General features: G+C 43.3%; 1 protein-coding gene across 4 annotated transcripts; it reads right to left on the bottom strand.

Annotated features, from left to right (window-relative positions):
* Positions 1-7,777: 7,777 nt before the first annotated feature.
* MORC2 (MORC family CW-type zinc finger 2) lies at positions 7,778-83,565 on the bottom strand. Of its 4 annotated transcripts, none has more exons than XM_066603754.1 (27): positions 83,438-83,565; positions 81,102-81,382; positions 69,520-69,573; positions 69,393-69,427; positions 65,476-65,544; positions 63,429-63,519; positions 58,183-58,291; positions 57,119-57,278; positions 56,905-57,016; positions 46,733-46,858; positions 46,293-46,372; positions 44,539-44,621; positions 41,706-41,791; positions 41,449-41,589; positions 39,624-39,778; positions 38,758-38,886; positions 35,509-35,614; positions 34,765-34,897; positions 29,487-29,558; positions 29,047-29,415; positions 23,018-23,188; positions 21,271-21,382; positions 16,543-16,684; positions 15,560-15,733; positions 13,975-14,068; positions 10,760-10,948; positions 7,778-8,105 (listed from the first exon to the last, which is right to left on the bottom strand). In XM_066603754.1, the coding sequence occupies exons 2-27, from the start codon at positions 81,167-81,169 to the stop codon at positions 8,037-8,039; spliced, it is 3,129 nt and encodes a 1,042-aa protein (XP_066459851.1). In that variant the 5' UTR covers positions 81,170-81,382; positions 83,438-83,565; the 3' UTR covers positions 7,778-8,036. The 4 variants fall into 4 exon arrangements, with proteins under 4 accessions (XP_066459851.1, XP_066459850.1, XP_066459852.1 ...); XM_066603753.1 differs by lacking the exon at positions 83,438-83,565 and adding an exon at positions 82,957-83,160; XM_066603755.1 differs by lacking the exon at positions 83,438-83,565 and adding an exon at positions 82,860-82,956 and having other exon boundaries at positions 21,271-21,322.
* Between the last annotated feature and the right edge of the window lie 24,555 nt (positions 83,566-108,120).

Consider the following 108,120-nt stretch of genomic DNA (forward strand, 5'->3'; position numbering starts at 1 on the left):
CTGTGTCTGGCTGCTAGTAATTAAATGCAAGTTTCTCCAAAACTACTGCACTAATATGCAGACCACACATATCAGTGTAAAGGCCTTACCTTATGGTGTTTATGAGCACATAAAAAGTGCAGTAGAAGAGATAAAGGCTGCGCCTGTCTAGCATGATAATGGAACGCCTATTGAAATATAATGTAAACAACCAAAGCGAGGCTCATCGTGACCAACCAATCTCTTCATCTGCCTTCCAGTTAAAACCGTAATCTCTATTTTATCCCATTTACCATATTTCTATAGAGACTTTCTCTACACTGGTCTCCACAGAGTTTAGAGAAATTAAATACTGTCAGCAGAAACATTAAAAGAAAAAAAAAAAAGGGAACACCCAGCGCTGAAAGGTTTAATTGATAGTTAAAACATTGTCACCCGCAGAGCTGACAAGGGAGGCGGCCTACATAAAAGAGGCCATGCGAATCCTTTTGGACACATTATGTTCCCATTACAACAGATCTGACGGAAGATAAGAAAAGCACCCTTGTGTCTCTGGTCTGAAGTACCCTGGATAATCAGATTATCACCAAGTAGAAAGTCTTCCTAATTGTCGAGAACCCAAGGTAACCTATCTTTTATCATCTGTCAAAAATCCAAAAAAAACTCGAAAATGCACCCGGCAGACCAATTATATGAGGAATTGACTCTGAGTAGGAACCATTCACAATATATTGACATTCTCCTACCTAAAGGTACCCCATCGTTACTTAGGCTGGGTTCACACAAGGCTGATTTGCCACGGTTTTGCCGCAGAACTGCTTCTGCGGTAAAAACGCTTCAAAAGGTTAATTTGGGCTCGCGGATTTTCGTACAGAAAAATCTGCAAGCGTTTTTTTTTCCGCAGCGCTTTTTTACTTTTTGCCGCATATTTGGTGCGGTTTTGGCTGTGTCCATAGAGGTCTATAGACAAAAAAAGCGCTGCGGAAAAGACCGTAGAATGAACATGCAGCATCTTTTTAAAACCGCGCTGCAGTGGCATTTCCGCACTGCGGCTGTGCGGAAAAAAATCCATCCTGTGAGAACAGCTTTTTGGCAAATCTCATTTGTACTGCATTGCACTGGAAACGCAGAGGTTTTGCTGCAGTGCGGATATGCAACGGCAATCCACGGCAAATCCGCCCTGTGTGAACCCAGCCTTACAGTTCTGGCAGCCCACATACAGTTGGTTCACACTTGATATTACTTCCCCTTTTTATTCCCACATGATTAGAGATTAAAACGCTATTGCTCAGTTGTAGAACTGGATTTTACTATATGAACAGAACTGAAAAAAAATCATTTTAGATGCTTTTTGAATTGAAGTTAATACCAATTATTCTTTTAATTCCAGGAATTTTAAACCGAGGGAGGGAACACGATTTGCAAGACTTTCGCCAATTTACATGTTAGAAAGTTCGAGAAAAAATAAAAAGCATAAATAAAATAAAGTGGTGGAATAACCTTAAAATATATAAATATTTTATAAGATTACCTGTTTTTAATTTGGGAAGGCCCAATTAAAGATTTTAATGATTTTCTATCTGAAGAAGAATGATTTTAATCTATTTTTCTCTGGGAAGAACTTGAATGACAGTATTGAGTATTTAGACCATTTCAAAAAATTAGTACAAAAACCTTTTTTTAATCAACATACACCAATAGCCCATTAAGCTACAAAAGTGCACATTTTAAAAAATGGAATACAAAACATACCCTATGACAGTTTACAAGACTTTGAGGCAACTGCACCAGAATGGAAGACCTCGTATCCCAGAGTAACATTATCAGGCTGCATTCCCACGAACGTATATCGGCTCGGTTTTCGCGCCGAGCCGATATACGTCCTCATCTGCGGGAGGGTGGGAGGATGGAAGAGCCAGGAGCAGGAACTGAGCTCCCGCCCCCTCTCCGCCCCTCTGCACTATTTGCAATAAAAGGAGGCGGGACAGGGGTGGGGCTAAGTTCTGAGAATTAGCCCCACCCCTGTTCCACCTCTCCCCATCGCAAATAGTGCAGAGGGGCGGAGAGGGGGCGGGAGCTCAGTTCCTGCTCCTGGCCCCCCCCCGCAGATGAGGACGATGTATATCGGCTCAGCGTGAAAACTGAGCCGATATACGTTCATGTGAATGCAGCCTCAAAGAGAGACTCAGGCAAAAAGAATACCCATAGAGCCTCATCCAATCAGCATTTAATAGAACAAAGAGTGGATCCCATATATACACCCTCAAAGAGAAAAGAAGGGGTGAAGACTCCTCACAGAAATTTAGTCTGCTTAATTACTTCTTACAAAGCCTCACATTAAATTATCAGAAACACTGAAAAAAAATATTGGCTAGTTCTCCTACAAGATCTGTACCATACAAAAATAATCCCACCCGAACCACATATTATATTCAGAAGGGCAAGATCCCTGAAGACCAGCCTAGCACCGAGCAAACAGACGACCTAAGAAAAAGTGAGACTCTAGGTCTTGTTGAATGAAGAGTTTTTCTTACACTGCACTCTGTGTTAATGTATATCACAGTCTATGTACTAATAGTATGACATTATTTAGAGGAGTATTTGCCATGGGTTGGTGGTGGCACCCTGGCAGTGCGACTCCATTTTCAGTATATGTATTTTATATGATTGTAAATAAATTTGATACTTAAAAAATGTGACTACATGACTCATTAGTGTTTTATAGCTTGGGTATCTGAGCATACATGTGACCTTGTAAAATGAGAGTATAAAAATGACTGAGGGGAGTCATTCCAACCCTCCATGTTTTTCCTTAGCACCTTTAGGCCTCATGTACATGGGGAAAATCAGGCCCGCCACGGATTCTCCATGCAGAATCCGCAGCGGGTCCCTCCTTTCCCAGGGACATGAGGCCTGAAAATAAGAATAAACTCACCTGTCCTGCACGCTGCAGGTCTCCTTTCCGTCGCGGACGGATCTTCTTTCTTCGGCCCGGCGGACGTGCTCGGCACGCCGGCAGCGTGCCGCACGCATGCGCCGGGCACATCCGCCAGAAGAAAGAAGATCCGGCCGCGACGGAAAGGAGACCTGCAGCGTGCAGGACAGGTGAGTTTAATTCTGGTATGGGTGTTCTGCAGATCCGGACGGCTTGTCCATTTTTTTTCCCGCACACTGATCCGCGCCTGACGGAGAAAAATGACATCCTCAGGTATTTAACTACCTGCGGGTCTCCAATGCATCCCTATGGGGTGCGGATCTGCGTGCGAGAAAAACGCTGCGGATTTTAACCCCGTGAACATGAGGCCTTAGGGCTCCCACACACTTGCGTTTTTAACATTAGAAAGTCCCATTGACATTTCTGTAAAAAAAAAAAAACAAAAAAAAAAACGCAGCGTTAAAAGAACGCAAGTGTGTGGGAGCTCTTAAAAGTATTGGAAGGAAACAGTAGCATACTTATCCACAGGTTTTATCTAGTGCTGCAGCTCCACTTCATTGTAAGTAATGGGCCTGAGCTGCTATACCAGATATAATCCTGAACAATCCCTTTAAACTTCATGCTACATTTGCTAAAGTTATTTCTTGAGTATTTACTAACAAACAATATCAAAGTTCAAAATACAGTTTTATAGATACCTCTGATCCAATACACGAGAATGCATACTTTATGGATCACAGTTATAGCAACATTTACAAACCTATTAAAGATTTATGAGAAGTGGTGAAACCAGACGATCCACCCTGTGTTGAGTTGCTTAATAGAAATGAGCGAGCATACTCGCTAAGGGCAATTGCTCGATCAAACATTGCCCTTAGCGAGTAATTGCCCGCTCGGGAGCAAAGATTCGGCTGCCGGCGGGGAGCTGCGGGGGAAGAGATCTCTCTCTCCCCCCCGCTGACTGCCGCAACTCACCTGTCACCCGCGTCGGCAGCCGAACCTTTTCTCCCGATCGGGGAGATACTCGCTAAGGGCAATGCTCGATCGAGCAATTGTCCTTAGCGAGTATGCTCGCTCATCTCTATTGCTAAATGTATACTTGGCACCCTAATGACACGGCCTATTTTAGTCATAATGATGCAATGATTTTTGGGGGATTTTCATCTCCACTTTTCAAAAGCCATAACTTTATTTTTCCACCACCATGGCCATATGAGGGCTTGTTTTTTGCATGGGAAGCTAGTTTGTATTGGTGGTATTTTTAGGTACATATAAAACATATTTTTTTTAAGGGGACGAAGAGGAAACAAATTCTGGCATTTTTTTACAGAGTTAATCATGCAGCATAAGTGAAATGATACATTTTATTTCTGTGGGCTGGTACGATTAAGATCATACCAAAATGACTTTTAGGTTTACCCACTTTTGCACAATAAAAATGCCTTTTTGGAATGTTTTTGTTTTTTTTACATCATTGCATTCAAAGTCTGATCATTTTTTACAAGGAGGGTGCTTTGTGAGGGCTTCTTTTGTGTGTGAATAGCTGTAGTTATCAATGGAATCATTTTGGCGTACATACAGCTTTTTGATCACTTTTATTGCACTTTTTTGGGAGGCAAAATGAACAAAATCAGCATTTTGCATCCATTTTTTCTCAACTATTTTTGCCATACAGGATGAAAAGTGTGTTTAGTTTATTGTACAGGTCATTATGGATACGATGTTACTAAAGATGTGAGCTGTTAATTTTTTTTTTTTTTATACAGACAGGGAAAAGTGTACAAAGTTTTTTTTGTTTTTACATCTTTTTATGTCTTGAATCATAAAAGCTCTGATCGCTATAATAATGCATTGCAGTGCATTATTACTCACAACAGCAATTATAGGCCAGGGCAAGCCCGGACACCAGTGGTTGGCATCTGGTTACCATGGCAACCCATTAGCCCTCATATTACATCTTGGAGTAATGATGATGTCCTAGAGGGAGTACACTCCCTCTGTAAACCCTTCACATGCCACGATGTGAGGGGTTAAGAGCGGGGATCGATGTTCTCATTGATCCCCGCTGCTGCAGATGGGGGCCAGTTATCCGTCACTTTCAGTTCATGCTGCTGGATGGCACAGGCTCACTCCTGAGCCTGCACCATGTACAAGACGTACGTTTACGTCCTGGCTGGGGGGCACTTAAGGGGTTAAAAAAAGAACCTGTCATCTGCCTAAAGCACCATAAACTAACTTATGGTGCTGTTAGGGCTAAGAACAGGGAGCTGGGTGCTGTATTTTTCATACTGACTGGTACCCACGGTCACCACCTCTTAAGTTTGCGCGCCAGATGAAAATCCGACACTTTTCAGAGTCCCGTGCATGCGTTCTCCAATACAACGGGATTACAAATGTATTTCATGTGCAGACTAGCCCCTACAGACATACCAGTCTTGGGCTTGTGTGCAAAAAGATGTTTGTTGCCCCAAGAAAATTATATATATCACTATTTAGTCCCTATAGAAACGGACAGTCCTGGTATATGGACTGATCTCTAGTCAAACTGAAATGCTGGAATTTCCACAACTTTGCTTTACAGCTGCCCACAGACCAGCCCATATACCAACTCCATCGGTTTCTATAGAGGATAAGACGAAATCCGTAAACCTGTGTGTTATATAAAACATTTGCTTAATGTAGCAGCATTGGACTCCCTTGATCCTAGCACAGTTCAATGAGTTGGCATCAGGAGCAGCAGGTCGATACAGGCTACCTCTACAGGCTATGGCTGGCAGCTTCTTTACTTTAGTTAATCACAGTTGGTGGCCAGAGGAGGAAGGCTGCATTTCTGCCGCTCCTGGCACTAGTTGAAGCAGCCCATCCGGCCCTGGACAAATAAGGATGATCGCACCGCTTCTCTTACCTACTGCACACTGTTATAGTATGTATCAGTAGTCTGAGACAATACATGCTGCTCTGACCAGTCAGCACGGCTCACGTGAACAGCACATGATGTAATGTCTTAAGACTAATGATGCATACTAATACACACTGTGCATCAGGTAATCGGAGAAACTAGTGCAGCCATCTTTGTTTTTCCAGGCCTGGGGGGTCGCTTTAACAGAGGTATGTGTATGAAGGAAACACTGATGGAGCCACATAAACTGGGATACCCCATGAAACAAGTCATTTATACTTAAATTCAGCCCACAATTAGACATTTTTTGTATTTACACTTATTAAAAAACGGTTTCTATCCCCAGATATTCCAGGACTAATGTTAGAATAGCGCTACCTGCTGTTTCTTTGAAAGAGCCTTTCTGTGTCCAGTCAACCTTACTTAGTAAATGGTCCAAGATGGTCACATGCTCAGCATGTCTTCTGACATAAGAGAAGATGGGACAGCTACAGAGGCAGCCACTCACCACACCAGGGATCCCTCCACATACCCAGTGGAAGAGAGCATGACGCAAGACTGAGCATGTGTGACCACCTTGGAACAATTACTGAGGTGGACACAATAGAAACAGCAGGTGGCGCTATTCTAACATTAGTTCTGAAATATCGGGGGGGATAGAAACTTTTTCTTAGTAAGTGGAAAAACAAATGATTATAATTCTGAGCTGCATTTAGCTAAAAAAACTATATTTTTTCATGGGACAACCACAGTAAAAGTAGGGCACTATTTCATAGGCGATTGATTTGCTTTTAGGAATTACCGTTCATACAATTTCTCTGTGTAAGGCTGCCTGTCCACGGGCGAGTTATCGCGAGATCCGTGGCGATAAATCGCCCGCCGACCTCGCATGACACGCGTTCCATAGGCTAACTATTGAAAGCGCAGTCCGACGTCCACGAGTGGAGAATCATAGCGATTCTCCGATCGCGGGATTCAAGTCGAAGCATGCTGTGATTTTCCTCAGTGACCCTATCTATTAGATAGGCTCAGCGTGGAGACCTGTCAGTTCTCCCTCCTGGCAAAATATCGCTAGCGATATTCCGCCTTGGCCGTGGACAGGCAGCAACTCCCCTGTCACCCACGCCAGCAGCCGAACCTTTTCTTCCGAGCGGGGAGATACCCTTTTAAGTAAAAGTAGGGCACTATTTCGTAGGCGATTTATTTGCTTTTAGGAATTACTGTTCATACAATTCCTAGTGGAGAATCATAGCGATTTTCCGCTCGCGGTATTCAAATCGAAGCATGCTGTGATTTTCCTCAGTGAACCTATCTATTAGATAGGCTCAGCGTGGAGACCTGTCAGTTTGATCGGCAATTGTCCTTAGCGAGTATGCTTGCTCATCTCTAATCCTCTCACATTTAACGATGACAAATCAGAACAGCATTTTGACTGGCTTTCCCTTTTAAAATGTGCTTTCAGCTATATGGAAAACATAATCTGTATTTGTCTGTTATTTCCCTACATGTGTTATATCAGAGTCCCCATGAAGTGGCATGGAGGCCGCACATGGCTGTCTGGACCTTTTAGGAGTTTCCCCAATTGTTAGCAACGGCAGATACTATTGTACACTAGAAGTACCAGGGAACTTATGGCATCACTGGCAGTAAAAGATAGAATTAGGTCATATAGTTAATAGGGTTTTTTTTTTTTTACTTTAAATATTCTACATGGCTTTGGCTGTCATTTTTGGAAAAAGTGACTTGCAACGTACAAAACGTTAGGGCATTCCTGAACTATTTAAGACTCTGCCTCACCATGCAAAATATTCCGGTATTACGTTCCCCTAAGGTAAGAGACAATTACACAATCATGGAACACATCGCGAACAGAGGTAGGACTATCCAGTTCAATCTAGAAATGTACCAGCAGAACTAGCATATAGAAATGTGTAAACCGACAGTACTGATAGTAAAACAACAAGTGGGCTGGATCTTTTTTAATAAAGCACCCAGGCTCAGGTGTTGTGGTTTCCAGTAAAAAATAAATATTTATAAACAACGACATGAGTTCAAGAACTACAATGTTTAAAATGTTCAGAAAAGCCCATGCCCGTTAAGTAAAAACAATGAAAACATTTTACAAGAAAACAGTAACACGTAGCGTGTGTCGGCTCCCTCCTCGGCGAGCCTGTCAATGTGGGGTTTAGGGTATGGTCTCCTGCTGTTCATCAGTAGAATACATCAGTCTCCTCTGGCAATGAGATCCTCAATATAAGCGTCTAGCTCATCATCAGTATTTATATCAATATCCTAGAACGAAGAAGAATGTTACAAGTTGGCATTTTGTAAGTAAACAAATAGCAAATATTTAAATAGTAGAAAATAATTCTCTGCAGCTAGAAAACCAAAAGCTCTTTGTATGAATTTGGACCAATCCTAAATATATGTGCTATGTATGGGTTATTTTTCATGTCACTAAGGCCGTCTGCAGACGGGCGGGAATTCCGCCCTTGGAAGCTGCCATAGCATTGCGTTAGCAAACGCAATCCTAGGCAGACGGCTGCGGTTTGTCCGCGTGAAATCTTGTGCGGCAAAGAAACCGCAGCGTGTTCTATCTCTCTGCGGGGCTCCGGTCTGCGCATGCGCCGGCTGCCCGGCAAGCAGACACATCAAACAGCGGGAACCGCGGGCAAGTACGCGCTGCTCTCTGCAGACGCTCGGGTACCGAGGCGAGAATCCTCGCAGCCGGATCAGACCCGCCCGTCTGCAGACAGCCTTACCTTGTGACCCTCCTGAATTTAATCTGTGCATCTTAATCAAAATGGCCGCTCATGAATATTTATTAGGGTCCTTCCCTTAATTAGGAGGATTGGCCAAGATCAGAAAACCATGTCCAATTACTTCCAAAAACATCACTACACCTTGTCCATAGTTGTGTGTGTTACTACAGATCAGCCACATTCACTTCAATAGAGCCACGTTGCAATGCCAAACACAACCCTTGGACAGGTGTGGCGCTGTTTCAGTAAGAAAGCAACGATCTTTATGTAATCCTGGACTAATCTTTTAAAAGCAGCTTCCTTATCTTGCGGAAAGGAGGTCATTTGACAAAATAAACTAAAGTATACCGCAGAGCCTAATGCTGCGTTTAGACAAAGATTATCGTTCAAATCGCGAGCCAATGACTGAACGACAAATGTAAACCGTGCGTTTATCAGTTTCAAACAGCATACAAATCTGCTCCGGCTCATTCACTTCTCGTGCAGTTTAAACACTGATCATTCAGGGTTTCACATGAGAATCGTGCAGTTCGCATTCACAGTCCTAACAAGAATCCTGCAGTCTAAACAGGCTACCTTAGCACAAATGAGCTGGTGATGACGTCATCAGCTCATTCGCTTATGCAAACGAGAATCGGGCACTTCCCATTATGTGTAAAAAGATCATTAATGTGGTTGTCCATATTGAACAATCCTTTCTGTGGTTCACTGCTGAGGAACTAAAGAGTCAGCCATAGAATGTGGAGAAAATGGAGCTGTAAGGCTTCTTTGACACGGGCACAGCTATATCATTGTGAGAAAATCAGAGCAATATAGTGTATCTGTGCGATATTGCTGCGTTTTCTCACAGCAATATTGTGATTTTATGTCACTACAAAGTCCTGCGACTTAGTAGCGCTCTTTTGCCAGGATTTATGGGGCGGGGCTTGAAATATAAGCCCTACCTTGAAAATAAGCCCTAGCTGCATGAAAAAAATAAATAAATAAATAAAATAAATAAATAAATCACCTTAGAGTCATTGTCAGCTCCGCTGCATGTCTACTCTGCAGCTCCAGCACTTGTATCTAGTCTTCAGTGAGCGTTTTCTGGTCAGGGATTTCAAAATCCCTGCCTCCATGAAGCACTGCCTCTGATTGGTTCTTGAGCGTTGCAGCTCAGCCAATCACAGCCATTAAAATGAAGACTACAAACAAGTGCTGAAGCTGCAGAGAAGGCATGCGGGGGGAGTGAACACCTCTTAGGTGATTTATTGGGGTTTTTTGTTCTTCATGCAGCTACAGCTAATTTTAGGGCTCAAACAGTAGGATTTCCTACTGTAAAAATTGCATCACACTGCATGTAAGCCAAGTTTTTGTGCGATGCAACATAAAGGAAGGCTCTATAAGGAAACATGAACTACAATACATCCCAAATTGCGGCTGTATGGAGCATGCCGCGATTTTGTACTCTCGCAATGAAGCAGTCTACAAAACATCGCTCATGTGGAAGAACTCATTGGAAAACATGGGCTTCACATACATGCCATTTGTAGCGTTGTGAGAAAATCGTGCCATTTCGTTACCCAAGTGTTCAATATCCGAGCAGCACCACTGCTGGGCAAATAAAGCATTAAACAGTTCTTACTGTAATTAATAAGCTATCCAGGTTAAGCAAAGACACCCGGAGCCTTACAGATGAGACACTCCTCTATTAACCCAGAATTCCCCAATGGCATATTTGACAATTGGTCTCCTAAAACAGATAACTCCTTTAAGTCTTCCTTCAAACATAGTTTTGTGTGGCATTTTCGGGGCTTGTATAAACAAAATACAGTGAATTTCCTGTGTTTTTTACAAACTTTTTTTGAGTAACTTTTTTTTTTAAATATACACGTGCTTCTTTTCAGGTATTTTTGTCTACAGAGAAGTCTATAGGAAAGTGTCTAAAAAAAGCTGAGACAAACCTAAGGCACGCTGTTTTGGGTGGAAAAATGTAATGGACCCAAAAAAGCACAATACAAGTGAGTAAAAAGATGCAAACACACCCCACAATGTATATTTCATAAGTTCATACTGCCCTACGGTTAGCATCTGGTCATGTTACTACCGTATGTACGTGTGAAGCCAGCCTAGGCTATGCTTGAAGTAATTTTTTAAGCAAAAGTAAACCTCTTAAAAAGGGCCATTAATGTCATCGGGTCTCACCTCTTGAACCTTTTGTAAAAGAGACACAATGTTGGTCCTTAATTTCTGAAGCTTCTCCTCAGCTTCCTTGCTTTTCTTCTCTGCACTGCGCTGCATCTCTTCACAGGTTTTCGCACGGAGGTCGGCGCGGCTCTGGTAGGAGTTGCACAAGTTCTGCAGGCCTACTTCATACTGCTTAAAGTATTCTTTCTACAAACAGAACAGTGGACTACTTGAGGAACCAGATACAACATGGGAGCTGTGGGGCTTGTGTGAATGCAGGTTTGTTTTAGTCTATTTTGTAACCTTGTACATAATTAAAAGAACTATTACTTATATCATTAAATGGGAAACAAAGAAATATATTAAATACGTGTGATTTTTTCCTTATGTTAACATTTGCAAGACTGCATAGCAAAACCTTAGCTGGGAAGATAAATAGTGGAAGTGATAGCAACTGGTTTTACTCACAAACTGCAGATGTATACTTCTACAATAGTCATTTGTATCTCTGAGTGGAAATGTACCACATCCAAAGCAAATATAAAATTAGGCAAGCTTTGACAGTACTGTAGTGGGAAAAAGGGTAAATCTTCATTTTCCTTTAATGTCACATAAGAGATGGCATTAGGCCCCGTTTAAATGTCCATTCAGAGTCTCCATGAGGGGTTTCCCTCACTTTTAATGGTAAGAATAGTGCAGCATGCAGAATCGTGAAGTAAACCGGGTCTGTTAGTGACCAATTAAATCTGATGTATGACAGATCTGTCCTGTTATAGCTGTTCTATCCCAAAGTCATCACGTTAGTATGAACATAGCCATAGCTGCATTAATGCATAAAAATATTGTGAACACTACTTGAGATTTTATTTAAAAGGATTAGCTGGGATTTTAAGAAATTTACCTACAAACAGGAAATTGTATCAAATTAAAAAAATATTCTGTATGGCAATAAACGGTTAAAAAAAACAAAAAAACTACTTGCCTTAGCCCAGTCCCAGAAAGTCCTGCAGCGGTCACATTAGCAATGACCGGTATGAGATCATTGCAGGAGCTTACAGGACTGGACCAGAGCAACACTTAAGTGAGAAATTTGTTTTTTTTTAAACAAAGTTAGCCCCAATTCACACGGCAGTACTTGGTCAGGATTTGTAAGTCAAAACCAGGAGTGGTTCCAAAATCCTTGTATTATGGACACGTGTCCAGGCTCGACCATGGGTCTACTGACCTGAACTCACAACATTACAGATTTCCATAAAGCTGTAAATTGGGTTGGAGCAAGAGTCTGTAGTACAAGCGCTAAATTGCAGCCATGTGAATGCGTTCAGTGGGCAGTGTTATCCTTATTAGTGATTGATAGCTATTGCTGCATGAATAGTCATACAGAGCTCGCTGCTAATAGCTGGGCAGAGGCCCACTGGACTCCTGTGCTTAGAAAGAGCAGTGATTTAGATGTACAAAGTACAAGTTCTACTAAATCTATTCTCACAGAAACCATGCTCTATATGAGAAGTTCCCTTTAATGACTCATTCATTGGGTCAAGCAGAAATGCTGCCATTGGCTGGATTCACACAAACGTATATCGGCTCGTTTTTCACGCCGAGCCGATATACGTCGTCCTCATCTGTGGGGGGTGGGGGGATGGAAGAGCCAGGAGCAGGAACTGAGCTCCCGCCCCCTCTGCATCCTCTCCGCCCCTGTGCACTATTTGCAATGGGGAGAGGCGGGACGGGGGCAGGGCTAATTCGCCCCCGTCCCGCCTCTCCCGATTGCAAATAGTGCAGAGGGGCGGAAAGGAGGCAGAGAGGGGTCGGGAGCCTAGTTCCTGCTCCTGACTCTTTCCCTCCCCCCTCCCCCCTCCCCCCCCCCCCCCCCCCCGCAGATGACGACGACGTATATCGGCTCGGCGTGAAAACCGAGCCGATATACGTTCGTGTGAATTCAGCCTAATGGTGATACCATGCTACTATCCCATTAACAATGTCTTAAAAGGGTTGTCCAGGCCCTTGACATTTTTTTCAAAAACCAATCCTGTAATGCTATAAAATAACTCCAATCCTATGCCCCTCCTGTGTGGACTCTTCCCCGAGTCCTCCGGCAGTCTCTCTTCACCCAACTTAAGCAATAAAGGTGTCAAAACGACATGTGACCGCAGCAGCAAATCACTGAATCCCTCTGTGGTCACAGTGGTGTTGAAAGGTCACTGTTAAGCCAGTGGCTGGTTACAGTAGTCACAGGGATCTAAGTGTTGACATGGAAGTGGCAGGGGACTAGTAAGGGGAGCATTAGTTTTTTGTTATTTTATAGGTGGTCAGAAAATCAGTTAATTTTAGGTGACTGAGGGAAAAAAAATAATAAACCCTTTGTAACATGGTATACTGTGGGAAACCTCTACTGTATGATGTATTTCAGTACTGCACTTCAAGGGCCTCCCTATCCCTCACCACTCTGTTAATATGTTCCAAAGAGACACGTAAAGGGAGATTCAAAACGAACGGTGCAAGGGAAGCGGATTTCTTCATACATAAACATGCAACAGCTAGAATGAGGTAAGACGGAAGAACTCTTCCAGTTTTTAATTACACCTTACAGATGTTCGATGTGGGTGCAACAGATGACACTAGACAACCTGAAATAACACATTTTCGCCGCAGCGGAACTGATAACAGAAGATATACTGGGATCCGTCTGGGCAGAACTAGACTACTGGCTTGGTATCGGTCGTGTCACCAAAGGCGCTCACATCAGACATCTGTAAGGTGCATTTTAGAACGGAAAAAAAAGGATAAAAAGAGATTTTATGTGTGTGTATGTATAATATATATATATTGATAGGGCAGGTGCAGCAAGGAATTCTTTAATCCCAGCTGCACCTAATTTTATTTATATATATATACACACACATTATATACACACACACTAATTATATTTTATATATATATATATATATATATATATATATATATATATATATATATATATATATATATATATATACACACACATATATATATATATATACATACACACACACACACACACACACATATTATATACACACACACACTAATTTATTATATATATATATATATATATATATATATATATATATATATATATATATATATACATACATACATACATACATACATACATACATATACATATACATACATACACACAAATAAAATTAGTTTATGGTCATTATTTTATTTCATTTATTCTGATTACTCACCAGTGGAAAAGCTATAAGATCCTCGGCATTCATGGTACTTAGTTCATTCTTGGTTATAGGAAAGTTGGGCGGTAAAAAATATCTTAAACAGTTCCTGTAATACATGGAAATTACTTTACATCACATTGCATTAAAGCCTAATTTTATAGTTTCCTTTACCAATGTAATAACACCCTAAGCTCTAGGCACATAATTCTCTATTTTGTAATTTGTCCTCTAGTTGTTTCTGTTGTATACAGCAAATTGAGGGTTAAGTCACTGAACTAAAGCTTTGACTTAGGCCGGCTGCACACGAGCGTGATGGGCTCCGCCGCGGAATATTCCGCGGCGAAGCCCGTCACGGCGCCCCCCAGAGACCCCATACTTACCAGCGGATCCGGTCTCTTCGCTCCCGCATGACGCTTCCCCGCCCACCGCCGCCGCGTCACATGACACGCCCACTGCATCATATGACGCGGCGGCGGTGGGCGGGAAAGCGTTTTCACGCTATTTTCCGCTGTGTTACAGCGGGAGATAGCGTGAACGGACGGCTTCCATTGACTGCAATGGAAGCCGTCAGCACGTATACCCGCGGCAAATAGAGCATGCCGCGGGTGAGAACGGGAGATTTCACAGTGCGGAATTCCGCACCGTGTGCCCTGAGCTATTAGGTTCAATAGAACCTAATAGCTGTGGGCAACGCAGCGGATTTTCGCCGCGAATCACGCGGCAGAAATCCGTTCGTGGGAAGGAGGCCTTAAAACGATGATAATTTTAACCCCTGTAACGCTCCATGACATATAGTTACGTAGGTTTGGGGTTTTATGGAAGTGGATCGAGAATCAATCCTGTTACATACAATGCGAATGTCAACTGTCTTAAAACAGCTGACGTCCGTCCGCAACAGCAGCTGATCGCAGCTGTTAACCCTTTAAATGCTATCAATTCTGACAGCAGCATTTAAATGCCCCAGTTGGAGTTCGGAGGTCCCAAACAGCCCCTCCGTTAGGAGATCGCGGAGTACCAGTCAGTTGCCAATGGAGCCGGGAGCCTTCTAAAGGCTGCCATTCTAGATTGCCTATGAAGCTATGCCTGTGGTGGGGGCTTGACAGACTGCCTGTCAGATCAAGGTATAATGTAATACTATACTGCATGAGCGATCAAACCATCGCAAGTTCAAGTCCCCCCACAGGGACTAAAAAAAAAAAATGTACAAAAGGAGTTAAAAAAAAAAAAGAAAAGTTTACTCAATTACAAAAAAATAAAAAAGGCAATAAAGTTTACACCGCCCTCCCTCATTTCCCAAATTTATAATTAAAAAGAAACAAAAACATATTGTTATCGCAGAATCTGATACCAATAAAAGATGGTGGAATTAGTTTTTTTTTTCCCCCCATTTCATTCCACTTCAAATTTTTCTTAAGTTTTTCCGTACATTAGAATAGTGCCACTGAAAAATACAACTTGTCCTGCAAAAGAAAAAAAAAAAAAAAGAGCCCTCAGATGAGAGCAACGCCTGCAACTACACTAACCTCTGAATACTCTGGTGAGCGCTGCCAGGATAACGCCTTTAAGGGGTTAAAGTACAAATAAGCTATCGACTTACCGAAGAACTTGTGTAAGTTGTTCCACAGGAGCAAGGCAGGCACTGGGCTCTGTTGTGTCTGGCTCTATTCGGGAGTTGTCAGAGGTGGAAGGCTCTGCCTCCTGTGTATCGGGTGTCTGTCGTTCCGGTGATGGTGGCCTCATGAGTCGGACATCATCACTACCTTTCTCCACCCTGAAATCACACATTACTATGTGAGGTGCTAAATTCAGAATAGTAAATATATAATTAAAAACAGGGCATCTCTTTAACCCTTTCCAATCCACTATCTGACGTCTAAAGACATTCTGATTGAAGGCTGTACAGCTCTGATGGCAGAAGAAATCCTGCAGGGTATTCTTACTGTAGATTACTGGCCGCTTTGTTGTCAGGGGCCTGTCTGGCATGTCACATACTGCAGTATTGGCTCTAGCCAGCAGATGGCGCCATTGTATAATGGCAGAAAGAGAAAGACCCCCTAGGAAACCCTGAATCCAAAATTCGATTGCAAAGGGTTACATTTCCTATTCCATTTCTAGTGAGTTTGAAAATAGCTAAACTTTTAAAAAATATATACATATCAATATAGAGAATCAGAAAAAAAAAGGTTTAACATAAAAACTTGATTTACAGACTAGATTATTTTCTGATGACACTTTCCCTTTAAACTCTGCTGAACACAGAAGCTTCACCCAACCACAAGAATGAATGTCAGTCAGTGATTTTTTTATTTCACATGTTGACAAGACAGAATAGGACTGCCCACTGCAAGGAGACACGTAAAAGAATGCTGCTGCAAATATATGGCTTTTAATCTTCTGCGAAAATGGAGTCTATCCCCAACATAAATCCTATCAGAGTAGTTTTCATCTTATTCTGATTGTTTCAGAGGTTATTTGATAATAAACACACACATACACACTCATTGCTTCTAAAGAACGGCATAAAAACACACGTTGCTATATTCAGTCTCCTTCTACAGTATGCTTTATAGGGCACAGTACCATCGATCACGTGGTGTTGTATCAGTTGGCACATAATCAAATTTCACTTTCCAGCGAACACCATGTTTTCCGGCTTCTACAGAAGTGACACGTCCTGTAAACCACTCCTTGTTAACACGCACTTCCACGTGTAAGCCTTTATCTGCAGGAGAAATCGGAGGGGTTATATCCATAATATAAGCCTGATATTACCAATATGGATTACTAATAATCATCTTTATTTATATAGCGTATATGCCAAGGTTTGCAGGCAGACTGGAAAAATGCACTCCGACCCTTTAAAAAACTAGAGTATTTCAGTCCTAAGGACCAGACAGTTTTTAGGGACTTTACCCATGTGATGGTTTTTAACCCCTTATGAACCAAGCATGGTAAATATACAGGACTTGGTGCTGGGCTTTAATCCCCACCATTAGCACAAATACGTCACAAGTTTGAAGTCTCTGCTCCTGCAATCAAGCAGAAGCAGGTCAGGTCCTCACCAGTTTGTCACTTCTGAGAACCCGGGGAAGAAGCGGAAGCAGTTTTTAACCACTTCTGCCTTCTCCTTTCCCTAGTACACAGTGTTCAATGAGAGCTATGTACTAAGTAGTAAAAAGTGGAAGTGTTTCTTCCTCTATACGACTCGGTGAACACGTGACTGCTGGGTGCCCCCTGTTACAGTAGAACTGCAGGGACCTAGCAGTTTTTTGTTTTCTTTAGCTCTTTACCCGAAATAAAATTAAAAATGGGAAAGAAAAAAAAAAAGATTATAATATATATATGTATATATAAAATGTACGTATGTCACAGGAAAAAAAATGCAGGTTAGGCCGCCTGCACACGAGCATTCCAGATTCCGCTAGCGGATTTTCACGCGCGTATGGTACCTAAATGTGCTTGCGGATAGGTGCGGATGCGTGAAAAATCACGCGCGGATATACGCGGATGTGTTGCAGGAAAAAACGCGCAGAAAAACCAGCAGACACCCCTTATTGTAAACCCAACCCCTAGAGAACTGCCCATTCCTTGGAAAACAGCTTAAAAACCAACATCCAGACTCCGTTTTGTCCCTCTTTAAATCGTTAAATTATTGATGTCTTTGTGGGCATGGTTGATCCATGTAACTTTTTTCGGGCGCTTCTCCAGCGTGACTTTATTTCAGTCACTGCAAAAAAATTCACAAGAGGAATTCATTACTACAGATTTTGCATTCTTACATCCTGCGTTGGCAAGAAATACTACCTATCTCCCTCTACACATTTGCCTGTGAAACTCTGTGCTGTGTGTTGGGACGTCTCCTACCATGCCTACTTCCTGTAGTCATAGCAACCAGTGACTCCATCTGCAGCTGCACTGCGGATGTACTGCGTGAAAAAACGCACCCATTCACTTGTATTGGAGGCTTCACGCGCAGAATCCGACCCAAATTAGAACAGGTCGCAGATTTTTTCACGCGCGTGAAAAAACGCGATACAAATCCGTCCGTCTGGGGACAACTGCGGATCCTCATAGGAGTATATTGGCTGCGGTCTGGGGCAGATAATGTGCCTAAAATAACGCGCTGGAAATTCCGTTCGTGTGCAGGCACCCTTAACTTTAGGAATAAAAGCTACCACATGGGTAAAATCCCTAAATAGTGTCTGGTCCTTTCGGGTGGCTTCACACGAGCGTGTGCCGTACATAGGTGTGCATCCACATACGTGCACAAACACTCGTGAATGCAGGTGCGCGCAAAGCTTTCAATCGATGTGGCAGGTGCAGCAGGGAATTCTTTAATCCCAGCGGGGATGAAGAAAACATCTGCCGCATGCAGATAAATGCACACATACATATATATATAAAAAAAAATATATATATATATATTATATATATAATGTTTTGGTTTTTTTTTTTTATCTACGTCCCCATAATGACCTCTGTGAGACATTTACGCTGTATTTTCTATTTCACGTTTTTCCTCTGTAACAGTGGCTTTCATAAGAGCCCCAGTTACAGGGTAAGACATTATTTTCTACATAGTGCTTATTATGCGGTATATGTAGCTTGTAAAAGAAAAGGCAGAAGTGGTTAAGATCACAAGCTCATTCCCTTGGGCAAATGAGAATCATGAGGGTCTCATTGTGTCTAAAAGGTCCCTAATTTGCCATTAGCGCTCAGGCTATAAAAGGTCTATAGTTACCACCTTTAGCATTCATTCACACAGGTAGGGGTCGCTACAGGAAGGACTTATTCCACAGTGCTTTCAAGTAATTTGTTTATTACCCCCGCAGCAGGCTCATTTTACCGACCTCAGAAGGATGGAAGACTGAATCAACCTTGAGCCAGCTATGTGAACAATATGGGGATTGAACCGGCAACCTTCAGGCCGTTAGTCAGAGCTTAGGACTGCATTCTGTGTCACACGAGGAAGACTCAATAGTAAATCAGCAAGCTGTGTGTTGTTTTTTGATTTTTTTTTAAAAAGACAAAAGACCTTTTCTATGAAATTGTGGGTTTTTACACTTAGTTTTGTATGTTGTGTTTTCCCCAATGATTAACCCCATGAGGACCAGGTTGTTTTGTACCTTAAGGACGAGACACTTTTTACGGATTTTACCCATGTGGCGGTTTTACTGCTCTATTTTTTTTCCTTTACCCATCAAAATTATTTTTGCTGTTTTTTTTTTTCTGTGACATATAGGACTATTTTTTTTATATCTTTTTCACTGACTTTTTTTCTGCTTTTTAGTTTTATTGGGGGTAAAACGCTAAAAAAAAGATTTTTAACATTTATAGTTTAAAAAATTATTTTTAGATTTACACTAAAATAAAGTATTGGAATGGGTTCCTCTATTTGTTTCGGACGTTTTGAAATATAGTATGTATGGTTTTGGTTTACAGGGCGCTTATATCAACGTTTTTGGTTGATGTCGGTTTTGGGTTATTTTCTTTCTTTTGTATATATTATTGTTTTATTCTGGAATTTTATTTTACTTATGTATGTAATTGTGTTTTTTTTACTATCTATGTCCCCCATGACGTCATGTAAGACCTCTGGGGGTGACATTCACACTTTTATATTTGACACTTCCCCACTGTAGCTGGGGCATCCGTAGGAGCCCCAGTTACAGGAAAAAACAACCCCTGTAGTTGTTTAACCCTCCAGCTCTGCAGTAGCAAAGAACCCCAGCGGTCACATGATCCCCCCGGCCTCCCGTAGTGAACGTGCATTTTACTTTCACTTTCCCCACACAGTGCTCATTGAGCACTGTGTATCAGGGAAGCAAAAGGCAGAAAGGGTTAAAAACCCCTCCTGCCTTCTGCTTCAGGTTATCAGCTGTCACTAACAGCTGATAACCGTTCCTGCCTCTAAAGGATTGCAGAGCCAGGAGACTTAAAGCACCGCTGTAATTTTACTATCGGCGGTGCTCTAAGTCCTGGACCAGCCTCCGTAAATTTACGGTGGCTGGTCCTAAATGGATTAAAAGAAAAAACAACACATCTGAAAGAATACTATACTGGCCAAAACACACTACATAATTGTATCCATACTGAGATACCTGATATTTAATGACATGCATAACACAATACTTCTTTAAAATCACAGCAAAGGTTATAGCCACATGATTACAAGAGTCACAATAACACGGTCCAATAGTTGTAAAAGCTGAGCAGACCAACTAAACAGGTTTTCTAAAATTCACATGAAAAAAATACCCAGACAGCGCCTCAGGATCGTCATTCAGCTGAGCGAAACTGTACAATTCTGATCCTCCAAAGGGGGAGAGCTGCGGAAATAATTGGGGTCTCTCATGAGAGAGTGGTCCCAAAAGAATCAATAGAGAATAGCTATTAGCACAAAAAACTTTCTGCGCTCAAGGAATTGTAAGTTTCGACAACTGATAGTTGTCACATAACAAAGAGGAGTCACACTTACTCGGGAGGAGGGGGGTATGACGACAATAAGCCCCCTCCTTGAAGTGATGTCTCCTCACTGTCCAAGCAAACGTCACGTTCCAAGCGTGTAAGACAGTATCACTTTTATTCCAATGTGCGATAAGAACGGGCAACGCGTTTCTGTGCTCACAGGCACCTTTCTCAAGCCAGTGGCTTACACGCTTGGAACGTGACGTTTGCTTGGACAGTGAGGAGACATCACTTCAAGGAGGGGGCTTATTGTCATCATACCCCCCTCCTCCCGAGTAAGTGTGACTCCTGTTTGTTATGTGACAACTATCAGTTGTCGAAACTTACAATTCCTTGAGCGCAGAAAGTTTTTTTATGCTAATAGCTATTCTCTATAGGTTTTCTAAAATGGCAAAGGTGTACAAACGAGGTCAAAAGCCCGGGCCCAGCAAATATCTCTTATGCACAAAAATGGAAAAACTGCAGTGCCCCAAACTGAAAACAAAAGGGAGTCCTTTATTCATGCAAGCTTGATGAAGACCTCATGAGGGGTTGAAACGTTGCAGTAGGCTTCTGAGTGAAGAAAGAACTCACTTCTGCTTTCAATGTGGAGTGCTGATTTTCCATTTTTCTACTGTTCCATAGTGGGTAACGTCTTCAAAAGTCAACTATTTGCTCGTTTACATGACACAAGGGTCCTAGTCAAAGATGCATTCTCTACCCTGCACAGATTTTTGATCATTTTCTTGTAGGTCTGATTCTATTGTGATACCACTCTTCATTTTATCAACTCAATAAGTGATCCAAGGGTTCCCAAGTAAATAAATATTGTGTAGAAGAAAAATAGTGTGCAAGTGTTACCTTTCTGTGCTTCTTTAGAGGAAACAATATCATCCACCTCTGGGCTGTCCAGCTGCAATAATTTCAATGACACTTTAGAGTCACGAGGAGAGTCAGAGCGTGCATGCTGATCCTGCTCCAAAATGTAAAACATGATACATTGATCAGCATTTATAAATACAAAGCAGCTTTCCTATTTGAAATCAAATTAAATTCTAATTCAAACATTAGCATCACTAATTACAGTATTTGGAGAGTAGATCTGCTGTGATAACAGTCACACATCAAGGTGGCTCCTTCTTTATCCTGACACCTATTTAGGCTGCATGTCCATGGGCATGATTCTGCCGGCAATAAATCGCCTGCAAATCATGCTGTCTGAAGCTCTCCATAGCGTTGCTATGGAAAGTGCAGCCGCGGCGGCCACGAGCAGAGAATCATAGCGATTCTCTGCTTGCGGGATTCTCCATGGTGGAATTCTCCATCGCCGTGGGATTCTCCATGGCGGGATTCTCCATGGTGAGCTGTCTGCTGCTCCCTGGCGGAGATCTGCCACGGGATATCGCTACGCCCGTGGACAGGCAGCCTTATGATGGCACATATAGCAGGTGTCAGGAAGTTTATCAACTGCTCTCTTCTGTTAAGGTTACGGTAAAGTGACACGTAACAGATTTGTTGCAGGACTTTCTGGTACTGACAATCAGTTCCATTTATCTGAATTGGGTTGTTTCTGAAACATCTACATAGATTCTGTAAACCCTATTTGTATGAATGAGACAGTTGCAGATATCAGATATTTCTGCAACAAAATATCTGCCAGTGAATACACTCTACTAGGTAACTCTGCCATATGCAATCCCATAGTACAAAAGCAATCATTTATCAAAAGAGGATTTTGAAAGAGGACTCGGCTTTAAAAAAGGTACGTGCATTCACCACATATTTGTTGTGGATCTCTGTGGATGATATTTGTTAAAACTGCTCTCACCGGCAGCTTTAAAAAAAGTATACTGTGGATTTCGAAATCCATAGCGCACCCCATCTATTGATCTACTGCGTATTCCTTCCATACATTGGCAACAGAGAAATCCGCAACCAAATCCACAGTGAACATATGCAGATTTACAGGCTAGTTCCTTAGCATATTTTATACCCAAACAAGGAACATAAGGCCTCCTGCACACAGGTAGGTCGGACCCCGAATGCAGAATTCCCACGGCTCTAGCCGTCACCGAATGCAGGATTCCCGCAGCTCTAGCCATCACATGCGCAGTATAGAGGACACCACGCCGTCGCTATGGCGATGACACGGCCTTGTCTGCTGCAAATGTGCCAGCCTGCACACGTGCAGTTGAGAGGACACCGCGCCGTCACTATGGTGAGGACATGGCTCCTGCGACCATTCTGCAATGATGATTGCAGAATGGCTGCAGGTCGGACGGCTTCCATTAACTTCGATGGAAGCCGGCTGTGCGTAGCCTGCACAAAATTGCAGCATGCCGTGATTTCTCCCCCACGAGCAGAAAATCGTAGTCAATTTTCGCCCATGGGCAGGAAATAAGGTTTTCTCATAGCATGCTCTGGGCTGGATTTGCTGCAGAATTTGTAGGCGGAATCCTGCTCTAGATTTCGCAAAGCAAATCCGCCCGTGTGCAGGAGGCCTAATACAAGCAGAATTAAAATTTAGAAACCAGAGCAATCCATAGACTTATAAAATCAATACAGGCGAATGAGAAAATAGGATGTAATATAATAAAATCACTATTACCTTTACTTCTTCATTCAGATCTTTTTTTTCTCGTTTCACTACGACTAACTTTGGTCGTTTAGCCTTCTCGAGTTTCCGAGTAGAAACTGGCTCCTGCTCTTCTTCTGTCTCCTCCTCCTCTTCTTCGTCAATTACTATCTGTTGTGAACTCCTCTTTCTCGCACTGCTTACCTGAATTCGGAATGGAAACAATAAAAGAACATAGTAAGATAAAAAGGATATTTGCTGTTCAAGGAGGACTTTGCTTTTTATAAAGCTTTTCCCCTCCACTTCTGAACCTTGGAGTACTTGAGCAGCTCTTTACAGTTTAATTCAGGCGTTGTGTTAAGTTGTACCTGCTATTCACAAATCTTAGACTTAAATCAGGCCATCTATTATTGGAAATAGTTTCCTTTTTTCTCAGGAATATGATACAGACATCACTGTACAGTAGGGTATTGTTCACACACTAAGACGCAATGTTCACAGGTAGATTGGAATTGTGGAAGATTCGCAGTTCAAGCCATAGGGAACCATGGGCGTCCGAACTGGAGTTTACACATCTGGATTTGTTTTCTGCATTCCGCTCGCGGAAAATAAATCGCAGCATACTCCATTTGAGTGCAGTTCCCACACAGATAGCTTTCACTGAAGTCAACGGAAGCCAACCGATCTGCGGCCCGCCTGCAAGATGCTTCTGCACACATCCACAGTACAGGAAAAAGAAAACTCGGACAGGTATGCAGGGTTGCCGGCTGCGGGCTACTGCATGCGGAATCCGACCCGCCCATGGACATGAGGCCTAAAGCCATAGTGCAGCAGCATCACTCTGGACCACAATATGGTAATACATAACATTTTCTTGCAATAATAAAACACCAAGTTGTTTTTGAGCACCTTAGCAACCCACCAGTGTACTTGTGCAGCAGCCTTAGGCCCCGATATTCCGCCGCCGAGGAGCAGGGGGTAGAGCTGTCCATTCTCTGCGGTGAGCCTATCTGACAGATAGGCTCACGGCGGAGAATCACGGCATGCCGTGATTTGCATCCCGCGAACGGAGAATCGTTATGATGCACCGCTCATGGACAGCAGGGCTGTGCTTTCCATAGCAACGCCTGGTTATCGTCGAGGTTATCTCCACGGATAACGCAATGAACTATCGACCGTTGATAGGAGCCCTTAAAGGGAATATATACACTATATACCTTGAACATAGCTGGCCTGATCAAACGTCAAATTACAACTTTGAAAGCCACAAGGCCCTGTCTCGGGCCATCTGGAATCACGAAAAATGAGTCATGGCGCCTGAAGGCAAACTTTTGAGACAAATAGATTTGGACAAACTAAATCTCACTTGTGGAGAACACATGCCTTCTGGTGAGAGTCTGAGGGACAGAAGGAGGGAAGTACAAGAACAATGTCCTCATTGACGTAGAAGGATGATACCACCGTTGGCAGGAAGACGAGCACAAGACAGAAGACTACTTTGTCCTGATGTAGTATGATTAAGGTATGTTTGGCAGACAGGGCTGCGAGTTCGGAGACTCGGCAAATGGAGGTGACACTCATCAAAAATGCCACCCTGCACTTCAGAAGGTGAGCTGAGGTTAAAAGGGATGTGACTGCAAGACATCAGGGACCAGATTAAGGTCCCAAGGTGGGCCTGAAGAATGGCAAGAGGGGCAGCATGCACAACTCCCCGTATGAAAGTGCAGAAATATGCTTTTGACGCCAAAGGGTGCTGGGAAAGAGTAGACAGAGCTTATACCTGACCTTTCAAAGAACTGAGGCCCAAGCCCATGACAGGACCTTCTTGGAGAAAGGACAGAGAAAAGTGCATGCGACGAAAACTTGTTTTTTGCACCAGAGGGCGAAAGCTTTCCACACAGAGTGGTAAACCAGAGAGGATGAGGGATTCCTAGCTTTCAGCATAGTCTGGATGACGGATTCCGTAAAACTACGGGTTCCTTAGGATCGCAGCTTTAATGAGTCGCTAAACTTGAGTGGAATAGGAGTCCCTGTAAGTGTAGACCACGTGCCCCTGTGCAGTAACTAACGGTCATACTTACCTCTTCTTGCATCTCCCACAACGCCGCTCTGTCCTCCGCATCTATTGGCAGCAGTTACTCTGTTTACAGGATATCACAGGCTGCTACAGTCGTACGTTGAGCACAGTCATTGGCTGCAGCAGCCTGTGATGTCTGTATACAGGCTGCTGCCGCCTGTAAGGATGAGGTCATGGAGGGGGCCTGGAGCTGTGGGACACAGCGATGAGACGGGAGAGGTAAATATATATGTCGGTTTGTTAGTTTACTGCATAAGGCAGTCGTTTTTGCAGAATAAAACAACTCTGACAACCGCTGTAATATAATGAATATAAAGGGGTTAAAAGAGTGTTTCTAAGACATGGAAATCTTGACTTGAGTACTAAGTGTAAAATCTATGGGCTTTTTTACACCGAATACAAAACGGGAATACAAAGAAACCCTGCAGATGCAGATGTACACATCATGCCTTATAAGGCATCGCAGCATTCAACCACAGTGTGAGCAGAGTCTTTAAAAGGCTCATGTACATCAAATGTAACAAAGCTAGACTTTATATTTGCTGACTATATAGTGGCTTGCCATCAAAAGTGGGCACTTAACCAGTAAATATTCTCACTAGATCTGTCAGATGCTCCAAAAAAAGGTTAAAAGGTTTTTATTTTTTGCTAAATTTAACCCCCTCTTATTCTAAGCATTAATTCCGGAGAATAATAATTTACCTGTCCAAAACAATCCCCATTCAGAGCACAGGCGGCATGTCATGTGACCTGTGATGTTATCAGTTCTTTTGGCCCCTACAACGCCCTGTATATGTAGTCACGTGGGCTAGTTATTGATAGGCCCAGCATAGTATACGGGATGTCACTAGTTACACACCATTTCAAAGCAGAGATTAGCTGCGGTCATCATAGGTATACAGGAACATCAACACTGCAGCTATTCAGTGGGAATGACAGGTACAACTGCAGTGGAGCAGCGGCTGATTTATTAGGAAACTTGTTTTTTTTTTTAGTTTTCTCCCACTACCTAAAAGAAATCGCACAGCCTCTTTTACAGACACCTACTACTTATAACAGATTTGTTAATCATTATCTATATATAAAGACGAAAGCACTGACTGACTCGCCACTAATTCTCCAACTTCCCAATGTCTTAGAAACATGAAATTTGACACGAGCATTGATTATGTCCAAAATAGGAAAAGCTAATGGGTCCCAGCTAGATTATTCAATTCTAGCGCAAAAGAACTAGCGTCCAAATTTTATGTACGGAATCTAATTCTCTCACTTCCCGATGTCATAAAAATTTGAAATTTGGCACGAGCATTGATTATGTCATAAATAGGAAAAGCTAATGGGTCCCAACTCAATTATTCAATTCGAAGCGCAAAAGAATTAGCCTCCAAATTTTATGTACATAATCTAATTCTCTCACTTCCCGATGTCATTTTATATAAAGGATACATTGCATGGTTACCTCCACGTAGTGTTTCCTGGGTAACACAAAGAACCATGCAAAATGGTGAACATATTTTTTTCCTCGGTATCTCTAAAGTAACCACGACTTCATAAGATTTTCCATGTGAACAACAGATAAACACCAGTACCAAATTAACTCGGGCAAAGCTGGGTATATCAGCTAGTATACATATATTTATTAGTTTGACTGACAATCTTGTTCTGATTTGACAGTTCTTTCTGACTGATTGTGCCGTTAATACCTGGTACAGAGAGAATCTGTGATATGCCATGTAGGACTTGCTTCCTTCTATGCCCCTACTGTCTGGCAGTCTATGAGGCTGGATGAAATTCCAATCACTAATTCCTCTGCATTAACACATCACACTGATGCTCCAATTCAAAGAGGTCTGTCATAGTTACAAGTTCTCTCTAAAGGCCCATTTAGACATAATGATTATCGCTCAAAAGCCATCTTTTAAGCGATAATCATTGTGTCTAAACGGGCGGCCTCGTGCACTTATCAGTGCCACGCACTGAGTTCTCCGCGGGATACCAGCTGATAGCATTCCTTCAGCTAGTATCGCACATGGAGTTCTCAGCAATAGCTCCGAGAACAAAGCAGCTCCTGCTGTTCTCAGCGCTATCAGCTCAGCAGGATACCAGCTGACAGCTCTGAGAACAGAGCAGCTGCTGTTCTCGGAACAGTTAGCAGTATCCCCCTCTGCCTGCATTTAACTGTTAAGTAGCTAATGAGCTACTTAAAAGTTTATGCAAAGATGATTGCTCAAAACTATCACTCAAACTGTGGTTTGAATGATCATCTTTGAGTGTAAATGGGCCTTAATACCACATTCATAAACATTAATGGACACTTTAACATATATTCGGTGCTCATGAGTATATCTACTAGCTGGAAGCTCATCTGCTACCTTGATAGATATAAGCCAAATTGAAACCGGTCATGGTTAGACTAAAAGTAATGCTAAAAGAAAATGCTAGCAGGTTGTTGCCCAAGACTTCTAGCGTACTGTTTGGTGCACCGCTGAACGGAGTTTGCAATAACACCACTAGGCTCCTAAACGCTATGAAATCAGTCTCATTCATAAGAATGCACATGAGACTGACTATTCAGCATGGGAAGTAAAGCAAGTACATAGGAAGCGGTTCTCAGAGCCGCTTTAAAACGCACACACAGCAGTATACACACCCAAAGATTCTGCTGTGAGCTGCCACAGCATTAACAGAAAGTTTATACACATACAACAGTCGTACTAAATGTTGTTCATTCTATTTACTATTAAATCACATTACCATAAATTAAAGGGGTTGTCTCGCGAAAGCAAGTGGGGTTAAGCACTTCTGTATGGCCATATTAATGCACTTTGTAATATACATCGTGCATTAAATATGAGCCATACAGAAGTTATTCACTTACCTTCCCTGCGCTGGCGTCCCCGTCTCCATGGCTCTGTCTAACTTCAGCGTCTAATCGCCCGATTAGATGCGCTTGAGCAGAAGGGTCTTCTGCCTTCGGGTCTGCCCGGCAGCAGCGGCGTTCTGGCTCCGCCCCCTCTACGCATCATCGTGAAGCTCCGCCCCATCACGTGTGCCGATTCCAGCCTCCTGATTGGCTGGAATCAGCGCACGTGACGGGGCGGAGCCAGAACGCCGCTCGTGCCAGACCGAGCCGAAGGCAGAAGACCCGTCTGCGCAAGCGCGTCTAATCGGGCGATTAGACGCTGAAGTTAGATGGAGCCATGGAGACGGGGACGCCAGCGCAGGGAAGGTAAGTGAATAACTTCTGTATGGCTCATATTTAATGCACGATGTATATTACAAAGTGCATTAATATGGCCATACAGAAGTGTATAACCCCACTTGCTTTCGCGAGACAACCCCTTTAAATACTCTAGCCTTGGCTAAAAATACCATGAAAGCTGCTAAGAGGAATAGATACACCCTGCGGAAACATTTTTAGTGTATCCTTTGCTGCAGAATAAACACAACATGGGAAAAAAAGCTGGTAATGTAGGATTATCCACTTGTTTGTTCTTGTCCCTCCAATGAGACCAAGGATCATTGAAGCAAGGCTACAGTGACCCATAAAAGTTGGAGCTGTGAAGCCTGTCAACTGTTAGAGACGGATGTGGCACGAAGGTTTGTGTAGGTTACGATTCCAGGTCTTCTCGCCTTACTTTAAGCTCCAGAGTTAAATCTAAGTTATGACAATTTATATAAATAGTGCTCATTAACCTGAGCACTAAAACTTTTTATAGCTATCCCTTTAAATAGTGAAAGCGGACAATAAGGTCCTCAGGCACTGGACTGCCCGACCTCTTTCTATAGCAAATCTGGCATACACACTAATAAAGCATAGCACTCCTAGAAATAAAGGTGTTCCTTCATGTGTTCACTTACATCTGACCCTAGTATGTTAATAAACCTGCTAATGGGGAAAGTAAACAGATTTACTAATTGCTTAAAATAGAGTAGCTGACAGACACCCCCTCCCCCATAAAAGTGGCTAAATTAGATGCCTCACCGTAGGGCTTTTGCTTGGTGCTGGTTTCTTTGTTGCAAGTGTCCTAGAGTTCTTCGGTGCTGGTGGTGTTGGTATGGATTTGGAGGATTTGGCGGTTTGTAGGTTACTAGGTTTTGAATGGGACAGTGAAGATTTTACAACTGCTGTGATTTTGCTAAGAGTCTTCGCAGCGTGACTAGGTTTGGCAGGTGCCGGGGACGGAGCTTTTGAAGTAGTAGCCTGCTCGCAGTTCAACCGCGCACTTCTCTGTGTTTCGGTCTTTTTCACTGTGCTGCTAATTCGTGCAGGTGGAGGTTTAACAGCTTCTTTCAAGACTGCAGGAAGAGGTGGCGATCTTGGCCTCAATGGTCGACTTACTGAAACAGGACTCTATCAAGAGAATAACAGTCAAAAACTGTTCTGAGACCTTTGAAAACGGAAAGAAAGGAACAGTTACTCACCTCCGCTGGGCGAGTGCTAACGTCCAAGGGGAGCTTCTTTAGGTCTGCACTGGAGCGAACTGTGGATACTTTCTGCAATGAATATAGTAACAGGCAAGCGATCATAAAACATTGAAGAAAACAACTATCTTTTTTAAAGGAGATGTCCCGCGCCGAAACGGGTTTTTTTTTTTTTTAAACCCCCCCCCCCCCGTTCGGCGCGAGACAACCCCGATGCAGGGGTTAAAAAAACCACCCGCACAGCGCTTACCTGAATCCCGGCGGTCCGGCGTCTTCATACTCACCTGCTGAAGATGGCCGCCGGGATCCTCTGTCTTCATGGACCGCAGGGCTTCTGTGCGGTCCATTGCCGATTCCAGCCTCCTGATTGGCTGGAATCGGCACGTGACGGGGCGGAGCTACACGGAGCTACACGGAGCCCCATAGAGAAGAGGAGAAGACCCGGACTGCGCAAGCGCGGCTAATTTGGCCATCGGAGGGCGAAAATTAGTCGGCACCATGGAGACGAGGACGCCAGCAACGGAGCAGGTAAGTATAAAACTTTTTATAACTTCTGTATGGCTCATAATTAATGCACAATGTACATTACAAAGTGCATTATTATGGCCATACAGAAGTGTATAGACCCACTTGCTGCCTCGGGACATCTCCTTTAACTGAAGTAGTTCCCATTATTACACTAGATTAGGGAATTGTGATAATGTGATTTATTTAAAAGCAAGTACTTGTCACCACTATAATTCTATCATTGCTGATAATCACTTAAAGGGAACCTGTCAACATATTGGGTGCAAACTAACAGAATAAGGGCTTATTTAGACGACCGTATCAGTTCGGTTTTCACGCCGAGCCGATATACGTTGTCCTTGTCTGCAGGGGGGGGGGGGAGGATGGAAGAGCCAGGAGCAGGAACTGATCTCCCGCCCCCTCTCCACTATTTGCAATAGGAGGCGGTGAGACGGGGGGGCAGAACTAAGTCCCAGCGCTTAGCCCCGCCCCCTTCCCAACCCTCCCATTGCAAATAGTGGCGAGGGGTGGGAGCTCAGTTCCTGCTCCTGGCTCTTCCATCCTCTCCCCCCCCCCCCCCCCGCAGATAAGGACACCGTATATCGGCTCAGCGTGAAAACCGAGCCGATATACAGTCATCTAAATAAGCCCTAATGGTGTAAGGCTTGTAAACAGCAAAGGGACTATATCACTTTTTATTACTTAAAACCAGATAGAGAAACATTTTCCATTTCTCTAACCTGTTTTTATATTCTGATGGAAGATATATATATATATTATCTGCTCGCACCAAAATCCAAGTAATTTCTGCATCAAGAACAGAGCCATGACTATGAGGATTACCATCTTTCCTGAGCTACATTTAACAGCATTCAGAGATATGCTTTACAGCAGCTTCATGGGCCATTCACACAATGGGCAGAAGGGGACGCACTGACTTGTATGGGAGATTGTTCTAGACATGTTCGGTGTCCTCTGCAGGAACAGGGGAGCAGACAGTCACAGCATATCACCTCTTGTGAATGGTGAATCCTGTGTTATCTACATACAGGCGTTACCTTTCAGTGTAAAGGTGCTTTAACATGGAATGATTATCGGTTGAACGATGAACAAGAATGATTTCACTTCTCGTTCAGTGTCTGCATGCAGAAAACTGAACGGCGTATCGTTCCATGTAAACAGGCTGTTGCTCAACTATGAACGACTGACTGCCTGTTGACTGTGAATGGAGGATGACGAGCCGGAACAATCCCCGGCCCGCGCCACCACCATTCACTAGCAATGCTCATTCCTTTGTAAAATGCTGTGGGCTAAGAAGAAAAATAAAGAAAAGACAATTAACCCACGTTAGTATCGTCGCATCCCTAGTGACCCATACAATTAATTGAACACACTTTTTAGCCTGGAGGCAAAATGCTATGAATAAAAAAAATACTAACCAATTTGCTTTTTTGAACATTTCACCCTCAAAAAAATTGAAAGAAAGTGATCAAAAAGCCATAAGTACCCCAAAATGGTAGCAATAAAAATTACACCTGGTCACAGAAAAAAAAAAAGTCCTTGGGGATCTGCATGCACAAAAAAAAAAAATGAACAATTATGGGGCTTTGAATGCAGCAATGCGAAAAATAAAAAAATAAATAAAATTATTGTACACACATACATATATATCCTCCCACACACCCCAAAAAAGGGAATGTTATTGTGCAAAAGTGGGAAAACCTTAAAAAAAACAAAAAACACCAACACTGAGAATTCTTGTTACTAGCTATAAAATTCATTTGTCACATTCATTGGGAGACACAGCAAGACCTTGGGTACAGTGGAGGCCACTAGGTGGCGGCACCAAGCACAAAAAAGTGTTAGTCCCTACTACCAGCTATATCCCTCCTGCAGGCACTGAGCTAAATCAGTATGTATGTAAGCAACCCAAGGTTGGACTGCGTAATGTTTTTTGAGAAAACACCACCAGCACTGGTCACTGAGGATCAGTTCTGTCTCTTCCCTTAACTTCTACAAAGGGGCTGAAGAAGAAGAGAAGGGCAAAAAAGGAAAATTCTGTGTGTTCTCTAGTTTGCTACTAGTAAGTATAGGGCAAAACACGATCGTGGTTGAACCAAAGCTAAAAAATAAATATTCCATCTTGACCTGCTCCAGAATAGCAGGACCCACGTAGTGGACTACTGTGTTGTTGACAGTTGAAGCTGGCCCTCCAGCTATCTGCAATTGGATGCAGAAAGTCAGGAGAGTTGTAACGTGGTACTTAGTTCAGCGTAGTAAGCTGGTAGATTTGGTTGTAGCAACATGTTCCCTTTTTTTTTTGTTCGTTGTGTATGCCTGTTTGGCTAGGTATGCCATTGCTGCAATCGGCTCTGAGTGGTCTAGAGCAGAGAATTAAATAAAGCAACCATCTCATGGTAGCGAGCACTGCCCAATGAAAAAAAACTGATGGCAAAACAGTTACAGCTCGCATGACGGAGATTATGTGACTGATTGAGATTGCACTCACAACCTTACCAGGTAGCCGTACACAATTGTTCCCCTCCACAGAGAGGGTGTGAGGTGGCATAAAGTTGCCTTCATTGCCGAAGCCATCAACTACCAAGTTAAGCAGCAGTAACTTTTTTTGACCTATGGAGAAGGCAAGGATGCCGCCTGGAACTCCCATTTAGTGCATACTGAAGTGAGATACAGAGTCCAGCAGTAGTTAATTCCTTCTGTCAGAAGGGTATTAAAAGCGGCTGTATGCCTTTACTGACTGCCTCATCGTATCAATGCAAAGAGAAGGCGTTTTTGGGTTGAGAAGATGGCATGGTGGTCTTATAGCTACAATTATGGACAGTCATCCAGCGTGATTAGTTAAGGATGGTGGTGGATGGCTACAATAGCTGCATAGTCGTGACTGAAGCAAAGCGTTATTGCATGATGTTATTCTGCTATGGAAAGGAATAAAAGAGGCGGATGCAACTTGTCAAAATTGAGTAGTCAAAAAGGATACAGACTCGCAGTACTACAATTACTCCTCCTATAAAAGGGGGTAATGAGAACAGACACGGCTTGCCATTACTGCAGTCATGTCCCATACAGAAATCCACAGAGCGACAGTTACTCCCACCATGGGAGAGGGTAATTAGGCAGATAATGGCCACCATAACGGTGTAGTCATGTCAAATATTGAGAATCACCATACTATAATTACTCCTCCCAAGAGAGGGGGTAATGTGAACAGACACTGCTGTCACAACGGTGTAGTCCGTTCTGCTCCAGCGACTCATAGTACTACCATTACTCCTAGAGAAGAAGGTAGCGAGGCAGACGACGACCATCAGCACTGTGTAGTTATGTCCTAGACGGAGACTCACAATACCACAAATATCTCTCCTATGAAGGGGGCAGTGATGAGATGGAGACTGCTGATTTTGCAGTGAAGATACTCCCATGGAAGAGAATAATGAGGTGGTTGTCATTACTGTGTAGTCGTGTCCAAGGAGACTCTCAGTACCAAATAATATGCTCCCTAAGAAAGAGGGGTGGCAACACAGACTGCTGATCATACAGTGAAATCATGTTCAATACAGAGACTTAGGATACTCGGGTGAGGACTGTCATTATGGTGTAGTCTTGTCCGAGATCCACATAGTATCCCTTCTATGGAAGGGGGATGGCAAGACTGAGTCATGTCCGACACAGAGGATCTCAGACCTATAAAAGGGGGTAATAATGAGGCAGTAGATGCTCGCCAATACCTGTAATTATGTCAGGCGAGTCTGGTTGTATAACTAGTTACTCCTCCTACATAAGGGGGTAACGATGCGGAGAGGAGAAGGCGATGAGAGTATGGAGGGCTGAGGGGTGATGGTGTCATACTTACCTCACCTGGTTTGCTCACCACATCTTCACCCTCTTTGCTTCGGCTTTCCCATGGGTATAAGCAGGGCCACCGCTTAAGCGACTGTCACTTAAATGGTGAAAGATCACTGGATGGGGGAAGCAGGCAGGAATCTCAGGTGACCCCATGGCTGGCGGAAAGCAGAGTGGTTAGCACAGCTCTTTTTCACATTGTCTTCTTGGAGGAGGGAGTAACAATGTAACTGTTACAGCACTGTTTGCCTTTCCCACTTTGGGACAATCAGGGAAGTTAGCTTATCCCCAATTTCCACCCATAGATGGGAAAAAGGAAAAACAACAAAAAAGGACAGAAGACCTGCTGAGCAAGGTGGTCTACCTCCTACGGACACTAAGCTAAACCTGATTTAGTTCAATATATGCCGGAGAGGTATAGCTGATAGGAGGGACTAAATCTTGTTGTGCTTTGTGTCGCCCTGAGTGGCAGCAGCTGTACCCTCCAATGAATGTGACAAGAAACGGATTTTATGTCCCACGACACAGACAAGAAAATATAATTGTATTATCATAATCCTACTAACCTTCAGTAAAAAAACAATTATCATGTCATTTATGCTACATAATCAACACTATGAAAAAAAATGGCAGAATTGAGGGTTTTTTTTTCTCAGTACTCCCCCCCCCCCCCAAAAAAAATTAGAAAACTTATAATATATATTATACATTCCAGAAAATGGTACCAATAAAAATTACAGCTTGCCATACAAAAAACAAGCTCTTATATGGCCATGTCAATGGAAAAATAAAAAAGTTATGGCTTTTAAAAAAAAAAAAAAGTGCAGATGAGAATCCCCCAAAATCTTTGCGCCCTAAGGCCCATAATAGGCCTTGTCCCTAAGGGGAAAAATATGACCCTGTCTTTTACCTGCATAACGTCTAACTTTTCCTGTTGTTTTTGGATCTTTTCACTTAGGGTCTTTTTCTTCTCTTCCTGGGATACAATTTCTTTCTTGAGCACCCCAAGAGGTACTTTCTGTTTCTGCTCTGGAGCCTCACATCTGAAGTCAAGATCACAATGTAGTTACATTACCTAAAATTTCACATTTTTTTCACGCACTTAAATAACTTAAACACACTTACACATTTCTAGTTTTGCTAATTGGTAATTTTCCTTTTTAAATGTTTCCATTAGCCTTAGTGAGACACTGACAGAAAACCACAGGTTTTAAAGATGAGATCAGTTCTGCTTTCAAATATAGAACATTGGGCCTCAATAATCAAAAAGGTCTTAACATTAAAACAGCTTTATTGCCCAGAATTTCTGTCTTAAGTCGCTCTGGAAAAATTAAAGCTGCTCTAGGCACAAGGCTCCTATGTGAACTCAATGGCATCAAGGGGGATGCCGATGGAACACTGTGGGAGGGGGCGGCACTCTTCCTGGCAAGCTGCTCAGAATGCATAGACAGCATTGAATGTGGCATTAGAGCAGTTAAACAGCCTCAAATGGATCTATTGCCAGTGGGTGTCTGCTCTTGGAAACAGAGGACAACCCCCAGGTATAAAGCGAACTCGGCTCCCGAGACTTTCATATACCTCCTTACAACCCATGATGGATATATTCAAAAATAAAGCAGAACAGAACAGTTGCATTAATTTCCAAAGTACGCACCTCTCTTGTGCTGTGTCAGGATTCATTGAGCATACCCATGTATCTGGGTACGCCTTCTCTACAGAGCTGAGCTGGAAAGGAAGAGTCCGCCATTTCAAGCATGAATCTGAAAAGCAAAAACAAATGCATTAAATATTACCAGGAAATCTACCAGTATTCAGAGCGACCCTCCAGTCAGGAGTTCAAAACTGATATGCAAGTCATTACCTACAGGGGACAAATATTTCGTATTTATTATTTTGTTCCTTAGCTGCTTTTTAACTCAGCTCTATTATAACAGAGCTGCAGTATGGTTTAACTACAGTACATAATCTGAAAGTACCGGTAGTCTAAAACACACTGTCTCATTATTGGTTCAGCAACCCGAAGGATAGAGGGTATTTCCACTAAAAGTCCATTTTCCAGTACAAAAGATGAGCTTGGATGTTGCGCAGGGGCTCGAGGGTGTGAGACTGAAGAGTGTCCAGTACCAGATTGAGGTTACAAGGAAGGACAGGAGAATGGTATCAGGGGAAGGGGGTGAGCATCCCCCTGCGGAAAGTTACGGACATCCAACTTTGAAGCCAATGGGTCTTGTACAAGTATGGACAGCAATAACACCTCACCCTTTAAGGAGCTGAAGCCAAAGCCCATGTCCAGATACTGTTGGAGGAAGAACAGGAGGCAGGATAAAGAGAAACACATAGTATAAAAATTTATGTTGTTCGCACCAGAGGAAATTAAATTTTTCCTTTAACAATGGTAAGCCCAAGAGGATGATGGTTTTTAGCCATCATCGTCTAAATGATGGGTTCCGCAAATCCTCCAGCTCTCAGGACCGCAGCTTTAACCACGACACCATTAAACAAAGTGTGGACAAATTTGGGTAGAAAACAGGTCCCTGTAAGAGATCTTCTCGAAGCGGTGCACAATGTCCCGCTGCGATACGGCGCAGCTGCAGTACCGCCACCCTCAGAGCTGTGAAGTAGGTGGCCAGTGAAGGACTATTGCGGGAGATCAGCGTCTGCCAGTCGCCACAAAGCATTGGACCTCTGGGAAGGAGAAGCAGATTCCTTAGTGTCCTAGTGGTAGTAGCTATACCCATGGTCTTCAGCTGTGTCCCACAATGACACTGATGAGAAAAGTAATTCTACGCTATGTATAGACAGAATTCTTCCATTGTGCATTCTGTCAATTAAAGTAAATCTACAAAAATCACAAGTATAAAAAGGGCTAACGATGTTCCCCTAAGTATTTTAATGAAAATACAATTTAACATGGTATTACGAGAAAGCTGTGGTTTCCTACCAAAACGAAATTCTGACTTAAGCTGCAGACCTGATTAACCTGAGTTTTAAAAAAATTGCTAGAGATGTCCTGCCATTAAAAGACTGCGGTTAGACACTGTATCCCTAAGAAGCACATAGCCAGACATGGCAGACAAAACTGGACTGGCACGGTTCTGAACGAAGAGAAGCAGACTTGCACTTTAGCAGAATTTAATCCATATAATTCCTTCAGTATAAAATTAAATAAATACAATATTGGGCTTTAACCCCTTAGTGACCAGCCTATTTTGTACCATCCTCACATTGCAAGAGCCATAACTAGATGGCATAGCCATAGGATGGCTTGTTTTTTTGGGACGAGTTGTATATTTTAATGGCACCACTGTGGGGTACATATAATGTGTTGTAGAACTTATTACATTTCTGGGGTTTGTAAGTGAAAATTTGGATTTCGTTATTACAGCGCTTACCATTCAGGAAAAATAGCATGATAACTCTCTTAGCTGGATAACAACGATTAGTGCAATACTAAGTTTATAAAGATTTTTATTTTTTTACTACTTTTGCACAATAAAAACACATTTATAAAGAAGAAATATTGACTCTGCATTGTCACAATCTAATGCGCCCAATATAGTTTTATTTTTACGGTTACGGAGCTCTGTGAGGGCTATTTTTTTTAACAGGAAGAATTGTAGTTTTTATTGGTACCATTTTGGGGTACATATGGCTTTTGCATTGTTTCCTTTTTTTGGTAGGCAAACAAAAGAAAAATAGCAATTCCGGCATTACTATTTCAAACTATTTATACGGTGTTCACCAAGCGAAATAAATAACAAAATATTTTCATTATTTGGGTCATTACAAACGCAGTAATACCCATTACTGATATGTGTTGCTTTTTAAAAAAAATTGTGGGGCATTTTATCCATTTAAAAGGGGTTTTTGTGAGAAAAAAAAAGCATATTTTCTTTGTGATGGGGAAATAAAATTTGGATATTGAAATTGCACCACTGATGCTGCCGAAGCCTCTTCTTCGTAAAGCATATTTTTTTTAACTGGATTTTCTATTTTTAAATTAAGCTTTATTGAACTTTTTTTACACCATTTTTTAGGCCCAATGTCCACAGCACGCATGGATTCTGAGTGCGAAATCTCGCACAGAATCCGCACGTGCCCGCGGTCATGGAACATTTTCTTACCTCTCCAGATCCAGTGCGGGTCTCCTCCGTCGCAGATGAATCGTCTTTCTTCATCATAGCGGACGCGTCTGGGCGCGCCCAGCGCATGCGCAGTAACTTTCTCAAGTCTCCTGCTTTCCCGGAGATCCGCAGCACGTCCACAGTGTTAGCTGTGGGTGTGCCGCAGATTGGACAGCTTCTATTGACTTCAATGCTGGGGTCGTGTGGCTGGGGTCTTCCATGCCCACCCGTGTCATATTTCGTATCCAAGCTAGAGATGGTACAAAAGGGTACTAGAGCCTCCATGCCCGCCCGTATCACATCTTGTATCCAAGCTAGAGGCGGTACAACAGGATACTAGAGTCGCCATGCCCGCCTACATCACATCTAGTATCCAAGCTAGAGGCGGTACAACAGGGTACTAGAGCCTCCATGCCCACCATATCACATCTTGTATCCAAGCTAGAGGCGGTACAACAGGGTACTAGAGCCTCCATGCCCGTATCACATCTTGTATCCAAGCTAGAGGCGGTACAGCAGGGTACTAGAGCCTCCCTTCAAGTGTTCAGTTTTCCGCAATAGTTTTGCTCTGATATTGTAATCACATATTTATAATCAATGTTAGAATCACACAACGTTTCATTTGATTCCAACAACTTCTCCTAGGTGATTTATTTATTTTTTAATATATAGTAGTTGGTGTTTCCCACCCAGGCTCTACTTGATTAATTGCTAGCTCAGAGAAAATAATACACTATAAATAAAAGTGCTTGGTAACTTCAAGTTGAAAAGCTACTCACCGCACTGAATAGTGGTTGGGATCTCCATTGCACGCCTTCGTTTATACCTCAACTCAGTAGATGGCGGCTGATTCCAGTTTGCAGATATGTAACCAAACTCATCCCAAAATTTTATAATGCCCTTCTGAGCTATGGGGGAAATAAACAAATAAAGATACATTTTTGCATTTAATTACATTAATATTGCACGGCTTTTAAATTCACATTGTAAGGTCACTCAAAGCACAGTCTATATACTTTTTAACTAAGCCTGCCTGTCCATGGGTGAGATGTCATAGCGAGACCCGCAGCGATAAATCGCCTGCGGAGCTCGCATGACACGCTTTCCATAGCATAACTATGGAAAGCACAGCCCGACGTCCACGAGCGGAGAATCATAGCGATTCTTCGCGCGTGTGATTAAAATCGTGGCATGCCATGATTCTCCGCGGTGAGCCTATCAATTAGATAGGATCATCACGGAGACCTTACAGTGCTCCCCCGCAGCGGAATATCGCTAGCGATATTCAGTCGTGGCCGTGGACAGGCAGCCTAAATAGTTTCAGAAGTTTTTAAGAAAAAAAAATAAATGTGAAAGTTTTGTGTGAAGCAAACATCAAGCTAAGGTTTAAAAGTCACCAACACTAGCAGGCCGACAGAACACGTGTTTTTGTTTCCCAAAACTTTTTAAGCTAAGGCTCTGCTCACTCTGCCATCAGAGGGTCTGTTTGGAGCCTCAAATGGCAGATTTGACTGGAAGAATAGTGCTGCACAAGTGACAGATCTGGCAATATATCAGAGTTTCCATTCTAAAAAGCAAAAGTGAACATAGCCTTCAAACAACACTATTCTATGGGGTCAACACAAAGTCTCCAAACATAATTCACCTATGCCAATATCTTTCCAGTACTGTGCTAAATGCTCTCCCATAGCTTTCAGAAGGTGTCGGTACTCCTTAGCATCAGCAAAGTCTTGTTTGTTGTGTGTAGGCTCCAGTACAAGGTATGGAACATCAACCACTCCTACTACTCCTCCACAGGCCCTAGAGAGAGAGAGAGGCATGTAAAACCATTAAACTTATTTAAAAATAGACATTGCTGAAAAGGGGTTGTGTCAAGATTGTAACTCATCCCCGATCCACAGGATAGTGGATAAGTGTCTGATTGGTGGGAGTCCAACCACTGGGAGCCCACGTATCACGAGAACAGGAATCCTTTGTCCCACCACATGAATGGAGTGGTGAAGCATGTGTGCTGCTGATCCATTAACCTCTATAGGACTGCGGGAAATAACCAAGCATTTTTTTTCACACTTGATACATGCAAATCAAACTTGAATTATAAAATAAATAGAAAACGTCACATTACACCAACGTCAGTTCTGGATGTAGGCACCCGACACGTGAATATGCCACTGAGACCTTTACAGTCATAGGCACTTTTATGCATTTCATCACAGCGTAACCGTTTGTAAAAAATGCATGTTTGTGGCTAAAACTCAGGCCTCTTTCCCAGGGCAACAGCAATATCACCACAAGAGAATCGCAGCGAAATCGCAGCTGTGTTCTAGGCGATATTGCAGCATTTTGTCGTGGCGATATCGCGTTTTTGTAGTGCTCATTTGCTGGGAATTTCCAATGCAGTTGAGGGGGACCCTAAAAAGTATAAGCCCTAATGCGAAAATAAGCCCTAGCTACATTTAAAAAAACAAAAACACACAAAAATACATTAGCTAAGAGGCGCTGTATGCTCTGCCACACTTCTCCCGTAGCTCTGGCACACTTGTCTGTAGTCTGCAACAAGCGCTTTCTGGTCAGAGGGTTCAAAAATCCCTCCTCCAGGAAGTGCTGGCTCTCATTGGTTCTTGAGTACCGCGGCTCAGCCAATCAAAGCCAGCGATTTTTGAACCCCCTGAAGTGCTGGCTAAAGACTACAGACAAGTGTTCTGGAGCTTCGGGAGGAGAAATGCGTCAGAGCAGATAGCGCCTGTTAGATAATGTATTGTTTTTTGTTTTTTTTTTAATGCAGCCAGGGCTCATTTTAAGTACAAACGGTAGGACTTCCTATTGTAAAAGTTGCATTGCACCACACAAAATCTCGTTTTTGTGCGATGCAATGCAGCAGAAAGTAAGGCTCCATTGGGAAACATGGGCTACAAAACTTGTCTGGGTCAAAACAATTGAATGTTTTTGTCCATGATTAGAAATAAACATATTTTTCCCCAGAAACTGAGACATACTTATCCATGGGCCGATTCTGGTATTGCATCTCACACTCATTCAAAAAAGTGGGGTGGCACTGCTTTTGGAGGGAAAAGCAGACCTTTTGTTCAAATACCTGACAAACCCTTTGACAGTATTGACAAAGATCAAGAAAAATCAAGTGAAGCATGGGCCAACAACAATTTTACAGGTCACGGGCTCTCAGGATTTTGTCGTACCTCAGTTTCCATGCAGATTTCTATGAACAACTTTATTTTATGCTTTCTTTCATGATGCATCATTTCTTTGCATTTCTGGACTATTCACAGAAAAATGTGATGCAAGCAATGGAAACCATAGCATGTTTAGATAAAGTGTACCTCTATAAGCAGTATCAGATCTGCACTTCATTTCATTCTACAAATATATGCACTTGCCAATGTTTAAAGAAATAACACAGAGAACATTAAATATATTAAACTGGTCTGTAAAAACAAAAAGGTGATACTTACATTCCTCCTTCAAGCTGAGGTCCAACCTTTTCATACATTTTTATTAACCGACTGCAGTTATAGACAAACATGCCATCAAGCTCACGTTTCTCAATATTCACTCCAAAGATAAAATTTAACTCCTTTGGTTCTTTCAGGGCTCTAAAAGCAAAACATGCGTAACATTTTTTAGTTGAACATTATTTTCTGTTTTAACCTGCACATTCTTTACGCACTAAAATTAGATAATAGTTTCAATCCTTCCGCAGATGGCTTACCTTTGCTTTGCCTCTTTAATACGTTTTTTCACATCTGCCTCCCGACGGGCAGTAATTGCAGCATTTTGCACTTGCCTAAGAGTGACCTGGAACAGAGCAAGAGAAGTGAAAACTGAAAAATATAAAAGCCTAAGAGATATTATAATGGTATCAGTCGACAGCTAATGTTCTGGGTTTTATTATACAGTCTAAGCTCTAGCTCTTATATTTTTTTAAAAAAGTGTTAAAAGGGCATTCTAAATTGAAACTTTCATTGGAAAGCTAAGGGTAGTGTTACGATCATAAGGGCAGGCAGAGCACAGGACCCACACGATCGTGACCAAAGGGGACGCACACGGGTATCACCAGGGTCACACGGGACTCACACCGGTTTCAGGCAACTGACCCTGTGCTACAAGGAGGAATGAGAGTGGCCCTACCTGAGCGGGGACATCGCCCCAACAAGGGCAGCCCAGCGGTCTTCGGACCTGGGCCCTAGCTGATCCCAGGAGCCACGCACCAGAACAGGATGCCACATGACAGACCCAGAATACACCGCATACAACATGCAACCACTAGTAACAGATTGGAAGCTGACTATAAATACCAGGTATTAGTTGACATGTTGTACAATACGTGGAAGCTAGCAGGCCACTTCACGGCTCCTGGCTATACCGCCAGTCCCTACACTAACCAGGAGTCGAGCAGAACCGGACACAGTTCACCACACGCTACAACAGGACAGGACACAGATTGCAGGACACACAGCAAACTAACACAAAACTGACAGAATTTAAACGTACAAACGGACATGAACCAGATCGCACTGCAAACCTCACCAGACAAGCATTCATGACTACTCACCTGAGGGGCCAAGCAGTGACTGACCAGGGGCTGGGTTTATATGGGAGCACAGATCCAGGGGATTGGCTAGCAGACAGTACCACACCCAGCCAGCTCAATCATTAACCCTGAGTGCTGTGCTGCTGGAATCACAATAGTACAACATGTCTCAGCAGCACACGTAACAGGTAGGTCATGAAGGTCGCAGAGCCATTGGCCCTGCTGGTGATGATCAATATTTATGGAAATAGACAAGTGGACAGTGCTCTTCTGTTTTTGTAGTTTCAACAGAAGTCAATGAGTTACAGAAACAGTGTAACGCACTTTACTACTCGGTATCTTCCATTAAAACGGCTAGTCCCAAATTGTAGATTCTCGGTACAGCCCCTTCCTCATAAACTAACATAACAACTAATGATATACTCTCCTCTCCCCACTGAAGCTGCATCCTGCGCTGATGCTTGATCCTTCACTCCAGTATGTGTTATAAGCTGCAGCCCTTCCCAGTTTACAAGATGTCACGGGGGCTGCAGCCAATTGCAGAGCTCACAGAAGCTGGACAGACATCTGTCTGGAATGATTTAGTGAATCCTGTACTGAGCAGGTGGTTGGACCAGATGACCCTTCCAGCGCTACCATTCTACGATTCACCATTCGATTGCTGAGTTCTGTTATTGGCTACAGTTCCTGTGATATCCTGTAAATAGGGTGGGGCAGCCTGCAAACGTGACGTCAGAAGGGAGATCCAGAGCGGAGGTGCCGGACACTGAAGTGAGTATATCACTATTTGCTATGTTACTGCATTAGGAAGGGGTTGTACCGAGAACCTACAACTCGGACAACCCCTTTCACTTCTACTGGCGTTATGGAAACAGCATAGTGCTGCCTGCTCGGATATTTCTGTAATTCCTGACCACCGCATTCAGCCAGGGGGGCAGAACTAGAGGTAGGTACAGGTCCCAGGAGTTGGACCGCATCTATAAGACTTTCATGGCATAATATATGCCAAGAAGAGTCTCAGATAGAAATATCAGGCATACAGATTTGATTTGAATGGTCCCTCTCATTTCAACAAACTTATATACGATAGCCAATGTGGCAAAATGATAAAAACCCTGCCCTTCTCCAAACCTACTATGCTATGCCTCAGAGCTGTGGAATAACTGTGCTAATGCTGAAGCTCTCAAAAGTTCTTTCTGCAAATACAGTCAAACTCCTGCATCGAATAGGAAATATCTTGCTGGTAAGAGCTCTGTAGAGTACAGATCAACTGGTAGAACTTACTGACAACTAGTATTATAAGTTTACTGTGCAATTACACTTAGTGGTCAAATTGCGTTTTTTCATGAAAATTGTGGCAAAAACCATAATTTGGACAAAAAGTGTTATTGCACAGTTAAGTAACAATTTTTAGTGGCTGTCAGCAACTTCTAATTGATCTGTAAACTACAGAGCTCTGTTATCACCAATAATTAGCGGTTCAGCAGTCAGCACTGTTTCCTTACAGTACTGGAGTCCTGAGTTCAAATCCAACCAAGGGCAACATCTACATGGAGTTTGTATGCTCTCCTTGTGTTTGTGTGGTCTTCCTCTATGTGCTCTATTTTCTTCCCAAACTCCAAAAACATAGGTTATTTTCTGATGACATATTCCTTTTAAAATCTGAATTTTATTTTCTTCAGTTTTGGAGAGATAAGCATGTTGCTGGCATGCATGATAGATTCATATGTTGATCTTTTATTTTTAGTAGGTCCTGTGTGTCTACGGCTCTGCTTGGTGCTGGCTTTTAGCCGCAGTAGATTTTTATGCATTTTACAAACTAAATACACCTTCATGCAATATTACATGAACCTGCCCTGCTTCTGCCCTAAATTAGATGGCCTCTACAATATTAATGAAATCCTGATGCCATGCCCTTATAAGAGCAACTAAGGACTGAAACTGAGAAACACCAATGTACAGAGAGATTTTCATGAATTACTCTGTACGGCATTAAGAATATCAGCCTTACCCTGGATTCCCTGGACAAGTCATCTCCAAGACGTAACTCCAGGGCTCGCGATTTACTCTCTGCTTCCCTTGCTTTTTCTTCCGCTGCCAAAAGATGAAGACTACATTTAACAACCCAATGTAACCTCTTTCACTAAAAAAAGTTTTAGATATTGGTCCCATAGAGGACTCACACTGGGATGAAATCTTGCAGATGACCCCTAAGTAGTCCCTAAGCGAATCACATAGACTGCCACAAATATATTTGATACATAGAGTATATTGTACTCCAGCCTTTTTGCATGATAATGGGGAAGTTATAGCCCTTTAGGTGTTCGCTGTAAAACTCAAGTAGTGGGACTGATATATATGATGTGGCGTTGTCCAAAATTGAACAGATACTGCAGTGAGGCGCACTCTCTGATTAACACTGTATAGAAAATAAATCTGGAGTTCACTCTATTAGTTTGCATCCTAGTATATAAGTGATATACCAGTGGAGGAGCATGAACAACTAGCGGTAGCGAGACTCTTATATAATCGCAAGAAAATTGCTAGTGCAGCATTGGCCGGATGAGTCCCCCACCCCCTCTACACTGAGGGAATTTAAGGATAAAATCAACCGACTCTTACCATGGGAAAGGCATATATCTTAAACGTAAAGCAGGACACAAATACAGAAAGATATGGTCTAAATGAAATGGTTGGATGCATTTGGCTTGACACAACTGAACTTGCATATTAGGTAAACTGAGTGTACAAGGAAAATGATATTTGGGTATATCCTAGTCACAAAAGACAGTAATGTAGTGACTAGAGATGAGCGAGCAACTGCCCGTTCGTCTCAAAAGATTCGGGTGCCGGCGGGGGAGAGTGGGTAGGAACGTGGGGAAGATGGAATCTCTCTCAACCCCCCCCCCCCCCAGCTCACTCCCGTAACTCACCGCTCTTCCCCGCCGGCAACCGAATCTTTTGAGATGAGCGGGCAGATACTCGCATAAGGCACTACTCACTCGAGTAGTTTGCCTTAGTGAGTACGCTCGCTCATCTCTAGTAGTGACCCATGAAATAATCATAAGGCATGTATGTAAATGTATCTGGTTGACTGTTTATAACGTTTGCTATGGTATTTCTACATTGTGTTATAAAGTTGTTGTACATGTATGGGGGATGGGTAAAAGTACAGTATTTACTGAAGTCTCCCAACGCTGCTATTATTAGTCTCCTATCTCTGCTGCTCTGGCCCGTCGCTGTGCAACAAGAAGCCGTTCTGTGCTGCAGACGGCTTCTCTTCTTCAGTGCCCAATCCCTGTCGGACCAGATGCACTGTCAGTGTCTCAGTGTGTCGGTTGTGGATTGAGCTCATTGAAAGTAAAACTGACTGTTCTCAAAAGGGACAAAGTTAGAGATAATCTGAAAGGAAGGAAAATTACATAAACTATTTTTCCTGTTTACTCAGAATGCTGGACGTCTATATATTGAATACACGAGAAAGACTCAAGGGAGGGGGGGGTTGCAACGCTTTTTGTTTTGTATTTTATTCATGTTTTTGTTAAATATTTTTACTTTTTTGGATAAAACTATATGCTTCAAATTGTCTTTCAATTGGAAATTGCATGCAAAGCAAATTTCTGTGTGTACTGTATATATGGTAAATACATATATTATTTAGCATGTAAACAAGACATTAGTGCACAAATACTAAGTATCCTAAATTACAATAAATGCATCTTCACATTTTAATTGAAATAAGACCCCTTCTTGTCCCCACAATACCAATTTTTGCCATGTGCTCTGCCTTCTTCACCTCCTGTTCGGCTCGTGTTTTGAACCGATTTGATGTATATTTGTACATTCTGAAAAGACACAATATAAAGTATATGTAAAATACTATATAAAAATCTTTAGCAGGTGTTATTTTATCAGTCATTTAGGCTTTGTTCACCCTGGCATCATGACTTCCATTTATACCAAATGCCATGACAGGCCGCATTGACATAGTATGGGGAATATTAACGTTTCGCCATTTTGATGGTAAAAAAAAAATAGCACTGTAGACTGCGTTTTTCTTGCAGTCAAAACTGATGGAATCCCTGAAGGAAAGGCCAATTACAAATAGGAGCAGGATCAAACAAAATGCAAAAGCAAAACATGCATCTGCACGGATTGTGGTGAAAATATATTTTTGGTGTCTAATTTGCATGCTCTTTACTCACCTGGGCTTGAAAAGGCAGCAAGATAATCGCTTGGTTTGAACTTTATGATTATGAATAAAAATTCTCATTCTCGGGTCAATATAAAGAACAGCAGCATAGGCTCGAAACGAACGCCTCTCTGGTTTCCTAGGAAATAGATACATATTAATACATTTGGGAATGGTAATAAAACCTAGAATCTATAGTTCTACATCCATCTACACATACAGGTAAAAACATGTTAAACACCTGTAAAAACCACAATGAAACAAATCCACCATCTAAGCATCTTCCTGAGGAAGAAAGCTGCAGTTTTCCAAAAGCATTGCAAGCTGTTTGGCTGCTGCTAGCGCCTGGACTTCTCAGTGACGCCACTGTCTGGGCTCTAAGGACTGCTGCTACAAGAGTCTCCATGCCCCCTACTCATGAACGGCTTTACACAAAAAGAACTTTGTGCGTTTTTTTTTTCACCTGTATTAACTCGGTGGAGTGTAGCAAATGAAATCATATTCTGTTCGGGTAGAAATCCAAGTTCTGCCGGAACAGAACGGATTCCTTTGGATCATCCATCTTTCAGGTAGTTCACGTCACTCATGCTGTGCTAGGCTGTATGCCTTTCTCAAACCAATTTGACTTGGCATTTGCGTAATTAGAGTTTCCATACCAATATATTATTGTGGCAGCGGTTCAATTTAATTGTGCTCTGTACAAGGTTGGTTCATGTAGGACCGCTAGCAGTTTCTCTTTCTTTTTTGTTTCTTGCATTATACAGCTTTAGTGCGACTTACAGGGGTCACATGCTGACTGCGGCTCTTCATTTTTACCTCTGTGTGTAGTGCGACGTTAGTTTACACCTTCTTGCACACATGCAATGAGCGATGTTTTTAATTGGCACCCTCACTAACATTCCTTATCTTAGATAATATGGAAGAATGCAGTCAATGCTTAAAGAGTTAACTGCACTTTAACCCCTTAATGACATGGCCTATTTTGGCGTTGAGGACCAAGCGATTTTTGGTATTTTTTCATCTCCATTTTTCAAAAGCCATAACTTTTTTATTTTTCCGTCGACGCGGCCGTATAAGGGCTTGTTTTTTGCGTGGCGAGCTGTAGTTTTTAATCGGTGCCACTTTTGGGTACATAGACTATATTGTAAAACTTTTATTATTTTTTTTATGATAACAGGGAGAGAAAACGCATCAATTCTGCCATAGATTTTTTTTTTACATTTTTTACAGCGTTGATCATGCAGCATAAATGACACACTACATTTTTTCTGCGGGTCGGTACGGTTACAACGATACCAAAATTGTTATTTTTTTTTTAGGTTTTTACACTTTTTTGCAATAAAAACCCTTTTTTTGGGGAAATCCTTTTTTTTTCTCTATAGCTGCATTCAAAGTCCTGTAACTTTTTTATTTTTCTATGTACAGAGCTCTATGAGGGCTTATTTTTTGCGAGACGAGCCGTAGTTTTTATTGGTACCATTTTGGGGAATGTATTTTTGATCACTTTTATTGCATTTTTTGTTTTTTAGGGGTTTTTTTCAACGCTTTTTGTTGTACAAAATAAAAAGCGTGTTCAACTTTTTGTACACGTCGTTACGGACGCGTCAATACCAAATATGTGGGGTTTTAATTTTTTTTTTTATGCGAATATTAGAAAAAGCATAAAAAAGGGGGGTTTTTACATTGTTTTTTACATTTTTATTTATTTATTTTTTCACTATTTGAGTCCCTCTGAGGGACTTGCAGCACTGTGCCTATGATCGCTGTCATAAGGCATGGCAGAGCTACTGCTCTGCCATGCCTTATCGCTTATACAGCGAGCATAGGCATAGGCAATACAGGACGCCAGTGTCTGGCGTCCTGTTGCCATGGTGACAGGCCAGGCTCTCGCGATAACATCGCGAGAGCCGGCCGGAGACACAGAGGGAGCGCAATCCCTCTGTGAACTCTTTCCCTGCCGCGATCTTAGGATTAACAGCGGGGGGGGCATCTCCGATGCCCCCCCCGGTGTTGCAGCGGGACGCCGGCTGTGACTGACAACAGGCTCCCGCTGCGGGATAGCGCGAGATCAGTCATGATCTCGCGCTATCCCGATGACGTACCGGTACGTCATGGTGCGGGAAGGGGTTAATTTATTTTTTCTAAAATGTACAGAATGGGCAATGGGCACATTTTTGTACAAAAGCCCTATTCAGCTAGGTGAAGACAGTGGTGAGAAATTAATCTTCAGCTAGCCATTGTAACTGCATAGCTGAACAGGAAGCTTCGGCTGTGCCTGCTCTGTACTCTAGTGCAGATACAGCTGTTTCCATATAACAGTTATTTAATAAAGTCCGTTTTATATTTTATTGATTTTCAAACATACTTGGCCCTAAGCACCCATGATCTGCAGCCCAGCACTGCCTTTAATCTCCTGCCTCTTCCTCTCATCTGTCCCCCGATGCTATGTTAGGAAAAGCCGTTCTGTACTGCAGACAGCGTCTTCCCTTCACAGTGCGCCTCTTTACCATCAGACCTGCTGCACTGTCTATCACAACCCGATGCACTTGGACACTGACAGTGAATCTAGTCCAGCAGGGATTGCACACTGTGGAGGGGAGAAGCAGTCTGCAGAGCAGAACGGCTTCTCATTACACTACACCAGAGGACAGAGCAGCAGAGATAGACTAATAAATGCAGCGTTGGAAGACTCATGATGGATGCACAGGACCAAGTATGTTTGAAAATCAATAAAATATAAAGCAGGCTTTACAAATAAACTGTTATATGGAAACAGCTGTGCCTGCACTAGAGAGAACAGTGCAGGCACAGCTGGAGCTACCTATCCAATTATGCAGTAAGCTAGCTGAAGACTGATTTCTCACAACTGTCTTCAACTAGCTGCATAGCTGAATAGGGGTTTTTGCCAAAAAAAAAAAAAAGTACAGAATAGGCTAATAAAACATATTGCAAAAATGCCTACAATCGTTTATTCTGTACATTTTTGCCAAAAAATATTAAAATTACAGTTTCTCTAACTTAATTGCAATACTTGAAGGGATTGTATTAGAATAGCAACTTATCCCCTATCTACAGGATAGGGGATAACTTATTGATTGGTGGGAGTCTCACCCCCTCGGATATTTCCATATACTCACTCAGGTAATTCCTTCCCTTTCATTAAAATGAATGGAGCTCTGACCTGCATACTCAGTCAATGCCCCATTCAGAATTATGTCACTTTGGGGGAAGAAGTGACCCCTGCAGTGACAGGAGAACGGGACATGGGTGTCCCATTCTCCAGATTGACGGGGTTCTCAGTAGCGAGATTCCTACCGATAAGCACGTTATCTTCTATTCTGTGGATAGGGAATAACTTGCTATTCTGCTACAGCCCCTTTAATGAGCAATTTTGCCAAGGCTGCATGTAAAAAATTTCCAGTGCCTTGAGATCCTCGGGTTGTCACTCATGGACGGCCCTCTTAAGTTGGGTTAAAACTGAAAAAATTTTGAATTTGTGTTTTTTAATTAATTTCTCTGTGGAGTCACGTGTGTTTTTGGTTGCGATTCTTTTATTAAAAAGGTTTAGCCATCTACAAGTTTCAGCAAACTGGCAAAGGCAGACAAGATTTTGGGCTAAAATGTATTTGATTTCCTTATAGCACTGATTTTCCTTATAGAGGTTGTACCAAAATCAACTTTTATCAACTATCCACAAGATAGAAGAAATCACTGCTGAGACTCCCACCAATCCCTAAAATGGGGTCCCATGTCCCCCTCGTTTCCTCTCTACGCCTTCCTCAGAAGGGAGAAGATTGAATGGAGCGTCAGTCACAGCGTGCGGCTGACAGAAATAGAAAGTACACGCGCTCGGCTATTTCCAGCAGCCACTTCGAAGATGAATGGCGAAGCAACCGTCCACACACAACCGCATCTTCATTCAATCTCCTCCTCCCTGCCAAGGGTGCAGTGAGCCCACAGTGAGGAGGTGAGGATGGCATGGGACCCCTGTTCCCAGGATTGGTGGGAACTTAAACCAGATCTTCAGAACTTCTATCACCAATCCCGTGGAAAGGAAACTACTCCCTACTAATCCTCCTCAACCTCCCTGCTTGGTTTGACACTGTTGACCAGGACCTCCTCCTTGCTATGCTCCGCTCTATCGACATTGCTCTTTCCTGGTTCTCCTCCTATCTCTCTAACTGCTCCATCAGAGTCTCCCTTGCTGGCTCTACCTCCTCTCCATTTCCTCTCGCTGTTGAGGTCCCCAGTCCACTCCCCTTCTCTATCTACACAGCCCCAATCGGGCAAACCATCCGCAAATTCAGCCTCCCATACCAGCTCTAGGCTGATGACACAGTTATACACCTCTTCCCGCGACATCTCTGAACCATTCCTCCAAAATATCACCAACTGTCTTTCCGCTGTCTCTAATACTATGTCCTCCCTTTTTCTAAAACTTAACCTCTTTAAAACTGACCTTCTCGTCTTTCCGCCTTCCAACCGACCTCCCTGCCCCCCCCCCCCCATCTCCATTCCAGTGTCTAGCATCATCATAACCCCCAGAATGCCCGCTGCCTTGGGGGTCACACTGGACTCTGAGCTCTCCTTTACGCCCACATCCAATCTCTGGCCCAAACATGCCCCCTGCACCTCAGTAATATTGCTAAAATCCATTTCTCACCACGTACATGCAAAAAAAGAAAGAAAAAAAAAACTGTTGTCACCCTCATCCATTCCTGGCTCGATTACTGTAACTCGCTGCTCATTGGCCTTCCCTGCACAAGACTGTCACCTTGCCAAACCATACTAAATGCGGCAGGTAGACTACTTTTCCTATACAACCGTTTCTCAGATGCCTCTGCACTATGCCAGTCACTGCACTGGCTCCCCATCCACTACAAAACTCAATTCAAACTCATCACCCTCACCCACAAAGCTCTTCTTCATGGTGCTGTGCCACCGTACATCGCCTCCCTCCTGTCAAAACACCACCTAGCCCACACACTCTGATCAGCCAACATATTGAGATTAAACGCCACTCTAAGTCGATCCTCACATGCTTGCCTCCACGACTTCTCTAGAGCAGCACGATCCCCTGGAACATACTACCCCAAAACATCCGGACAATCCCTGACGCACTAAACTTCAGAAACACCTTAAAAAAACGCACCTCTTAGGCCTCATGTCCACGGGGAAAATCAGGCCCGGAGAATCCGTAGCGGGTCCCACCTGCCCCGCGGACATGAGGCATAAAAATAAGAATAAACTTACCTCTCGCCCGCTCCGGATCTTCCCTTCGCCGTTGCATCATCTTCTCTGCGTCGCGCCGGATCTTCTTTCTTCGGCCCGGCGGATGCGCAGGGTGACGTCGGTGACGTGCCCCGCGCATGCGCCGGCCCGAAGAAAGAAGATCCGGCCATGACGGAGAGAAGATGGAGCCGCGGCGAAGGGAAGAACCGGAGCGGGTGAGTAAATTCCGATTTTTGTCTCCTGCGGATCCGGACGGCTTCCATAGGCTTCAATAGAAGCCCACGGGAGCCGTCCCCGTGGGAGACCCGCACGAAAATGGAGCATGGTCCAGATTTTTTCATGCTCCATTTTTTTTTAAATCACTTTTATTGACCATCTGCGGGTATTTATCTACCCGCGGGTGGTCAATGCATCCCTATGGGATGCGGATCCGCGGGCAGGAGAAGAGTTAAAATCCGCTGCGGATTTTAATTCTTTTGCCCGTGGACATGAGGCCTTAAGGGAGGCATAGCAAATCTCCTGATCCAATCCCCCACCCCCCCACAACATGCCCCCTGCCCCTCCCTATGGCTCCCCACACATTCCACTTTGCCTATCGCATACATTTTCTGCCTCTGTACCTCCTTATCATCCCCCATTCTGTTTCTTATTAAATACCATATGTCATTTTCGTACTGTTTTGTGCTCCCCGTGCCTCCTCTCCTGCCCCTGTACCTACTGAACCACCCTCAAGTCTCTCTCTTCACATAAGTGTATACCACATGTAATTGTCTTTTTTGTGTTCCATGCTTTGAAAGCACTGCAGAATAAATTGGCGCTATATAAAGATTATTAAAAGCCGATTTCAGTATAGCCCCTTTATTCACTAACAAAACATCTCCATATCATCAATTATTAGCTTCATATATTTGAAATGCGTATCAGATGCTTTTCTTCTATATGTTTTTTTTATTGTTTCGGCAAAACATGAGCATGGTACGCATTACCAAAACGTTCAATTTTGTCTTTTGTCTGATCACATAACACAAAAACAAGTTTATATTTTGCAGTTTATGAGATGCATTTTATGGCTTTCTGCTTGACAAGTCATCTTTCAGGGAACTTATCCAAAAAGCTTCGGGTCACAGAGGGCACCCAGGAAATTTGAAAACCCAAGATTTCAACTTAAAAATACCTAACTTTTCAGAATAAGCTCCCATTTGTGTGTATATGAGGAATAATGCTATTTTTGGCCATTATATGATTTATATCTAGCCTTTTTCACCATTCTCCCCCTCAGCAGGCTGTATAACAAAGTTTTCTCTGACTTGGTGGGAGTCTAGCAGTTTTGCTTAATGCTATATACTTTGCACAGAGAAATCTGCAAATACTGCTCCCTAACTCTATATAAACACATGCTGTCAAGATCATAGTGCTAATGACCACTTGTTCGTCAATCCATGTGTGTGATGTGCGAGTTACACACAGAGCCTGACAGCACCTGTGATGTCATTTACTGGCTCTTAGCTCCGCCCTCTGATCACATGATGGTGACGCCATCACAGGTCCTTTATTCTCCTTCTGCAATGAATGAGTAATTATGGGCAGACTACATCCCCCACAAACACCTGCGGCCTCAGTTGCTATTGATACAATAGTACTCAGTCTTGAAGTTTGTAGCTGATTGTGAGACTGCTGCACACCTGTGTAGAGACTCCAATAAATAACACCTCAGAAATTTACACATAAATAGCTTGTGTGCTTACAGAACCTGTGATGATCTCAACATCATGTGATCAGTGACATGGTCTCTGAGCTGAATGAGGGATTATGGGCAGACTACATCCCCCCCCCCCCCTCCCAAAAAAACAACAAAAAAACCCGTGGCCTCAGTTGTTATGGATACACCAGTACTCAGTCTGGCAGTTTGTACCTGGTTGTGAGAAAACTGGAAACCTCTGTGGAGACTCCAATAAATGACACCTCACAAATATCCACTTACATAGCCGCCAGTGCATATTGACCAACATAGAAGCACAGTCCTTCACTACTATCTTCAGTTCTCCTCAACATGATATCATGTCATCTAAAGTGCTCATGTCGCCAACACCAGTCCAGCCTTCATCTAATCGGCAACTGTTGTCCAGTGTTGAAACAAACCATTGCTGTCGTGCAAACATGTCACCACAGAGGGTTCAACACCACCCTAAAGCTAAGGCTGCCTGTCCACGGGTGTAGCGATATCCCACGGCGAATCTCCGCCGCCAGGGAGCAGGAGCCAGCTGACTGTTCTCCGCACTGAGCCTATCACCTCCACTTGTGGACAGAGGGGCTGCGCTTTCACAGCAACACTATGGAAAGCATTCACTGCGTTCCCCACGGCCGGATTATCGCCGCAGGGAACGCAATGAAAATACGCCCGTGGACAGGCAGCCTAATGCAGCTTACATGGCACAGCGACAAGCCACGATTTCAACTCAGCCACCAGCTGAAGTTTGTAAATCTCATGCAGCAGAAATGCGAAAGCTACAAGCGAACAAGTCTCCTCAGCGAGCAGCTGCAGTTCGTAAATCACATGCAGCTCATGTGCAAAAACAATGTAGCAGAGCTGTGTGTGTGTGATGTGCATGTAGCAGAGCTGTGTGACACATTGCACCACCAGAAACACTGGTAGTATAATTTCCTAATAATTACTAGTATCATTATGTGGGACAGTACAGAAGTACTGATTGGGGAAATGTGATTTCAGCTATAGCAAGGTAAAAAAAACCAAAAACTGGCACATCTGTAAGAGTCTCTCTCCAGCAGATCACTTCCCCTTCCCTCTCTTCAGATTTCCATGACAGCCTGAAAAGTCCCCCCTCATTCACTTCCTGTTCTTCATCTTATCTCTGTTACTAGAGAGGGGCATTACTTGACAACAGGCAGTGGTGGACAGCAAATTAGATTAAAGGGAGACTCCTTGTGGCCAGCATTTTAGTGCAATTTTTCAGGCAAAAAAAACCAAACAACAAAACATTTTTTGTAAATGAAATGAACGGAACTTTTGCAAGCTATCACATTGACTATTGCATTAGAACATCTTATTTGAAAAGTTAGTTACCATTTAACTGTACAGTTATGAAACTATGATTTTTGGATAGGTCTTCGTATTTGTAGGCACTAGTTTTTTAAACTGCATAAGAAAGGAAACCAGGACAGAACAACAGGGTTCAATATGTGAGACAGAGACTTCTTTGGTCTTAGTTTCACTTAGTTTCTGTCCCTGTCAGTCATTTAAACTATATACACAGATAAGCGCTTTCCTACACTAGTAATAGAAACACCAAGATAGATAAACAAAAAAAGTGTAAGAGGGTACTGCCTCATGCCATTCATAGATGTCAAGGGGGAGGAAGCTTCTGTAGGAATTAGAGTGACTGACACTATTGTGCTGCTGCCAATAGTGATTTACAGCCACAGAAATCAGACATTTACACAGATCAGTACTTATTTAGTGTCCTACAAGATGGTCTTATTTGTGTGTCTGTGTGTTTGCCACAGAAAGTTAAGAGAGCACAATCTATTTTCTCCAGGTGCTCATATGTAGAAGACATCGTAGCAGCAGACTCCTTGCACCAGCTCAGAGAAAACTGAAAATTAGAGATGCAGTCTACAGAGGGGAAAACTGGTAACTAATGCCATATACAGTAGTGAAATAACAACCAATTAAGAGGTTATTTCTAGTGTATACACATGGCATGAAATCTCATCTGAAAGTGCATGTCATCTTTAAACTACTTGCACTAATATTTTTGAAGAATATTTGAATCATATGTATTGATCATTTTATATTATCTAATTTTGGAGTTGACTCTAAGGCCTTAGTCAGACGGGCGTTTTTTCGCGCGATTTGCGGATCGCATGACGGATGCGCATCCGCAAATCGCGTGACCGGTGCTCGAAAATCGCCCGAAAATCTGCTCCTAGCCGCGTTTCATTAGAAACGGGCCGGAGCTGTCCAGCGCATTGCATTCAATGGAGCGGCAATACAGCCCGCTCCATTGAAAGCAATGCGCTGCGAGCGAGTGTGGGATGAATTGTCGGGAAGGGCTTAAATATATAAGCCCTTCCCTGCAATTCATCTAGAAAAGTGTTAAAATAAAGAATATATATATACTTACCTGCTCCCGGCAGCCGGAGTTCCGCGCGGCCGGCCTGCAGTGGGTGTGAAGGGGGTGTGAGTCAGACCTGCCCCCTGATTGGCTCAGCGCTGAGCCAATCAGGGGACAGGTCTGACTCACACCCCCTTCACACCCACTGCAGTACGGCCGCGCGGAACTCCGGCTGCCGGGAGCAGGTGAGTATGTATATATTTTTTATTTTAACACTTTTCTGGATGAATTGCAGGGAAGGGCTTATATATTTAAGCCCTTCCCGACAATTCATCCTGCGCTCGCCGGCAGCCCATTGCTTTCAATGGAGGCGGCTGTATTGCCGGCTCCATTGAATTCAATGGGCAAACATCGTTCTTCTCTGCCACAGCTGTTACAGCTGTGGCAGAGAAGAATGATTTGTCTTCTATATGTTCTCAATGGGGTCGGCGCTGCTGCCGCCGGCCCCATTGAGCGCATATAGAGAAGAGAACAGGAATCGCAGATCGCAGATAGGTGCGATCTGCGATTTCTGTTCTATAATTTATCGGACGAGCGCATAAAAAGCGCTCATGTGTCCGATACCATTGCAAAGCAATGGTTTTATAAAATCGCCGGACGCATGCGCAAATCGCGGCAAAAAACGCCCGTCTGACTAAAGCCTTAAATCTATATTTGTCCTTGTAATGCATTTGAGAAGCTTGCCTACTTTACATAGTAAATAAAACGGTTTGTGGTAAAGCACAAAACATAATAAAGCATGTAATAAATGGCTCTTTTACCAAAGTTTAGTACTTTCTAAAACATGCAATTTCATACATATTTTTAGCTTCTCACTTACGTTCCTTCAGGTGGGGTACCGGCCATCTGAATATCTTTTGGATCAGACACGACATCAAGCTCTGGTTCTCCAGAGTCCATTAATTTCAAATTAAAAATTACAACTAGAGTACCTAAGAACAACACAAAATGCAATATTTTTTATTTTCATATGCTACACTGTAATAAGATATAACATTATCCTACACAATCTGATTATTAACTGTATATTTTACCTGAATCTCCAGTAATTTTTCTGAATTGTTCCATAACCTCTTTATGGGAATGAAATGGTGAGTACTTGTAGATTAGCTCAGTTTCAATGGCAAATTTTTCCATATTATCTGTCAACGCCTCACCAGTTTTTGAATCCCATGTGGGAAGTGGGACAATGACCTACAACAGGGTTAAAGAAGAAACAAAATAGGTAATTAACACTGCATAACACTTAGTATGCACGATCATCTGAATACATTCCTGAATTCATACCTCTCATCTTTGCTTTTAATTTCTACTTTTTGTGGTCCACTGAGAATGAAATCTCAGCGATCGATCACTGAGCCTTATCATTGGCTGCAGCAGCCTGTGAACAATACGTCAGAGAAGACTCGGAGCTGCTGATGGGGAACTTGCAGGAAGCCAGGAAAGGGAAGTTTTCGCTGGTTTATTTATTTTTTTACAATGGGGGACCTGTCTGCCTATAAAATGAAATAACTTGAGACAACTTCTTCAGGTCTAGCTATAATGTGATTCTCCACAAGCCATTGTTTTCACTACTTACATTTTCACTTAGTTCTGCTGCCATGGTTTTTCATGGTTGTAATGCTATAGATGCATGAAATGTTCTACTGTAAACCTGACATACACCCACTGTTTTTACAAATTAGGTAACGTTGCTCATGAGTAGATAAAATCCACAAGAGTGGTCTAAATCTGTACCAACATGTCTGAACTTTTTGTACAGACATACACATGAGCAATTTTGTTTGCAGATTGGCCTAAAATGCAAAAAAAGTGTCCTACAAGCAGGTCTAAACAGTTAAACTTTTTTTATAACATTATAATATTTACATTATTCAAAAAGGTTCGGTTCATTTCAAGATTTAAGCCCATATTTGAAACCCAATTTGTGTATACGTGCACATACATCTTACACACACACACACACACACACACACACACACACACACACACACACACACACACACTTCTCCAGCAATTTATGAATCTTTTGTAAAATCTTCCTAGACTCGAGACATTAAGGGTGGCTTTAGCAAAAATACTTTTCATCAGTACAAACCTCATCAATTCCTTCTTCTTCATGAAAGGTACGTGACATAAAGAGGCAGGTCATGGTGTCTTCCTTCTTCGTGAAAAGGATGAAATCTTTTCCAATTCTCATAGAGCCACTAAATAAAAGCAGAGAGAATTGAGAAAACAGCAAACATACAAAATACTAAATATGTAGGAATTACAAATAAAACCAAAAGCTTAGAGGCTTTTAATTAGACAATAATTCTGAATAAATGCGGCTTTAAAAAAAATCTCTATCTAGATTAGCGTTTTTGCATTTTTCTTCTCAATGCAATACCATAAATAGTATCTATACACAGATACTTGGGATTTCTTTTAAAATCAGATCATTTTTTATTGAAATTATATTTTTAAATCCAATAACCCTTCATTTCTACACATTTATACATACATAAGCATAATTTACATAAATATATTACGCCACCCAAACAAAGCAATTAATCATAACAATATTTATTTGCACCTCAGAAATATTGCTAAAATCCATCAGTTCCTCACTACTAACTCTCTAAAGACACTCGTGGTCACCCTCATCCACTCCCGACTCAACTACTGCAACGCACTATTCATTGGCCTTCCCCACACCAGACTCATTCCACTCCAATCTATACTAAATGCGGCAGCTAGGCTCACTTTACTATCCAGCCGACTCTGCACTATGCCACTCACTAAATTGGCTGCCCAACCACTGCAGAACTAAATTTAAACTCCTCACCCACAAAGCTCTCCACAGCGCCGCACCACCGTACATCGCCTCCCTCCTGACCATACACCACCCAACCCCACACCCTTCGATCCACTAACACACTCAAACTAAATACCCCTCTAATGCGAACCTCACATGCTCGTCTACAGGACTTCACTAGAGCAGCACCCATCCTCTGGAACGCTCTACCCCAAGGCATCCGGACAATTCTCGATGCACGAAATTTCAGATGCTCCGTAAAAACACACCTCTTCAGGTAGGAATACCAATTCCCCTGACCTAGTCCCCCTGCCCCTCCCTATACCTTCCCACACCTTCCACCCTGCCTGTCGCATACGACCTCTACCCCTGCACCTCCTTACTGCCCCCACCCAGTTTGCTTTCTAATAACTGATTTCCACATGTAATTACCGTACTGCCTGTGTTCCCCATGTCTCCCTCCCCCCTTGTACCTCCTGTACTACTCCAACCCAGTTTGTTTCAAACTGATTGTATATCACATGTAATTGTTGTATTGTCTGTGTTCACTCATGCTTGAAAGTGCTGCAAAATAAGTTGCTACTATACCAATAAAGATTATTTTACCATTATCGGGAATTGCTGTAAATAGTAGGGAAGCATCTATTTAAATCAGATATTACACCCTTCGTAGCTCCAGTACACCCAACATCATAAAGCTCTCTAAACTGTTCAAAACTATAAAAGAGACATGCAGAATGTATCTGTTCCAAAAGATTACCCCTCTCTTTTCCCATGGCGAAAATCCCTTCAACCTAAAAACAGCTCTGGCAATTTAGGGTTCCTCCAGAAGGAATGTATGTAGTAAATCCATCTAATTGCAAAATCTGTTTAAGATTTATTCCATAATTTAGTTATTAAAATATTTGTCGGATATAGTCCCCTCTCTCTCACATACCATTATAGGGGATTACAACCTGTTGTTTCAGAAACTAATTTGCCTTTTTAACTCCACCCCATTTTATTCTCTCCACTCTTTCAATTGATGTGCCAAAAAGATCTATCTAAACATTTGGAATTGCCAACCCTCCAGACCGTTTATCCCTTTGAATAGTCTTTAATTTAATTCTTGCAGATTTCTTGTTTCATAATATACTCCTAAATATCGTATGGATCCTAAAAAAATATTGTGATGGAATCCAAGTCAGAGCGTTTTGAAGTATATAAAGGAGTTGTGGCATTAAAAACCATTTAAAGGAGATGTCCCGCGCCGAAACGGGTTTTTTTTTTTTAACCCCCCCCCCCGTTCGGCGCGAGACAACCCCGATGCAGGGGTTAAAAAAACCACCCGCACAGCGCTTACCTGAATCCCGGCGGTCCGGTGACTTCAATACTTACCGCTGAAGATGGCCGCCGGGATCTTCTACCTTCGTGGACCGCAGCTCTTCTGTGCGGTCCACTGCCGATTCCAGCCTCCTGATTGGCTGGAATCGGCACGTGACGGGGCGGAGCTACACGGAGCCCCTCTCTGGCACGAGCGGCTCCATAGAAGAAAGCTGAAGACCCGGACTGCGCAAGCGCGGCTAATTTGGCCATCGGAGGCCAAAAATTAGTCGGCACCATGGAGACGAGGACGCCAGCAACGGAGCAGGTAAGTATAAAACTTCTTATAACTTCTGTATGGCTCATAATTAATGCACAATGTATATTACAAAGTGCATTATTATGGCCATACAGAAGTGTATAGACCCACTTGCTGCCTCGGGACATCTCCTTTAAATAAAATTTCCCGTCAATTAACAATGGGAGATGATTCCAGATTTTGACCTTATCCTCACACTTTCGTATTAATGAAAGCAAATTGGCAGAAATATGGTATTGAGGCTTAGAAGATACCTCAGTTCCCAAATACACTCATTGTCAAAAAAAAAATAAAAAAACAAGCACCTAGAAGGAGTTGGAATCGAATGAAACTTTTTATGTGTGATTGTAATGTTGATTTAGGTGATTACAATATCAGTGCAAAAGGATTGTGGAAAACTGAACACTTGAAGGGAGACTAGTATCCTCTTGGGTCACTTCTAGCTTGATGTAAGATGCATTACAGGCGATTTTGGAGGTATACAGGCTCTGCATTGTATCTTGCAGCATATCGGTCCACATTTGCTGTAACAGCCTCTAGATCCTGTAAACTTGTAGGCTGTCAAAGTTGGCGTCCCAGATGGTCCCATATATGTTCTATTGGTGATAAAGCTAGCAACCAGACAGGCCTTGCGCAGAAGAAGATTATCCTGCTGGAAAATACTTGGAAGCCCTGCCATGAGAGGAACACATGTGGCTGCAGGATGTTCTAAACATATCTGAGCTGTCATTGTGCCTCTTACCACTACTAGGGGTGACCGACTGTTGTACTCATTGGCTCCCCCAGATCATCACACCAACAGTGGGGGCAGTATGCATACCGTCACTGGTCCCAACACCTCCTAACAATTTGGTCAGTACAATGCTTCCCCCCTCAAACTCTGTTAACTCGACAAAAGCTCTTTGACTGCATCGTAGAGCTTTCTAGTGGTCAACAAGCTCTACACAAGCAAAAAAAGATCCACTATACACAAGGAGCCTCTGAGAGACTTTTTATAGGCCAAGAGTGGAATTACTTTTAGGTCCTCAGCTGGCAAGACTATTCATCTAATCACACCACAACTCTAATCATTTGCACATCTGCCTGAGATGTAACTGAGATTTGCAGCAAAACGACAACTCCTAAGTGTTTTATTTATTTTTTTCAAAGAGTGCATTAGAATTTTTTTACTACCGTATATACCGGCGTATAAGACAACTTTTGAACCCCGAAAAATCTGCTCTGAAGTCGGGGGTCGTCTTATACGCCGGTAATACAAAAAAAAAAGTGTAAAAAAAAAAAATCATTACTCACCTCCCCCGGCGTTCTGTCGCGCTCCGGCAGGATGTCGCTCGCTCCTCGTCCCCGGCGCAGCATTGCTTTCTGAATGCGGGGCTTGAAATCCCCGCCTCCAGAAAGCTAATACACACGCCGTCAGCCAGTTACAGCCATTCAATGACAGCATTGAATGGCTGTGATTGGCTGAAGGCGCACGTGTGTTAGCAATCACACCCATTCAATGATGTCATTGAATAGTGTGGTTGGCTGAAGCCACGTGTGTTTTAGCCAATCACAGCCATTCAATGATGTCATTGAATGGCTGTAACTGGCTGACGGCGTGTGTATTAGCTTTCTGGAGGCGGGGATTTCAAGCCCCGCATTCAGAAAGCAATGCTGCGCCGGGGACGAGGAGCGAGCGACATCCTGCCGGAGCGCGACAGAACGCCGGGGGAGGTGAGTAATGATTTTTTTTTTCTCCACTGTATTACCGGCGTATAAGGTGAAAGTTGGGGGGTCGTCTTATACGCCCCGTCGCCTTATACGCCGGTATATACGGTATTTGTAATTACGTATGTTCGAATGAGTAGCCCACAGGCAAGGGATCTAAAGGAAGAATTACAGATTTCCCTCAGTTAATAGTAAGACTGCCTGTCCACAGGTGAGTTTTCATTGCGAGATCCGCGGCGATAACTCACCCATGGACCTCGCATGACACGCTTTCCATAGGCTAACTATGGAAAGCGCAGCCCGACGTCCACGAGCAGAGAATCATAGCAATTCTCCACTTGCAGGATTCAAATCGCGGCACGCCCCGATTCTTTGCAGTGAGCCTATCTTTTAGATAGGCTCATCGCAGAGACCTGTCAGTGCTGCCCTCCACCCCCCCTTTCCCCGCTGTGGAATATCACTAGCAATATTCCGTCACGGCCGTGGACAGGCAGCCTAAGACCCAACATCTTATTAATTATATCAAAAATGAACATAATAGGACTCAATGATCTACCGACATCCCCCGTATTCAACAGATCATCTACATATATCGAGAAACGTCCCTGAATTTTTCCATACTGCAATCCAACTATATCAGGTGATTGCCTTATCAAAGCCTCTCTAACACTATCCGTTCCAAAACATGACCATTTACCCTCATTCTTGCCCATGGCAATGAATAGAGCAGCTTAACCCATGCAAAAATATTTCACCGAACACATTCTATGAAGAAAAGCCCACAAATAGTTCCGCTCGACGACGCTGCCAAAAGCTTTTGACAGTGTCATGTAAAAAAACAGCCCTGCTGCCACAAACTTGATGATCTGCCTGAACATTCAGATATAACCCCCTTAAATTAATGGCAGCTGATTTTTTGTCATACAGCCGAACTGATTCTCATGTATTAACGGAGTACATTCACCAGGATTTTAATATCAGTGGTCAACAGATATAGTGGACGATAGGAATCAGGAAGAGACAAATCCTATCCTGGTTTAGGAATTAAAACAATCATAGCATCTCTTGTTGATGGTGGAAGTATGCCTTCACAAAAGGATTCCATTAGACAGTGTTAATAAATGTAGCAGAAACATATCCTGATAGCTCTTAAAAAATTCATTTGGAAGACCATTCAACCCCGGTGACTTTATTAGGAAGTGTTACTACTTATACTTACGATTTCAATCCATTTCCATACTGTCCAATATGAATAGACTCTGGAGTTCTTTTAGCAGAACGTCCAAACTGGATAACACTGGCAGCCTCACCTATTACAAAGATAATCAAAATATAATAATTGAGCAAGATTGCATTTAAGCCACTGCTTGACACGACATAACAAAAATTATAAAATATTTAAATAGACAGTTTGCTAACCATATAGGTCTAGATTTAGAGTGCGGTGGCTATGACATGCATAGAGTGTGTGGCGCCACCATAACTCCCAAACAGCATGCCCGCTGCCTTGGCGTCATATTCGACTCCGATCTCTCATTTACCCCCTACATCCAATCTCTCGCCTGAACATGTCAGCTGCACCTCAAGAACATCGCAAGAATCTGCTCTTTGCTCACCATAGACATGCTGAAAACACTTATCGTTGCCCTCATCCACTCACAGCTCGATTATTGCAACTCGTTGCTGATCGGCCTCCCCTGCTCCAGACTCTACCCTCTCCAATCCATCCTGAATGCGGCAGCCAGGCTCATCTTCCTGTCCAACCGCTACTCGGACGCCTCTGTCCTGTGTCAGTCACTGCACTGCCTACCCGTTAAATACAGAATTCAATTTAAACTTACTACCTTCATCCACAAAGGCCTCCACAGCGCAGCGCCCCCCTATATTGTCTCTCTCATCTCAATCCATCACCCAGCCCGGGCTCTCCGCTCGGCAAACGAAACTAGACTGTACACCCCTCTAATTCGAACTTCTCACTCTCGCCTCCAAGACTTCTCCAGAGCAGCACCAGTCCTCTGGAACGCACTACCAAAAGATACCCGGGCAATCCAGGACTCGAAAAACTTCAGGCGTGCTCTAAAAACGCACCTCTTCAGGGAGGCATACCGCATTCTCTAAACAAACCCCTCTGTACTCCGCCTGATAACATGCTCCCTGACCTACTGACTGCAATCCCTGCTAGCCGTCATAAACCGCTCCTGCAGTCATACTGATCCTGCCGTCACATGGCTGAATGTCTGACCATTGTCTGTATATAGCATCCCTTACTCTCCACCTCGCCATACTGTGCACATCTCCAGCTATTTTACCTTCTGTATCACCCCATTACTTGTAGTATGTAAGCTCGTTGGAGCAGGACCCTCACCCCTATTGTTTCCATCAACTGATTACGATTTTAACCGTAGTTCTGTAATTTTTTGTACTTTTGTCTTTCTGTATTCCTCCTGTCTATGTAAGCGCTGCGGAATATGTTGGCGCTATACAAATAAAGATTATTATTATAGAGTGGTGTTTGGGGAGGCATGCAGGCCTCCCGAGACCGTCAGTACAGCCCACCGCTAACAGTCTGGCCTGACCACCAAACCAATCACCCATCATTTGCATGTGGAGCAGAAACATTTAAACCATTGATTTTATAGGTATGCCAAGCCCTGCATGGTTAGAAAATTACCTATTTACATACCCATTTTATCACTTACTAAACGGTATAGAGGGTTTAATAGGTGTACAAATGGTGACAGGTTCCGTTTATTCCCAACTTATAACAAAATGGCATATCGCTAGGACATACCACCACTCTTTGATTGGTGGGGGTCCAACCTCTGGGACCTCCACCAATTCTGAGAATGAAGGGGGCACAGCACTGGTGTAGCATTACTTCTTCAGTTTTTCCTTGCGCAGCAGTATCCCAGTCACCCACTATGCAGGAAACTACAGCACCGCTTCATTCAAGTGAATAGGACTATGATACGCCCCCTTTACTCTTAGGGCCGATGGGGTTCTTCCCAACAGGTCATGATTTGGGGACATCCTACAGAGAGAACACCTGTATCATTCTCTAAGGCTCTGACAATAATTACATCACCTGTGTTATACTATGGAAATTCTGAAAACCTGACCTGCTGGGGAAGGGGGTCTTAAGGGGTGGAGTTTGGAAAATACTGGGCTAGACCCTCACCAATCATAATATATAACATGGGCTTAACCCTTTAATGCATGTGTGACTAAAACCACAAAAAAAAAAAAAAAAATTTAATTTATCTTACTTGAGTCCATTCCTGTGCCATCATCAAGAAAGCAAAGCATAAAACCTCCTCTCAGTTCTTCTCTTGGCACTGCAGGTGACACATTTGAAATTACAAGTGAACAAATTAAGGGTACATTATTGCTAAAAATAAAAAGCAGTAAATGTTTTTATTCAAAATAAAAAAAATCAAAAGAAAAGGTTGCATAATATTTGTTCCCAGGTAAGGTACCAGTACATTACATTCAGCAATTCAGAACTCTGCTGAGGGGCAGTAACAGCTCAGAAACAGTGTTGTCCTTACATAATGCCTCTAGTTTATGTGATAACATTCTTCTTTCATACTTTAACTCCTTAAAGGGGTTGTCCCGCGGCAGCAAGTGGGGTTATACATTTCTGTATGGCCATATTAATGCACTTTGTAATATACATCGTGCATTAAATATGAGCCATACAGAAGTTATACACTTACCCCCTCCGATGCTGGCGTCCTCGTCTCCATGGCGCCGACTAACGCTGTCTTCTCCTTCCATTAAACGCGCTTGCGCTGTGCAGTCTTCTGCTCTGTTCAATGGGGCCGCTTCCGCGTGCTCGCGCCGCCGAGGTCTTCTGCGCATGCGCAGACCAGCTCTCCGGCGCGAGCACGCCGGAGAAGCCCCATTGAACAGAGCAGAAGACTGCACAGCGCAAGCGCGTCTAATGGAAGGAGAAGACAGCGTTAGTCGGCGCCATGGAGACGAGGACGCCAGCACCGGAGGGGGTAATTGTATAACTTCTGTATGGCTCATATTTAATGCACGATGTATATTACAAAGTGCATTAATATGGCCATACAGAAGTGTATAGATCCACTTGCTGCCGCGGGACAACCCCTTTAAGGACCAGGCTGTTTTGTACCATAAGGACCAAACAATTTTTAGGGATTTTACTGCCCTATTTTTTTTTCCTTCAACTACCAAAATTATTTTTGCTGCGTTTTTTCCCATAACCTATAGGGCTATATTTTTAATACATCTTTTTCACTGACTTTTCGTTTTTTGTTTTATTGGAGGTAAAAAGCTAACAAAAAAAAGATTAACATTTATAGTTTTGTTTTTTTTAATTAGTATATTTACGCTAAAATAAAGTACAGGAATGGGTTCCTCATTTTGTTTTGGATGTTTTGATATATAATGTGTATGGTTTTGGAATACAGGGCGCATACAGCGATGGTTTTGGTTGGTTTTGGGTTATTTCTTTATGTATTAATTTTTATTTTATAAAATTTTTTTACCACCTATGTCCCCACTGCAGCTGGAGCATCCATAGGAGCCCCAATTATGGGGAAAAACATCCCCTGTAGTGACAATCACTGGCAGGGTTGATCAGGGTTCACTACAACCCTGCAGCTCTGCTGTGCCAGGGGAATGCCAGGGGTCACGTGACCGCCAGCTAGCATAGTGGAAGTTATAATTCCACTTTTTAGTACACAGGGCTCATTGAGCATTGTGTACTAGGGAAAGACGAAGGCAGAAGGGGTTCAAAATCACTCCTGCTTTCTCCTTCGGGTTCTCAGCTGTGACTAACAGCTGACAACCTGACCTGCTTCTGATTGATTGCAGAAGAAGGGGCTTTAATCCCCCCCTGTATTTTTACTATCGGCTGGGATTAAAGCCCAGGACCAATCGCCTATAAATTTACTGGGATTGGTCCTTTATGTGTTTTAAAGCATCCAACATTGACTTTCACAGTAACCACCTATATGTGGCAGTAGAGACAGTTATCTAACTCCTAGAGGAAAGCAACTGTCACAAAAGGTTCTGTACGGACTGGATCTCAGCAAGGAGAATCACTTTTAGGAGTAAAACAAAGGTTTCAGCTGTAGCACAGAGGAGATCAGTAGGGTAGTCTTCAGAATGGTGTCATTCAGGTAATACTTTCTGGGAGATATACAACTCCATGTGAACTAGCCAACAGGTGATCTTCAGCTTTGCCTGAAATTTCACTTTACATGGTTAAAAAAAAAAAGTTTAATTTCAATAAATTGAAGCCATATAAAAAAGGTTGGCTGCCCCTCTACCAAGAACAGGGACAGAAGGACCCTCCTAAGTGTTCAGCTAACAGTTATATATCATATGCAGAACATTAAAAACTGAGTGCAGTTTAGTTTTTTAACCAACAGTATTTAGGTTTATATGCCATAAATATTTAGTGCATCGTTCTGGACCTTAGACCCCCTACCACTGTAAATGTTGAGAATGGGATTAAAGCCTCTGCTTTCCAGCAGGCACAGGCCTGGTGACTGGCTGTCAGAGACAGCCAAGGATCCTGAGAAGAAGTGAGAAACAAATTCGAACCGCATCTGATCTGCTTTTTTGCATCTTATGTAACGCATAACCAGTATTTATAGTGCATCGAGGCAGCTTCTCTTAGACCCAGCAATCGCAAACAGAAAAAAAAGAAAATTATAAAAGGATGAATATTCTCTCAAAAGGTTAAAATCATATATTATATACATACACATATACACATACACACACACCTAAAGTATATCTGACTGGGCCATTATAACTGTATTCAGGATTATACTCCCCACTGAGTGAGCAAGTGCATAAGATTTGCACATTATTTGTTCTTATTCTAGAGGCTGTTGTACACAGATCCAAATCTTGTCATGCCATCTTCATCTACCCGCTGGGTTTAGAGCATGTGCAGCTACAAATTATATGCGTTTCTGAACTGCTCTTTGTGTGCATATGCCTGTATATTAGAGGCATGTGTAGTGTGGACTTCCTGATGCCGCCATGCTGAGATATGGAACTATGAAAGGAGCCGTTCAATATTCGATACATATGGACGAGGTAACCTCTTTGCACACAGATGTTCTACACTCTTTCATGATTAGGTTTGATATCCAGTAAATGGTAAGGTCAAAGTTAATTTTGGATATTACTCCTGAGGAAGCTGCCTACGCCCATAGTGCTGCTCTTTACTTCTGCAGAGAACTCTTTTGGAATATGAATACACTTTCCTACCAAACGTAAATTGGACACCTGAGCAAGAATCACCTGCTGGCTAATTAAGTAAGCTAGTGGGTGGAGATATAAGGAGCAGCCAGATTAGTGAGCTGTTCTACCTAGGTAACACAGGAAGCTGGTCTGTGTGAGCCAATAATGTGATCTGTGATTACGGCTGTTTAAATCTGTTTTAAAAACTGGCAGACAGAAGCTCTCCAGTTGTTAGTGCCAGAGAGGAAAGGCATTTCTTTTTTGTTCCTGCGGTTTTATTTCTAACTGTAACCATGCTAATAAAGCTGAGTGTCAGTTTAAAACTTATTTCTCGCTGCTGACTTCTGTTTGGTGAAAGACACGAGACCTGTGACCCCAGCCTAATCCCGGGACTAGAACTGCTGTGACATTCCCTAGCGCAGGCCTTTTCATGGCGTCACCCACGTGGTTTCAAGACCAAACTGCGTCTGAAACAAAAGCGGGACTCATCGCTGAAGATGATAGACCTCCATTCCCATCTTGCTCTTCATCATGATAGCCTTTAAGAGCGGTGGCGTGAAATTAATGGAACACCCGTCACTGGGCGTCTCGCTCGTAGCTCAGAATTTGTGCAAAAACCTTCTGATGGTTTGTGTGGATACAGCTCGACATCCTAGGCTTGGGATGGGACATGCATTTTCACTCACAGTACACAATGAATCGCTACGTGCCATTCTTGAAATCTGATAAATTCCCCTGTGCAGAGGTTCACCTCTATATACATGTGTACCTGAGGTCATTCAAGTTTGTTGTTACAACCACCAAGACACGCAGCGTTGAACAGTACTGACACCACGGCCTTGCTTGCTACACTTCTGCTAAGTGTTTTTATCAATGCATTAAGTGTGTATGTGCAATTAGAGAGCTAACAATTATAAATACACAAAATTAATTATGTCTTATCTCAACTAACCTGTATAAATGTCAATTCTTGTAGCATCAGCATCTCTGTGAAATGATAAAGCATAAATCAAATTCTATATAAAATCACATCTTGCTCCAAGAAACTAATTTAAAGAAAAACTTGTAATTTAACATACCTTGCATTATCAACTAATTCAGCCAATGCGCCAAACAGGAACTCGTGTGTAGTCCTATTTAAAAAGAAAGCAGTGATATTAGGGTAAAGAGGGCCTCTTCTGCGTACAGTAGCCATTTGGTGTGCTCAGTCTGGGTGACATGCAAGGTACATGATTCTCAGAGCAAACTACTAAGATGCTGACATATGCAGTGCGTCCTAGGATAAGTGTGGGTGAACGTTCCTTCTCGCAGTAACATTTAGCCATAACACTGTCACCATCCTACTGGGTCTAGCCATAAACAAATATCAAATCACACGGGAGCCTTGAGTTTGAAATATTTGCTGCGAACAAACAGCACATGCATGGGTTAGTGTAAACATTCCGCTTGGATTGGTTTTATGCTAGTGGATAAATACAGGTTATGATTGGTTCTATCGCTATTCTTATGATTGGCCCATTGTAGGGCGTTATTTCTCTTCAAAATAATATAACTGCTGATCAAGAAACTTGGGGGGGGGGGGTGAGCGATGAAACACCACTTTGTCGGTGTGATTTTCCTGAGGTACACCTTGAAATCGATGGGAATACCAGCTGATAAGCGACAATACCCATTGAGTATCACCTAAATTAAGCAAACAGCTTAGACATACAGAAAGAAAAAAAAAACAACACATGATCAGGAGCAAAATTTTAATTTCAGGAGTAACGTCTTAAGCAGCCATGAGATGTAAACCAGCTAACAAATGGACAACCAACCAGGACAGTAACCCAACAGTATGTCTGGCTAACGGCTCTACAATCATACCACTACACAGAGGGATCATCAGATGAAAGCCTCTGTGGGTAATCTTGAGCCGTCAAACAAAGCACTAGTGATGTCGCCTGTCCGTAATAACAAATTTCGACCACTTATTCCCAAGGCTCATGTCTCTTAAGGCCCTATCCGCCCCAAGTACTGTTGTTTGCAGTACTTGGGGAATCTTTGTGCTAAATGGCAGTTATATATCAATAGAAAACCAACTCAGGTGATGGATCAAGACACACACCCAGGTCAAAGTTCAAGGCACAGATAAACCAGTGATTTGTCATTTTAACTTATGGTACTGTTGTCCAGAAAGTCAGCCTTCAGAGATTATATTTTTTTTATTAAGGTTTCACATTTTTGAAAAATAAAACAAAAAAGGTACAGATAGATAAAAAGCCAGCCCCCGGACTCAAAACACACCAGACTCTCTGAAATCTCTAGTGTGCAACCAACTTTATATGTTGGTTGGTTTGCCGAATTCCTGGGCTCATGCTCCCTGTAGAGTAAACTGTGTGATATTTAATATTAGGAGTCACATAAGTATTAAGGAACTTTCAAACTATTGTAGAATTTTGTAGTCTATAGACTGTGGTCTTGACTAGAAACAGGTTTCTCAATGTACAGGTAAATGCTTTAAAAAGGTCACACTTTGAAGTTCTGTTTGCATTAGCAATACAATGCAGTTGTGTGAAACATCATTAATCTATTGTTGTTGTTAGCTGTTTAGTCGTTCACGACCCTCGGCGACCCTAAAGGCGAGCTCCCTCCATGTTTTCGGTCTTGCCTGGCCTCTTTCAGTTGTGTGATATCCATGTCAGTATCAGCTCTGACAGTATCAGCCATCGTGTTCTTTGGCGGCCGGGTCTTTTGCCACTGATCTGTCCAAGCATTATAGATTTTTCTAGCGACTCTGCTCGCATTACATAACCAAAATCCGTGAGTCCGAGCTCGGCCATCTTCCCCTCCAGTGATATATCAGGTCTTATACGTAGCAGCTTTCGCCAGCACCACAGCTCAAACGCATCAATTCTCCTATCAGCTTTTTCACAGGCCAGCTTTCACATACATACTTGACTATAGGAAAAATTATGGTTTACATCTTGTATTTAGTTGCAATGCAGATATCCCTACTTTTCTATGTATTAGAAAGCATCAAAGATTGCACACTAAAACCTAGCTGACTTAAGGAGAGGCTGGTCTGGCAATCAGTGGATTGCAGTGGATTTGGCTTCTATAATTCCTGGAGATCAGCTGCTATTCCCAGAGAAAACTTCATCTAGCCATACACATTCCCTGCAGCGGCTGCAGCAGTGGTGATGTAGCATCACGTTATGGACATTGAAATAAACCATCGCTGAAATGCACCAGGACTGTGCAGTCGGTAAACCAAACCTCAGACTCCTCAGTTTTCCCAGTCTCCAACTCCACCTCCACAGCCCTGGAGTGAACATACACTGAACTACTGATTTATGCAAAGTTTATTGAAAGTTTGGGTCTGCTTTTACTTGTCTTACTACTTCCTGTTCTCTCTAGCAGTTCTCAGATGAGTGCAGGATACCCACTGCCTTCTTACTCTGGGCTGTAGAGGAGGAGCTTCACTACTGAGCATGTGCAGATAGTGGAGATAACTCTGTTCAGCAGTAAAAGCTTTGAAGAAGCAACATAAGGATACTTAGTCTAATGGAGAGGAAAGGCAATAACTGATTTTCTATTGCTGCTTTCACATCCTAGTTATCAAATGTTTTTGACAAATAGGGGCTTACGTTAATAGAACATTTCAAAACTTTCCTAAATTCCTATGAAAGGAAATAAGCAATGAATTAATACCACATATATAATGCATTTTTTTTATAAGCTGGGATCAGAACATTTTTACCGACTCCACTAAAATGGGACTTTGATTCCACAGCCCTGCTGCTCACGTAATGCATGAACTTGTAGTCTAGAAGAAGATTCTGGCAGCATGCAGGGGTGCTATACCAAATATATCCTTTATTCTCCCATCACACAGAGACAGCAACATTTCGTCCGTGAGGCGTTTTCAAGCTTAGAAAAAGACTACGTTGACTTCTGTGGGAGTGTAGGTTTGGACCCTCATCTGGCTGCTGCATTCTGTGGCCCTACCCAGATTGGGTTATTCCTGGAGCTGCTGACGCACACCTTCACTGTATACTTTGTAATGTATCTAACTTGGTCGTCCAGACCAGGAGATGCTCTTAAATAGTAGCTTTCCATTTTTAGTTTGTAGAGAGAGTGTCACAAGTGGACATTCCTGTATGGGCTCCTGTTTATGTTATTCTGCTACTGTATTTTACTGTTAAACTTTTTTTCCGATTCTGACTTCGTCCTAGTTTCCGACTACACTCCAGGCTTGTCCTTTAGTCTGTCTTATACCTGTAGTTCCACTCCTGGCACTAACCCCTGGCTTTCTCCCGATTGCTTTTCTGGTTTATCCTCTGTCGTATTCGAACTGATCGCCTCGTATTGAACCTTGGATCTGTTCCACACCACTGCTCCATTTGTGCTTTTGCCGTCAATCTGTGACTATTCTGGAAACAAAAACTTGGAAATCCTCCTGTAGTAAAGCCCACGCCTACTTGCAGTGGTTAAGGATAAAGATCACAGGATTCTGAAAACCCTCAACTCCAGACTAGCCAGTGTCAAATTGTTTGCATTTTAGAGAATCCACATTCTGGCACATGAGCATAAGTTGTTGGTCCCACAATCCAGCAGACTCCTTTTGTGACCACTCAGCCTGCGACCTTCGCTATGTTTCCTATGCGTCACCTTTCAGCACTTAAACGGGTATCCTAATGTTAGCCATGCAAATGAAATGCCTATTAGCGGAATTAAACAGTTTACAGGTTCCGCCAGTCATCCAATGTGTATGTGGGCTTCCCAACTCACAATAAATAATAAGGATAGAGCAGTAGGATTTCTACTGCCAAGTGTTTTTGTTCTTGAGAAGATAAGCTGTTTTCAGAAATATCTGACAATAGCTGTCTTTGCTCTACATTCAGAACATATGCCAAGCACGTATGTGTATGGGGGTGTTAAGCAACATAGCAGCAGTTGATTGAGTGTTCGGTAGACAGCTATCCAATGTGTATGATCAACCTGAGGTTCTCAAGAATTTTTATTAAGGTGGTCTACATAATTTTCTTGTTTTTGGAAGGGGCTGTGACTTGGGCTTCACCCATGTTGGAGCTGAACGACTCAGTTACTTTTTCTCCGACCCCTTTTCCGAGTGCATTTCAGAAGGTCTATGAAGAACCATGTTGCTTCTCCTCTGCAACCTTAACTTTGAAGTGCCTGAAACATGGGACTTACATGGTTGATCGATATGCCATCATCAAGTTCTACACCCTAGCTTCAACGTTGGTATTGAACAACAAATTAGTGGCAGCTACGAAGGCAACTAGAGAAATTGCCCTTCCTGAGAAAGGACTGAAGAAGAAAAATGTGCTCGCTGGTATCTTTGCCTGTCTTCAACTTTCAATAGTTCTCTCACTGCTGATCCTACGGAGTCCCTTCAAGTAGATAGCACGACCATGTAATAGGATGAAAATCACTACTTGACTGAGGGTCTCTCTCTCTGCTATTGGCCGAAAGGACATCTGCACTCCAATTGTCCAGTGCTTCCCATGAAGTAGAGAAGCTCCAAAGCTTTAGTTATAATGCAAAGATCACCTTAGTTCTGACACCGATAAGTTTTTGGTTCCAGTCACTGAGTTTCAAGTCAGTCTATGAGCCCAGCTCTAGTTTTATAAATTAAGGAGTGCAGAGAACCTTAAGTACACACTCTTTCAAAAACTGCAGATCCCTCTGTTGCTGCTTCAAAAACCGCTTTGTTTCACCTTAACTTAATGGATCATTTATTTCTCAGCATCAAGTCAGTCACCAAACTGTCCCAGCTTGACAAAAGCCGGTGCAGCGGGCGAAACGTTGCGATCTGCCACTTTTTAACCCTGGATGCCTAAATAAAGATGAGCATCTTTATAAGATGCTGTGAAGAATCTGCTTATGGTGCTGCTTCCTATTTTCTATATATAACCAAACTGTCCCAGTCAGTTTCCAAACGGGAGCTTTTTCTGTACTGCTCACCCAGCGTAACAGAGTTCCAGTACTTTTGGTGTTGCACTAGCTTAGACAACACTATCCATCTATTGAATAGTCATCTGGCCAAACCGCAAGCTGGAATCTCTTCTGTTCTTAGCACAGCCTCCATGATCCGGCCCACGCCGATCTGCTCCCGCTAGGGCGAATTACCACCATTGCTGGAGTTCCATCACAGTACCAACAGTTTCCAGATGTCTTTTTTTCTTTTTTTAAGCCAAACTCTTGATGCATTGTTCCTGTGATTACACCATTGTCGTTTCCAGGCTATTCTCTTCCTAGTGGTAGATTTATACCTCTTCCTCTACTAGATGTCATCTCTACAAGATATCTTGCAAAGAAAATCCAGAAAGGATCTTTATTAAATCATTTTTGCATGCTGTGTCAGATTATTTTTTGTCAAAACAAATTTCAGCATTGACTACTAGAGACTGCATAAGATCGCTCAGGAAAATGATAGGTATACACTTCAATTGATCACTGAATTATTTGAAGTGAAGAGCCCATTATTTTTCTGTATTGGATCTGCACGGAGCCTATAACCCAATTTGGGTTACAGAGTGAAAGACTGACTTCAATACTTGGGAAGGTCACTATAAGTACTTGGAGATGTTGTTCAGACACAGTGCAATTGCCCCACAGCCTTTCAACAGTTTGTGAAGGTTCTTATGTGGTTCTCAGTGCCGAAGAGCTGGCTGCTTACTTCAAAAAGAAAATTGATGACATCCGTCAGGAAATAACTTCCCAATCCCAGACTAGCCCTGACCCTAGTCTTGTCAGCACTGCAGCTAGCTCCTGCTCACTGTCTGTACTCAGACCAGCGACAGTGGAAGTCGTCTCCAAATTGCTCTTCTCTGCTAGCCCCACCACCTGCGCTAACGACCCCCTCCCCTCACACCTCCTCCGTTCCTTCTCCCCAGTGGTCATCTCCCATCTCACCACTATATTCAACCTCTCTCTGACCTCTGGCATCTTTCCCTCTTCTTTCAAACACGCCATCATATCCCCACTGCTAAAGAAGCCGACTCTGGACGCGACTGATGCTGCCAACTACTGACCCATCTCAAACCTCCCCTTCATCTCCAAACTACTAGAACGGCTGGTTTACTCCTGCCTTGTAAGCTACCTATCAGAGCACTCTCTCCTAGACCCCCTACAGTCTGGCTTTCAACCTCAACACTCGACAGAAACTGCCCTTACAAGGGTATCCAATGACCTACTGACAGCCAAATCGAGGGGCGATTACTCCCTACTGATCCTCCTCGACCTCTCCGCAGCATTTGACACTGTTGACCACAAACTCCTCCTCAGTATGCTACGCTCCATTGGCCTAAAGGACACTGCCCTCTCCTGGTTCTCTTCCTACCTATCTGACCGCTCTTTCAGTGTCTCCTTTGCTGGCTCTACCTCCCCTCCTCTTCCCCTTGCTGTTGGGGTCCCCCAGGGCTCTGTCCTCGGCCCCCTTCTTTTCTCTATCTACACAGCCCCTATTGGACAAACCATCAGGAGATTTGGCCTCCAATACCACCTGTATGCTGATGACACCCAGCTATACACCTCTTCCCATGACATCTCTGCACCTTTACTCCAAAACATCACTAACTGTCTGTCCGCTGTCTCTAACACCATGTCCTCTCTCTACCTAAAACTAAACCTCTCTAAAACTGACCTGCTGGTATTTCCACCCTCCACTAACCTCATCTGACATCTCCATCTCAGTGTGTGGCGCCACCATAACTCCTAGACAACATGCCCGCTGCCTTGGAGTCATATTTGATTCTGATCTCTCTTTTACCCCCTACATCCAATCTCTGGCCCGAACATGTCAGCTGCACCTCAAGAACATCGCAAGAATCCGCTCTTTTCTCACTGTGGACACGCTAAAAACGCTTACTGTTGCCCTCATCCACTCCCGGCTCGATTATTGCAACTCGTTGCTGATCGGCCTCCCCTGCACCAGACTCTACCCTCTCCAATCCATCCTGAATGCGGCAGCCAGGCTCATCTTCCTGTCCAGCCGCTACTCGGACGCCTCTGCCCTGTGACGGTCACTGCACTGGCTGCCCGTTAAATACAGAATTCAATTTAAACTCACCACCTTCATCCACAAAGCCCTCCACAGTGCAGCGCCCCCCTATATCGCCTCCCTCATCTCAATCCATCAACCAGCCCGGGCTCTCCGCTCTGCTAACGAAACCAGATTGAGCGCCCCTCTAATTCGAACTTCTCATTCCTGCCTCCAAGACTTCTCCAGAGCAGCACTCTGGAACGCACTACCAAAGGCTACCCGAGCAATCCAGGACTCGCAGAACTTCAGGCGTGCTCTAAAAACGCACCTCTTCAGGGAGGCATACCGAATTCCCTAAACAAACCCCTTTGTACTCCACCTGATAACATGCTCCCTGCCCTAGTGACTGCAATCCCTGCTAGCCATCATAAACCGCTCCTGCAGTCACTGTTTCTGCCGTCACACGGCTAAATGTCTGACCATTGTCTATGTGTATATCACGCCTCACTCTCCACCTCGCCATACCGTGCACATCTCCAGCCCCTTTACCTTCTGTATCACCCCATTACTTGTAGTATGTAAGCTCGTTGGAGCAGGACCCGCACCCCTATTGTTTCCATCAATTGATTACTATGTAACTGTGGTTCTGTAATGTTTGTACTTTTGTCTTTCTGTATCCCCTGTCTATGTAAGCGCTGCGGAATATGTTGGCGCTATACAAATAAAGTTTATTATTATTATTATGTATGATTCAGTCTATTTGGACCATATTTTTTAACAAGACCCGTAGACCCATCGCCAACATGTTCGTTCTGTCCTTCTGCAGATGCAAGAAGACTCTGTATTCCAAATTAAAGAAGGATCTCTTCAAGAAGCAGAAGCATCCTCTCCCAGGCTACAGCATCGCTTTTGAAGGACTTTGCCTGCCCCCCCCCCCAACAGCCATAACCCAGAAGGGAAAACTAGATTTGCCAACTTCCACAGTAAGGGGACGTTTTTCATCTCATGGCCAGCTTCTCTGGGTTGCCATCATCTTGACTAGAAAGGCCTTTCTTTTTGGAAGTAGATTACTCTCAACTGGAGTTGCCACTGTCCTTTCTCGGCATTCTGACAAAAACAAATTTCTTCCCTGTGGTTTCTTTAATACCAAGTTCTCTGCAGCTGAGAAGAATTACTTACTTGGTGATTGCGAGTCACTGGCATTGAAACTAACTTTATAAGACTAGCAACATATTTAGGAGGAAGCTGGATTCCCTGTGACCATTTACACAGACCACAAGAATCTAGAATATCTTCAGGCAGCCTGTAGACTGTACCCATGATAGGTCCATCAGGCCCTCTATTTTTCACCATTTAACTTCATACTTACCTACCATCTAGCAATCATAGGACAGATGCACCCTTCAGGTCTTTTGATCCCTTTGACTCTTTTCTTGAGGACCTGCACATCATCAACCCCGATTGTATTTATGCCTTAACTAGAGTTTCTCTAAAATGACTACCAAGAGGATGAGCCTTTGCTTCTCCTGACAGCAGCAGCATCCTAGGATCATTCCTCTCTGCTAAATCATCATTTAGGAGTCAAAGGCTCCAATGTACTCCTCTCTTACTTCTAGGGGTCGCCAGACTGGAATTAAGAAATCAAAGGTGTTTCCTTCTCCTAAGGCCAGAGTTTTTGTCATAAACCCTCCCAACTCCGCTGCTGACGTAGGAGAGGTCATCTACATAGTGTTATGAAATCTCGCACATGCACTAGAAGTTCTCAGACCGGTAAATGCGCAGATGGGTGCGGCAAATCTGCCCACAAAAATGGGACAAATGATCTGCACATACGCTGGTCTGCAAAATTCTAGCATACGTGTGAAATCTGACATCACATTTGGCAGAAAAGGGCACGAATAAGGCAAAATCTGAAGCCAAAAGGGATGGTCTGATCCATACACATCAGCATGCAGCGTTATAAATGTTAAAACAAGTTTACTGCAGTTATGATTTCTTCTGCAAACAAACTCATTATTCAGAAACAGCTGTAATTGAGTAGTCTGTAGGCGGATTAGAGGACTTGAAAGTGCTGAGTTCTCCTTAAATACTAGTAGGTTGATGGTTGCACAATTTTTGAACAAAAGATCGTAATCATGCATGTGTTAGCCTTCTATATGGGCCATTACAGTTGTTCGGACTGCCCATACATATTCAATAACACTGGGTGAAGGATCTTTCGCTGGACAAATGATATTCCACTTTAGAAGTTTTCTTTCATGGAACGATCACTCATGCAATGGTCAACTGCACCATGTTATATGATGGTGATAATATACCTGTTCAGTCGTCGCCGACTTTCGGTCACTTAGTGGATCAGCATACACCATGCTTCGCTGTCTTTGGTCGCTTCCTACAGATTTTCCATTTCTGTTCATGTCAAACTTGATTGCATCCAGTCAGCATGTACTTTGGTGGCGTCTTCTTCTGGACCCACTGGCTGTGCCGAGCATTAATGTCGTATGACATGACCAAAGTACGAAAGCCGTTACTTGGCGATTTTGCTTTCTAGTGATACTTTTGGTCTGACACGGTCTAGGATCGCCTTATTTGTGACCATCTCTGTATATGGTATGTGCAGCATATACTGCCAGCACCACAGTTCAGCAGCCTCCAACCTTCTTCTGTCTACTTTCTTGAGTGTCCAGCTTTCGCATGCATATGTAGTTATTGGGAAAATGATTGCATTGATTATTCAGATCTTTGATGTAATGCTGATGTCTTTGCTCTCCCATATCTTCGCCATTCCTTGCACTGCACTACAGCCAAGGCCGATTCTTCGTTTGCTCTCAGGCCCCGATTCACCACTGCGGTCGATCTTGAATCCAAAAAAAGTGAGATCTTGGACTGATTCAATTTCTTCATTGTTAATTGTCATGCATTGTACAACATTGCTTGCTGTTGTCAGCAGCTTTCTTTTCTTAATGTTAAGATACAGTCTCATGTGTTCGCTTCCTTGTTTGACTCTTTGAATTAGGTATTCAAGGTAATTTTCATTTTCAGCAAGTAAAGTTGTGTCGTCAGCATATCAAATATTATGTTTCTTCCACCAATTTTCACTCTAAAATCTGTTTGTGTCATATACAAATCCACATTTCTAGTCCAATTTGAGTGACATTTTGCATGAGCGATCTTCAGCACCAGGCGACAAATACTGGCGTAATTAAAAATCGAAAACTCACCGAATTACCCTGTAATTTTTGTTGCCAATAGCAACCAATCACAGCTTAGCTTTCATTTCTTATACTGCTAAGATAAAATTAAAGCTGCGCTGTGATTGGTTGCTGGAACTCAGCTTTCATTTCTTACACAGCTGAGATAAAATGAAAGCTGCGCTGTGATTGGCTGCTAGGGGCATCACAGATTTTCTTTTACACAACTTTCATCAGAGTGTGGTGCTGGGCTCATTGTTTTGGCCTACTTTGTATATTCCAGGACTATTATTTATAAAAATCGCCGTACAATGCACGAGTATATCACCTAGTATACCCTAAAGTATTAGCATCGATTGGACAAAAATTTTAAATTAAAGCCACAATCTGCTACAACATATAAACAATACTGTAACAATAAATACAAGCTACAAGAAACTTTTACATGAGATCCCTGGGGAAAAAAAATAAAAAATAAAAAAAATAAAAAAAATAAATCACAGGGAAATAGACTTAAAATGTGATTTCCATTCTACCCTAAGGCCCCTGCAAACTAGCATATTTTGGGCCCATGCCATGGACAGCACACAGACCCATTACTGGCCTATGAGGAGAATCACACTAACATTTTCTCACACAGACCCATGATCCGCATGAAAAACACATGGAATGCCGCGTTCTTTTCCATTTCAAGGATGAGAGATAGGACATGCCAATGTGTGGCCTTGGTGTAAATTGCACAGCACACAGAATTGTATTCATGTGAGTGGCACCAAACTCACACACATGGATAATATAGACCTAGCCTAAAGCAGAGCTGGTGCTAAAAATCTATCATTAAAGGGGGGTTGTCCCGCGCCGAAACGTTTTTTTTGTTTTTTTTTCAATAGCCCCCCCGTTCGGCGCGAGACAAACCCGATGCAGGGGTTAAAAAAGAAAACCGCATAGTGCTTACCTGAATCCCCGCGCTCCGGTGACTTCTTACTTACCTGGTGAAGATGGCCGCCGGGATCTTCTCCCTCGGTGGACCGCAGGTCTTCTGTGCGGTCCATTGCCGATTCCAGCCTCCTGATTGGCTGGAATCGGCACGTGACGGGGCGGAGCTACAAGGAGCCGCTCTCCGGCACGAGCGGCCCCATTCAGAAAAGAAGAAGACCGGACTGCGCAAGCGCGTCTAATCCGGCGATTAGACGCTGAAAATTAGACGGCACCATGGAGACGAGGACGCTAGCAACGGAACAGGAAAGTGAATAACTTCTGTATGGCTCATAATTAATGCACAATGTACATTACAAAGTGCATTAATATGGCCATACAGAAGTGCTTACCCCAACTTTGTTTCGCGGGACAACCCCTTTAAGGTCCGTTTTCAACAGCCCTACCACAGTAATGAATGAATATAAATAAGGGCTCAATGATTTTCTGATTTCAAATAATGCTATGAATAATAAAACTATTTCTGGTCATGAAGAATACTTACGAGTTAGTGTGAAGATATTCAAAGGTCAACTGAGCCCGGTTTAAACTACTATAGTTTGTAAAGGCCATAATTTCAGCTGTTCCCAGCAAAATAGCCTAGATATAAAAATCAGTCAACTGCTTGTTCTTCAAGTCACATATAAAAGGACCCAACTGTGACTTGTAAGGCTTGCTGAATATGTTGCAGTTTACTGATGGTGCGTCACACTGTGTGCCGAACCCATTACATATTGGCAGACCGTCGGCATCTTTTCACAGCGACTTCTGGTACATCCGTAGTATCTGCAAATAACAACATTTTACAAAATTACCCATACTATTCAGCCAGTTACATGTTGTTAATACTCTCGGCATAGGCAAACATGCTGCAGTGGTACAAAACCTTAAGGAGTAACAGACTATGAAATATTTCCCCCCCCCCCCCCCCCCGCATATCCCCAGGGAGGACGCAGACTTCATCCATCTGTATGGGACCAACTATATTGCAACCTAGTAGATCGATGGCAGAATAGGCCCACATGGACACTCTAGTCTGCCCGCTTACACCTTTTTATTTTTCTCTCAAAGGGGTATTGCAATCCTGGTTTTTCATAGCTGAGCTAGGAAACCACTGCTCTAGTTACAGGCAACCCAGGGAGCTGTAGGAACAGTGTAGCGCGTATTGTTACCCCGTTTCCGCGGCTCTCATTTACTTCAAAGCTAAAGCTGAAGGACTTGGCTATGTCCAACAAGTGGTTGGAAACGGAGGGACGGGTTTTCCCATCCTGGCCATGAAAAGCCAAATAGGAATACCCCTTTAAGACAAACTTTTTGGCTCTACTGTGGCGCTCTTCATCAGATACAATTTATCAGGTATAATGAAAATTTACTGAGGATCTCCAGCAGTCCTGTAGGGAGAAATGGGGCAGCAGCATGGACACTCCATGCAGGGGGATTCAGGGACCGCCACCCCAACACTTGGGGGGATTCAGGGACAGCCACTCCACTCGGAGGGAACCAGGGGCCGCCTCCCCAACACTCAGGGGAATTCAGGGACAGCCTCTCCACTCGGGGGGGAATCAGGGGCCGCCTCGCCAACACTCGGGGGGATTCGGGGACAGCCACTCCACTGGGGAGAGATTTAGGGACCGCCACTCCACTCGGGGGGAATCAGGGGCCGCCTCGCCAACACTCGGGGGGATTTATGGGGCCACTACTCCACTCGGGGGGCACTCAGGGGCCACCTCCCCAACACTCGTAGGGATTCGGGGACAGCCACTCCACTGGGGAGGGATTTAGGGACCGCCACTCCACTCGGGGGGATAAGGGTGGCTTCTCATCTGCGCCTGATTGTCCGGTCGGAGGCTCATCACAAACCCGTAAGAAAAAAGCCCTGCATGCAGCGCTTTTTCTTCAGCCCCAAAACCGGGCAGCTGGGCAGACCCCATTATAGTCAATGGCGGTCCACCTGGCGCTATTCAGTTACATGCAAAGACGGAAACATTCGACCATGGATCTCCCTTTCTGAACGGTGCAGGAAAGCGGAATCCCCAGTGCAGATGTGACGGCCCCCTAAGGGACCCCCATTCCCCCAATCAGTGGGGGTCACAGTAATCAGACCCCCTCCCCCCACTTACCCTCCTCCTATGGATTAGGAAGCAGTTGTTCACTAGTCCCCATCCCCTGCGTACTGAAGCCCCCTGAGCTCAGGGTCATAGCTATAGACCGGCCAGCAGCATTGAATTACCCAAGCCCCTGTCTCTGGGAGAAGACCACCCACCTCACTCGGCCGGCACAGAGCAGCTGGCGCCCAGCACGGGTATAACTGCCCTCTGCGGCACACGCCCGTCCTCTCTCCCATACACCCTATCACTTACTGTGGCTCGCAGTTCAGTTTCCGGCGCGATGCTCCGCCCCTTCCGCACTGCGCAATGCTGGTCCGTTGCCGCCCAACCGCTCATGCACGCGCAGCTGCTGGAGGACGGCAGTCGCTGGACAGAGTAACGGCAGCACAAAAGCCCGCGGACCCGCGGCGGTCACCGGCAGGACGGGGCGACGGGCACTCGCGCAGAACAAGGAGGCTTTTATTCGTCGTCGCCGAATGCCGTGTGTTTAGGAAAAGGAGCCGCCTGAGCAGGAGCTGCGTCACCAGGACGAGACCACGCCCAGCCGCCCACGTGACCGTCTGAAGACCCCGGATGAAGGGGGAGAGGGCTGTGCGCGCTCCCGGGACGGGTGGAAACTCGCCCGCTGCTCTAGTCAGTTGGCGTGCGGGATGTAACGGCCGTAACGGAGCCTTTGGTAGCGGCGACAAATGCAGGAAACGCTCGATATCGTCCCCGCTTGCTGTCGCGTTACCTATAATCGCCGACAGGTGTGTGAGAGCCGTGAGGTGACTGTACTCTGGGCAGCAGCGGCGCCGTGTTGTGTGACTCCTATCCCTTTATTCTCTGTGGGCGGCCGTGGAAGAGCCGTGTATCTAGATGGAAAACATAGCGGGAGGAGGGGACCGTGTGACAGATTAGGCGGGAAGGCGGCTCCCACATGAAGGGCTGCGTGTGTGATGTGCCTTCTAGCTCGGTAGGTGGCGCTGTGCTGCAGACAGGTGTATTCTGTGCAGTCCCCTTGTCCTCTATGTAGTTGGACTGTTGTGAAACCTCTGGGGGTGTTCTGTGTGTAGAGGAGGGGGTGTCACAGGACACCCAACACGCAAAATAAAAGTGGAGTCCACTGTTTGTCCACAAAACGGAGACTTTTTTGCACTCCAAGCAGCAAAAGAGTAAAAATGCGTCTTTGCTGCAGACATAAGGCCCGTTTACACGCAATGACCGTTGTATGTAGGAACGACTCGACAACTTTTTTCTTTCAAATGATGAGTGTTTACACATAAGGGTAATTGTTTGAAAATTTTCGCCATTTCCCTCGTTCGATGGGTCGTTTGGTAGTGTTTACACGTAAAGATAAGTGGACGATTGCCTTGGCAGGCGTGTATATGTGCAAAATAAAATGTTGGTATTGTGCAAGTTTGTGGATTGGCTCTTAAAAGAGTCTAGGTAGATGTTTTTTAATTTAGTGCGAAGAAAAGGCCATTGTCTACCGCGGCAGGATGTCGATCGGCTTCTGAATGAAACATTTTGTTCAGCTAGGCATGAATAAATTATTGCAAAGAGAAAAAACTGGTTGAAGTGCGTGGACAGCAATTACAAAAACAGTGCTTCATCTGTAGGCTATAGTGTATAAATAAGCAGTTGCCATTCCATAAGCTTTTGCGCAAAAAAGTAAATATTCCGCAAATGCCCGTGGAAAGATGAATGGGAACCGGAGAATGCAGGGAGGGGGCAGAGTATGCAACGTGACAATCAGCCCTCTCCTTGAGTTGTTTGAACGACGGTTTAAACCGAACGACAACCGAATAAACTAGCGACTATTTTTATGCAGGCTGAAACTGAAGGACAAGTGGACAAATGGTGCACGATGGCTTCGCGTTTACACGCACGATTATCGCTCACATTCATTTGAACGAATTTTGAGAGACAATCGTTGCCTGTAAATGGGCCTTTACCCAAACGAAGATCCAGCTAAGGCTGCAGATTTTGTAATATGCCCAATTATGGGTGAACCTGAACGTGGCTCCTGACTTAGGAGACTAGGTGACGTCGTCCTGGAAAGCCGTATCTACCGTTGTGTTCACTGGTCTGAAAACAGATTGATGGAAGCCATCCAAACACAGCCTCAATAACGAAGAATGTGTAGGACACGTCTCCAAGCAAATTGTGATCAACGAATGTCTGCCCTCAGTACTAAAACAGCTTGGCCATTTTTTTGGGCATCCAAGACTAAAACTGGGCTCTCTGATATAGTTCCTTGCCAAGACCTGTAAAACCTCTGAGTATTGGGGAAGGTCTCAATTGTTTTGCAGAAGATTGGATTTTTAAAAATGTTTTTGGAGTTTTTCAGATATTTATTTATCTCCACCGCATTCGTTTGGCCTATCCATAACAACACTTGCTGTTTATTAATAGAAGCTTGCGGAATGATTACACTGGGGAACACTATTTTTTTGACTGAGATGTTAGAACTTTTTTGGGGTCATGGAAGCTGAAAATGACATTAGTTTTTCTCCATCGGTTCTGCTTATCAACATCTGACATATGTCCGTTTAAATGTATACATATCGTATTGTATATGCAATGACTGCCAATCAAAAGCTGAAAGTACAAAGATAAATCCCAAGAAGCCTAGAACATGAATAAAACGAGAGTTTTTTTCATTAAGACATGTCCATGAAACTACATTTTTGTGATTTCTTGTGATGAGATATTCTGCCATCATACGCGTATCCCATCGTCCTCAGTCCTGTTCTTCCACAGTCCTTATTTCCTGGTGAAATCATTTATAGTAACAGAATGTAAGACAGAAAAAAGGCATATGTCTATCCAGTTCAACCTATAACCCCCTTCCCCAATTCACCCTTTTCATCACATCACCAAGACCATCTGGAAATCCATCCACAATGCTGTTCATGTTACAACCAAGTGTTCAACAACAGAAGTACGCATATTCTCCACAAGTTCATTGTAGTTTGTGGCCTTATAGTTCCCAAGGAAATGCTTTACAACCTTACAAAACAACAACCACACACGCGTCTCAAAGTTGCCCACTGAATCTTTGAAACACTGTTTTTTATGAGTTCCCGGATTTGTGGTCCATCGAATTTATCTGCTTTTTGATTTTCCAAGCTCATCACGGGAAATCTACATTTGCAGTCGAAACGCAATCCTTTTCTCATCAATGTCTTTGAACATTGCTTCATCAAACCAAGCAAATGGTGGTGGGGAAATAAAGTAAATATATAACAAAAATAGATAAAGACATCAGGAATATCTCATAAAATAGAGCTCCTAGAACAAAATGGATAGTATTTTCGGAATCGGTGGCACAAACATACTCAGAATAAGGTCTAAAATTCCAGACACCATGCTCTACAGTTTTGTTTTGCAGAAGCAGCCATAGAAATGATGCGCAGAAAGCAGATGGAGTGAAACTAGAATGGCAAAATAATGTATCCTTATGAAGATACTAGAGAAGAGAATAGAACGCATTAGCATTGTGTATTACAAGTCCTGCCCATGGTTTCTTGTGGTGCAGTAATATATTTGTATGCTTATGCCAAGATGCATACATTGAATGGGCCAACTCATTCTCAGTGTGATGTATGCAGATTTAAATACAATGGCATAGACCACTGGCCATGCAGAGATGATGCCGTACTTCAAACACAGCTGTCTAGAAACCTGACTTAGGTGAATCTTGAAGGCAATGGGATCCTTGTAAATAATTTTTCAAAATACTATTTTGCTTCTCAGACTGCAGTGTTCTAAGAAAATATGAAGAAATATATTGGCTGTATGTATGCATTATCATTGAGAAAGTCTTACAATATACTTTATGCTGGCTTTACACGGGACAACTATCATTTGCAAATTATAGCTTGAAATAGTTGCTGAAGTGAATTTTTAGCGTACAAATGACTTGTTTTTGTGCTTTTACACAGCGATTGTTCCTTTCTGCAGTCACTTAATGTACTGCAGCTACTGACTAACCATTGAAAGGCAAACGATTGCCTGTTTACACGAGACAATCAACCAGCAACTACTTCTAGGTGAACTGAAACAATGCGGCTAACAAATTCTCGTCACCCAGTTGGTGGCCATGTTTACACGGAACTGTCGTGTACATTTATCAAGCCACTATTCAAGACAATAGTCCCATAAAAAGCCACCCTCTTACCACTGAAACTGCCTTTTCACCAAACTCGCAGCCTGTACTTGTAGCATGTGACCTACTGGATAGTTCAGTTGTGAGATACAACCGCTATTTATGTAGGCAGAGGTGCCCATACACATTAGACTAAAGTTTAGGAAAATGGACAATTTTAACCGAAACAACTGGGTGAAATTCAGCAATGAAGCTGTTGAATAACTCCATCATCTTTGGCAAGACGGGAGCGGTGTTTAAGGCTTGTTTCACACAGACAGTGTCATCGCCGCTACAAAATAGCTGCAATATCGCAGCTTGGTAATGCTTTTTCTTGTAAAAAAAAATCTTGCAGTGCTACATGCATGTGTAAATTTAATCCCATCTGTTCTAATGCCCCATTTTGACACACTGATTATCGCTCAAAAGCAATCATCTGAGCGATAACCGTTGTGTCTAAACGCGCGCACGTCGGGCAGTTTTGTTAACGATTCACTTATCGTTGTCTTTCAGTCCGCTTAAAATCCATCATTCGGCCGTTCACTTCTCTTTTGGTTAAAATGACATCGTTCAGCGATTTGAGGGGAGTGTTTAATCATTTGGCGGGGCATACATTCAGCCTGCTAAAGGCAGGACACCTACCACCTGATTTTTTTTCAATGCCATAGTTGGGAAACACACTAGCCATTGTTTTATTTTGCACTAATTAGCAAACTTGACACATACAGGATTTTTTAAAGGTCAATTCACAAAACCTGTTTTTCCCTAAACACAACTGCACATTCTTTTTGGTGACTAGTAGGTCAATACACAAAATTACATGCATTTTTGACATGGATAACCTAGAGATTATTTACATCCCATTACAAAAATAGTATCATTTGTAGGACCTTTTTTTTTTTTTCATATAACTTTTTCACAGTTCCTTAACATAGATCGCCTATAATAGGTGTTTTTTTTTCTTTTATATAAAATACAACTAGCGTTCTGTCACTGCTAAACAGCTAATTTTTTTTTCTAAAGACAAGATAAGCACATCCACGATTTTCTTGAGCCAATACAAAGAAGCTTTTTTTTTCCCCTTCAATAATGCACACGCCTTTCAAACAAACTAACTATCTCTCAATTTTCGTTCAATGCAAACATTATACAATGATAATACAACGACTGAAATGCCCAGCCGCTACGTCCATTTTCCCACGATTTTTGTTTGGTTAAAACGTCCGTCTTTAAAAGTAAAACCATCACTCCCTTTTGATCGTTCTAACGAATTTTGAGCGATAATCGTATCTAAATGGGCCTTAAGCTGCCTGTAACTACAATACAATGATAAACACTAGATAAATGAGGATATAGTCTCATGGTAAAAGGAAACTCAAACATCTCTGATAATTCGATCCTACCATTTAAATAGAAGAATCTGATGCCTATAGTAGCAGAGGTTTCAAGACAGGAAAAATTGCAATGGATCGAAGGGTTAAAGATGGAAGATATTCAGTGAATTTCATAGCCAAGGGCACTGACTTCAAGAGCAGTTTTGTTTCGTCTACCTACAGTTTGTTTAAAAAAAGATGTTACCAATACAATGGCAATCAAGTTTAATGAACGCTATACAATAAATGGACATTTACCTACAGATTACTTGTTAATATTTTGGAATGGCAACCTTTGCACTGTCAGAGCTATTAAGTTATTTGCAATCACTGCAATGTAAAGCTGTAGCTATAAGCAGTGCCTCTTGTTTAGTTATAGTACAAATATGGAATATTAGTTACATCCATTAGCTATTGAAGTATCATTCATATGACAAGTTTTACTTTTTTCTGGATCTGAGCCTCTATTCCCACTTTAAAGTGTTAATAATAATGATCACCTTTATTAGCCCTGAGGATGATTTGAGATCAGGCAAGAAGAAACGCGTGCCATTGTCTATGGCACTTAAAGGGGCACTAACTTGTCAGACAATTTCTGCTCATCTACTAGCTTGTTAGTTGTATCATTTCAGTAGTTTACTTGCATTAAAAATGTTTGACTTACCACTGAAAATCACGTTTAAAGTAGATACCAATAAGAGACTGCCTTCCAGCTTCTTTCCAATTTACTCTGTTATGTGCGGAGCTTCTTTAGTAACTGGGACACAAGGACTTTTCCAAAGCAACAGGCAAGGGGGCTTTCATCACAGGCAGCTTCCCTGCACTGAGAGGCTGAAGGCTGACAGATCTGCAGACACACTGAGAATGATCTCCACAGTCTCTGCCTCTCCTGCGATTACAGCATGTGGGTGCATGTTTGTGTGTGTGCACACATCATAATGGTTTACTAACCATTTGGCGAGAATGTTTCTAAATGCCTGATCGTCTTAGGAAAGCTCAGGGGTAGGCATACTGCCTCCCTGTTGATTGGGCTATAAAAAGTCAGGACATGACCTACTGGTAGAAGGCTAAGTTTGCTATATGTCCCCTTCCTGAAAGTAGAATGCGACCAGCAGAAAAAGGGGGAAGACCACCATAAAATCAAAACTTACATCAAACGGTGTAAACGGCAGCAAATGAGCAGGTAAGGAGAATCTAGTACACTTTACAAAACTTGTTGAAAACTCACGTGCACTTTCTGTGTAGCCTGTGAGGATCTTGACACACTTTGCATTAAGTTACAAGTATGCTTTTGAAATGTTGAGAAAAGGCAACACCAGCAACAGGAGAACATTAAATATTAGTCCTGTTTTAAGGCCCATTTACACGGCCTGATGGTCACTCAAATGACAGTTTGAGTGACAGATTTGAGCGATCATTTTGCATAAACCTATTAAGTAGCTACTTAAGAGCAATTAATTGTGCAAATGAAGCCTTAGCTGAATGTAGTTAATAACCCGAGGGCTATTATCTACACTCAGATCCTTTATTCTGCAGTGGGAAACAATGCCATCAGCACTACCTGTGGAGAACTGATAAGGCTGAGGGACGATTTTTACATTGGACTGAATTTAACGGGTGCACGATGGGCGTGCATTTAGATTTAACGATTAGCGCTAAACCAATTGCCTTTTAGCGATCATCGCTTCATGTAAATGGGACTTTATTCGACTATGCTTTCTGTTAAGGTGACACTCCTTGCAATGGATATCAAACATGCTGTTATCATAGTTCCATGTTCTAATGTTACCCAACCTGCGGCTCCTGGTCCCGACTCACTAGCCTTTGACAACTGTATATATAATAGGGCACCAAAGACATTCAGATAGTAAAAGCATTGCTTAAAAAGAGCATTAGACTTTCTATTAGGCTAACAGCAGCATAACTTTGACTGAGCCATATAGTGGTTACTCAGTTTTGATAGCATTGACAATACTAGAAAATGTCACTGTCATTTTTATAAAGACCTACAGTCCAACCCCCCCTTACACAAAGTGCACGATGGGCGGCCATTTAGATTCAACGATTAGTGCTAAAACAGTTGCCTTTTAGCGATCCTCGCTCCGTGTAAATGGGCCTTTATTCGACTATGCTTTCTGTTAAGGTGACAACTCCTTAATTGTATGCAATGGAAATCAAACATGCTGTTATCATAATTCCATGTTCTAATGTTACCCAACCTGCGGCTCCTGGTCCCCTGACTCACTAGCCTTTGACAACTGTATATATAATAGGGCACCAAAGACATTCAGATAGTAAAAGCATTGCTTAAAAAGAGCATTAGACTTTCTATTAGGCTAACAGCAGCATAACTTTGACTGAGCTATATATAGTGGTTACTCATTTTTCATAGCATTGACAATACTAGCAAATGTCACTGACATTTTTATAAAGACCTACGGTCCAACCCCCCCCATCCCATACACAAATATTTAGCCAAGATAAGGCATACTGATGCATGCATAGCCTTTATGCATAGACAGGAAAACCAACTTCAATCTACTGTAACTCTTGAGATACGCTATATGGACAAAAGTAAGTGATAATCCTAATTAACTGTTCAGGTGTTCCACATTGCAAAAGGGTGCGTAGGCTCAAACACTGCCAAGCAGTCTTTCAAGGCAAACATTAGTAGTAGATGACATTAGGTGGCTCTGCAGGATGCCATGTTTTGTAACAAGACAGTTTGTGATCTCTTTTCCTGCTCTATTTGCCTATCAAAGTGTTATTGAGAAGTGGAATTTGTCTGAGATCAAAACTGCTCTGATATGAAGCTCAAATACACAAAACAGGACAGTCAAGTGCTGAAGTATGTGGCATGTAAAAATCTTATCCTCTGGTGTATCTTTTATTACACAGTTCCATATAGCCCCTGGAAGTGCATCTGCAGAACTGTGCAGCAGAAGCTTTAACCCTTTCCAATCCAATTTGTAGCCTGGTTTACCTAGGGGGCTTGCTCTTTTTCTGTCATTATACAACAGCGCTATATGCTGGCTAAAGCCAGTACTGCATGAGGTGACACGCTGGATAGGCTTCGGCAGCAGAGAGTCTGGCAATATACAGTAAGAGAACCCCGACAGACGTCTTCCAACATCGGAGCTGTACAGCCTTAAATCATAACGTATTCCTAGGTCAGACAGTGGATTAGAAAGGGTTAAGAAATGACTTATCTCACAATGCACAATCCAAGTGTGGGATGAAGTATTGTCTAGTATGCCACAACTGGGAACCTGCTCGCTGGAGTGTTGAACCACATTTGATGGATGAATCTGGGTTTGACAGATACCCAAAGAATCCTTCCTGCCAGAATACATAATGCCTACTATAAAATTTAGTTGAGAAATAATACTGGTAGCGTGGGGCTATTTAGGGTTGGGCTATGCCCCTTTTTTCCAGTGAGAGGTAATGTTAATTCAACAACATACTAAGACAGTTTACAGAGTTGTATGCTTTTTTTAAAACTTTCTGGCAATAGTTTGGGGGTAGGCCCTTGTTCTTGCTCTATGCACAAATTAAGGTCCATAAAGATATGGTTTAATGAGTTTGGTATGGAAGAACTGGAGTGGTGTGCATGGTATCCTGATTTCAGCCCTATCAGACACCTTTGGGGCCTGTTGAAATGACTACTGCAATCCAGCCATTGTCCTACAAAGTTGATGCCTGACTTCACAAATGTACTTTTAGTAGGAGGGACACAAATTCCCATAGACACAATCAAAAATCTTGTGAAAAACCTTTCCACAAAAAGTGGACCCAAATCCAAACTAAACCCATAAAGAGGACCAAGCGCTAGCCTAAGCTGCTTTTAATAAAAAGGTTTTGTCATTAGAATGAAAAATTACTTATTCCTCCCAAAGCAGTCTTCTTACCGCATCTTCTCACTTATCTTCTGGCTCCTCCAGTCCCCCAGGTCACCTTGCTATAAGCCGGACGTATGCTCTTTCTATTTTAGAGCGTCCATTAGCTGCAGTTCACTTCCTGCAGGTTAGTGAACAATAGTGGCGAGACATCATGCATGCGCAGTCATGCTAAAATAGGCTGCCAAGGATTCGGCATTCCCTGCTAGGCAGTGAGCACTACATCACTAGTGATGTAGCATACATTCCCCTTCAGGAAGTAGAATTCTGGCAATGTACGCTTCATCACAGGATGAAGAGGATCCGGCCGGCTGGAGGGGCCATGACCCGGGGGAATGGAGGAGCCAGGAGAATATCGGTGAGGTGAAGATCTGGTAAGAAGGCTGCCTTTGGAGAAATAGGTAAGTATAGAATTTTTTTTTTTATGACAAAACTCCTTTTAAAGGAAAAAGCAGCCAATGAAAGTGCTTTACTAAGTAAATGTTGTAAAGAAAACAAAAACAACATTGTTCTATCTAATGCAAATTACACAACTCTCCACTGGAGTTGGGTAGGAAGTTCTGGCAAACTCAACGGCGCTTCAATAATGTGGCATTCAGCATCGGCTCTGCAAGATCTGGCTAGTTATGGTGAGAAATTGCAGTTTGGACTAAAGCGAGTATTTAAAAGGACACTAACCTTTCACACAATTTTTGCTTATCTAATAGCCTATGTGTTTTGTTATCAATCTTTTGCATTAAAAGGTGTTTAGTTTTATCACTGAAAAGCAAGTTTGAAGTGGCTGTCACTAGCTGTTTCCTTTCCACGGCTTTTCAATGAGCTTGGCGTTAGGCATTTGGCTATTCTAGTAACAGGGATGTTAGGAAACTGCTAGTTACTACACACAACAGAGGGGCAGGTATTTGGATGCCTTGCAGCTGATTGGAGCAGAGCTGTGCAATCAGCATAAGACATGTAGGAGTGGAAGGCAGTACAGTACTGGCAGAATGGTTGGCTTAGGACCCAAAGCTCCCCATCTGTAAGTGGATTGCAAACAGCAGTCCAACAGAAAAATCTACACGTAAAATGGAATTGACAGAGCACAAACTGCTGTCAATGAAGACTGGGGCTGCAGTTTATTTTTATTTTTTTAAACTAGGTTATGATTTTAAGTAGTAGTTATTAGTGAGTACTTTTATATAGTGTTAAGTGCTAATTAAATACTCCTAGACCTCTATTCTAGCCCAAGACATGAGTTCTCACAATAATGCTGTCGGGTGTATTTTGGGAGTGCCGCTAAAGGTCCTTTCACACCCAAAGATAATCTTTCAAATACCCGAAAGATTTAGCGATGTATTATCTTAATTTGCATGTAAACGGACCTCAAACACACGACCATCTGTGTAAACAGCTGCCAACACATTCCATTATTCTCCTCGTGGCTAGTGTTTGGATGAATTTTGACCAATAATCGTTGCGTGCAAAAGGGCCTTCAGTCATAATTATAGATAAACTAATAAGACAAACACTTGTACCATTCATGTAATTAATTGAGCACACTGAGTATATATCCACAATAGCTGGAGAAAACGTGAACCAATGAATTTGATAACCTGTAGCTGTAACCTGTAACACCAAGCTGAAAATAAAATTTGTATAATGTTGAGGCTTGTGTGCACAATCCTTTTCATTTCAACCCTCCCCATCTTGATAAGGTTAAAGACAGGATTCTGATTTCGCCATTTTAAAATATTGATCTTCTCTTTCAACCATTCTTCAGTTGATTAACGCTGATTTCCTGGCCATCAGGTTTTATTGTCTCTCCGGCGTGGTAGTGAAACTGATGATACAATTTATTCTATAGTTGTCCAACCTTGGATTGATGTCTTTAGCATTGCCTTTTGTAGCCTTTTCCAGCTTCAACAAATCTTCTGAAAGTTGTGTTCGAGGCATGGTGCACACTAACCAATCTTTCTGCGGTTGTTTACTCAATGTGCTTAGTAAAGGCCCATTTACACATTACGCTTATTGCTCAAAATTCATTAAAACGAACGGATGTAAGTGATCTACGATGTTGCAACTTTTGTCTGTTGGTTTTAAATAAAGAGTTGTATCAGAATAGGTTTTTTTCTGCAGATTCCGAAAATGACCTTCAAAATTTTGTATCACATCTATTTTTTTCACAAATCAAGAAAATATGAACATATTTAAAAAGAAACAACAACGTTTTAATAACATTGATATATGACAACGTTTGTAACGTGAAAATGTTCTCTGGAGGGATGGAATAAATGTGCAAGGAATAGATAAACAAATACATAGCGGATTACGAAAATGAAATTGATTTATCTGTATCACGTAAAGATTTGCCACACTCACAAAGCCTAAACATGAGAGAAAGTAATCCTGGCACGCCAGTATGATTCATACCTTACGCCACCTCTCCCTTCTTTCTTTCTTTTTAGTGTTCGGTTGTTTCTTCGTGGCGTGTACAATGGCTTCATGTAATTGTGTCAATCATCCAGACATATTTTGATACATATGTGGCTGTTATACGACAGAAAAACAGAGGCAAAATATTATGCAATTCGTGAAAAATGCTTATTTTCAATACATCGGGATTAAACTAGCATATCAGAACAAAGTGTGGGCTCCTCACAAAGTGTGCCATGCACGTGTGGGGGGGTTGAGGATCTGGAAAAGTGGAAGCAATGCCACTCTGTATACCCATGGTATGGCCTGAGCCAAGAAATAACAGTGACTACTGCTACTTCTGCACAGTGAAGCTTGTGGGCCATAACAGTAAGTTTAACATTGTGTATCCTAATATACTATCTGCCATGAGACCAGTGCCCCATAGTGAATCTATCCCTGTGCCATCCCCGTCCAATTTCAAGCCTCCAACAGACACCAATTCAGACGGTGATACGAGTGATGAGATGTACCAACCACACAGTATGGAGGATGAAACCCCAGTGCCATTTACCCAGCATCAACTCAATGATTTTATTTGTGATCTGAATCTACTTAAAGACACATCAGAGTTGCTAAGATCACGACTTCATGAAAATAATTTACTGTGTACTAATACGAGATTCTCCTGGTACAGATACAGAGAAGCAGAATTGCTTCTGTTTTTTTGCTGAGTAAGGCAGTTTGGAATATTTTCAAGATATTCCGGCAGTCATGAAATACTTTAACATTAATTACAATTCAGGAAAGTTGAGATTGTTCATAGATGCCTGGTGTGTGCGGCGTATCCCCCGGGTCCAGCGCGGCTGCGTCACGTGGGGGGTGGGGCCTCGCTCAAGGGGGCGTGTCGGTGCCAAAATTTGAAATGTAAAGAGCTGGATTTGCCTGCATATCTCCTGCCTGCACCTTACCGAAGATGTCAGCCAGAGAAGACACTAAAAGCAGCCTGCTTGTGAGTAGATCACCTTATGGGTCTTGTACCAGGGGAGGAGGAGAGACAAATATATCATGGTGCTGGAAGTTCCTTTGCTGTCTCAGTTTTCTTAGGACAGAGATGCGCAAAAGATTAGAAAGGCCAAAAAACGCGTACGCAAATGTCCGGTCTGCTTGCGACAGCTAGAAGAGGGCCATACCAAGCCACTATGTGCGGACTGTACGGCGAAAATGGTCCGTGAAGAGGGCTCCTCTGCCATGATGGACATCCGGTCCGTGATTCACGAGGAAATCGAAGCCTCTCTCTCCTCTCTTTCTTTTCCGCCCCCCATGAAAAGGGCGAGGCAGATGCACACGGAAGAGTCTGACTCAGAGGAAGGACTCCTGGAAGATTCTCCCTCAGAATCCACGCCACCAATGGAAGATGTGAAAAAATACTTCTCATCTGCGGATCTGGGTCAGCTGTTAAACACAGTTCGACACACCATGCAGGTAGAGGAAGAGGTGCCGCAGCAGTCATCATTCCAAGATAGTCTGTTCCGGGGGCTCCAACCTCAACCAAAACCGTCATTCCCGGTTAATGACATTTTGAAACAATTGATCCTGACAGAATGGAAACAGACAGAGCAAAAAATCTTCCTGTCCAAAGAATTTAGGGACCGGATGATCTTCGCACCAGACAACATCGAGTTCCTGGAAACCACCCCTAAGGTGGACCTGGCAGTGGCCAGGGTTTCTAAAAAAGCAGCCCTCCCCTTTGAGGACATTTCACAACTGCGGGATCCACTAGACACCAAGGTGGATTCAGCAATGAAAAAGGCCTGGGAGATCGCGGCCCTGACCATTAAGGCTAACATCACGGCCAAATCAGTGGCTAGGTCTATGACAGTCTGCTGGACCAGCTTCAGACGCTGGTCTCCCAGAGGGGCTCTAGGGAAGACATCTCCAGCTGCCTTCCCCTCCTACAACAAGCAACCGGCTTTCTGGCGGACGCCTCTATGGAGTCGGTGAGGTTCGGAGACCGTTCAGCAGCCCTCTCTAACACAGCCAGGAGAGCCGTCTGGGTCAAGGCCTGGGCAGGGGATAACACATCAAAGAACAGGCTCTGTTCCCTACCCTTCCAAGGACATAGAATCTTTGGGCCTTCCTTGGATACCCTCCTGGAGAAAGCATTGGATAAAAGCCAAGGGCTACCCACGGAGAAGTCCTTCAAGCGGCCTTCCTCCTCCTACCTTCCATCCTTTATTCCCTCTAGGACATACAAGGGGAAAGGGAAAATTGGATGTTGGTCCTACCCCAAAGGTGGAAAGGGTGAGAATCCGCCCTCCAAGACCCTGCAAGTAGGGGGTAGGCTGATGGGGTTCGCCCTCAAATGGAAAGAGGTGACCCCCAATCCCTGGGCCTTATGCCTAGTTACGGAGGGCTATAAAATTGAATTTTCCTCCTCCCCAGAGGTTCGTGGTCACCCCCTGCCAGTCACCCTCGTCTGCTCAGGCCCTCCAGTCGGGGGTGCAGGAACTGTTGTCCCTAGGGACCATCACTTGGGTTCCCACAGAAGAACGATTCAAGGGGTGCTACTCCCCCCTGTTTCTCGTTAAAAAGCCCAACGGGTCTCAGAACCATCATTAATTTGAAGTTTTTGAATAAATCCATCTTATACAAAAGATTTAAAATGGAATCGGTGCGGTCAGCAATCCCCTTAATCGCACCAGATAGCATCATGGCCCCCGTGGACTTAAAGGACGCCTACTACCATGTCCCTATACACACAGATTTCCAGCAGTATCTGCGGTTTGCCCTGGTGATTGATGGGTCAGTCTCTCACTTCCAGTTTACGTGCCTGCCATTCGGGATTTCCTCTGCACTCCGGGTGTTCTCCAAACTTGCGTTAGAAATGGTGGCGGCACTAAGGACTAACAAGGTGTTGATCGTCTCGTACCTCGATGATTTCCTGATCATAGCAGGATCAGTTTCAGAACTCCGGTTCCATGTCAATCTCACTTTCCGTCTGTTTGAATCACTGGGTTGGATCATCAACACCATTAAATCTAGTCTCCTGCCCGAACAAAAGAAAAAATTCCTGGGGGTTATTCTAGATTCACATCGTCAGTGTTCACCCCTCCCCCTAGAGAGGCAGAAGGCGATTCTGGACTTCATCCTGAGTAGCTGGGATGTCACCCGCTTCCCTGGATCAGCTAGTCGTCCTTACCCACAAGATAAAGTCCTCCTTGGAGTGGTGGATGTCCATTACCAACCTCGCCAGGGCCACGGTTTGGTACCCCGCATCCCCAGCATCCATTTTTACCGACGCGAGTGCAACTGGCGGGGGGGCCCACTTAGGCCGTCAATACGTCCAAGGGGGCTGGAACCGGGAGGAAGCTACTCAGTCCTCCAACTATAAAGAACTTTGCGCTGTCTGGAAGGCTGTCCGTGGCTTCGAGACAGAGGTCAGGGGTAGACACATTAAGATCTTTTCAGATAATGTAACAGCTGTGTCCCTCATTCGCCACCAGGGATCCACGCGGAACCCCCGACTCCAAGACCTGGCCGCGAAAGTTCTCGAGTGGATAGAGCAGCGGACACCTTCCGTCACAGCGTTCCACGTAAGGGGCCCAGAGAACTCCATGGCGGATCATCTCAGCCACAGGAAGATAGATCCGGGGGAGTGGACTCTACATCCACATGCATTTCAGCTAATCATAGAAAGATGGGGGACACCGCAGGTGGACTTGTTCGCCTCACGGGAGAACACCAAGTGTCCCCAGTTTTTCTCCAGGGGAGCGGACGGAGGTTCCCTGGAAATAGACGCGCTGTCCCAGGTCTGGGATTGGGACCTCGCATACGCCTTCCCACCCATTCCCCTGATCCCTCTGGTCCTAAGAAAAATTCAGGGGTCCCCAGGCTCCGTTATCCTGGTAGCTCCATTCTGGCCCAAGAGACCCTGGTTCCCGTTCCTGGCCACTCTCTTGACACAGGACCCTCTACATCTTTCGCAGAGAGACGACCTCCTTTAGCAGGGTCCTCTGATATGCCTAGAGGTCCGAAAATTCAGGCTGGCGGCCTGGAAGCTGAGCTGGTAAAATACCTGAGCCAGGGCCTATCAGGGAGGGTAACAACTACCTTATGCGAGAGCCTCAAAAGGTCCACCAGAGATATATACGCTAGGGTTTGGGATACCTTTTTTAAGTGGTTGGGGCATAGTATCCATGACCTCCAACAGCCTGACATTAGCAAGATATTGGAGTTCCTGCAGGACGGATTAGATATGGGGCTAAGACCTAGTACCCTTAAGGTCCAGGTGGCCGCTCTTGGAGCCTTCTTTGACTCCCCCTTGGGTGACCATAGGTTAATTAAGAAATATCTTAAAGGGGCAGTCAGACTCCACCCCTTTGTAAGGGAAACCATGCCCCCCTGGGACCTGAACCTAGTTTTACAGGCCCTCTGCGCACACCCCTTTGAGCCCCTGGAAGATCTATCAGTTAAGATCCTCTCTTTTCTAGTCGCCATCACATCCGCTAGACGGATTGGGGAAATCCAATCCCTCTCTATTAGGACTCCGTATATGACCATCTTCCCAGATAAAATAGAGTTCAGACCTGACCCTTTTTTCCAACCTAAAGTTCTCACAGACTTTTACAGAGAACAGCACATAGTCCTTCCCTCCTTCTGCCAGGAACCCCGTAACACCACGGAACAGAGGTTCTATAATCTAGATGTTAGACGAGCAATCCTGAAGTATTTGGAGGTCACACATTCCTTCAGGAAGTCTAACAACCTTTTTATTTAATTACAGGGTCCACGCAGAGGAGGGCCCACTACTAAAGACTCCTTAGCGCGTTGGGTCAGGAGGGCTATAGAAGATGCATACAGATCCTAAGGGATTCCACTCCCGGGCAACGTTAAAGCCCATTCCACTAGGGCGGTCGCCTGTTCCTGGGCGGAGAGAGCCCAGGCGACAACCGACCAGATCTGCAGGGCCGCCACATGGTTGAACACCCATACCTTCACCAAACACTATCGCCTGGACCTGGGGGCCAGCCGTGATATGGCCTTTGGGTGGAAGGTGCTACAGGCAGTGGTCCCTCCCTAAAAAAGCCCTCAGTTGTTGGCACTTCTCCAGGTGTATGCTGTCAGGATGACGAGGGGAAGACAGGAATTAGGTCCTACCTGTTAATTCCTTTTCTTGAAGTCATCCTGACAGCATAGGGGCCTTTCCCTCCCCTTGAGTTATGTTTACGTGAAGTATCGTATTGTTCTATGATTTCTGTATTAAAAAATATTGGTTAAGCAAAGCCGGGTCACTGTAGTCATTTGGTACACACTTGTGAGCCGGTGGTGGGAGTTACCTTTTGTGTTTTTCCGCTTCCTGTCCCAACAGGTGTCCAGCGAACAACCTCCAGGTGTATGCTGTCAGGATGACTTCAAGAAAAGGAATTAACAGGTAGGACCTAATTCCTGTCTTTCCAAATCTGAGAGAGAAAAAAATCCATTCTAATACACCTCTTCATTTCAAAACAAAACCTTGCATATTATTCAGTATGAATGTGAAAAAAAATCGCTCATTTGTCATTAGCAGTTGTTTAAGCTGACTTTCCAGTCAGCTTTAAAAAACCTCTTTGGCTCGCTGGCTTGTCATTCTGCGTAAATGCTCCCTGCTCAGCGCTTCCCATAGGAGGTAAAGTGCTGAGCAAGAATCTCTTGAGCCAGAGGCAAGTGCGCAATGCCCGCGTTTACATTTACTGATTATCGCACATTTTAGGCCGTTTGGACAAATTTAGAGTGATAATTGTTGCATGTAAAAGGACCTTTAAAATGTCAGGAGCCCCTTCACTGGAACTTCCTGCCCATATCCTGCCGGGATACAACAGAACAATAGTGAGAGTATTTATTTTTTGGGGAGATGTCGCTGTATGAGGGCTTTTTTTGCAAAATGAGTTGTATTTTTCAGAGGCATCATTTTGGAGTGCATATAACTTATTGTCTAACCCTGAATTATTCAATTACCGGCCCCCTCCACCTTCATTCACTGAGCAATGATACTCCTGTGTAAAAACACAGCAATGATCATCGCTGGGACAGCTGTAAAGCACTTCAGTGCCCATCAGGCGTCCTGTCTAAAAGGGGCTTAAGCCATGCGGCTCAGTCTCCATGGATTTTATTACTGATCTGCCTCCCTCTAGGTCACTTATTAGCATCCTTGTTGTGGTAGACCAACTTAGAAAAAATGGACCATTCCAGCTAGAAGGGTTCTCACTATTTAGCAAACTGTGATTGAATTATTAAAGAAGTATTTAGATTGAATGGAATTCCTGACAGTATGGTTTTGGACAGTGGTGTGCAGCCCTAAGACATACAATGAATTTGTCTTTCACCGTCCATCTTCAATCAAATGGTCTCACAGAAAAGACCAAATTAAAGACCCATTTACACGGAGTGATGATCACTCAAAGATCGCTCAAACGACAGTTTGACAGCTTTGAGCGATCATTTTGCATAAACTTTTAAGTAGCTACTTAAGAGCAATTAAAAGTGCAAATGAAGCCTTAGCTGAAAGCAGTTAATAGCCCAAGGGCTATTATCTGCATTCAGTTCTTTTGTTCTCCAGCAGGAAACAATGCTATCAGCACTACCCGCGGAGAACTGCTCATAAGGCTGAAAGACGATTTTTAGGTTGGACTGAATTTAACGATCTGCTAGCAGTGCACAATAGCCGCGCGTTTAGACGCAATGATTATCGCTAAAACGATCGCTTTTTAGCATTTTTTGAGTGTCATCGCTTTGTGTAAATGGGCCTTAACTCTTGATTTAAGCAGTCACTTAGGCAGAATTGCCTAAGACAACTCTAAACATAGTTCTTCTCAAAGTCCATTATACTCAACTTTGGCTTCTATCCTGCATTTCTTTCTAATCTGCCAATAAACAATCCAATGTTACAAGAACCAGCCCCCGCCCCCCCAAAAAAACTAATAGAAGCTCAAAAAGACGACTACAAAAGAGCAGCAGATAAACATTACAAAGCTTCTCCCATTTTCCTGATGATTGACCACATCTGGATATCTACTAAGAATCTAAACACCCCTACCATTTTCCAAGTTGGGCCAAATATTCATAGTACACTCTCCGTCAAAAAAAAATCAAGGAGTTTACATTTTGCTGCAAAACATCATGCAGTTACATCTCAGGAAGATATGCAAATGATTAGAGTTGTGATGTGATTAGATAAATAGTCTTGCCACCTGAGACCCTAAAAGTAATGTCCCACTTGACCTATAAAAAGGCTCTCAGAAATTACTTGTTTGTATTGAACTTCTTTTTCTGCTTGTGTAGAGCTTCTTCACCAGTAGACGTGCCTCTACGACCAAATCAAAGAGATTTTGCCCAGTTAAATGTTTAATAGGGGTGCGTACTGGAATGTGAGAAACTGGATGTTCATATCGATGAATTGACGCCACCTGGTCTGTTCTGACCAGACGATTAGGAGGTGTTGGGACCAGTGAATGCGTAAGAGCAGGCACGCACACAAGGTGATCGGGCTTAGGACACCCTCGACAGACCACCAGTAGAGAGGATTGTTTCATTGTCCAACAAGCACAAGTGGTTCCAACTGTTTCATTGTCCATCATCCAAAGACAGGTGCCACCATCGTTACAGCCCCTTGTGTCTGTCAGAACCATTTTCAGATGCTTGACTGAAGGACATTTGATTTCACAGTGACCATTACATGTACTGCCTTTGACACCCACCCATCATAGCCTCTGTTTGAAGTGGTGTTGTGAACAATAAAACTGGGCTGCTACAGAGTGGAACCCGGGTTATCTTCAGCAATGAATTCAGGTTTAGTTTGGGCACTGACGACAGCCATGTTCACATCTGGAGATTTAGGGGTGTGCGCTTCAATCCTGTCTTTGCTGTGGAGTGGCACACTGCCCCCCACTGCTGGTGTGATGGTCTGAAGGGGAAAGGGCATTGTATATGACAGTCAGTCACTGCTAGTAGGGGTCCTTGAGGCAGTGACAGCTCAGCGATATGTTCTGGACATCCTGCAGACACATTTGTTGCCTCTCATGACAGGGCTTCCAAGAGCCATCTTCCAGCAGGATAATGCTTGAAAAACTGCTGTAATTGAGCTCATCTCTTGCCCCCAACGATCTCTTATCTCATATATGGAAGATTTACCATGGGCTGGTAGAAATTTCTCCAGAAAGAAATTCTGAAGAATTTTTTTGTTGGATGTCCCTTTTGAGGCAAACTCTAAGAAGCTTGGTGAATTTTTCAGATGTCTCTTTTTCTATCTTCCTCCTATGGAATATGAATACTTGGCATATACACTTTGGAGTCCCCTACTGGATTGAAGCACAGGTGATGTCATATTGATGAGACTGCACAAATGTTAGAATTGTTTATTTAAATGGATTATCCAGCCTTCAAAAAATTGATGACCTATTCCCAGGATAGGTCCTCAAGATCTGATCAGCGAGTAGTTTGCCACTCGGACCATGGTGTTCGTGCGAGTGCTGCAGCTTAATGTTTACAACTGAACACGATCCTGGTGGTGCTCAAAAAGGCTGTTCTGTGCATACAGTCTTGTCCCATATTCTATTATAACCAGCACTAACTTTTTAAAAAATCTGTGCTACAGTAGCTCATCTGTGGAGTCAGACTAGATGGACTAGCCTTTGCTTATCATGCGTGTATAAATGAGTCTTGGACACCTGTAACCCTGTTGTTGGGACACTGGTTGTCCTTCATTGGACTACTTTTGGTATGTACTTACCACTGTAAACTGGGAATGGTATGAAAAAATGCAAGACATTTGTAGCAGTTATACTATACACACTGAGATGCACGCTATAAAGAGTTTGTTTTTGAATCTATGTAAATACACCTTAATAAAGAATAAGAATTAAAAGATAAAAATGTAATCTTTTGAACCTGCATTTTTTACTGGACTCACTAGATGGCACTATATCTCATTTATTTTGGTTTGCACATGCCTTAACCCCTTCTTATACTCCTACATAATAGTACTCTTGCCACAACTGCTTGGATTGAGGAAATCTGACTTTTGTACTTACAGTAAAATTTCTTTCTCATCTCACTCATTAGGGGACACAGCCTAGGACCATGGGCATAGCTACTGCCACTAAGAGCAGTCACTAAGCAAAGAAAGGGTTAGCCCTCTTACTGGCTATATCCCTTCTACAGGCACAAACCAGGCACATCCAGTTTGTATGTAAGCAGTAGGAGCAGCAAGCAGGATAGAAATAGGTTAAACAACATTGAAAAAGAAAAAATGTAAACTATAAACAGTGCAACAAAGCTCAGAACCATGTGCAACTCTAGGAAGAACATTCCAGCAAGGGTGAGAACATGGTAAAAAGGTGAACAACATTGAACAACACTTTGGATGGATGCTGTCCCCTCAATGAATTAGACAAAAAAAAGAAAATTTTATTTTAACTACAAAAATCAGATTTTTTTTTGTCCGTTGCATTGGGGTATACAGTCTAGGACCACGGGGTGTTTCAGAGCAGTCCCCTCAAGGGTGGGAAAAGCAAATAAAATATATCCAGTCAGTTTAGGGACTCTTTGAGCGAGAGAGGAATCAGCTGATGCAAAAGTATGTACCACATAAAATTTAGGGACTGTGTGTAGAGGAGCTCATGTAGCGGCCTTACACACTTGAAGAGCTGAGACGCTGTTGCGTACTGCCCAGAAGGCACTCACCGCAGTACAGTGTAGAGTGACATGTAGGCAATAGGCCTCCACTACTGCAGACCTACTCCAACATGAGATAATGGATTTGGAAGCCACTAGGCGATGTCTAAGGTCATCTGGAATTACAAAAAACGTGCCTGAAAAAACGTTTGGGAGAAGTAAATCCTCAAGGCTTGAACCAAGTCCAATTTATGGAAAGTGGATTCCCTCGGGTGGGTAGTGGAGGGAAAGAAGTAACACAAAATGATGTCCACATTGATGTGGAAGGCCGACACCACCTTGGAAAGAGAGAGGGTACACGAAGTAGGACCACCTTGTCCTGATGGAACACAGGCTGCTAGCTCAGAAACCCTGCGGATGGAAGTGATCGCTACTAAAAAGTATACTTTGCAGGACAAAGGATAAGCAGTTATGTTGCACAACGGCTTGAAAGTGTGAACCTGTAGCATGCCCAGTACCAGATTAATCTCTAAGAGGTAAGCAGAACAGTAGGGAGGAGCAGTGTGAGTGACTCCTTATAGAACGATGTGGACGGCTGACTTTGAGGTCAGAGGATTTTGAAAAAGTATGTACAACACTGATACCTGACCCTTCAGGGAGCTAAGGCCCAGTCCCATATCCAAGCCTTCTTGTAGGAAAGACAGAAAGCGCAATAGCAAAAAACACATACCACGTGCGACAAGGGTAGTCTGGCGCGATGCGAATCACCAGCAGACCCTTAATCTTGACCTACTTGAGAGGTCGAAGTATAAAAAATTAGGGAAGATGTACAGTACAAAAACTGGAATTCGCTCCATGGAATTACTAGGGTATCTACTGCTCGAGCCTGAGGGTCCTGGGATCTGGACACATAGATGAGATGTTTGCAGTTGAATATGGATGCCATGAGATTGATGTCCAGATGACCTCATCTCTGACAGAGCTCACTGAACACATTGGGGTGCAATTCCCATTCTCCCAGGGTTGACTGTTTTTTGCTCAGAAAGTCAACTATTAATTGTCCACCCCTGGCATGTGAACCGGCGAAAGTGCTGGAAGGTGATCTTCAAGCCATTTTAGGATCTTCACTGCTTATGCCATGACCACCGAGCTGCGGGTCCCTCCTTGGTGATTCATGTATGTGATGGCCATCGCATTGCTAATTTGGAACCAGATAGGGAGGCCCGATACCTCAGGTGCAAAATGCTGAAGTAACAGAAGAATAGCCTGAAGTTCTAAGACATTTATCGGGAGGCTGGGCTCTTGTAATGTCCAAGTGCCCTGTGCTGTTTATGCAGTTTATGCAGCATACGCCCCCAGCTGAGTCGACTGGCATCTTTTGTGAGGATCTGCTAGTGCAGTGTCAGAAAGGAGCGGCACTGAATGATCTGTGTTGAGTCCAGCCACCAAAGATGATCACATTGAAGCTGTGGAGGTAGTCTGATCTTACGATGGAAAGATAAGCCCACTGAAGAGACCGTGCATGAAACTGTCTGAATGGGATTGACCTTGGAGGATAAGACCATCAGTCCCAGGACTCTCAGGCAATAGCAAATGGTCACTGGGGACTTGGTCCGCAGAAAGTACACCTTCGCTTAAAGGAGATGCACTTTATTTGAGGGTAGTAAAACTGGGGCTCATGTCTTGTCGAATGACAGACCCAGAAAGATCAGACATTGATATAGTGAGAGGCATTAGGGTAGTAGATAATCTACCTAAATCGGGACAAAGTGTTCAGAGTGACATGGAGACTGTACAGATTGTTTGATCGAGTCAAAGCTTTTACCAAAGTGTTGTTGAGGTAGGAAACGGCCACTATCCTTTTGGAGTGGAGGAGAGCCATCAAAGATGCCAGAACCGTGTTGAAAATTCGGGGGGCTGTGGCTAACCTGAATGTCGGAGCTATGAACTGGTACTGATCCAAGAAGATGGCAAAGAGGAAGAAACGTTGGTGTGCTTGACATATTGGGAAATGAAGATAAGCGTCCTTGATGTCTATGGTAGGCAGGAACTCCCCCTGTTCCATGAATGCTACGACAGACCTCAACAACTCCATGCGGAAGTTATGGACCTTGACAAAGTGGTTCAACTTCTTCAGGTCCAGAACGGGTCTCACAGAGCCATCCTTCTTGGGCACCATGAACAAGTTGAAATAAAAACCCTTGAAGCATTGTGAGGGAGTAACCAACACCATTACTCCCTGATAGGACACAGTCGCTATCACCTAATCCAAAGTGGTGGCCTGTGAAGGAGGCGCTGGGATTCTGGAAGCAAAGAAGTGTCTGGGGGGGATGAGCTTAAATTTCTATGCTATAGCCCGAAGAGATGACCTCCCAGACCCAGGCATCGAAGCGTTGTTGATCCAGGGATTATTCCGATTGCCAGGTTGGAGTTGGGAAGGATTTTTTTTCTGGGGAAAATTGACTTCTATCTCATTGGGGTATTTTGCCTTCCCCTGGATCAACATTGGGAGTTAATAGGCTGTACTAAATGGACATATGTCTTTTTTCCGCCTTACATACTATGAAGACCTGACCAAGCGAGATCTCCCTGAACAGGGAAAGTCATCCCCCATCGTGAATGAACTGGTTGAGGGCCACTCTTCATGTAGAAGATTTTGCAGAAGTGAACTTAAAGGGGTTGTCTCGCGGCGAAAGCAAATTTTATTTTTTTTAAATGGCCCCCTGCATTATGCCCTGTGAAAAAGAAAGCATTTGTTAGTTTTTAAAAAGCACATTGCACTTACCTGCATCAGCGTTCTGCAGCCTCTTCATTTCTTCTTTTAAAGATGGCGCCGCTGGTCTTCTTCCACGGTGCACCGCGGGTCTTCCCATGGTGCACCATGGAGTTTCTTCTTCTGTCTTCCGCGTTCCACTGCTGATACAGCCACCTCATTGGCTGATCGGCACCACGTGACGGAGGCGGAGCTACGATGACGACGCGGTGACCAGCTCTCCGGCACGAGCGGCCCCATTCACCAGGCAGAAGGCCGCACAGCGCAAGCGCGTCTAAAAACGCCAGAAGACAGCGAAATTAGACGGAGCCATGGCGACGGGGACGCTAGCAACGGAGCAGGTAAGTGAATAACTTCTGTATGGCTCATATTTAATGCACGATGTATATTACAAAGTGCATTAATATGGCCATACAGAAGTGTATAACCCCACTTGCTGCCGCGAGACAACCCCTTTAAATGATTGGGGTCGGAGATGCTAGGGAAGTCCTACAAAGATTTGCTGCTATTCGAGGACCTGGGGCTGGAGTGAGGAAAGGAATGCAACAGAGGCTGTTTCTTCTGTAGCGATCTTGTACAGCTGAATTGCTGTGGAAGATGCAAAATCTTCGTCCCAGTGGCCTCTGAAATAACTTCATCCAGTCTGGTGCCAAAAAGACATGATCCGATGAAGGGAAGACAAGTTAATGACTGCTTATAGGTGGTATCTGCAGCCCACGACTTGAGCCATAGTGTTCTGTGCCGAGTTACCAAAGCAGCTGAAGTACAAGCCAAGAGCCTGGTCATATCTAAAGAAGCTTCTCTCAGAAAATCTTCCCCCCTGGCTCTGTTGGGCAATGTCAGCTATGTCATCCCGAGGAGAGTCAGAAAGAATGCCCCAAGATAGTTGCTTAGCCCATTCAGTAGTGACCCAGATAGAGGCAAACACAAGCTGAAGTGCCAAACCCACAGCCTCAAAGAAAGCCTTGGCAAGGGATTCAAGCTTTTTGTCCCAAACGTCATTAAAGGATGCAGCATCAGTCATAGGCAAAATAGTATGCCTGGACAAATGGGACACTTGGGAGTCGACTGCTGGTGAAGAGGACCAATTCTTCACCTAATCCTCTGGAAAGGGATACAGGATAACCAAACGTTTAGGCTTGATAAAGCATTTGTCGGGTAGGTTCAAAACCTGGGCTAAAATGTCTTTGAAATCCGAAT

Source organism: Eleutherodactylus coqui, chromosome 5 (genome assembly GCF_035609145.1).
Source record: "Eleutherodactylus coqui strain aEleCoq1 chromosome 5, aEleCoq1.hap1, whole genome shotgun sequence".
Classification (NCBI taxonomy): domain Eukaryota; kingdom Metazoa; phylum Chordata; class Amphibia; order Anura; family Eleutherodactylidae; genus Eleutherodactylus; species Eleutherodactylus coqui.

Excerpts from the sequence above, each read along its gene's own strand:
- MORC2 (XM_066603754.1), bottom strand. The coding sequence starts at position 81,169 with ATGGCCTTTACAAACTATAGTAGTTTAAACCGGGCTCAGTTGACCTTT. Across the intron at positions 46,859-56,904 it reads GGTACCCCACCTGAAGGAAC|GAAACCAGAGAGGCGTTCGT; the intron begins GTAAGTGAGAAG and ends TCTATTTCCTAG. Across the intron at positions 46,373-46,732 it reads TGCTGCCTTTTCAAGCCCAG|AATGTACAAATATACATCAA; the intron begins GTGAGTAAAGAG and ends GTGTCTTTTCAG.